The 116,304-nt window shown below is 45.4% G+C and overlaps 1 protein-coding gene and 1 pseudogene across 1 annotated transcript; both read right to left on the reverse strand.

The window, feature by feature from the left end:
* Positions 1–4,923: 4,923 nt before the first annotated feature.
* On the reverse strand, positions 4,924–93,738 carry LOC116883724 (constitutive coactivator of PPAR-gamma-like protein 1). Its single transcript, XM_032884954.1, is given in 20 exon segments — positions 4,924–6,809; positions 10,713–10,809; positions 11,182–11,323; positions 14,525–14,662; positions 15,147–15,330; positions 17,265–17,474; positions 22,683–22,797; positions 26,274–26,523; positions 35,484–35,658; positions 38,065–38,292; positions 40,129–40,216; positions 47,591–47,874; positions 48,063–48,160; positions 57,002–57,098; positions 58,535–58,663; positions 71,074–71,156; positions 75,014–75,260; positions 93,223–93,565; positions 93,567–93,612; positions 93,615–93,738. Coding segments are annotated over 20 exon segments (3,345 nt in total). The 5' UTR covers positions 93,694–93,738; the 3' UTR covers positions 4,924–6,497.
* Positions 93,739–103,809: 10,071 nt separating this feature from the next.
* LOC116883247 lies at positions 103,810–106,237 on the reverse strand (annotated as a pseudogene).
* Between the last annotated feature and the right edge of the window lie 10,067 nt (positions 106,238–116,304).

Genomic DNA, 116,304 nt, shown 5'->3' on the forward strand with positions numbered 1-116,304 from the left:
AGGCCAGTCTGGTCTGCAGAGTAAGTTCCAGGATAGACAGGGCTACACAGAGAAACCCTGTCTCGAAAAACCACAAAAGAAAGAAGGTAAATTTGTTTCCTGGAGCCTGGTAAAGTGTTTGCCCCACAAGCCTGGCAACCTGAGTTTGATTCTGTAGAACCTATATTAAAGTGAATGAGAAAACTAACTCCACAAAATTATCTTCTGATCACCACACAGGTGCCGCGCGTGCGTGTGCGGGCGCACACGGACACGGACACACACGGACACGGACACACACGGACACACACACACACACACACACATTTTAAAGATTTTTTTTTTAAAAAAAGATTTATTTATTATATTTGAGTACGCTGTAGCTGTCTTCAGACACACCAGAAGAGGGCATCAGATCTCGTTACAGATGGTTGTGGGCCACCATATGCTTGCTGGGAATTGAACTCAGGACCTCTGGAAGAGCAGTCAGTGCTCTTAACCACTGAGCCATCTCTCCAGCCCTAAAGGTTTATTTTTGAAAATATATTTTGAAATGTACAAATCTCCAGATTTGTCTGTCTATCTATGTATCGTGTATCTATCTATGTATCTGTGTATCTATGTATCTACATATCTATTTTGGTGAGGAGAGAACAACCAGGGGGAGCCAGTTTCTCTTTCTACTATAGAGTGCCTGGGGATCAAGCTCAGGTGGTCAGGCTTGGCAGTTACCACCATTACCTGCTGGGGCGCCTTGGTAGCCCTCTACGTTGTTTTTAAATGACTCTGTATGAAATTTCCGAATGGGTGAGCCGACTGTCTTTCCATTTAATGACTTTGAGCTAAGTCTGGTCAGGTCACTTGCCTTGCCTCCTTGCTCTATTCCTGAGTAGTGTTTTTAAGAACTACTACATTCATTTATTTTTCACATTTACTTAGTGTGTGTGCAGACAGGGGTTCAGAGGAGAGCATGGAAGAGTCCGTTCTCTCCTACCATCAAGTCTGGAGGCAGCAGACACCTTTATTTACTGAGCCATCACGCTGGACCATTGACTATATATAGATATAGATATATAGATATATATTTGCCTGTATTTGCATTTTTCCTTTTTATCTTTTTTAGTTTTTATTTTATGCGTATGGGTGGTTTTGCCTACATATAGGTCTGTACATCAACTGTGTTCCTGGTGCCCACGGAGGGCCGAAGACAGTGTCAGATCTTCTTAGGCTGGAGTTGCAGACTATTTTGAGTTGCCATGTGAGTGCTGGGACTTGAACCTGGGTCCCCTGAAAGAGGTGCTTCAGCACCTCCCCCAGCCCTTCTTTAAAAGTCTCTGGTAACCATAACTGAAAACTACCTTGAACCCTGAATCCTCCCACTGCTCTCTCTTGAGTGTGTGGCTTATAGTCATGTATCACACCTGGTTTATGGGGTGCTGAAACCTAGGACTTCACGTGTGCTAGGAAACACTTTACCAGCTGAGCTACATCTCTAACAGAATTCTCTTGTTTATTTTTGTTTTTTGGTAGTTTGTTTTGTTCATTGTTAGTATGCAAAGTTGATTTTCAGTGTTGATCCTGTATATTGCTTTCTACTGAATCATGTCTTTTAACAAAGCTGTGAGTGAGTGCGCACACATGCAGCTTCAGCGTTTAGGGCTGCCCTGGACTCGTGCACACTGCCTAACAACTCCCACCGGTCCTCCAGACCGTCCGTAGTGTGACTTCCCTGGTACCTACTCCATGGAAGTTCTCACTTGCTTTGCTGTTCTTCCTGAAACCTTCTACCCCTTCTATCTCATTTTTACACTGATTCCTTTTTTACTTGTGTGCTTACATAGCTTGTAATCCTGGTCTCTCCACTCAGGTGATGTTCCGTAGCCCTAGAGAACTCTGCCTTCTGCAGCAGGCTTAGTGCCAGTCCCTGGAGTGATCAGTCAGGACATCAAAGATCGGATGAACATCCCTCTACCCAGGAGAAATCCTCTCTATCAGTTGGTCCAGATGTACGGCTTTTGGCGAACTTGTGCCAGGCTCACAGTGGTACTTGGTTCAGCCTCTCAGACTGAAATTCCATCTCCCCTTGTGCAAAAGTGGCAAAAACCCCTCTGTAGTTCTGCCTTCTGTATGTTCATCCATGTACATCCAGATAGATACATATATATCCATCCCCATCTATCCATCCCCTGGGTGAGCCAGGCCCTGCTGGGGTATGGAGAGGTAGGTGGCACTACTGTGGGCTCAGAAGCTCCCATTTACCAGACATGAAAATCCAGAGACCAGGAGCCCAGGATAACAGGCCTTTATCATTCCTGATTCTGGAAGCCAAAAGATAAAAGGTCTGCGGGACTATAGTCCTTCAGAGGTACCAGAAGCATCTGTGTCTGGACCCTGTCCACCTTCTCGTAGCTTTCTGGCCTAGGACAGTGTCACTCCAGTCTGCCCATGGCCTTGGCTCTGTGCTTCTGTGCCCAAGTTCCCCTTTTATAAGAATGCTACTTATACTGGATAAGGGTCTATCCTACTCCAACATGACCTTGTCCCAACTCCTTAGCTAACTGCATCTGCAGAAGCCTTGTTTCCAAATAAGGTCACATTCTGAGATCCTAGGAGTCGTGTCTTGGCCCAGTGAGTTTGGAAAGAGAGGAGCTTGGTTCACACCCTAATGTAGGTTGCTACATCTTTACAAAACACTTCCACATGACCTCACCTGAGGGCTTCCAGGTCACTTCGGCCTGAGTCACAGCCATAGGTTCCTGAAAGAGCTCACAGGGTGAAAATAGGAGCCTGAGTACCCTAATGTGGTTCTTTGGAAAATGCTTGAGCAGTACCCAGCCACGCAGCAAACCGGGTGTGGAGGATACAGGCAAGCTGGCAAACCCACCAGCAACAGACGCATGACAAAAAGACCCTTTCCCTGTCCACTCCATGATGTGCTGAGCAGACAGCAGAAAGCGTGTTTCCAAGATAACCCGGAATAGGATAGGCTTGAGGAGAACTGTAACCAGCACATTCGCAGCTGTCACCGTGCTTGCCCTGCAGCAAGAAGGGTGGCATAGGCCGACTCTATCTCTTTGGTCCATGTAAGTGATGTATGGATGAAGGTATAGATCACTCAACATTCTCTGTCAGACAGAAAATGGAGAATGGAGCTACATTAACCATATCCATCAAATGTGTATCCTCCCTGGAAATTCCGGCCTGCCTGTCAAAAGGCCAGTGCACGTGCCTTGCCAGGCGACGGGGCCTGTTCATAGAAACAGCTCCTGTGCTCTAAGGGCCAGCACCACCAGGACTAAGATGCGATCACAGGACTCACTTACGGAGTGGCATGTGCCACCCCTCACTCCACCTCCTGCCCTTATGTTCACGTTCACAACAGATGGCAGAGTTACAGCAAAAAAAAATCATAAAAGTTCCTTTTTAAAAGGTAAAACAACCCCCCCCCAGAAAAAACAAAAGCAAAAAAACCCCAACAACAAAAAACAAACTACCAAGAGCATCAGACCTACCACTGTGTACCATCTGACCAGGAAGCCCACCAGGTTGAGTTCATCTTGGGTGTGTACAAGGCCTTAAGTTCTGAGTTTGGTCCTGAGTTCTGGCCAGTGCCACATATGGCCAAAATCCCTGAGCATCTTGTCACTGGCCTCCCAATGATCCCCTTCAACTCCAGTGGTGTGGAAAAACAGTGAACCTGCCTCTGGCAAGATGAGGTTCCAGTTCCACATCCCTGGTGCCTCCAGAACCCTCTGCTTCCTGTTCAAGCCTAAACTTCCCATCCTTATGTAAGGTGGAGGCATACCTTGGAGCCAAGAGGTCTCTTAGGCCCAGAACGAATCTAATCCAAGTGATATGCAAGCGGTGAGGGTGTGCATATGCGGCCCAGGGTCATCCCTGAGATCCCTTAGTGTTTTTGTTTTGTTTGGGGCTAAAACTAGCCGCCCCTCACTCTAAGCCAGAATGCCCTTCTGTTCAGTTTGCTGTCCCCAAGTTGAGGTGGGTAAAGGATTCAGAATAGTGAGGTTTGTGGCTGTTAACGCTAGGAGACTCTGTGGGAGTGCCATGGGCGACAGTATTTTCAGAATAAAAGTTCTCTGTGCTCCGGTTGCTGGGCCATTCTTTTGGGATCCAGAGTGGACACAGTCTTCCCTGTGACCGTGTTTCTGTAAAATGATACAGGCCTGGCTACCAAGGTTCACCCTCACTGAGACCCTGGAGACCAAGTTAATAGAATCGGACAAGAGGTTATCTCCTCTGTAATTTGGAAGGCACAATACAGGAGACGCACGCTGGTGGGTCAGGCGCCCCGTGGCTGAACCTCCGATTATTCGTGGGGCCTACGGAGGCCGCAAGAGCCACCCCGCGCAAGGTTCCAAACGCGGCTCTTTTAGCAGCAAGCCTGACCCACCGAGCAGGCGCAGTCTTAGACCTCGTCACGCGTTTCCGCCCTGGCGCCGCGGCGGCTTTGGGCATGGCTCGGCTCCGCCCCGAGATGCGCGCGCATCTGCTGCACAATCGCCCCCGCCCCGCCCGTAAAGCAAGCGTCCTCAGCTCGGAGCAGGCGCTCCAGTAGCTTTTTGGCCGCTTTGCTGGGCACACTTGAGTCAGGCCGCAGGGAAAATCAGGTAACAAGACAGCATAAAGGGCAGCTACAATTGAAAATCTACATTTAAAAACGAAGATTTTTCCGTTAGACCTTTATAAAAGTTCCTTTGGACTTTGCAACCTGATTGGTCAGAGAATGTTTGTAGCGGAACTCGAAAGCTGTGCTCAACATAATTTTCATATTAACCACTAATGTTCCTCTAAAATTACTTTGACAAGGCTCAGTATTTCTAAACTTTTTGTTGTCCTACGGAACTCTTCATGAGCTACCTCAATTTAAATTAAACCTCTGTAAAATTCATACTTTTACAAGTAAATTTAAAAGCCACACCATACTTTATACTAAAAGAATAAAGATTTTTATTAAGCATTGTAAGTTGCATTCAATAGCCTCTGGATACGCCACACCACAATCCATCAACAGTCAATCAGACCCAACAGCAGTTCATTCTTCACAATCCATGAGTTAGGGCGGAAGTCCCTTCAACTTACAGTAAGATCCTACTTAGCTCTCGCGGGCAGGGGTTGGGGAGTTACACCTCATTTCTGATCACTAATGTGATGAAGAGCATCGGAAGTATATGAAACGTAAGAAGTGATTCTGATTCAAAGTACATTGTTTGGAAACAGTAACAAAACATCAAAATGATAGAAGTATACCTGCTTCTACTAAATTCCTGATGGGAACTTCTCAAGAACAAGCAATTTGTTTCCTGCTACAGAAGGGGAGGGGGTGTTTGTTTTTTAAGATCATAGGGGGTTCTTCTTTACAGAATTTCATATTTGGCTAATATGAATATGAAGGCATAAACAGCAACAGAGAACAATCCTGCAACAGCAGTGAGTACACCAGGGTAATGTTGATACTCCAAACGGCTAGGTCATTTTGGGGGGGTTTAGAATAAATGCAACAGAGGTCAATAATCACAAAGTTTTGGGGTTAGAGCAAGATCAGTCAATGACTAAACAGAGTTAACATCCTCATAGGACTATTACTGATTATTAGCATTTCGTTTTGCAAATGGGCACGTACTGGTAAGAATGGAAGAAAAGACAATAACATGCATAATATTAACTACACACTTTAAAAATTATGAACCATGCAGAAGTTTAGCTCAAGTAGTAGCACTAATGGTCTACGTCCGATTCAAAACCACGTAGCTCACTGATCACAGGTGCATGGTATTAGTCACGAGGTTTCAGAACACATTGTGTTGACTTTGAAAGGTCATTTGCATCTTCTATGATTTCAACTTTATCTCCATTGAACTTGCTTGTAAAGTATGTATGATGTACTGTGTATTCAAAATCAGCACAACAGCAGTTTACTCTATAATTTTTAGTTTCGATAGTTGCACTTTTTTTAACACAAAAGAACCACATCAACAGTGATGAAATTTAAGTAAGAAAGAAAAACTGTGGTTGTGCCTTATTTCTTTCATAATCATAAATCAAAGCCTTAAAACAAAGCTTCATTGTGAAACAGTAATGCAAAAATCAAATATAATGGCATACATATGGTGCCAAATGCTAAAAATTATATTTTAAGCTATATATACTTAAACACTGCCAAAATTTGTTTTCTTTATAGTTCAAGAAACACAACTGTAGGCTTTTGTCGTCGTAACCAGTTTAAACTTTGTGTGCTTCATTTTTAAGTGCGGGAGTCAAATGCTCTTCATTTTCTCTCTCTCGGTTTGTTTTATTGTAGCATTTTGACTACAACTGGTTAAAACTAAAAAAAAAATGTGTTGTTTAAATCTCTGATATCAAAGAGGGATCTGAATTTCCACAGTCCTCATTTTCTCTTACGGAAAGGACAAAATGTACATAACTGCAGGCTCTCTTTCTCTCCAGATATTCCTGAATCCTTACCCTTCCAGCATCCTTCACCCTCTATAAAAATAAGTTCACTCTTCTTTATTTAAGACAGCTGCCTCCAGAGCAGCCTCCCTGCGGCAGGCGCTGTCTGTACTTAGTGCATTTAAGTGAGGATTTGTATTGCACGTTTTAGAGTCATTGTTCAAGGCACTTTCAGAGTGGCTGGGGGCCCTGGTGTCAGCCGTGCTCCCATTAAGTTGGGGCACTGGCTTCTCCTCGGCCATCACTCCGTTTTCAGCCAGGGACCCTTCTGAGGACACAGCAGAGGACTTGGATTCCCCAGATTTCGATTTCAGTTCTTTGGCCACTTCTTCTGCTGAAGCAGCATAAGGAGGTCTGCCCTGTTGAGAAGGAGAGTGATAAGAGCCTCAGGCATGGAAGACGTGGGGCCTGGACAGGGGACAACATGGACGGACAGGGACACAGAGTAGCTATAATGCCTCAGCCAAAGAATTCAAAAGAAAAAGCTCAAGAGGCTAGGCTCTCTGCTTGCCTTCAGCTGGTGAAACTTCTGCCTAGGCTAATTTCTTCTGTGGCTCCTTCTCTCAACACCACTGCTCGAAGTGCTCATTTTGAAATGACAAAGTCCCACCTGGAGTGCTCTAACCCTTTACGTAGTGTCTGGTCACTACAGTTACAAGCGAGCACCTTTTAGTGAGTCTCCTCTGCAATAAGAGAGACTGTCCTCATACTCTCCAAACCCCCCCCCCCAATCTTTACAGGGTAAACCAAGTCACAGTCGGGCAACACCAACACAAAGCGGCAGCACAAGGGTTGTGGGCAGATCCTCCTCTGGATCCTCTGTTCCCCTAAGCAGGTTGACAACTAATTCCCTTAGGAAAAATGGACCTTGAGCCTGACACATCCATACACTTCCCAACAACAAGGCTCTCTGAGGTGGTGACGCCTCTACCCTGACCGGTGACAGACACTGTGGTCTGGCACTTTTCAGCTGTGAGTGCCCCTACCCCTGAAACCAATAAAATGGTCATCATGTTATGACAACCGACATCTATAAAAGTCCCTTAAGACAAAAGAGACTGCATGGGAAATGGGAGCTGAGGAAGGGTCCTGGAATGGGGAGGGTCTTCTGGGAGTGAGGTAAACTTCTCAAGCTCGAGAACAAACTAAAAACCCATGACAGACAATTCATCAAAACAACACAGAAGTGAAACAGCCATTATACACACAAGACAAGATGTGTTAAACATGAGGTCACCAGGGACACACATGTTTTCACTATCAAACTATTAGAATGGTTAACAGCAAGTTAAGAGGGACAGCAATGGTCACTCACCAATAAGAAGAAAATAAAATAGTGCTGCCATGAAGGAAGGCAGGTAAGACACTCAGCACTGAGCTCGATCTTTGCCAGAGACCACAGAGATGAGAATTTGGGAAACTACAAAAGCCTACACTCAGTGTTTGTTGTTTAATTCTGGTGCTTGGAACCAAACCTAGGGCCTTGCCACTATATGCCCAACCCCAGCCAGATGTCAGGGAGGAATTTACACCATGTATTGCAAAGTTAAGGAAGATCAGTCTGAGGGGCTGGAGAGATGGCTGAGTGGTAAGAGTATTGGGTACTTTTCCAGAGGACCCAGGTTCAATTCCCAGCACTCACACGAGAGCTCACAGTTTATAGCTCTAGTTTAGGGGACATGCATGCAGGCAAAACATCAATCAATTCTCATAAACATTTAAAAGATCATTTTTAAAAAGTCTGAAAAGGTAATAAATACGTGTAATTCTACCTATTTAACCTGGAAAAGGCAAAACCTGGGAGACAGTAAAATACTCAGCAGCTGCCAGGGCGCTCAGGGAAGCAGGGTGGAGCAGAAAACCTTTAGGGTGGTGACACTTGGGGGTACAAGGACGGAAGTGCAGACCTGGTCTGCACAGGGCTGCCTGAACCTGGGGAGTGTGTGACTCCTAGAGTGGCAGCTGAAGCATGCTATGAGTGGGGAGACTCCGTGTGTCCTGGACGGGTACCAACTGTAACAAATGGGTCACTTTGACAGGAGACAGGGTAGATGGCCGAAGGCACAAAGGGAATGAAGTACTGTAAGGAAATCTACCTTTCTTAGTGCTGTGAGTCCAAAGCTGCCCAAAATTTAGTCTTTTAAAGAACAAAGCAACTGGGCATGGTGGTCCACACCTTTAATCCCAGCGCAGGGAGCGGCAATCTCTGTGAATTCGAGGCCAGCCTGGACTGCAAAATGAATTCTAAGATACCCAAGGCTATGTAGAAAGATCCTGTCTTAAAAAACATAAACCAAAAAAACAACTAGGGTTCACATTGCCATTCTGAGTTCAGTCCCTGGATTGCACATAAAGGTCAAAGGAAGAGAACTGATGCCAAAGTTCAGCTTTAGAGGTACGTGGCCAGGGGGTCCATGGATGCACATGCATGGTCATCACATCACTCACATATAATGACAAACAGACATAAACAGGGGAGTGCGACACAGTGGCACTGAGGCCTTAACGCCAATCCCAGTCTTCAGGAGAAGACAGAGGCAGGGAGTCGACAGGAATCTGAGGCCAACCTAACCTGCACAGCAAGCTCCATACAGGGCTGTGTACTGAGGCTGTCTCACAACAATACAAAAACACAACACAAAAACAAAAAACAGAAAGAAAGAAAAGAACCCTAGAGGTAAACTGTAGCCTGAGTTGTAAATCAAAATAGGAGAGAGGAAGGTAGGCAGGGAAGAGTCAGAGTGGGCAGTTGGCAAGCAGCACCATGCTTCCGTAGACAAGCTCCTGAAGGGAAAGGTCTGGGCTCACTGAGTGTGGCAATCAGAGCAGCAGTGCCAGGGGCTTCTAGGAAAGGCACCAAGTGTTCATGGAAAAGCAAACCAGTCTGGGTGCCTTGGACAAGCACACAGGTGAGTTCAATGGGAAGGAGATTAGGTAGCTCTTTGACAGCAAAGCTTTATGTATGAAGAAAGTTCAGTAAAGCAAGAGAACTGTGGAAAAACCCTGCAAGCCAGTGTCCTGAGTAGGACACGGTCTTTACATTGAACAGTTCCCATCAGTCCTTCCTGAGGGGTCATTCTTCCAGAACCCAGTGAGAAGGGGACTTCAGAGACCAGAACAGAGGCCGAGAGCCTGGAGGGTAATGGGTCAAGAAGGTATTTATAGCAGCAAGACAATTGGGGTACAATGGCAAAGTATAGTGGATCATGGCTCCCTGCCCAGATATGGATGAAATACAGCTAGTGCTTAAAATGAAAATGAAGGTGGTGTGAAAATGTTCCTGCAGCTATTCTTGGCACAGGAGGCTAGTTACAGCACTGTGAGCAGGTACTGAGCCTGTGTGTGAAATCTGTTTTTTTTTAAAAAAAAAAAAAAAAAAAAGCACTGACTAAATATGGGATGTGTTCATTTAACCAACCCTCCAGAAGCAAAATTCTCCAAGATGGACAAAGGTCAACTTAAATACCACAAGAGAGCTCTTAGTCAAATGCCTATCCACTGGAATTCAACAAGTATTTCATTGGGGCAGTGAGTGTCAGTACACTGTCTCTCCACAAGGCATGTACAAGGTACAGGTGTCCATAAGAAGGCTACAAGCAGTTCACCCAAGGAAAAGGACATAGGATCTAAGAGATCAAAGAAAAGCACATGAACAACAGGTATACATGAAATATTCAGAGTGGGGCTGGAAAAAGGGCTCTGTGGTTGAGAGTACTAGGGGCCCTTCACGAAGATCAGGGTTGAATTCCCAGCGCCTGCATGGAGACTCAAAGCTTCTATAACTCTAGTCCCAGGAAAACCAACACCTCTCTGAGGCACCTGGTGCCCAGACACACATGCAGGCAAAATATCTATACACATAATTTTATGTGTATAAAGGCATCTCTGTGAGTCTGAGGTCAGCCTGGTCTATACAGCAAGTTCCAGGCCAGTCAGGGTTACATAGCAAGACCTTGACTCAAAACAACAAAAACCAAAAAAACCAAACCAAACCAAACCAAACCCAACTATTTCCCACTAAAGCAGTGGCTGTCTTGGAAGACATGGCCAGGGCAGCCTGCCCTCACTTGGCTTAAACAAGAAGTCAAACACACAGGTGTTACCCAATGGAGTTCCTGAGCACAGGGAAATGATTTAAGTATCAAGTTAGAGGCCTGACAATTACCAAACAAACTCACTGCCCTATAGTCTGAACACATGCAAGGACACTCCTAGAAGGGAGACATGACAGGAGTGACAGAGGAACACCATGGGGACATTACCTGAATTGCTCCCTGGCTTTTATAGCCTCTGCCGTAGTACCTTCCACCTCTTCCAAACGTTCTAATCACAGGAGTGGAAATAACACCCCTTGGACGCCTGGGTCAATACAGGAAAACAAGAGCAAACAGATTTAAGTCTATCAAAGATGATGTTTAAACTACTCAAGTCATGTGACACATCAAATACTAAGTATGGACACCCAAGGCATTTGACTTCAAAACTAACACTTGGAACATTTTAAAAAGACAGTTCATTAACTAAATAACGCATGGTTAATTATTTAACAATGATGAATCAAACAATTATATAGTGATATATAAGAGAATTCTATGCAACACTAACGATGATGTGAAAGAGAAACTAGGCAGTGGCGTGAGGAGAGCCCCTGCCCAGGAGGAGGAGCAGTCAACGGCTGCTTTCTGCACTTACACCAAGCACAGCACCCGCCCGGCCTGGCCCAGAGCTTACCCTCTTGCTGGTCCTCCCACAGACACCACCTGCAGAGGGAAGGGCCCTCGGCCCCCACGGCCCCGCCTGCTCCCAGCCCAGTGGCCGACCACCGTGCCAGCTATTTCTAGCTTCCCTCCCTGAGAAGGAATAGGTTGGACTCCTGTACAAAAAAACAAAACAAAACCATGAGAAGACAAGATCTTTACAAACACATTGGGACCAGCAAAAGGGAAAACAAGCAAAGCAACTCCTATTTAGTTCTGGTTCCTATTTAGTAAGAAGCCATTTACCCTGCCTTGTAAAGACTTATTACAGAAGACTCTCTGCGAACTCCATGCAATTTATTATTATGATTATCATTGTTGTTGTTTTGAAAGCAGGTCTTTCCGTAGCCCTGGCTTTCCTGGAGCTCTGCAGGCCGGCTAGGCCAGCAGCACAGAGCTCACAGAGATACTCCTGCCTCTGCTTCCCACGTGCTGGGATTAAAGACAGGCCTGGCCCTATCCCGTGAAACGTTAATCTGTAGTTAAGTACCTATAACAGAGAGAAGTATGCTAGTAAACATCTGTGATCAAAACACTTAGGAAACCGGGGCAGGAGGATTGTGGATTTGAGGCCAGACTGGACTAGAGGGAGACTGTGTGTAAATTTAGAGTGAGGCTTGAGTAATGGTTCGTCCATTCATTAATGGTGCTCACCATCAATGCTGACAGAACCTGTGTTCTATCACCAAGTCCCACATGTTTGTAGGAGAGAACCAACTCCTGCAAGCTGTCCTCCGACCTCCATAACTATCCTGCAGCTGTTCATGTGCAAAATAAATAAAGGTTTAAAAACCAAACCAAACCAAAACAGAAGGATCTGCCAGTGTGTTAGAGTCCAACTGCTACAGTGAACTCCTGTTTAGAATTCAAACACGTGCAGCTAGCTGGTGGCCTTCTACACCACCAGATGGACTGGGCAACCTCAGTATGCTTTTCTCTAGGTAAACACGTCCATATCTGTGTCATTAGCGAAACATCAGAGAGACTAAACAATGAGTCTACGTACTCCTTCCTCTCTCACTCTCACAGTAGAGATGGGACCCAGGGTCATGCACAGGCTAGGCTTTTCCATTGGACTATATGCACACACCATGAATTCTGAAAACAAGGTCTCAGTGTGCAATCCAGGCCAGCTGTGAACTCTTGACCTCTTGCTTCTGTGTGCTGGGGAGTTACAGGTAGACTACACACAGCTCCATGGTTACCACATTGCTAAACTGGAGCTTCCTGAAGCACAAAGTTAAATATACTGCATTCACCAACCTCTACTAATTACCGACGGGCTGACTGCTCTTGTTCTCTGACCTACGAAATTACTTCATCTGTTATGTCATAGGAAAACCGTTAAAATAAAATGAGCTTGAGCATCTTAATCCTGGTGTTAAGACATGTGCCTCTAACCAACCCCACTCAGCTGTTGACACACTGGAAACAGGTATGACTACAAAGTCACCCAGAGTGTGTCAGCCTCACCCTCTTTGGAGAGGCCTGTGTTTCTAAGACAAGGTCTTAGCTGGTCAGGAGCTAGCTATGGAGACCGGGCTGTGCTAAAACCTGCCTCTGCCTTCAGAGTGCTAGGATTAAGGGAGTGTGCCACCACACTTGGCCAGAAAAGATGTTTTAATAAGTTTATTTTATGCTAATATTATTTTGTAGATAATTAAAATCAATAAATAATTGGTGTTTTGGGACACAATTTCACCATGTAGCACTGGCTGACCTGAAACTTGCTATGTTTACTGGCTAGCCTTTAACTTGAAGTAATTCTCCTGTATGCTTTTTTTTGTTTTTTAAACTTTTCCCCTTTTTATTAAAAATAGGTTTCCCCCTCACATAATATATCCTGATTATAGTTTTCCCACCCTTTGCTTCTGCCAGTTCCTCCCCTCCCTGCTGTATCATTAGAAAACAAACAGGCTTCTAAGGATAATAAGAAAATATAATAAGGTAAAATGAAAACCAGCACGTTGGAATTGGACAAAACAGACAGAAGGAGAGGAGCCAAAGAGAAGGCACATAGAGACCATTCATTCACACGCTCAGGAAGCCCACAAAACAATAATCCGGAAGCACAGTATTTACTCAAGACCCAGACCTGTGCAGACCCTGTGCACGCTGCCTCAGCCTCTGAGCTCACATGCGCTTTGATCATGCTGATTTAGAGCGCCTTGTTTTCTTGGCGTCCTCCATCCCCTCTGGCTTTTACACTCTTTTGCCTCCTCTTCTGCAGGGTTCTCTGAGCCCTGAGGGGAGGGATTTGATGGAGAAATCCCATTTAGGGCCTGCCCCTGCCTTCTAAGGACTGAGATAAAGGTGTCCACTACCACACCCTAGTAAGAATGAGAATTCACATTGACTTCCTGTCTTGAACACCCTGCATCCACCATACTTCTGGTCCCCAGCCGATGTGCTTAGGTGTGCACTGCACTGCACAGGTGTGCACTGGACAGCTCAGGGGCAAGTTAAGCTCCTGTGCTTCCTGCTCCTTGCCTTTCCCACCCACAGGACAGGCAGCATCAGAGTCTGACTCCACAGGGAGCTGAAACATGCCACGGTGGAGTTACAGGAACAGCCAGCCACAAGGTAGAGAAGCCCTTGGAAGGGTGAGAACAGGAGATGGGGCTCCTGGGGCTGCAGACAGCTGATCCTCAGCTGCGTCTTTCCATACACCATGGCTCTTGCAGGCCACTGTGGTGCCAGGTGACTGAGATGACAAATGCCACCATCTGGAAAAGAATGCCTATCCCGAAAGGAACTCAGAAGGCATCAGCCCAACTGCAAAATGCCTTGATGGCTTCAAGTGACAGTGGAATTGTAATAAACTATTTCCAAAACTCTTCCTTCCTCTTTACAAGATAAATACAGGTGACGAGAGATGTAAGGAATATTTACAGTAAACTACCTTACACTAGAATTTCCTTTAAAAACAAACTATCAGAGGCTTTTCTGTGATAGAAATTCTGCACCTGCTTACAGTTTCTACACAAGCACCTTTACCGAGACGGCTTCATGACATATACCACTATGCAAAGTTGGCAGCCTAGCCTAGGGGGAGGTGTTGGCCAGATCACACTGTTGCAGAGACAAGTTGTCTTCTAGGGGGACTCTCAGTGGCCTAGACTGGAAGGAGAAGACAGGACAGCTATGATCGGGCCACGGCACAGACCTAAGGGCAGTAAGGGACCCAAGAGAAAAGTCACTGCTTTAGAGGAGGCTTGAAAGAACGGCCATGGAGGGAAGGGACTAGAAGCTGGAACAGAAGAAATGCTGGCAGCAGAAGCTTGGAAGAGTATGGGTGTGGGTGTGGTAATAATTACCGCCCTGGGACTTGCTAGTCCTGTTGCTGTCACTGCCTGAGAAGGCTCCACAGTGTCCCGATGCTGCTGTCACCCGGAAGGCACGGTAAGGGCCTGTTGCTACAGTTTCCCCATAATGGCCTCCAAAGCCACAGACTCCTGTATCCAGAGAGGAGAAAAACAGGAAAAGCATAAGAGGTGAGTCTCAGAGGGGCCTCTCATGCACGCAGAACAGCTCCATCTTTGTCAGCTTCTAGGAAGAAGTCTCCCAGACCCTCTTGCTATCTCAATATCCGCCCATCATTCCCAGAGGCCAGCACTACAGACCGGCCTCCCTCAGCAGTCATTTAACAGGGCACTGGCTGTGGCCTCCTGAGCACGCTGGAGATGTGGTACGAGAAGAGAGCTCTCTGAGGCAGAGGGATTTACTTTCCCACACGTATGAAAAGTAACTGGAACTAAGGTGACTGTTCTTTCTCACCGTCTCCTTCAGGATCTTAGTCTTTCATCCCTACTTGGGAGGAATCACTGCCATCACACCGCTTCCTAAAACCTACTATCGCACACCTCCACATAGCAAGCCATGGTGCTACTAGGACCACAAGCTCGGCCTCACTTGAAAGATTTCTAAAATATGACTCACCTGCAAAGCCCCTGCCCCTGCCCTGTGAGGGTGGGACCGGCCCAAAGTGCCGAGGATATACAGAAGCTGGGTAGAAGGGCAGAGCAGGAGGTGGTGGGAAAGGGAGTGGGTGGTTTTGCCGGGAGAAGTTGAGCCCCTCCAGGATACTCTGGCGCATCTTTTCAACCTTGGCAGCCTGCTCAGCCTGGTCAAGGGACAGACAGGTAAAAACATCACCCATGTGTTTTAACAAGTTTAAATAGCCACTAACAAAATGGAACCACTGCTGTGCAAAGTCTCCATCTGCACAGTCTCCTAGTTATTTTAATATTTACTTTATGTTTAGTAGTGTATCTGCATGTATACATATGTACAAAGTGCCTGTGAAGTGGGCAGCGCCAAGCCTACCTCAGCCCCCTGAGCTGGTGGTTGTGAGTTGCCTTTTGTGGGTTCTGGGAACTGAACTCAGGTCCTCTGCAAGAACAATATATGCTCTTAACTGTCGAACCTCTCTCCAGTTCCTTACCTACTCCTTTTTTTTTTTAAAGCTTATTTATTTATTATATATAAGTACACTGTCACTGTCTTCAGACACACCAGAAGAGGGTATCAGATCCCATTACAGATGGTTGTGAGCCACCATGTGGTTGCTGGGATTTGAACTCAGGACCTTTGGAAGAGCAGTCAGTGCTCTTAACCACTGAGCCATCTCTCTAGCTCACCTTACCTACTCCTAATATTTATTCTTATCACCTAAATCAACAGTCAAGAGAACTTCACTGGTCACTCTAAGACCTGTATACAGCAGAGTGTAGAACATGACAAACTGTCCTCAGCTGAGCTCAAATGGGACAACACTGGTACCTAGTGCAGTTCATACTGAAAATGGGTCTTCCTGCCGGCCTAGCTTTGTACTTTTCCCTGGTTTTCCCATAGTGCTGAAGTATTCTGAGGGGCTTGTAAACGAGTAACAAGCTGTGATATGCTACGAGCTGTGAGTGCAACACTCATGATTGAGCTACAGTATTAAATGAAATGTTTATCAAGAGAAAGCACACAGAACGATTGAAATGTGAGCAGAGCCTCAGCGGACCTAGCCCCACACTCCTAGCCACAATGGCTTTCTGGGACCTAACTCTATTAAGCAGTAAGGCTCAATGCCACCCATCGGGAAGATGGCAGCTGCACGGGATGGTTTTATGTCAACATAACGCAGGCTGACGTCATCTGAGTGGAGGAAACCTCAGGTAAGAAAATGGCTCCACATGACCATGCTGTAGATGAGCCTGTAGGAAATTTTAAATTAGTGATGGATGTGGGAGGCCCAGCCATGCTGGGTGGAGCCACCTTGGGCAGGTGGCCCTGGCCTCTCTGAGGAAGCAGCTGAGCAGGTGCAGGCAGAGCAGCTGGACTTTGGCTAGTTTGTGGGCTCTTTGTCCTCTGCCCTTCTCCACACCCAACCCTCAACACTGGATAAAAGAGAAAAAACAATGGAAGGGGAAGGAAAGAGCCCCGGAATAAAGTCCTCAGGCCACTCCTGCTGACGACAGGAGGAGTCCCTTGGAGCAGGGCTGATCTTCAGCTCTTCAGCAGCATCACACCCATTCTCCTGCTTCTTCTCTGTGCACACTAAACAAACTGCAACCACCAACCCACCAAGCCCTTAGAGCCCCAGCATTTATATACCTCCTGAGAAGTTCCCAAAACTCCAACTGTCACACAACTGCAGAAACTACATGCAGGTGACAAAATCAAGGCCTGGCTAGAACAAGCATGAGGCAAATCATAGTCAGCTGCTGTGGACAGTCTGAAGCAGACCCATATCCCACTCCTGGGATTAAAACGACAACATTTTCTTGTAATATTTCTGAGTTTCTTTAAAGAAACCAAAATTTCAAAATTCACTACAAGGCAGCATTCCTCCAGGGCCTCTGCACCGGCTCCTGCCCCTAGGTGCCTGCTCTGATGTCAATGACAAATGATGACTAGGAAGCAGAAGTCAAACCAACCCTCTCCTCTCCCAGTGGCTTTGGCCATGGTGTTTTATCACAGCAATGGTGGCCCTGAACTAGACAGCAGGTTTAGCTCACATACAACATCCCACTGTAGTCAGAGATGGCCACCCTGTCCCCAACATACCTGACCATCACAGAGGTCGATGAGTGGGGTCTTTTCCCGGCTGGCTTTAAGAAGTTTGGACTGGAAGAGCTTCCCATCGAAATACATCCAAGGACAACAGTGTTCCCAGGGTATGGGCTGCCCACACGCGTCATTGGCAAACAGTGCCATGTCTACTCCGCTCATGAAGAGAGCTGACAGCTGAATTCCTCGGGGGTCTAAGTTCTCAATCTTTAAATGGGAAAAAGTAATTTATATGGAGTAAGAGTACTACAGCATCATGCTTCCCACTAAACTCCCCAAAGTTAATGCAGCACGATCCTCACCAACAAGGGGAGCACACCTTGGCTTCACCCAGACCCCCGTCTTACTCAAAGAAAACCACATTTGTGTTATTAGAGATTTAAAGTCAAGTTTTATGAGCATACTGACTAGTCTGTGTCTGTGAATTATTACAGTGTGGACAACATGACGCTTAAGGACAGACATGACGAAGGAGCTAATGAGCTACAGTCTCCTCCTGGGCCCAGAGCTCCACAGTCCCTCCAGTAAAGCCTAACACCTCAGAGCTGAACACTGGTTATGTGCTAACAGAACATTTTTTCAAGTAGCTGTATTAAGAAATCACTTGGCAAAATTTCGTTTTCAAATAAATTTGCACTATATGTTTGTTACTTTATATGTCGTTTCAAAGAAACTTTAAAACTGTCTAAATGTTTTAGGAGAAGTGAATAGCTTATAAAGAAAAGAATGCAAAAAGAGAGACCTTGTACTCAAACTGTGCTTTACTGGCACTCCCAAAACTTGTGTCTTTCTATGCTAAGCACGGGTGCCCCTGGCCAGAACTCTGTCACCTCACAGACAACGGGCAGGGTAAGACACCTGACACAGTGCAATCAACTCTTGCTCATCCGTGTGCCAAGGCCGAGTTTGTGGATTATCTAGGACAAAGGTTTAATTCTATTCTGGTTTCTTTCTTGTCACCTCAATGGCTTTTCAAGAATAAAATCTTTAGAATAAAAACCTTTTTAGTCCAGGCAAGGCCACCTTGTGGCAGGGAAAATGACTTTTGGAAATGGCATTATATGAAACACAAAAAGAATTATTTCAGTGCCAGATGCTAATGATCTTATGATTATCTGCAATACTTCCTATCCCATTCTTGCCAATCTTTTCTAAAGATGTTAGTCAGTGCAACTAAACTTGTAAGGCCTAGGAGTCAGGTCAAGACCTGACAAACACTTTATACATACATCTGGAACTTGTGAGAAACACGAGGGCCTGGGTGGTGGACTTTCACATTTATGTGCAATACATAGAGAGGGTCAGTCTGAAACAAATGGCAAGAACACGTATGTTTTATTGAGATCCCTCTGAGTGCTATGGAAAGGAAAGAGACTCCTCTCCATAGGGAGTGAACCGGCCTGCTGAAGAGCAGCTAAGCAGAAGTGGGCTGCAGGCAAACAGACACCTCAGCACACAGGTCACCCTCCCACTTCTATGGGACAGTACCTCCTAGTCATCTGGGCCATAGCTTCTAGCCATGGCCTCTGTACCCTACACCTAAGACTGGAAATCAGGATCAAAGCTTAGGGAGAGATGGTGGTACTAGAAAGGTTTCTACCTGTTTGAAAATGTTCCACATCAATTCCATACCAATTGTCTGTGGGCACAACTATGGCAGCCTACATGCAATTCTTAAGAGTTGTTTACTATTGGACATGCAAAGTCCCACTGACTAAAGCCCTGGCCATATCACTGTATGTGCACTTAACAGAGTGTAGCAAAGGCATACAGCAGAAAAGCACTCTGGGTAGAATTACTCATTTCTGCATTTGCTGAGAGGAATGGAGCAAGACAACACTGTGTGCATTCATTCATATATGAATTACACTGGCCACTGAGGGACTGCAACTGTGGATTTAAAAAATGATGTTAGGTCTGAGGATGTAGCTCAGCCAAATAGAAGTTGTTGACCATGCATGAAGCCCTGGGTCTAATCCTCAGAAATGAAGAAAAAATACTTTCAAAATAATTTATCAATTTTAGTAATGATAACTACCATTAACTTAAAAGGCAAACATTTCTAAAACAAAAGCTATAAATAAGTTTTCCATTGGCTTCCTTCAAAAAACAAATGTTTTAGAGATAGCTTCTTACTACACCCTCCCCAAGATGGCCTCTTGCTCCTCCTGTCTCTGGCCCCTAAGCATATGCCAACATGCCTGCCCAAAAAGCTTTTAAAATTTACACTGCAGTGTTTTAATTTCCTTGTTTTGTTTTGTCTTGCTTTTTGAGATAGGGTTTCTCTGGTTTCTCTGTGTTAACAGTTTTGGCTGCCCTAGAACTTGCTTTGCAGTGCCTGTCTCTTTGCCTCTGCCTCTCAAGTGCTGGGATTAAAGGCGTGAATCACCACCATCCATCAATTTTTAATGATGTGTATGAATGCCCACATAAATAAATGCATGTGCACCACATGAGTGCTCAGAGGCCAGAAAAAGGCACTGAACTCTCTAGACCCGGAGTTAAAACAGACAGTTGTAAACTGCCATGTGTGTATCAGAAATCACAGCCAGGTCCTCTGAAGAGCAGCAAATGACCTTAAGAGCTAAGCTGGCTCTCCAGTCCCCTTCAATGTTAACTGGAACCTAAACTGTACAGATCCCTGTAGTTACTTAAATGGAGATAAAATGTTCATCATTATCCAAAGTTCCTCAACTAGAGAAACAGAAAGATCTGGCTTCACAAGAAATATAGCTGCAGAGTTTATTCTCTGCGCAGACCGTTTAAGAGCCCACTGCAGTGAAGTGATGGCATCCGACTTCTACTCACTGGGCTACTGACCCACTCTCACTTCATGGCCTATTTACCTATATGCAACACAACTGCAGCTCCCAGAGACTGCTGCGGGCCCTAACTGTCTTTAAAGCTCCTCACTTTCCATATTTTCTAGTCTCCACTCGGCACATGGAACTTTTAAAGCACTTATAGGGATGTCAAGAACAAAGGAGAAGAAACTAGACAAATATCACATCAGTAAAGTTCTTCTCCTCAGCCTTAACCCCAACTTTGAGCCCCAGGCTCAGTGCTAATTTTGCCTTCACAATTACACTCTTGCTGGAAAACTAGGAGAATGGCTCACAAAATTGAACAGGGAAGCAAATGAGGGTCATCAGTCACTGTTACAGGTACGCAGGGAATCACACAGAACATGCTTAATTATTCATGGCTATGATGGACAGAGAAAGCATGGATGAGATGAATTCTTAAACACTCCTTTTAGCTAATGGTGTAGTGTCTTTCCCCACAAACCCTCCCTTCAGAAAAACTGATTGCAAGAGTCCAAACTTTTGCAAGAAGTGGGACCTTTCTTCCTCTTTTCCTGATGGCAAAGCATGTACCAGACACTGACAGGGAAGAGTGACCGGTCTAGGCAATCCACAAACGGGGTGACAGCCCCAGCACAGCGACAGAGACAGTCAAGAGGTGACTGTGTCTTAAACAGTGAAGAGGCATCTTACAGAAGGGCACCACCATTGCTTTTGACTTGTCAAAAACCTCTGTCTAATGGTTAAATGAAAAGGCAATTTAAAATTTAATTTTCTACCACTAATTTCTAGAATGCCAAACTCTACATAAGAATTTTGGGTAGCCTGAAATAAGAATATTCCTATCAATTCTCAATTTAATAGCTGAGAGAATGCCTAATCTTAAAAACAAAACAAAACACAACAAAGTCAGCTGCCTTCCTCTCAACCACAGGCTCTTTCCTCACAGCTCTTGTGAAATGTGTGCTAACCCTGACAATGAAGCTCTTAGTGTGGGCTGTGCTTGTAAAACAGGACCACCAACGTTCACACAAGAAGACCCGGGCTGCGGCCAGTGAGACAGAAGGTCCCTGTTTGTGGGATGTATCTCACTGATACATCTTCAGGAATGCTGCGCCCTGGATGAAGAGTCAGGTGAAAACACTAAGGTCTCAAAAGAACCAAAATGAAAGCTTCAAAAGGTGCCCCGTGCGTGTGGGTCCGAAATGAAAAGGATGTGGGAGAGAAGATGGACTTTGGTTAAAGTAACTGATGGTGAATAAGGCTTGGTGGGCATACCTGGTCCCTGGCGGGCTGATTTTCAGAACTGGGATGTCAATACTGAAGGAATAATCTACACAAGAGAAACAGGAGGAGAGGTAGAGGGTGGCACCACACTCTAGGGCAGTGAGTCCACCCCCTGAAGCACAGCCTGCGGCGAGGACGGTGACGGAGCACCCGGGGAACACACGGGAGGACCTGACTGGGTCCGCCACACTGCCTGACACCGAAAACAAAAGTGTTAAAGACAGTAACAATTTCTGCCTAACACACAGAAAAGCTTGATCCACAAAGTAAAGAACACAGTTTGAGGGGATTCTGTTGAGCTTTGGTTTTGTGCTTAGTTTGTTTCAAAGTCATCAGAAGCCTCAATGGAATTCCAGTTAGCACCAAAATATGCAATTAAATATAACAGTTTAGGGAAAAACCAGAAATTTATTGAGAACCACCTGTCAAATACTAAAAAGAAAAAAATCTACCGAGCTAGTCTAAAATCTTTGCCATAAGATGTGTTCATAAAGAACAGCAAAAAGATCTAAAAGTGAAGGCAAATTTCTCAAAAGAGATTAGCTGATTTTAAAACTTGGTAAAAAAAAAATTATAATAACTGATGACAAAGAAAAACAAAACCCTAACATTAAAAAGAAAAGGCAGAACTGTGAGTTCGGCTACCCTTGAGGACTTGAGCTCTCTAACACTTAATACAGAGACAGGAAAGCAATCATAATCATGGACACAGAACTAATGAGCGCAGTGACAGGCGACACTACAAAACCAGCCAACTCAGGAGAAAATAAACGCGGCAACACAAACACAAAGGAGGGCTACAGGCAAAATGAAAGGGAACGTGATGTTAAAGGCTCACGGAAAGGGGTGACGACAGGGGATGCTAACATGGCTCTTCAAGGGGCTCCTTCAAAAAGGGGGTGTGCAGCACTAGACGGGCAAAGAATATGCTTTAGAGAAAACCAAAGTGCAGCTAGGAACAATGGAATGAAATAAGAAAAAGAATCCTGGCTAGATGTTAGAACATCCCTAAGACTGAGCCCTCCCAGGGCTTGGAATCCTCTGGTAAAATAAAAAAGAGAAGTTTATTTTCCGATGTGAAAAACAAGAATAAATATCAACAGGTAAAATCTGATAAACATAGAACTGGCTGTTTACTTGCTCACAAACCCTGATGGCCCAGCCAGACCTGAACAGGAATACCCCTTTTGCCTTGAAGGCTTTGACACATAGGACATTAGTATTATTAGTTTGGTGCCCAAACAACTGTCTGGTGAGGGTTAGCAAAGTTATACCAAAATCCAAAGCAAGACTTCCAGAACAAGGAAACAAGGCTGATCGGTACCTTGAGTTCCTGCAGCTGGTCCGGCTCATAGAGTTTGGGAGACAATGCCTGAGCCAGGAAGGCATCCAGCTCCTGACGCCGCAGAATGCGAGCTCCGGGCCACTGCACCATATACCTGGTGAGGAACAGAAGGAGAGTGGAATGACTAGAGCAGTCGGCCAGTACTTGGAAAAACAGCAGCAGCTTCTCAGTAAATCCAGGATGATGCAAGTCAGGAAGCTGCCTTTGTATGCTCTTTCAGCTACTGGTTCCATGAGAGGATGCCAGGTGAACAACGTGCCCATGATCAACACTCAGCGAGCTAGAATGCTGGATGGTGCTTGCCCAGACTGGGGCCACATGCTTTATTCTTAGCATTCAGGAGGCAGAGACAGAGGAAGGTGGTTCTCTGTGAGGTTGAGCTCTGTCTCATTTGAATTAAGGAGTCCTTGGCAGCAGCTGAACACGGCAATGGTATGGGAAGTGGCCATGAAGAGGATACTCAGTGCCCTAATGAGGGCACCTTCACATCTGGAACAGCCTGGTGTGGATGGCTAAAGGGAATCTACTTCCACTAGGATAGATGTGCCAAGCAGCCAACAGCCTGCATCATTACACAGAGTATAACCTCATTTAGCTCTTAGCGTGGAAATGGCTAGCCACAATACTCATAAACTTGTAAGCCCATTAATACTGATTCCTGTACCCAAGAAATCTTATGGGGGACTGGATCAGGTTGTTAGGTACCATTAAAACAACTTTGAGGACAGACTACTTTATGAGCCCTGGAGAACAGCTCAAAGGAGTATAGGGAGTGGAGAGATGCAACACTCTTTCCACCTTTGCCTGCTAAGTAGGTTTTCTCAGGCTTAAAGCCGAGTTAATAAAGCTATGCCAGGGCTAGTGTTCCCCTAGACACGTACAGCAAGGGGAGCACAGGGAGAGTCTAATGAGTCATTAATAAGCAAAGTGAGATTTCACAACTCACTAAAAGGCAGGTATTCATTGACCTAAACATTTACAGGTAGAAACTTCTACTGTTCTAGTGAAAGCAGGAGTAAGTGTCCTACATCAAAGTGAAACTGAAGGACACAGAGACACACACTTCATGGTACAATTCTGCAGCATAAGTAAATAGGCAATCGAATGTCAGTGTGAACAAATACTAAATACTTGTACTGCACTTAACCAGTGACATAAGAGTAAATTAAACTATCCCTATGTACACTGACAAAAATCACACCCTCTGTCCCCAGGGTGGCATGGCCTTTAATCCCTGCAGTGAGGCCAAGCCAGGGATACAAACTAGACCCTGTCTCAAACAAACAAACAAGCATACATACATTATAATCTTTGCAACTAAGTCCATAAGTCCAACATAACGGTCCCACTGAGGCTCCATGAGTAAATGGGAAAGAAGTGCCCACTACAGAATGAACGGTGATTTGACACCATCCTTAGAACACACACTGCAGCCCAAAGTTTTTCCAAGCACAAATAAATAGCTGGGGCCTTGCTATGACACCTTGGACCTCTCATCCCTGAAAAATACTCACATATATGTGGTTGATTCTTTTGCTTTTTAAAATAAAGTCTTACTTTATAGACCAGAGTAGCATTGAATTGTCTACCCTTCTTCTCCAGCCTCTTCTAGTGCTGGGATTACAGGTGTGCATCAACACAGGCCGCCTCCTCCTCAAGACTTCAGACTGACTTGAATACTCCCATTTGTCGTCCTATAGACCACTTTGACTCACTCTGTAGACCAGGCTAGCCTTGAACTCACAGAGAACTTCCTGACTCTACCTCCTGAGTGTTGTTATTAATAAAAGTGTATGGCTACCACTGCCTAACATAACCTCCATCTATTTATCTGTGGTCTTCTCCCTTCACTTTGAGGAAGAACCTCTTTGATATAGTCTGTGTGTAACATGACAACAGATCTCCAGGCCTTCTCACATCACATTAACTTCTACTCACAGTCCCTGCTTGCTCATCTCTATTGCTCTGGATTCTAGAGCCTGGACCAGCAGTGTTCCCTATCCATCCTAACAGTGCCTTACAGGGACAGTCATTTCATGGCATGCCTAATGGACTTTAACCAGGGTGGAGAGAACACCGTCAAAAGCTGTCTCTGGAGGAAGAGAGAAAGCCACAGCCTCTCTGTGCTTCTCTGCCTAGGTGCATGGATAAATGATGACCTACACATGGAGGCAAAGGCCCAGGAGATAATTATGCTCCTCTACCTCACCATGCCCATAACCCTAGGTGCTGGCAAAGAATGAATCCCTCACTCAGTCTTTGAGGGACCAACAGAATAAACAGTTGAGAAATAAGGGTATTATTAGCCCAGGAAACATGAAGTTGTCCATGAGACAGACAAATGTGAATGTCACAACTCATCCATAACCAACAAATGTGGCTGTGTGCTTACCCAGAAGTGACCACAAATTAGGTATCACATGGGGTACAGTATGCTGCCTCAGTCGGTGTTGAGAGCGGACAAGCCAAGTGTTACACATCATTTCACACGTGGAACAAAGACTGTACACTGACTGTGCCTGACACAAACCTAGACATGGCTGTGAGAAAGAATCTCAACTGGTGGTGGTGGTTGGGGGCGGGGTGGAAGGGGTGTGTATCCTTGATCAATAATTAATGTAGGTTCCAGGCCACTGTGGGTAGCACCATCCCTGAGGAAGTGAGCCTGGCATGTCTAAGAATGTAGTTGAACAAGCCAGTAGGCTGAGTTCTTCCACAGTCTATGGTTTTCCCTTGATGGACTGGAACCTATAACCTAGAAAACCAAACCCTTCCTCCCCTAAGCTGCTGCTTTACGTCTTGGTTTGTAACAGAGACGTAACTCCAGCAGTAACCAAATTCACTTTTCCTCATGATTACAGAGAACAGATTTTTGGGGTGAGGGGCGCACAAAAGTTGCCCTCTTAAATCTTCTAGTGCACATGCATACCTAAGGCAAATAGCCTTGTGCAGAAGTAAATTAGAGTAAGTGAGGTGGAGAGTGACTGAGGAAGAACACACCCACGTGAACCTCACATGAACCTCACGTGACCCTCCAGGCTCCATAGGCATACATATTCACCTGTTCACATCCGCTCCCCACGCACATACACATATATGCACTCTCTCTCTCTGTCTCTCGTCCCGCCCCCTCTCTCACACACATATGCACTCTCTGTGTCTCTCTCTCTCTCTCTCTCTCTCTCTCTCTCTCTCTCTCTCTCTCTCTCTCTCACACACACACACACACACGCGCTCTCTCTGTGTCTCTCCCCCCCCCCTCCACACACACACACACACACACACACACACACACACACACACACACGTCGCTCTCTTTCTCACAATTACATAATATTTACAAGCTACGTGCTTTCCAAATATTCTATTCTATTATGTGCTGCAGTGTAATGATTTTTGCATTTATGAGACCTGCATTCCTAGACCACACATACAAACACAGGTCTAAGGAAATCTCAACAGACAGCACAACTTTGTAGAGTCAGTTTGTCATCTTTTCCAGAAGACACTGAACATGGTGACCATGCCCCTGCCCCATGTTACCCCTGAGTTCCATGGACAGTCACGTACCGTAAGACACAGCAGAGCACCATGAGGTGAGTGGGCACATTGGCAGGGTTGAGCATGGCTGGGGTATCAGACCTCATGCAGGCCAGGAAGGCCCTCATCCGGCGGTTCTTGTCCTCCACCGCCTTGCCCAGCCAAAGCCTCTTCAGGTTGGGGCAGGTCCACTCCCGGAAGGCCAGTGCTTCCACTAGTTCCGGGGTCTGAGGAGACTTCCCCTTGTAAGCTGCCCATTCCTTAATGATCAGTGGCGAGACTGCAGAGGAAAAACACAAAGAAGCTCACTGCAAGTTGCTCACTGGTCCTCCAGCCTACACAGTAACAACCTGGTCTAGCACTGGCCTGGCCTCCCTCACAGAGAATGAAGCACTCTTTCCTCAGCAAGCTCCTATGTCTCTGACCCTCTACTCAGTGATTACAGCTCATAGACCTTCCATAAGGGCATACATAGATTTCTTCTCAGACAGATCAAGACTTGATTTCCCCACTTACTGGATAGACCACAAATGTTAGAGACTTGTTGATACTTTAAATCTACTAAGAATTTAAGTGCTAACAATGAATGAGTCTATCTAGTACATAAAAGTGTGGCATTCTCTTGTACTCCAACATAACCCAAAGTAGGTGCTCTCTTTTTCTACCTAAACACTTCCACAAGTCAGATCTAAGAAGTGATTTATATATTGTAACAATTTTCCTATGGATTTGCTACTTGAACAGGCAATAAACAGCACAGGGTGGCCAGTACGATCATGTAGAAGTAACATCCCAACTTCTGACACCACAGGGTGCCAATATGATTATGTAGAAGTAACATCCCAACTTCTGAGTCCCAGATGGCAGCAGAACGCGGCACTTATCTTCAGCAGGACTGAAGACTGCAAAATTCTCCAAAATTTCATTTTTAAAGAGGCTAAATATCCTAAGTTTATACAATAGACAGTGACCTCATACCCAGTGTCTCATCAGGGCTGAAGCCAATTCTTACAAACCCAGAAATATGACAGACAGTCCCAGTGTTCAAATACACCAAGGGAGATCTACAAGGGTGGCAACACGAAGACAACCCCGCCTGCTGTACGGAAGTTACAATTCCCCAGTTCCACAGAGGCAACATCTGATGCTGGATCTGGGTGTGCATTTCACAAGCAACAAGCAGTGGACATCAGACCCGAGCAAGGCCCGTCCTCAAGGCTCCGTCTGGCATGGGAATCAGGACAGGCTATGGACATTCTATCCAATAAGCTTCACCCCAGGTTCTTCTTCTCTAATGAAACACCTAAAAATGCAGAGGTTCAGAAGACGCCACAATTGTGGTAGAATCACCCAAGAAACTGGCTGATGCCAGTTCCACCTAAGCCTAAATCAGGTGACATAATCATCTTTTCAAATGTAATGCAAACTGGCAGGAGTTAGGTACTGGGAAGTGCAATGGATCAGTGACAGGAAGAAAGTGCTTAAATACATTTCAATCTCAACATGTAGGATAACGGTAACATATGGGAACGTCACAGGCACACCTTCTGGAGAACGTAATGATGCTTCGCATGTAGGCCAGGGAGCCAAGCAGCGATATAAGTACAGACAGTCACTAAAAAGTTCTCTTTTACAAGAAGTACTGATGTCATAAAGCAGATTTCTTCCATTTTCATTTCACTATCTCTGATGGAAATGTATTAACACGTTTAAAGACATCGAATGTTCAAATAGTATTAAAGGACAGCTGAGATACCTTAAAATGTTTCCTTGAAACTTCACCAACTCAGAACAAACATTCATGTATATCAGCATATACATTTTTGTTTTTATTATTTTAGGTATCAAGAAGAAATCAGTAAAAGCACCATCACCAAGCAAGGCCTGTCCGCGGACGCACAATCTAAGGCATCATCTTCCCATCTGGTTCCCACTGAGCTCCAGCACAGCTCAGCTTCCAGAACCTTTCCCAGCCATGCCAGCATCAGAACATGTATTACCACCACCTCCCCACCCCAGCCCACTACCCCAACACCGACCCCACACACAGGCAGCCAGCCATCCTGGCGGCCCATTCCTCTCCCTGCCTCCCTCATGTCTTCCACAAAGGAGACCTCATACTGAGGCACGGGCCCTTCTGACCAGGTTCCGACACCTGTGACATGTGTTCATCTGTTCATTCACGTTGTCTCTCCCACCCCTATTCCATACATATACCACAAACACATCCTGTTCCCAGCATGCGTTCTCATAGGTGATAAAAACACAGGTTCCCTGTTAGTCTTTCATCTATCTTTGTCACTCTAATACCTCTCCTTTCCACGGCTGTTTTTAGACTATCTCTGATCATTTTTAGCACACATTGTGTTTTACTTATTTTGGGCACAAGATGTTGGTATACACATTTCTGAGTAACAGGCAGTCTCCTCGATGACTGTTTTATTTGGTGTTTTGTATGCATTCTAGGCATCACCTGCCTGGTGCTCACTGAAGCAGTTCCTTTAGCCTCAGTGTCCCGAATCTGTCTCACCTGATATGACATTATGGGGCCTACACCTCGGGGACCCAATGGGTACAGTGGGCACTAGTGAGATCACAGGCACAGAATCGATGGGTGAGGCTATGCCACCTCTCACCGCACTAAGCACTTGGGCATCCACTTGCAATAGTCCTAACAAGGACAGTTCAGGTTGAGTAGGTATAATAAACACACAAGGCTTGCTCCAAAGACACTGGTGTGCAGGACTTGTTTTAGTTTTTTTCCCAGATGCTCAGCTGTTTTTAAACACAATAATATTTGGAGAACTTTTGAGTGTATCACCACTCAATAGCTGTCCAATCACTGGCCAATCACTAGACACATCTAGTAGGTACTTCATCTGCCACGCAGGGATGGCACAAAAGAGCTAGTTGCGGGAACAAGTGCACCCCAGCCTGGTTCCAGAAGCTGAGAAAAAGGGCTAAAACCTTGCTATGCAACAAAATACTAATTATTAACATGAAAAGCACCCAGCACTCTCACCATGCACAGAAAAAATTAAATATACATATATATATATATAATTAGCTTATATTTATATATATACTTATAGCATTTTATTCTTCCTAGCATTCTACACAATGTGTTTTTATCATATCCAACCACTACTCCTCCCAGATCTACACCTCCCTCTGTAAATACATTTTAAATAGCAGACCTAAGAAGGTGACAGGACCCCAGGCTGCCAGGATGGTGCGTGCTGTCTGGCACAAAACCAGAGTGGATCATGGTAGGGCCATGTCAGGAAGCCACATTCAAGTAAGAGTACCCAAAAGGTCATGCTTGACCTGTCACCTCAATCAACATTATTGTCACCTTTTCTACTGACAGAAAAGCTACTGCTTCTAGAAGGAACCCACTTCTACAAAGCAATGGAGATTAGCTTTCTGACAATACCCTAAAACCACGTTTTACTTTAGTAAAACCAATTGTAGAACAGCAAGCATTTATGGGATTTAGGCTCAATTTATAATACTTTACAGAAAACACACTCTCAAATGCAATTTGGGGCCATAAAACACTGCCATACTTAAGCTATTAATAAAAACCCAGTGTTTGCCATCAGACATTAATCATGTGCATGTATCATGGATAGTTTGGGCCTCTACTCCCACCCCAAGAGCAGTAAGCACAGCTCATTCTGTAAGGCACTCCTAGGGGCTCACAGGAGCTGCCTCTACAGCACTGTGCCACAGCAGTACGACTGCAGGGACCCGCAGCAGCCAGACCACCTTTACAAGGGGAAGAAAGACACAGCAAGCAGAGTGGCTTCCCGGACCTGTGACCTGAGTGTATGTGCACCAGGGAGGGGCTGCTGCTATGCCCCGAGACCATCTAGGGAAAATTATGTAAGCACCATTACCTCAGGACAGAAAGAAAAACTGGTACCATGGAATCTGTTCTTTCCTCCTCATGGGAATGGCCCCCTCCCAGACTGGCAGGTGGAGGGCAGTGAGGAGTAAGACACTGCCTCCTTACTCTGAGCACCTCCAAAATCCTCAAGGGGACCAACTAAGAGGTCCTTCTGAAAGCTTTTATATCTGAGGCAGGCACCATCTGGAGAGATGCTGACACTGGCAGGCACACTAGCAAAGACAGACAGAGAAGTGCTGCACAGTCCTCCCTCTCCTCAGGTGTGTGGCTCTTAGCATCTCAGAAACTCAAAAAGTCAAGGGTTAACGAAGAAGCTACTCCAAAGAGTCATGACCGGTGGGGGTGCCAGTCCCGAGCGAGTACTTCCTGTGCTGGTTAGTTTGAAACCTGGGAGAGTAATGCCAGCGCTTGCACTAGAAGCTTGGCTTGGCGAGCTGTAGCCTGCAAACAGCACTCATAGGGGACAGGAACGTCTGGGGTCGGGGAGGGGAGGGAGAGACACACAGGACTGTAATCTCAATACCTGGGGCTGAGGCAAGAAAACAATGAAGTGCAAGGCTAGCTTGAGCTTCAAAGCAAGATACTAATTCAATAAAAACAAAACAAATAAAGCTAGATATAAAAGCATCTCTAATTCTAGAATGTATCAAAATATTCCCCACAGCCAATCGAGCATTTCCCATTCCTGCGCTAACTGCCCAGGTTCTGGACTGCAGGCATGTGCATACTCTCCCCTCAAGAGGCTCTCTCCTTTCTGTCTGCTCAGGAGTTGTGGGGCTCAAGCCTGGGCTTGGGCATGTTGGACAAATGCCCTTCCTATTTCTACCATCGAGCGTGCTGATCCTGTCTCCACACTTCATCCTTTAATAAGTCTATACATCATTCTGAGGTACCAGGGAAGACTTCATAAATACAGGAAATATGAAGCAAAAAACCAATGGCTAATTTTATGAAATGGATGGTGGTTTTTGTTCTATTTTAGTTGAGGCAAGGTCTCATTATGTAGCCCACGCTGGCAGGAATTCACTATGGAAGCTCACATTATGAGTCAGCCTTCTGAGCCAGGAGTACAGGTATATGCTACCATACACGCCTTCAACACATCATGGTGAGTTCACAGAGCTTTATATCCTGAACATTATACTCTGCAGTTGCAGTAAAGACTTCACACTCTTCCTTATCTTGCTGAAGCCTGCATTTCACTTTCATGCCTCCAGTCATTTAGCTCTTCCCATCAGTCCCTGGGATAACAATGGGTCTGCAGTCTCAGAGGAGGGCAACAGAGTTACCCTGCTCTAGACTACTTCTTGCCCAGCACCTAAGAAACTCCAGAGCCTCACCTTTTCAATGGGAGACTCAAGGCTCGGGGGAGGTGTGGCTTCAGCTCCTGCTACTGCTCAGGCCACACCAGTGACAGGGCTCTACCCTCCTGCCCTGCCTTAGTTGAGAGCCCACTCTGGGTTACTGTCTACAGGAAGGAGGATTTAACCTGTTCCACCAACAGCAATCAGAATTTTACTGAAAACTTGAAATCAGCAAAGGTTCTTAGGCTTGTAAGGACAAACTACACTACATGAACACACTACTACTGGGCTATATCCCCAGATTTTCTTGGAGAATTTCCTTTTTTGTTTCTAAATTTTAAAAAATGTGTGTGTGCACACGCGCGTGCGTGTGTGGTGGTTAAGGACAATTCCCACCCCCACCCCAACCCTTCCTGTGGCTCACAGTCATTACAGTCATTCACATATCATGAATGGCCTCACCATGGCAGGTAAGTGCTCCTGATGAGCCTTGCTGAGGCTCTCCTGGCTGCTCTGAGCCTGAGGAAGCAGCAGTGCTCCCCTAACTCTGAAGCACACGGTCAGCGTGAGCTCAGCAGTGTGCATCTGAAGGAAACTCACAAGTAGGCGGTAAAGCTTTCTTTCAAGCACACACTGTCCCCGGGCATCAGGACACTGCACCAGCCATGCACACACTAAGTTCTCATACGGTTTGAACAAATGAAGAAGATTCAGGTTCAAAATGCTCAAGAGGTGATGAGGACAGAAACGCCTCTGCTGAGGGCTGGGAATCCAATTAGACTGTTTATTGATAGGGACGAATTACTGCCATGAAAGTTGATGCTGCTGGTCGCAGTGTCTTTTCTTTTGGATGATTTGGTTTTGATTTTAGAGACAGGACTTCACTATTTACTCCTGGCCTGAAACTTACATAGGCCAGAATGGCTGCATACTTGAGGCAATCCTCCTGCCTCTGGCCCTGAATGTTAGTACTACAGATGGGCACCACCACACTGGGCCTATAAAAGTAGTTTTTTCAAGAACTGTCCATCAATCCTTTTCCTCTTTCATCCCCTGTGAATTTAACTGATGTGTGAAATCTATTCCATTTTATTAGTTCTCCATACTGTGGCTCATAAAACTCTCACCCCATCATTTGCAATCCAAAGTCTTTCAACATTTAATCCTAAGGATCAAATTTATCATTTCTATTCAGAAAGTTTCTATTTGTATTAGCACAGTGATAATACAATTCTCCAAACAGTTGAAATTCTGTGGATTTCATTAACTAACTACACAATGACTATAGGAACTCTTTCTTTCCATACAGAGGACTCATCTCTGTTCTAGTAGTCTACACACAGCTACCCCCACATCTTTCTAGACAGCAGCAGCACTGACCCCAAACCTGAAATGACCGTCTTACTGCTGTAGAATGGTTAAAAACAAAAAGTACAAAAATGAGGAGGGGTATGAGCACTAAGCCTTCAAAGAACCTCAGTAGTGACATGTTTGCTCAACATGGGTTTTAATTCCCAATACACTACAAGTCTTCATGTATTCACCTCAATAAATCATAACCATGTATTATTTACACACACACACACACACACACACACACACACACACACACACACACACACACACACACACACACACACACACACACACACACACACAGAGCTTCTCTCTGTGTAGCCCTGGCTGTCCTGGAACTCTCTCTGTAGACCAGGCCAGCCTCAAACTCGAAAATCTGCCTGCTTCTGTCTCCCAAGTGCTAGGATAAAAGACATGTACCACTGTCACCAGGCCAATCATTCACTTTGTGATTGCCTGTTAAGACACTCCTGCAAGAAGTCTCACACCCGTAGTGCTAACACATGTTGACAGAATTGAGTCCAAACACTAGCCACATCTGACAGAGGTCATCTCACGGCTGTGTGAGAAGATGCTCCTTCATTGCAAACCTACCTGGCTGGCCCCACCCTTGGGTACACTGTTCCTTGGTTCCTTCTTCCCAAACCAAGCCCAGACGCTTCTCAGCTACAGCTCCTCCTGCCCTTTACAGGAGCAGTGGCTTCCAAGAGTGGACACCCCTGCCTGCTGCCCGCTTCTACAGCCTGAGTCCAGAACACGGGCGCTTCTTCACTCTCGTTTCTACTCCAACACACACGTCCTCTCTCTAGAGATTGTTCTTGGTGTGCTACCCCACCCCTGCCCCCTGCAAAAAGAAGAGGAAGAAAGGGAAGAGGAGGAAGAGAAGGGGGAAGAAGAGGAGAGGAGGAGGAAGAGGAAGAGGAGGTGGTGATGGTGGTGGTAGTAATTTTCCAACTTCGTAAAGGAAGGGAGGAGAAAGAAGGGAAGCACAGCCCTGGTCATATCTACATCCTCAAGCCAGGGCCATTCTGCCTCGTCTGAAGAGAAGAAGACATGAGACAGCTTACTGACTTCACCCTTGTACAGTCTCCATGTTCTTTTCTCTCTCACACAGGTCAGCAGCCTGCACATCTGAGGTACCTACCTGAGTCACTTCCTATTTCTTTACCCCAATCTTTTCTTTCCTTGATGGCTCATCCCCAAAGGGTTTCCAAGACTTGCCTGAACCAAGGAACAGGCTTTGCCTGGCCCCCAACACCCTCCATTCCTTGTGCACTGTGCACATGAGCTTTACAAAGACTTGTCCTTGCTGCCTGAAGGCCTGCAGCAGGGCATAAGCGGTCAAGATTGCTCTCTGGGTGTCTCTAGCATGGCAGCACTCTATGACACCAAGACCCCAAGCCTGAGGGGAAGAAGTCAGTCACACCAGGCTCTGCGGGATGGCATAAATGCTAACTGGAAACTTTGAAGAGTAGCCCTGGTTTTGAACACATAAGCAAATCAACAAAAGAGCATCTTTTGAGGATGAACGGTTGGGTATGGGTCCCAGGCTGGAGGCACAAGAGCCCATAGCTTTCTGACCCAGATGGGTCAGGAGTAGAAGCCCTGATGGGTGCTACTCAGCTGTACCTCAGTGTAGCTAACTCTGAGAGAAGGGAAAGAAGGGTGAGCTGTTCTTTACAGCTCAAAGGAAAATTTAACAATCTACTGAATTTAAACCAGGTGTTCTGGATCATAATCTGTCATCCCAGACTTCAGGAGGCTAAGGCAGGAGGGTAGCTTGGAGTTCAAGTCATTCTGAAACACTGTAAGATCCTGTAGATTTGAGTTTAAAGTTCCCATGCTCAGAACTACACAAGCCAGTCAGGAAGTGCTAGCCACGCATGTCACCACCTGGTGAGGCCAACACTTGCTCACCTCGGCCGGAGTCACAACTAAAGGGTCTTTGCATGAGAGAACAGTCCAGAAATTTATAAAATATTCACAATATTCTCATTTTAGATTCTGTGTTTTAGATAACATTTCTGTACTTCCTAGCATATATTGGTTTTTTTGTATTCTTAAATTAGCAGATAAAAGTATAAAGAAGAAAACACAACTTTCCCAAAACTATGACATAGATCTCATAAAGACAATGCTTTGGACCTCGACTTTGACTAGCATTCCAAACAGTCCTTCCTAGTGCCCCTCCCCTCTCCCATGTTGATGAACTGAAGTAGCCACACCCAGGTAAGCCGTGGCAGTCCTGAAGTGAATCCAGCAAGGTGTTAGAGACTTATAGGAGCTGCTCTCCAGACCTCTGAGCTACTAGAGAGCCAGATCTGTGCCTCATGATCAAAGGGGCAGACACAGCATCTTGGCTACTAAAACAAGCTGGTTACAGAGAGTGGTGGGTAGCTGTTGGAGATGTTTTCAGGGCAATGTCAAGTTTAACACTGAAAACCTGCTATTTTATTCTTTTACCAGATAAGCATTATTACTAAAACAGTACCAAGTATGGTTTCTCGTTCTGAGGGCTGGACCCTGGCCTACTGCCCAGAGGACAGCCCACCTCCTACACAAGGAGGGTCTCAGGCAACTCAGCCGCGATACTTCTAAGGCTTTAGAAAATGCACAAGAGATTACGAGGTACCGAGGAAACAAACAATGGATTGTTACAGTACATACATTCTGGTGGAAGTCTGTTCTTTCTAAAAGCAAGTCTCTCAGTTTTCTTTCTGCTTTCTGCCAAACTAAACAGGACTCCGTAAACATACTGACGAACTGGCCTATAGAGCAGGGCGGCCGGAGGCAGGTCTTTGTTGGCTTCATCTTCAATAGAAACAGCAATTTTGATTTCACCCTTTGCATGGAAGAAAGCAGAATAATATTGCACATTTTTCATGTTGAATTTACAAGAAACTCACAGCAATATACTGCATAATCTCCATTAATGACATAGCTATTCTATTCCAATAGCTAACAACTTGCCTACAGTGAGATGTTTAAGATCCACTGGCAGTCTGTGGTCCAAATGTATGTCCAGAGACTCAAAATTAATTCTATATTACTTTATCTTTAATCCAAAAACCAAGAACAAAAGAAAACCACATAGATGAGCCAAAGTTTTTTAAACATCCTACACAGATAACACCAGACAACGAATACAGAAGAAAGCATGAAGAATCTACAACTTTTATTCATGGGTCAAGATGGTCAGATATAATAAAATTTGTAATTTTCAATGACCTGCACAAAATCCAAGGTATGAAATGAAAGTCATATTTTTTTAACCAAGTTTTTCCATAAAAAGTTACCACATGTTAAAGATAATCTCCCTAAGAGAACTTTTTAAAAGCATGTTCTAGGCTTTCTGCCAGCACAGAGGTGCTCACCACCATGTATCCCACCATGGTCAGGGCCACAGACAGCTGCTAGGGCCAAAAAGGAAAGCATCCCACCCCAGCTCAAGTCCAATATGGCAAGACTTTCATCTAACTCAAGACCATGCCACCAAGAGAAAAACCACTGTGGTGTTCAGCAGCTTACTGCTGCCAAACTTCTATTGTGTGGTATTACAATACATCAATGTATTCAAGGAGTTTTACGTATGTATATGTGTAACAAAAATACACAACATGACCTCCAATGCCTATTAAACATTATCTCTAAGTTCTCTGAATAACAATCTTGTATATTTGCTCTTTAACACAAATTTAACTTCAAAATTGATTTTCTCCTTATCTTCAATATGTTCTTTCCTCTTGACTAGTCCAGTGGTTAAATATTCATTCATAGGAGGATTTCTCCTGCTAGTAATTCTCAACAGTACTATGAAGCTTGCTACAAATGTCTCGATCGCGTATCATGGCTCCTCAGCTCATGGGAGATGGTAGGCACTGCAGTCTAAACTGCCCCTATACTGAAAAGTCCTAACTAGCATTTTTACAAATCTGAAAGGACAGTTAGGTTTACTTTTCCCAAGCCTGGACATTCTATCAATCTTCCCTTGATATTTGTAAGAACAGAAGAAAGCTATTAGTACCATGTGTACTCTTCACATGGGTCTACCCAACTGCCAGGCATCAAAGCTGACAGCACGGATGCAGGAGGCTCCAGCGCCCTTGACATGTCAAACAGTCTCTCAAGGAACAAGTGCCATCTCTACACACGTTCTTTTGAAAAATGTCTTCTAAAATGTTGGACTCTTAACTGTACCATAACAAACTGTAACAAAAAATTGCATTTTCATAACTTTTGGTGATTCTTTAGAATAATGTTTGTTTTATGACCACAATCTGACCATTGATGTTCGTGCATGCTCATATTAAACAGTGAGATGAGACTTGGAGGCAGTGACAACCAAAAAGGAATGACTTAAGAGTTAATAATAGCATTAGCTAATACTCTGTGTTTGGATGAGTTGATCTACGGTCCACCTCATGACAACTGTGAGAAAGGAAGGAGTCCTTTGCATTTACTGACTCCATTTTACAAGCCACAAATGGGTTGCAGAAAATAGAGGGATGAAAAAGACAGAGCCCATGTAATGAAGAAAACATGGTGATAGCAAGATAGTAATAAACCAATTCTATATGACAAAGTTATCACTGAAGTGACTTGTGCCAACACATAGACCATAAATCACTGAGAAAATTTAGATACACAGAGATATACTAAGACACAAGATTAAAAAACAATGTCAACAATATGTAGATATTTAGCTACACATTTGGTAAAATACTAATAAGGTAAATCATGCTGCTATATAGAAGATAACTGTCATTTCTAAATATGTACATTTTAACAAAATCCTGTACACCATTTTTGGGTCCTATCATTCAAACTGTCGTCCACAAAGCAGAGGAGCAAAGTGAAAACGCATGAGTGCTATAGAGAGAGATGCTATCACCTACACACAAGTGATAAAGACGTCACACCATTTACAACATTAGGATTAACTGGACATTACAACACCAATGTGTAAAAATTCTTCACTAAGAAAAAAATTATGAGTCATGAAAGAATGAGTCATTTCATTAGTTTAAAAAAAAGTGGTTTTAAATTTTAAAGGAAAGTAAGATTTCATGACTTGCTTTTAAATTGCACTTATAGATATCGATTTTTATCTTTGGTTTAAGGTTTAAAAACGAAATATTTTATAAAGATCAAAAAGGAAAAAAGAAAGAAAAGAGGTCTGCAAAAGGGAACCAGGGATGCGCAATGCTGTCACATACTTAAAACTGGTCCGAGGAGGCCGGGGTAATACCTTTGTCAGGACGTGGAAGATGTAGGGGTACATCAGTCCCTTCTTGTGTCTGTGCTCAGCCACTCTCAGCACCTCAGGTGCAACGGGGGGCAAGGGAGGTGTGGTGATATCCATGTGGTTCCTGGTGGGCATTGACAGGAGGCACGGGATTGGCTGAACAGTGCCCATGTGACTCCCTTTGCCTTCAGCTAGCTGGCTTCCCGAAGAGGCAGTGGATGAACCTTCTACCTACAGAGCAAAGGCAGAAAGTAGGGAAAGGCTTTATGTCCCATTCTCTCATTATCTCAAATATACAAGGGCACTTGCTCACCTAGTGACTCCTGCCTAGAATGGTCAGATTCAGTACCAACCAAAAGGCAGGGTGGGCAGAAAACACTCACTTACCTCTCCTCAGACTACTTTATGCCCCAAAACACCACCAACACACACTGTGCCACAGAGGACAGCACATACTGTGTCCTATAGTGTAAGGGACAAGACTCACCTCAGAAAACAACTCCAGCTTCTCCTGACCCTGGGGCTCCCTGCATCGAGTTTCCAGCTCTCTGAAGCTGCCCTACAGTCTGAATATCACCATGTGTTTTTGTTGTCCTTAAGATCTTGCTAATGTTTTACTCACTAGGGAACTAGCACTCAAAGAGGCTATGCATTTGACCACTGTTCTATAATTAGCATTAAAAAAACTGAGTTCATACCAGGTCTGACTTCAGCCTTGTAATTGTTGGCAATAAAGAACAAAACTCCCATCTAAAACTTTCTCTCTACAGTCATGATAAAGCCCTACATTTAATTATACACAGGCAAAAGTAAAACAAAGTAATAACAGCAACAATGCAGAACACCACAAATCCTCTCTCTAAAACAATCTAATCCCATAAAAACAATGACTCAGACCTAGAAACGCCAACTCTGAAAAATGGATAATATATTCCTAGGTGAAAAATGCCCACTCTGTCAACAGCTGCGAACACAAACAGCAGGCATGGGCACAGGACATGAAAGCTGGACCACAGTGGACTAACTCAGGGTTGTACCAATGCCAGGCAAGGCGCCAAGGAAAAGAGAGGCAGATCCAGATGCCCTGGCATACTCTGAATTGTCTGAAAAACTGCCAGAAGGTAATTATTATTTGCACGATAAACTCTTCTTGATCAGAGTGCTGGAAACGAGAACTGCTTATTGCTTGATTCGGTGCCACCCTAAAACATGTGTGTTTTCCTGTCTTGGAATAAACGTCTTCATTACAAGGGTATGTAATTGAGTGCTAATTTTATCCTTTAATACACAGGTGCCAAGTTTGATCTTAGAAGAACCCATGAAAAATTCACAAGAGTTGTCTACACTTTTCCCTCTTCCATAAGAACATAGAAACAAAACAGTGCAGAGTATTCTGCCAGATTCTTTCATGAACAAACAGCCGTTCTCATGAAGTGTTTGTGTTGCTTCTATCTAACTGATTCACCATCATCCGGTTGACTAGGAGTTTTAAATGAATTTCTGGTACCCAGATGAAGTTGCCCATCCCTGTTGAAGCAAAAGTCTTGTTCCCCATCAGGGACCACAAATCTTGCAAATCAAAACAGGATTTCCAGATGGCTAGCAGACAAAGCAGGTAAGGTGGAAGTAGACTTTACCTGGCCCCTATTTTTTTCTCTTCTTTTGAAGAGAAGTGTCTCACTGTGCATCCCTGACAGGCCTGGAACTCACCGACCTGTCTGCCTCTGCCTCCCTGGTGCTGGAATTAAAGATGAGCACCCACGCCCCAGACACTTCTGCTTTCTACAAACACTCCAGGGCCTTCTCAGTCGGTCTTCACAAACCCCCTTTAAACGAGGGCACGAGAAGGCTCACCTACCAGGTCCTGGAGAGGAAGGAGTGTTATGGGCGCCATCCTTCCCAGGCCAAGCTGACTGAGGGAATTGTAAGCAATCCTTCCCTTCCCTGAGCCCTCTAGAGAGCATATGACACGTGACACATTTCAGAAAGATTTTTTCTTTAACTTGGTCACCTGTGTACATGACCCATCAGGAACTAAAGAATAGAAGGTGTGCGTGGGTTCTATACCTTTACTTGGTCTCCTGGGTCTCCCCGTGCCAGTGGCTCTGCATGGCTTCCTGTCTTCTCCCAGCCAATCTTGTTCCCGCTGATGTGGCTAAACACAGATGAACAGGATTAATAAATACTGTGGACTAAACCACCTCATGGTGAAGAAGTCCCAAACTCAAGCTGAGACTCAACAGCAAGAGCAGTCACTTTTCAGGCTCTAATGGCTGACAGCTTCCTCGAAACTTTATTTCAGGTATATTTCCTCCTACTTCAAAGGGAAAAGAGGCTATCAGGCATGAATTCTAAGTGCAAGGTAACAGCACTCTTGTAGGTGCGCCACCTTCACGGGGAAGGGTGTTAACCATCAGTAAAAAGGGAAGAAATTAGGATATAGGCAGAGGAGAGAGAGGAACTCAAGTTCAGGGAACTTGTTTCTATTTGGCAAACATCTTGGTAAAACAAAACCAAAAAACGGAGGAGGGGGAGTGGGAGGAGGAGGGGGAAACAAAGAAAGAAAGAAAAGAAAGAAAAGAGAGAGAGAGAAAGAAAGAAGGAAGAGAGAGAGAGGAGGAGGAAGGGAAGGGGGATGGGGAATGGGAAGGGGGGGGGAGGGGGAGGAGAGGGGAGGGAAGGGAAGGGAAGGGAAGGGAAGGGAAGGAAGGAAGGAAGGAAGGGAAGGGAAGGGAAGGGAAGGAAGGGAAGGGAAGGGAAGGGAAGGGAAGGGAAGGAAGGGAAGGGAAGGGAAGGAAGGGAAGGAAAAATGCCTGCAGCCTCTGAAAACACTTTATTATGCTTAGCAGGATTTTCAAAACCTGAAATACAACAGGTGAGAGTTGAGTGTCCTGGGTAAGCATTACTTCATAAACCCTCCTTAACTTTTATTTAAGCAACACAACATTATCAGTCAAGTAAGCATGGTCCCTAGCAAAGGTGAAAAGTAATGTCCTATAGGTAGTGGGGACACAAAGGTCATGTAAGAGAGCCAGCAGGCAGGATGACTCCAGGTGAAAATGGCCGGGGCCCTTCTGGGTGCATGGTCCCAAAACCCACCCTTCATTGGCAGCCCTCTATACCTACCTAAATTACCTCTGTGATAACTGCAGAATATGCCACTTCAGGCTACTGACTTGCCTCTCTAATTCATCCATATGGCAAATGGGGAGATTTAAATCAATCAATTTCATTTTAGTTTTATGCAAAAGAGGTAAGAGGAGCATTACAAAGGCTGTAACGCCCATCTTAAACCAAGAGTGTTGCTCCATGTGGTGACACCCCAGAGTTTTCTTGATTCCACTAATTACATGGCAGGGTGTTCTAGCCAAAGACAGCAGTCAACATAAAAAGGTGAAGGGCTTCTACTGTGCCTAGGTCTCTAGGGTTGGAGAAAGCATTGCTCTATACATTATCACTACTTGTATAAAAACCCAATTTCAACTTAAAACACAGTGATAACCAAGAGGCAAAATGAGCACAGTCACCTCTAGTGAGTAAAGGACCCTGTGAGGGAAGGGGGAGGTTGCTCTGACAGCTGAGTGGGCAGACCTGAGAAGGGTCTAGTCACACGTCTATCACTAACCTGTTGACTACATGTCATTCAGCTATGAATCAGTAAACGAGCAGCCAAGAATGTAGAGCTGTGGCTTATGTGACATAGGGAGGCATAATTCTAAATCACTCAGTGTACAGCCAAGAGCAGACCTTGCTTATGTCTTATGTGATACAAAAAACAGCAAAGGTTCTGAAACTGCTTATAGACAACAGAAGTGCCTGAAACAGTCATGGGACACACATCTGTGTGCTGCATTTCTGGGATGCCTGAAGTTACCTAAGTTACCTGAAAACTGGATGGCAACAGTAGGAAGGAAAGCTGAGGGGAGGGGACGCACTTGTCTACGGGCTCCACTGCTGAGGAGCAGTACTGTGCTGCCTGACACCCTAGAGAACCCACCAAATACCGGAAGGTGTCCGTGTTCTGTTCTACATGCACTCAAGTTAAAAATACAGGAACGCCATCGCCCCGATGCTCACAAGACAGACTATCATTAATGTTCCTGGAGAGTACCTTGACACTAGCCAGCGTTCAAGCAGTCTGACACAGTCACGGGGGCAGCCATCACTTCACAATGTAAGAAAGCCAAGTATGTGGCTATGACAAATGCTTTTCTCTGAAGAACAGATGTAGTTCAGCATTCTATAATTCACTTGACACCAATAGTAACACCTTAACCCTATTCTTAGAACCAGATGTCTCACTAACTTGCATTACCTCTCTTCGGCTCTCTTTCACCCATACCCCCATGGCATGAGTCTTTGATGATCAATTCAGGCCCAGAGAAGTAAGTCTAACCCTGACTCCCATGAAAAAGAACTCGGTCTCAGACGTACTGCTCCAGACTGTGCCACATATTGTCCCAGGACAGTGGCTGTAGATGTAGTTCTATGTACATGCAAAAACACAGCAAGCAAGCAACCACTTCACCTCCAACCCTGTGGAGACAGAGAGCAGTGCCAGTGGAGGCAAGGTCAGCTTGGTGACTGTCAGGTAGCACCACTGCACTAGTGAGGCTTAGATCCCAAGCACCACAGCTCAAAGAAGCAAGGGGTTCCAGACCCGAACAACCCATTTCATAAAAGGTCTTCCCCATGTACCCGGAGTCCCAGACCCGGACAACCCATTTCATAAAAGGTCTTCCCCATGTACCAGGAGTCCCAGACCCGAACAACCCATTTCATAAAAGGTCTTCCCCATGTACCAGGAGTTCCAGACCCGAACAACCCATTTCATAAAAGGTCTTCCCCATGTACCAGGGGTTCCAGACCCGGACAACCCATTTCATAAAAGGTTTTCCCCTTGTACCAGGAGTTCCAGACCCGAACAACCCATTTCATAAAAGGTCTTCCCCATGTACCAGGAGTTCCAGACCCGAACAACCCATTTCATAAAAGGTCTTCCCCATGTACCAGGAGCTCCAGACCCGGACAACCCATTTCATAAAAGGTCTTCCCATGTACCAGGAGGCCATGGCTCACAATTTTTGAGCCACCAGTGTCTGTGAGCTTTGTATGTGATAAGATTAATATGACAGAGCTAGCAGACAGCTAGAATATAGACTCTTCTGAAGGAATAGAGATCAAGGTTATTTTCCCTAACATATAAAGTCTGCATTGCCTCAATGGAAAGAGCTTAGAAATGTGTTAAAGAATAAAAATGTAAATGTTAAGTTCTGGCACACAAGCCCAACCATCGGGAAGAGCGCTCATCCACTGCATGCAAACTATTCTGTCAATTCTGCCCATAATGTCCTTGAACTCCAGGGCAGGGAACATGAATTCTCCGTTAGCCACCTTTGAAGAGGAGGAGAGGGGGAAGGGAGGGAAGGGAGGGAGAGGAGGGGAAGGAAGGGGAGGGGAGGAATAACAAAAAAAGACCCTGTCTAAAGTCTATTTCCTGACATACTAAGTCCAAGAGCTGAACAAAGTCCTTTAGCTATTTTACATCACAGAACCAAATCACTGTTTTAGTTGTGCATTGCTCCAACAGTTAATTTTTGAACAGTGTGACAGTTGCCAGTTATTCCAGATATATTAGCTTATACAATTCATAACCAACCCTACAACCCCTCAGAGAATATGCTCATCCGCGTGAAGGAAGTTACATGGCCACAGCTAAAAAGGCCAAGCCAGCCCCACAGGGCAAGGAGCAGCCCGGCAGGCTCTAGAAGGTAGGCTGCTCTCAGAGCTCATTCTCCTCAGCTGGGTGTGACCCTGAGACTCACATGCTGTGAGAATTGGTGGAGAAGCCTATGTAGGAAATACTACCCTACTACTAGGATCACAATGGAGTCTCTCTTCACTTAACACATGCATCTACGCTCACAAAGACAAGTCTTTACAAGGCCCAAAACTGAAACGCCCCTTTTCTCAAAATAAGGATTTTTTACATACACATTTAAAACCATCAATAAAGAGTTAGCAGTATTTATCAAGTATACACTATTTATTAAACATTAAGTATTCCTACGTCATACTTCCATGCATAAATATACTTAAGTATTTTAAGTATAAGAAAAGAGAAAAAGGGCAAGCTGTTCCCAGGGCATGACTAGTATTAGAATGTGTATTAGAATTAGTGTATGCAGAGAGAAACTAAGGGTCATACAGCCACTCGTCTTTGGCTGGTCCCCATCTAGAGTAGAAATCATGCAGGATTCTTTGTGTTTTTAATGTTTGAATTCTAAGTAATTGTCTACTACAGGTGGTAATTAGAAAAAAATGTGTAAGAAGGTAACGCTTCCAAGATATTCATCCCCTTAGATTTAAATCTTACAAGCCCAAATAAGTCTATGAAAGTAATACAAAATAAACAGCTTCAGTGCAGACTCAACTGTAATTCTTAATCCAAAACATAACAACAAAGGTTCAATAAAGGCCAGGAAAGGAAAAACAAAAACACAAACAAACAAAAAAAATCATTACCAACTGAGTTTTTTTTCAATTTTTACAAAAAAAGCAGAGCAAGAAGCATGCTCTGTGTCTGTCCTGACAGAGGGAGAGAGCTACTCAGTTCAAAAGTGCACCAGTCTTCCTGAGCTTTGTTTTATTTTATTTTAGCTAAACTAACTATCCTAGGCATAGACAACAGGCTGGTTCAGTCGCTGCCCTAGGTACAGACAGGCCTGTTTTCCTACACAAACACTGTGTGAGAAAAGTCTGCAGAAGTCACCAATTAAAAGCCAGGCCTAGACTTCCCATTGGCATGCCCACACAGCTCACCTCTTCTGCTGAGCTGTCTCTCCAGTCCACTATCTTTAGTCATTTAAAAATATTTATTATTTGAAGGAAACTTTTCTTGCTTTTGATTTCTTCTGTAACATACCCCATCATCCATCACCTGCCTGACTTAAGGTTGGGGGAACTAGAACCACTTACTCTGTACGTCATCCTAGACCAAAGTCTGCTATGGTTCCAGGCCAGGATGGTAAGTAAGTACCACACAAAATGTGATATGGAGATGTTTCTAAATTAGAAACTGACAGTCTGGTCTTTGCCTCTGCATTTCATCCTAACAAGTGAGTGTTTACAGGGTGTATCGTGCTTGGGCAGAAGTACAGACATAGTCTTGGGGGTGACAGCTGCAAGAAGGGTCACATAGAGGGAGGTGTGTAATTATGAGGGAACGCTTTCCTTGCTATTTTACAGTGTCCAGGCCGGGGACCAATCAGCTCTGCAAGGCCAGGCCGAGAGACCAGCACCTAACCTGTCCTCTGTTCTCTAGATTCCCATCTGTGTTGCTACTGTAGACTGTCCCCAGCACCGCACACCATCAGAGCACACTTCCCCAACTATGTCCATGGCCAGCCAGCAAGTGCTCAAGCATTTCTTGGGTAAAGGAATAGATAGATAACTTCCTTTCCTTCAAGACTTTCCTAAAAACATAGTGTTAGTCAAGTCCAAATCAAAGTAAGATCCTGACTTACTATTCCTACTGGTTTTCTTTCTGTTTTGCTTGAGTTTTGGGACATAAGATCTCACTCTGTAGCCTGGACTGGCCTCAAATCCACAGCAATCCTGCCTCAGACTCCACATGCTGGAACTATGGGTTTTATTTATTATGAAGATACAAAGCTGACGTCATCTTTATGTTTTGGTATAAGGCCTCGTCATCCCACCCACGCTGTCTGAGCACTCGGGCCCATGAGAGCCTGCGCGTCGGCCTCCTGAGCAGCTGGAGTTATCACTATACAGCCCGATGTGCAGAGCCACTAAGAGCAGCAAGCTATTCTCATATGCGGCATATAATGTGCCCTACATACATTTCCCATAACTGCCTAAGACCCACCCAGCATCCCATTCATAAACCCAAAGGGTATCACAGCATCTGCCATAAGCAAAGCTTAGGGTCCAGGGCCTCAGGAACAGGCACCCTACCTCCTTCGCCACCACCTCACATTCCTAACACAATCTCATACTCACTGTCCTAAGTGAGGCAACCAATTCAAGAAATTAGGTCCCCCAGTCACACACCTGAAGTCCAGCCTTGAGGGTGTATGGTCAAGTTTCCTGAAAGACACTTTCCCTACAACAGTAGCAAGCGCTAGTTGCCAGGATGAGAGGTCCACATCCTTCTGTAGGAACAGGATGCATAGGAAATAGTACATGACAGTGTTCACAGGAACCTCAGGAGATAGAGACAGGGAGAGTTCTGGGAACCCAGGAGCAGCCAGGCAGAGTCTTTAATACAGCAATGAGCTGAAGGCACTCTTACCCTAACCTGAGAATGGCACTCTCAATGCCCACCCTCCACACTCGGCAGTCACCACCCACCTGTCCAAGGACTAGCCAGACCTGGTTTCTGGAGCCCTATCTCTCAAGGCTCAGAGTCTACAGCTTTCTTCTTCTGCCTTCTGCCAGTGGTTCTTAATGTAACACATACTCCTTGTACAGATACCTACGTCTTCAGACCCAGTGCAGTGTCTCAGAACCCAAAAGCTTCTTAGACTACCTATCAGCTGCCTTCACATGTGAGGAGAGTCACGGGGTGCTTGTTTAAAATGATCATTTCTGGCACGGCAATCCAGAAACTTTAATTCAAAAGATCATAAATGTATCAACCTGCTAAATAATTCCTTTAAACGTACAAATACTGGATAATAATTCTTTGCTTCCATTGGACTGTGCACACACAGGCAGTGAATATTTATCAATTTTATATTTCTCTGCTCCAGACGAGATGTGCAGACTCAGTGAACACTGACCCGGGTGAACACACATCAGCTTCTATTTTGTAGTAGATACACCAGGGAAAACTTGCAGGAACGCTGAGCACTGCCTCTCGCACCTCTCACATCTGAGTGCAAAGGTAAGCGCAGCACCCACCAGCCTTGTTGGGCAGTCACACAGTAGTAGCCTGCCCTAGTTATCTGTCCCATCAAGCAGTGCTTAAATTGGCAAAAGGACACTGGACTCACAGGAAAGACAATTAATTCTTTCCCTTTTCCCAAACAGAATACCTTAGGGGACAAGGGAGATACACTAAGATTTCTGCAATCCAATTTGAATCAGCTGTCCATTTGTGACTTCTGATGCTCTCTAGGAAGAAGTCTCATCTGAATCCAGGCAGCATTCTACACTCTGGCAAGGCAAACAGTGCTGTTTCAAGAATGTCCCTTTAACTAGCTGCTGAGTTTGGATGAAGGGAAAGTTTGGGCTCTCTTCTCCAGGAAACCCAAAGGTTCAGGCTGTCAGGGGAGTTGATGTACCTGATGGGCCGGTGGTGCCACAGAGCAACCCTCATATTTGAGCCACAACATAAATAAGTTACTTTCCAACTTGCCCAGATTCCTGGGATCTCCAGCTTTGGGGCTAAAACAGCAAGACCTAGGTCAAACAGCACCTACCTGTGGTAGACAACTTTGGGCTGCAGAATGAAGGAAGCCCTCAGTTCGCAGCACCAGAGCACTCTGTGATCTTGAATACTCACTTGGTTGCCCCTCCACTGCCCTCATCGTTGTCTGATGAGGACGAGGTAGACGAGCCAGGGAAGTAGGCGGAATCCACGTGATTGGGGCTGCCGCTCTGGGCCAGGTTGATGGGCGAGGAGCGCTCATACAGCGGTGTGTGCTTCCCCTCGTGAGGAATGTTGCTGTAGCTGTTCTGCTCTGTCAGGTTCTTCCCGCTAGAGTCCAGGGCAAGGGCAGGCTCAGGGAGGCTGTATGGGTATGGAGCCTGGCCTGGGGTGCCCCCTGGGCTGGGCACCTGTGGGACCTGAAATGCAGAACACAAATCAGTGTATAGGGCTGGCGGGGCCTGAGGCAAGACTGAATTAGTTTTGTCCTCTTCAGTCATTTCTAATCTGACAAACTGGTATCTATCCTTTCTATCAACACAAGAATTTAAAAAAACAATGCATGTCCAAGGCTCACAGGACTAACTTGACTCAGAGGATACCTTACCGCGGGCTTTGCTTGCAGAGAAGTCTGTGGAATGTTGAGCATCTGAGGGGGAACATATGGTGGCACCATCCCAGGCATTCCAAATGGATTTGGTCGGGCTGTTTTATCAATACAGGAAGAAAATAATAAGACAAGTATGAAGAGAATGCCATATCCCCAGGATATCCCCGAGTTAGCCCAGGGCCCATATACCTTGCCCCCTTCAGCTGCCCCTCTTCCCAGAAACCTTTAGAAATTCAAATTTAACATGTGGCTCCAGAGGTCATAGTTTCCTTATCTTGCTATAAAAGTGAAAATAAAACCAGGCAGAGCTCTGAAACTTAGCTCTCTTAAGATCAGAGGGCTTTTCTAGCCTCTGCTCTAAACAGCACTGGGCAATGAAGGCACACATGACCACCTCTTCCTCAGCCAAGTACGTACCCCTTCCCAGAGTTCCTCACTCTGCCTCTCTGAAAGTAAAGTTCCAAGACCAAACTGTGGGGATGATTCTTAAACAATACAACTTACAGTCAAACCAGGACTATAAATGAGAACACTAGTCCCCTCACTGGCCTAACCTGGCGGACACAGGGTTTCCAGAGCTACTGTGCAGCCCAAAAAGGCTGAAAGAGAAGCACAGATCACGGCTCACTTTCTCCAGTTCCATCAGGATCCAGGAGCCTTACAAACTACCAACTCTCTAGAATTCTCCTCTCCAGACTGCAGCTCTTAGCTCTGAAATGCCACAGCAGGCCTCTGACCCTGGCTCTCACTCACTAGAGAGTCTAACACAGCATCCCACTTTGTACTGAACAAGAAAACTGCTGTCCAACAGCAGGGAAGAGTGAACTCAGCACGAGCACGCATGGGGCACATTTACAGGTGCGGACACACCAAACACGCATGCATCTGCGCATAAGTGACAAGCCTACCAGCTCCCCTCCAAGTGTGAAGCAAGAGCCACTACACCTGTTAAAGAGACTCTATGGTAATTCAGAGTCACAGCTAGGAGAAGGGACAAAATATGCTATAAAATCCAGCAGTGCTCAAACATTATCATTGGAATCACTGTACAAAGTCTGGTTAATTTATGGTAGCTGACCTTTTCTATTTAACTTTGTTTGTTTTGTTTTGTTTTAAAGACAGGGTTTCTCTGTGTAGCAGCCCTGGATGTCCTGGAACTCACTTGGTAGACCAGACTGGCCTCAAATTCCAAGGCCTCTGCCTTCCTAGTGCTCAGATTAAAGTTGTGAGCCCCGACCCCCACTAACTTCTGAATAATGAGAGCATGGCCTGGATGTGTCGGTTACAGTTGTCACTTTCAGGAAATGGTCACTTGGGCCATGCTACTTTTGAATATAACAACTAAAACCTCCCTAAAAAGCACAAACTTTCCTTTGAACAAACAAAACAGATTAACACAAAATCCAAAGACTCTCTTCAAACTGTCTTTCTATTATTTTGTGAGTACAGTCAGATGTCACATGACTGCAGGCCAGAAGAAAAGCAGCAGATCCCCTGGAGCTGCCGGACAGGGGTGCTGGGAACCTGTCACTTCTTTAACCTCTGAAACACTGCTCCAGCCCTGCCAGAGCCAACATTTTTACAGCATTTTCTAAAAAGCACATTGTAGTCAATGGCTTCAAACACATCCTGTATCTCCATAGAGCAAGCTACTGTTCCCTCATCTGTCAACCCTGTGGTAACTGAATGAAGTCTTCTACATCTTCCTAAGAAATGACTGACCCTGAGGACCTGTTGTGGGAGCTCACAGGCCTCCCTTTAAATTGGTTGTTCTGTTCCATGACCAGTGCAGTAGCTGAAAAGAACCACGGTCCCCCTTCTCTACCACAAGAGTGTCTCAGAAGAGACACAGGGCCCAGTGTAGAGGCAACACTGCCACTCTCCTATGTCCTTTTTACCAACACATACTAGAGCAGCCTTTATTAGCAAAGTGGGAAGAACAGAGAAAAAGAATGCAAGAAGAATGCTCAATTAATAAAGTATTTTTATAACTTAAAAAAAAAGTGCTAAGCATTACAGACTTCTTCAGGAACGCACAGAAAAGCAGCAAATACAGGTGTCTTTGAGCTGCATTCCCTGACTTTTCTCCCCCAAGATCCCAAAGCACAGTTCTATGACGCACCCCAGTGACTCACAACCCTCGTAGAGTTGCCTAGCCTTTGCTCTATATTAAACTAAGATTCCTGTTTAAAGAAATGGTATTAAACTAAAAGCACTTCCAACTAACTGTAAACATCACAGCCCAGCCCTCCCTCCCATCCTGCCCTGAAGGGCTATTCTGTTAACTTAGAGATATTAACCACAAAATAGTTATAAAGTAAGCTTTTAAAATATCCTGGGACTGAGAGTCGGCTCAGCGGGTAAGAGTGCTTGCTCTGTAAACATGAAGACATGGATTCAAACCCCCAGCACCCACATGCTGCAACCTCAGGATTAAGGAGCAGAGGTCAGCCAGCCAGTCTAATGGAAATAGCAAACCTCCGGTCAATGAGAAGCCTTGTCCCAAGGAATAAGGAAAACAACCTCTATCTTACTTTTCCAGGGATGGTAAAATTGAAGCTTTTGAATTTTTGATTCAAAGACCAAAACTGGAGCGATGGCTCAGTGGCTAAGAGCACTGACTGCTCTTCCAGAGGTCCTGAGTTCAATTCCCAGCAACCACATGGTGGCTCACAACCATCTGTAATGGGATCCGATGCCCTCCTCTGGTGTGTCTGAAGACAGCAACAGTGTACTCATATACATAAATTCTTAAAAAAAAAAAAAAAAAAAAAAAAAAAGAACATGGTACTGCTCATGCTGAGGACAGCTCTGCTCCCAGAAACCACTTCACACAGCTCACAACCACCAATGTCCACTTCAAACAGCTCAACCACCAATGTCCACTTCACAGAGCTCAACCACTGATGTCCACTCCACACAGCTCACCACCGATGTCCACTCCACACAGCTCACAACCACCGATGTCCACTTCACACAGCTCACAACCACCGATGTCCACTTCACACAGCTCAACCACCGATGTCCACTTCACACAGCTCACAACCACCGATGTCCACTTCACACAGCTCACAACCACCGATGTCCACTTCACACAGCTCAACCACCAATGTCCACTTCACACAGCTCAACCACCAATGTCCACTTCACACAGCTCACAACCACTGATGTCCACTTCACACAGCTCAACCACCGATGTCCACTTCACACAGCTCAACCACCAATGTCCACTTCACACAACCACCAATGTCCACTTCACACAGCTCACAACCACCGATGTCCACTTCACACAGCTCAACCACCGATGTCCACTTCACACAGCTCACAACCACCGATGTCCACTTCACACAGCTCAACCACCGATGTCCACTTCACACAGCTCAACCACCGATGTCCACTTCACACAGCTCACAACCACCGATGTCCACTCTGGCCTCTAAGAGTACGTGCTCTCATGTGCATGCACATATATATAATTAAAAATAAATCTTTAAAAAGTAAAACAAGGGGTTGGGGATTTAGCACTTGCCTAGCAAACGCAAGGCCCTGGGTTCGGTCCCCAGCTCCGAAAAGAGAAAAAAAAAAGTAAAACAAAACAGAACAATATAACTCCTACTGTTGACATTCATTCTCAATGACTGTTTTATAATCACTGGACACTCTTCAATGGGCACATCTACTAGGTCCTGAAAGTGCTTCAGGTTTTACATGGTCACAGCTCGCTCATCGTAACCCCAGGGCCACTCAGCCTTTCACTGACTTCATGGTTCTGCTTTTCCTATGGAGACTTGGGAGCATATCCACAACTGGAATCACATGGGATGGAGACTTCAGTAACATGCACCTGAGGTCCTTCTGTGACCTGTGTGACTGAATAATGCCCCACTCTACCAGTGCTGTAGTTATCCGAGTGACCCATGGTCGTAAGAACACCATGGTTACTTTCAAGTTTGGACAGATATAATAAATTAAGCTGGCATAAACATCCAAGTGCAGGTTTCTGAGTGGATGGTACCCACATATAGGACTGCTGTATGCTCAAGAGTAGGTTGTTTTGTGAAAAGCTGCTGAACAGTCTGATAAAGTATCCGTCCCATTAACATTCTCACCTCAAGTGGAAACTTAAGGGTTCTTTGGAAAGTCAGTTGTGTCAGACAGTGCTTTATCAAGGCAAACACATGACGGAGTGTTTTCCTGAAGCAGACACAACTGAAAGGGTGTTTTGCTAAAGCAGACACACGAAGGAACATTTTGCTGAAGAGGAGAGAGTGTTTTGCTAAAGCAAGCACATGAAAGGACACATGATAAAGGAGTCTTCGCTAACGACAGGCATGTATTGGTCTGCCTTACATTGTTTAGTTGAACTCCATTTGTCAGGACTCCATAGAGAGAAATGCACCAAAAACCGTCTGGTGCTGTGCTGCGACTTCTTGCCTCTTCAGCAGACTCCAGATGACTGGCAGAGTGATGTCAGCTGAGACAGACTCATGTGGTGAGGCAAGACCCATGGAGGACATGTAAGGTTTGGAGGGAGAGCCACAGGCCTCAACGGCCTGTGCGAGGCTGGCTTGTAGAGCTGGCTGAGCAGCTCTTGCTGGTCTTGTGTCTTCCCTCATCTTGTTGAAAGGCACAGCAAAGAACTGCTCATGGCATCCCTGCTGGTCTAAATCCCTCCTGCTGACTTGTGAGTCAGCTAAGGCCCGGCTGTCCCTGTTACGTTGTGCCACCTGCCACTGCTGCTATCCTCACTACTGAACCAGACTGCTGGTATATCTGTGAAGTGTTTGTGAGTGGATCCAGCTGCCGCTGCTGACCTATGATCTGAACTGCTGATCTCCTGACAATGACAATTTGCTCCAAAGGACCATTTCTAAACAGGTTCATTTCCCCTGTATCATAATAACCTATTTTTTCCACTACCTCTGGTGGGTAGAAATTAAAAATGTCAAATGCTGTTGAAGATGTGTAACAAGAGAAAGTCTAGGTGGCTAGAAGGGAGGTTAAAACATTTAAGAACCATTACTAAAAGTTGGCTTTGAAAAAATTAAAGTTATACTTATAGCCAAAAAGTTCTTTTTAATATTATTACATCTTTATTCATTAATTTTGTGTGGTGCATGTGTGTGCACACCAGACATACACATGACACAGCATGTCTGTGGAGGTCAGAGAACATGTGTAAGTCATCTTTTCCTCACTCCTGTGAGCTGCAAGAATGGAACTCCCTGTGTCAGGAATGACAGCAAGGGCCTTTACCTGCTGAGTCATCTCAAGAGCAGTACAGATGCTCTGTTGTTTACATCTTCAACAGCGCTTGACGATTTAACCTCCCCGACAAGAGTGTATACCTCCCCGACAAGAGTGTATAGTTCATTTACTTAAGTATGGTGGTTTGAATGAGAAGCGCCCCACCCCCAAGTAGGCTCAAATATGTGCGTACTTAACTCCCAGTTGGTGGAACTGTTTAAGAAGGATTAGGTGTGGTCTTATTGGAGACTTATGTCACTGGGGCAAGCTTCAAAAATCCATGCCATTCCATTCCATAGTAGTACTGCCTCCTGTTTCTGGATCAGATGCGAGCTACTGTTCCTGTGCCCAGCCTGCCTTACTCCCTGTCATGATGGTCACGGTTTCATCCTCTGCAACTTGTGAGACACGTAGCCATGGTGTCTCTTCACAGAAACAGAAAGACAGCTGAGATCATGAGGAAGCTGCTGGCTTCACTCATGCAGCTTCACACTTCACATGTGCCTGAGCACTGGCCGCTGCTCACATAACTGCTAGGGCATTAGAACTTTCATTTCACTTCAAGCCGCACACTGTGAGAATTCAAAGTGCTTTCCTTTGAGTGGATTATTACAGAAAATGGAGCTTACTTCTCAGTCAAGTCTATCCACAAAAAGTTAAGTATCATTTAATGACTGAAAACATGAATGTACTTCACAGACATTCTAACCTAATTTGGAATTCACCTTGTTTACATAAAATGCCTTGGACATGGCCACCAGCCTTGATATGTACGTCATTGTGTACAATCAATACTCCCAAAGTGTCCCGAGGTATCCTGGTAATTCCATTCTCCCAGAAACCCCAGTGGATACCACTATCCAAATCCCTTCTATATACGGCACAGAATCACACAAAGAATTCATACACAGAGAATCCATCCCCAGAACCTATACATAGAACCTATATACCTTCCTAAGAACAGCAAAGACTAAATGCTACACAAAGAGTATTTGGGGAGAATGATAAAGAAAAATTAGTACATGTTTCACACAATTTCCTTTTCAAACTTTTTAGAAACTCAGATATAGAAAGCAGATACTAGCTCCCCTCTCCCTTCCTGTTCCTGAATACACTGTGAGTACTGTGATGATCACATAACCTCAGTAACTACTCAGACTGTAGTTGCTGCTTCTTGACCCAGGTACTGTGGTTTGGATAGTCTGTCTCCAAAAGGTTCACGTGATAGACACTGGAACCCTAGTTTGCTGTTACTGAAGGGGATGGATGGGTGGAATCTGGAATCATCAGGAGCTAGAGCACACTGGGAATCACTAAAGGCCCTTGGACAGGCTTGTCGCATCTGTCTGTCACTTCCAGTTTCATAGTATGATGTCACAGCACAGAGCTACCACTGTGGTCCCAATTTGCTATGACGTCCTCACTAGAGCTGAGCTGACCCCAGTGCCCCAGCCTTGAGTTTCCAGAAGTTTTAGCTAAATACACACTTTTATTTGGCTGGGTGGTGGTGGCACATGCCTTTAATCTCAGTATTCAGAAGGCAGAGACAGGTAGATCTCTGAGTTCAAGGCCAGCCTGGTCTATTGATCAAGTTCCAGGACAGCCAGGGCTACACAGAAAAACCCTGTCTTAAAAAACAAAACAAAAAACTTTTTTGCTTATTTTGTTACACGCACGCCATGATGTGAAGTTGGAGGGAAAGTTGTGGGAGGTGGTTCTTTGCTTCCACTGTGTAAGATCTGGGGATGGGACTCAGGTCATCAGGATTGGCAACAGGATCATACCCTTTCCCTGTGATCCATCTTGCCAGCGCAGTTTTCTCTCTTTATAAATGTTACTCAGCTTGAGACAGTAGTGAAAACCAAAGCACTACACAGAGGAGCCAGATGCTGAAGGCCAAACTGTCAGGCTTCCCCACTCTTCACGTCAGCTATTACTGAATCAATCATTTGGTGCCCTTAAGGCTACTCTGCCTGTAATAAAGAGTATCTGGCACTAACACATACTTCACGTACACCTTCCCTTTAATTTGCATGTAGTGATGTCATTATAAGAGGGCAGGGAGCCCGAGGCCTTGCAGCAAGTATTTGCACTTGGTGGGCCGGACCCAGGGTCGTGTTGATTTCATGCTTTCTATCACCCAAACAAGACATTCTGAAACATTTCTATGTGCAAAGCATACAGCAGATATAGCTTAGCTTACCTAGTAAAACAATGTATATCTACCTGTCCCATTCCACAAAGTGTGCTCCTTTTCCAAGAATCATACCAAAGCACATCACATTACTTCACTCCTCCAATTCAAAGATTCATGAATTTAATTCATTCAGTCAAGTAGTTACCCACTGGGGGTGCTGAAGGCCTTCATTCCCTTGGCCCTACTTTCTGCAGGTGGAAGAGGGTATAAAGGCAAGGCCACCAAGTATTGTAAAACACTCTGTGCCCTCAGAGACACTCAAATGCAAGTCTCATACACTAGCTGACCTAAATTCAAGGCAGTCAGGGAAAGAAGCACCATATGTAATAGTTGATGTAAAACCACTGGCAGAAGCCAGCTTAATTCACTCAAGGCAAGAAAGTTACTATGCCATGGGCCTGAGGAACAAGTGTCAGAAGGTGAGGCAGGGCCAGGTAGAAACAGGGAAGGCATGGAGATGGGGTCAGGCCAGGTATGACGGGAAGACATGGAAGGGGTTTTCGTGTGGCTCACATTCTGAAACGTTACTCTGACTACTCAGAAAAATGAATTGTCCAATGTGCAACTGAACGAACAGATGGCCAGGCACCCTGAGCCCTTCACCCCCACCTCACTCCCTCAGCTACAGTGTCTGACAGGCTACACTGACTCACCCACCTCCCACCTGTCATGCCAAACCCATTATCTGTAATGTGGGTTCGCCATGCCTAGCACACTGACAAAACCATGCTTGAATTCTCTCAGGTCTGAGTAAAGGTGCCTGCTACACAAAGCTGACAAGCCAAGACTGATCCTCAGAGCTCTCACGGAAGGAGGAACTAACTCCCAAACCACGGAACATATGCACCCCACACCACACACACACACACACACACACACACACACACACACACACACACACACACACACACACACACACACACACACACCAAACAAAAAGAATTGTGTTTAAGTCTAATTCCCACATATATCTCAGGAACATCCTTACTTGTGTTAACATGAACAAACACTATCACCAGGCTGAGTTACCCCTCTTCTTATCTCTATATAAACCTGCCCTCCTGTAAGGAAAAAGGGGACTATGGAGAGGAGGAAGAGAAGGAAGAAAAGGAGAAGCAGCAACAGCAGAGAGGCTACTGCCAACCCTGAACCCTTGTGTCCTCAGAGGACTGTCTGCTGTCATCTGCCACCCTGTCTCCATGGTCTCTCCTTTCTCTTAAAGTCTACACATCCCCTGAGGAACCACTAATGAAGTGGGCCACACAGAAAACCATACTGCCCAAGAACAAGTCTACAGGTAGTGTGTGTATCTTTAATCCCAGCACTCAGAGGCTGAGGCAGGCAGATTTCTCTGGGTTTAAGCCCAGCCTGGTCTTCATAGTGAGACCTCATCTCAGAGAAATAAATAAAACAAGCATATGGAATTTGCTGGAGAATACTACATTCTGGATTTACAAGGTTATACAATCACACAGAGGCTTTGTTTACTTACGTAAGTAATGTGGTGGGTGAAATGGCATAGGCTTGCTAGTTGCTGAGTAATATCCAACTGCTCTCTTAAATCGAATGACTTTGTCATCTGTTCTAGACTGAAACAGATGTAGGAAAGCCTTGGTTATACCACAGGTCATATGTATGAACACCTTTATCATAGTTCAGCACATGAATGATCTGGAATCGTTTAGGTTAGGTAAAAATGTAGAATGACATGAGAACCTTCAGGTCAAACACAAAAAGATTAGTACCCAAAAAATCAATGCAAATTTAAAGCACTGTGGTCAGAGGTAGAGCTCTCAGCTGGCAGCAGGGCTGAGGGGAGGCCAGAGAGCTGGCCAGCTGGGCAGGTCAGTCCAGAGCAAGAGTGAAGTTGAGACACATCCTGACCTCTGAACTATGAAAATCTTGTCCTGAGACAAGCAGGAGTAGGACTGTTTCCTCCTGCTTTGGGCCTGCACGTCCTGGTCCACATAGCCTGTATGGCTGGTGCACATAGCCTGTATGGACCCCCACCTCTGCCATCCTTGAGGTAGTCATGTAGCCTGGTGGCCAAATTACAGGTTGAACTGCCTCTCTCCCTATCAAGACCATCCAGCAAGCACCTGGAACTCTTCATGCAAATGAAACATTCCTAGCACCTCAGCCCTAGCCACTCCCCACTCTCCAAGGTTTGTATAGCCTTTGCTACCCCCACTAGAGGAGAGCTGTTTCACTGAAAACAGGCTAGAAGAAATTTGTTTCTCCTCATGTGAGGAGAACCAAGGTTCTGTGGAACCACCGCCTGGCTGTGCTCCATTCCTTCCAGTCTGGCCTGGTGTGCAACGGCACCCAGATACCCCAAGGGGAGACGCAGACCCACACTGGCAGCTGCACACTGGCTCCATGGCTTCTCTGAACAGCTGTTTGGTCTCTGACTTTCCAAAGGCTCTGATATCCACCACTCAATCCCACAATCCCACAGCAGGTGGAATGAATGGCCCAGACTACAGGCATATAGCATGACTGCCGTGGCTTAGGCTCAAGGCAGAACAGGACCATCCCAAAGCTCATCCACTCTATTAAGCTGACTTATCCACATGCTTCACCTCCTGAAACAGAAAACTCAAATCAGCAATCCATAACGCTATTTGACCAACATGCAGTTTATCTTTTAAAATTCAGGCATGGGCCTGGCATGCTGATGCATTACGTTAGTCCCAGCACTCAGGAGGCAGAGGCAGGTGGATTGCTGTGAGTCCAAGGACAGCCAGGGCTACACAGAAAGACCCTGGCACCAACGAACAAACAAACAAACAAACAAACAAACAAAAAAAAACCCAACAATAACAAAAAAGCCAAACCTGACCCATAAACAGAAACAACCCTCAGCACATACATTGTATGAACAGGGCACTTAGGAGCACCCCAGACTCTGGTGTTGCCTGTGTTAGCCCCTGTCCTGTTCAGGCCCCAGGCCCGACAAGCAAGGTGAAGTGATTCAGATCATGACCCTCTGACCAAAGGCTGCCCTTCCAGTTTGTGTCGTTACCTGTGAATGCTGGAAAACATCTTTAGCTATGGCATCCAGGTCAGACGTGTCGTGAATGTTGCGGACATAATCAGCTACAGCTTTGATCACTACATCACATGGTGGCAAGACCAGCTGGTGAGCTCGGACCTGGGAGGACAGAGGCACATATCAGCAGTAGGCAGGAGCCTCAGAGATGCGTAAGTCTACACGAAGGGCTCAGACACCCCAAAAGTGTTGGCTACTGGGATCCTGCTAGGACCTGCTTACCAACCACCTGTGAGATCCTGTGCGCACAGCCCCACAGCCAACTCTTCCTTTCAATCACCCGCTCAAACCCTGTGCGATTAAAAGCTGAGATCTCCGTCTCTCGGAGAACTAACAGAACCTATACGCGAGCTGAGCAGGCCGCTGGCTGGCTGGCTGGCTGGCTGGCTGGCTGGCTGGCTGGCTCCCTCCCTCCCTCCCTCCCTCCCTCCCACAACAGTTTAGGCTAGCAGTGGTGCCATCTTTGAACCTGCATTCAAAGCTCCCTAAAATTTTAAGGATAAGAAAGTGCCTACGCCCACCAAGCTTACCTATGAGCCTGACCACAGTATTTGAAAACAGGAATAGAGAGAGCATGGAGTCTAATAGCTAGTAATGTTCTCATAACCCAAAAACAGCTACTATCGAAGAAGGTGGGTTAGTAGATTAGATTAGAAAGAAAGCAAAACCACCCCATACAATTTTAGAACGGCAGAACAATGGCCTCTCACTACTGTCCACATTCCACTCTCAAGAACCAGCACACACACTGTCATGTGGCAAGGCAGGACAAAGATTGCCAACTGGCTCGCCTCAAATAAAAATACTGTCTTGGACTGTGTGGGTGGGCAGAGTGTAATCACAGGGTGCTCTGTGCAGGACAGCAGAATCTGTGAGGTGGCATGAGAAAGACCCGTCATTGCCGGCTTTGACAACGGAGAGGGAAGCCACAAGCCAGGAATGTGAACATCTGTGAGACGCTAGGAAAAGTCCAGGGAGAATCCTCTCCGGAGAGCTCAGAAGAACACAGACCTGTTACATCTTGATTTTAGCCCAGCGAGACCATTTTAGAATTCTAGTGTCTCTCTCTCTCTCTCTCTCTCTCTCTCTCTCTCTCTCTCTCTCTCTCTCTCTCTCTCACACACACACACACACACACACACACACAGAGAGAGAGAGAGAGAGAGAGAGAGAGAGAGAGAGAGAGAGAGAGAGTGTATGGGGAGGAGAGTAAATTAGAAAAGTTCAGTCTTAAAAAGCAGATGAAATGGGAACCACATGCACTAACACTTTGAGACGACCCAAATTCCCAGGTGCCCAAAGCCACAATACCCGTCAAGAAGCACCATGCTTCCCCAGCACACTTGGGGCGTTCCATGTGGATCTCAGGCTCTCACACATGAGAGCAGCACTCTTCATATGGCTTAGACTCCCGAGTATGACTGATGTTTACTGACGCTGACCTGACCATCAGCACATCCTTAAAGGTCTAATGCCCCTTCACACGAGGCAAAGGCTACTGCTACCGTGCTCCTGGGCAGACCTGCAGAAGGGTAAAAGTGCTTGGGTCCAGGTGGAAAGGACCATGCTCTGCCTTCTATGAAATGTTACCAAAACCTCAGGGCAAGGCAAGTGGGGGGTCGCCTATGACAGCAGCCAGGGAGTGAGGCTAGGACAGCCACCCTGAGCTATCCCACATCACCTCAGTCCCACGTTGCTGCTGGCAGACACTTGGGCACGTTGCGCACAGTGAGTACCCTATCGGGAAGGGCGGTATGTGGGCTGGGGATGGGGAGGTGGTGGTGGTGAGGAGAGTGTCCTGATGGCCTGGCCTCTATCTATAATCTGCAGGTTCACCCCTCCAGGAGCTTGTGGCTAGATGGCCACTCCAACACCAGACACTCGACATACTAATGAGTGTCTCCCCATGCTGTGCACGGTATCTGGAATGCTGGTTATTTTAGGTGGTTTCATACATTAAAAGATGACAACGTAGATGGCACAAAGAGAAACTCTGTGTGTGTGTTGGGGTAAGGGGTCCAACTGAGTTTTCATTTCTAGCATTGTCTAGCACTATCTTTCCCAAAATGAACCACTTTGTACTGTGATCTCCCATACACCTGTGACAGGTAGCTAAAAAGAAACACCACACTAGAATCTGACCTGCCAGAGCAGCCCCAAATGACAGATTACAGCCCACGAACCAGCAGATGCCCTCTTTTCCCCATGCCACCCAATAAGCTCTTGTCCTCTGACCTCTGCTGTAGTTTGAAAGAAAGTGCCCCACCTCCTAGCCTTCCCCACAGGCTCTTGTGCTTAAACTTGGTCTGCGGGTGGACGGCACTGTTTGGAAAGGTTCCGGAACCTTCAGGAAGTGCAGCCATACTAGAAGTGTTTCCCTGGGGACAGGCTCGCTCCACCTATTCCTTCTTTCACTGCTGCCTGTGCACAGCTGAAATGTGATCGGCCAACCTCAACTTCCTGTCATGCCTCCCATGCTCTGATGGACTCTATCCCCTCTGGAAGTCTAAGCCAAAAATAGAGTCCTTTCCTGCCCTAACGTTGCCTTTTTTTTTTTTTTTTTAAGATATTCAAGATACAATAGAAGAGTAACTAGGGCTGAGATGGTGGTGTGGCCCTGGCTGGCTGCATCCCTCAGCCTGTGTTCACAGCAGGTATCACTACACTGTGCTCATGACATGTGAGGTTCAGCAGATAGCCCCAGGGCTGCGTTCACGATTCTTAGGGGTTGATGTGAAGGTCTCCTTACGGTGGTAGCCAGCAAAGGACAGCACTCACAACCACAGAAAGACAAGGGGTAGCTGCTAGCAGCTAGATCATGGGTATCCTCACAGGGAAGCCCACTGTAGCTAGCCAGAGATCCTGATTTACTACAACCACTGATTTTGGTCAGTTATTCCAAGGGACAGCTCAAGGAAGCTAAAATGAAGCAATGCATTATAACAACAATTAAAGCATAAACAACCTCTTCCAGATAAGACCAAATACCAGTGGCATTTTGGCTACAGAAACATTTATTTATTTACTGTTTTTAAGTATCTTACTAAGATTATTTCTAGTACAACTAAGACTTATTTGATTTAAAGCAAAACAGAACGAAGACAAAAGCCTTTCAAAGCTTTTAAAAACTCATTATTAGAAAGGATCACTTGGATGTCTTTACCTCACAGAACACAAATATAATGCTTCAGAACAGGAGTGGGTTTCTGCTGAATAAGACGCTTACAGGTGAGCGCTTTTACAAAGCCCTAGGGGAAATCAACACACTGCTTCTGATACGTCAGACGCTGAGACCGTAGTTTTCTTTAATCAGGCATCCTTTGCTTTCTTTATGAGGTCAATCACTGCACTGTACTCTGTGGCTAGACTTGGCCACTTTGTGGGTCCTTTTTTCTGTTACCCTTCTCTACTCTTCCAACCCCCCACACTGGACAGTTAAGAACCCTCCCCCCAACTGTCCAGTGTGACTGTTCCTCCTATGCCACACTCCATAGCACAGAGCTGCAGCTGCTCCACACTGCCCTGCACTCGCACTGCTACCCTCATTCGCTGGCTCACTGTACTGGGTTAGGGGTTTGCACAATTGCTTTAACCTGCATCATTCAATGACACTGCAGTGCCACTGAACCTTGTGCAAAGCGCCTGACCCACCCTGTGCCCACTGTCTTACTGGGCTGTGACTCTCTGGATGTAAATCCTTCAATAGAAACATTCTATTTTACGAACAGGTTCTCTAAGTGAGGTTCTTCATTTCCTTAACTAAGAAGAAGTCTATGTAACCGAGGGTGATAAAGGTTGTCTTGCATTTTCTTCTAATGTTAATATTCTCATTTTTGCACTTGGACATTCCTTAGTTGTAAGAGAGTCCTCACTTCCTTGGAACGTCTGATGAAAATAACTGACCACATATATGTGCTATTTCTGGATTCTGTTTTGTTCCTCCGACTTACATAATCATCCTGACTGCAGTGGTAGCTTTAGTCTTGAAACTTGATAGTATTAAGTCATCCTTATTTTCTTCATGTTGAAAATAGTATTTGGGGCTGGGAGTAGCTCAGTGGTAGAGGATGTGCCTATATATGCTCAAGGTCCTAAGCTTAGCCCCCCAAATGGGAAGGAAATGGTAGTTACTATTTTTAGTCCTTTAAAATTCCATCTGAATTTTTAAATTAATGTATACAGAAAATCTTGCTGCGATTGTGATCAGAAAGAGGGATGTTTTGATAATGAGGTCATAGGCTCTTTAATTTATTTTGTCTTTTTTTTTTTCCCCAGAGCTGAGGATGGAACCCAGGGCCTGTACTTGCTAGGCAAGCGCTCTACCATTGGGCTAAATCCCCACCCCCTCACTCTTTAATTTAGACCACCTCTCCACAATGATATCGACCTGTTCTCTAAGAGAAGAAGGGCTCACACCATCATACCCTCCAGAGATGGAGGAAGGTAGGAAGGTCAGATAGATGATGGGGGGAGCAGGTGCATGATGCTTCATAGGAGCCCCCTGAGTGCTCCTGTTTCAGTACTGGAGGTAAAAGTTCACAGTAGCAAAGGAAAGAGTTATTTAGGATTAAGTTCTTATGTTGGGGATAGGGGAGGTATGGGACGTGGAACAGTCAGAGGTGGACTGGAAGGGGAATAAAATCAGAAGTGTAAAAAAAATAATAAACTTAACTATTTTCTGTATGGTTAAAAAAAAAAAGTCACTATGTGGAGACTTCTGGAACCTGGCTCTTGGCTCTTGAGGCAGAAAGCTGCACCAGAATACAAGAGCAAGAACAATGTAACCTAGGTGTTTGCACTGAACTAAGGCGCACCAAGTCCAAGTGCTGTAGGTGGAAACAGGGACGAATGGCAAATGTAACCAAGGTAGTGATGTGGAATGTAGCAGGACACTATTGAGAAGGCAGAAAGGGCAACCAGAGGCTCAGCATGGAGGACCATGCCTGTGATCCTGGGATTCAAGAGGGCAGAGGCTACAGGATGGGAGCTAAAGGCCAGCCTAGCTCACTGTGTTTCAAAAGTCAAAAAAAAAAAAAATTTTTGCAAATCTTGTATCTAACAGAAGACTTGCATCTGAATATATTAAAATCTGTTTTAGTTTAATAAAGATAACTCAATCTAAAAATAGGCAAAGGATTAGACCTTCACCCAAAGGTAGCAGGGAAACAGCCAACAGGCATAGGAAAAGATGCACAATATCACTAGCCATTACAGAAAGGAACCTGAATGCACACGCAGACCTCGTTAGCCACCAGCGAGACTGAACACCAGGGCAGACAGTGCTGTTAAGGACGCACAGAGCCCTAACCCTCCACATGCGCCAAGGGAACAAAAACTGTACAGCCACGGCACAGCATGAAGTGGTGCGATGAGCTCGCAGAAAACTAAGCACAGAAGCGCACACAGCATACACAGTAAGGAAAAATGAAGAATGGATATGTATTTAAAAAAGCAGGCCAATGTGTTCATAGAATTTATAATCACCAGAAAGCATAAACAACCTAAAAATCCAGATTGACAAAATGTGAGATAGCACCACCATGGGGTATCACCCACGGTGCTATGTGGTGCCGAGACAAGCCAGTGTCAGCAGGCCCTGAAATCAATGAGTTAAGTGAAAGAAGCCGAACAAACACAAAGACGGTGTGGTGTCTGACTCTGTTCATAGTGAAGAGATGTAGAGTTCATTATCAAGGAATTGGGCGGTATTAATAAGAACATCATTTCTTTTGGAGCTAACAAAAAATGATGGTTATGTAACACTGAATGTTAAAACCACTAAATTGTATAAAGTCCTGGATTGACTGCATGTGAGTTTTATGTCTTAACACAGCAATGGCTGACAGGAAGATTACTACTACTGTAGAACTGGATATAGGAACCAGCAGTGCCTGAGCCTGAGCCTGAGCAAGTAAGAAAGTGGGGGGCTCCTATAGAGAAAGCCATATTAAACACAGCCAGGAGGAAAGGCTAGTTCTAAAAGACCAACAAGAGAAGCCAACGTGGACAAGGCCCTTGAAGAAGCCAGTAAGTGGCACAAAGCCAGGCTGCACACCTTCTGTCGTCTTCAAGAACCACGTCTGTCCTAAATCTATACACCCACAACCGTGCTAGCATGTGATACTGAGCACAATCCTGGGCCTGTGGTCATGTCTCAAGAATGATATCCTCTAGGAAACAGAGCTGCCCTGGAACCTCCAGTACATGGCTGTAGTAAGATGCAGTGCTGGCCATCTGTCTAGGGTGAGGGCTTAGTGAGGACAGAGACTAGAAAGCAGTACTGAACGTCACGTCACCCCAGCACTGTCCTGACTTTCAGTGTAAGGTTAAGTGCTGAGCAGGAAGTAAGGGAGCAGAGTCAAGACTCTACCGGGCAGCACATGAGTTCCTGCCATCATGCTGTTACACAGTACCAAACCACATCATTGCAAGGTAGGCAGCACAGAAGGTACAGCAGACACTAACCTGAAGCGCCCCCGCCCCGCCCCCGCCCCGCGCACCCTTGCTCCTGGCTTTCTCCAGGGTTCTCAGAAATACCTACCATATTCCACTCCCCAGTTCTATCACAGATCCACCAAGATGTACATAGAAGGACAATTCTATCACAGACCCACTAAGACGTGCATGGAAGTCCAAGCCCCTTTCTTCCCGTCATCATGATGACAGGAAGCCCATCCTGACCTAGAAGGCACGGGCAGAAGGCACTCCTGAAGTCCAACAGACTGCAGCAAATTCCTTAGAGCTATATACTTTCTGCCTTTATTTTCATGAAGCAGAAAGCCTTTGAGCTATCTTGTACTTAAAAGCATTCCACTTAGCAATCCAATAGGTAAATTAAAGATGAGGAAAGAATGAATTTCACACTAAGTCTAGGTTCTTAGGGTTTATATTAACTACTGAGAACAGGTCGCTAGGCCAGCAGTGGTGGCAGATGCCTGTAATCCCAGCACCTGGGATGGGGGTGGTTTGGGAGAGGGTAGGGCACAGGGACAGGAGGATTATGCTGAGTTCCAGGTCAGCTGGAACTACACGGCGAGACCCTATATCAAAATAAACAAACAACACACAAATGTTGGCTAGCCCGCATCCCGAGCATAACTCAGCGTTAAACAGCAGCAGGTACAACTACTTCTCAAGACTAGACAAACATGCTAAAAGCACTTCTCTTCCTGAGTTGGACTATGAGTGGCTTTCATTCCCATATTATATATTTCTCTACCATTTGGAGTCTGGAGAGGAAACATGGAAAAAGAAATAGGAAAACTATAAAAACCAAGCACTAAGAGTGTCTGGTCAAGTATGAGGTGTCATGTTGGCTGCCCATTTTCTTCTCGTACAGTCAGGCTATGCTTTGCTTGCGTTGTTTTTAAAGGCCAAGAAGGAAGAGTGCTTTCGTCTATTTACCTTTCGGGCCCTACCACTGTGTTCTGCAGAGGCCAGGAAGAGCTCACATTTCAGGCCCTGCGTCTTTGCTCTAACTGAGCTACAGACTGCCCTAGTGTGAAGGATGCAGTGCTGGCTGTCTTCAGTGAGACACTGACAGACAGACAGGAGTCCTTCCCTAGAAGATGACTACGGACAGAGCTGTCCCTTATGCTAGGACCAGGAAAACAAAGCTCCCAAGTGAAGCCCACCTCTCTGTTTACTGAATTTAAGCCCAACTTCATTCTGAGAATATTCCAGAATAATAAAGTAACTGGACTGCCAAGCTAGTGCTCATATGACACACAAGAAGCCTCCAGGCACGAGCAGGCTGTCTCCACAGTGCCATTGGCTTACTGGGTTCTGCTGCCACAGTCCCGAGGACAAGGGCCAGCACAGCAGACACTAAGGCTAGTAACAACCAACAGTAAACATCATTGGCACCCCCCTCCCCAGGGGGCAACAAGACATAGACATAGACATAGACACACACACACACACACACACACACACACACACACACACACACACACACACACACGAGGCAGAAGGACACTAGATCATTCCAGAAACTCGAGATTCAGGAAAACCAGCAACATGAAGAGATGATATATGTTTAAGTTAAAACTAGCAACATTGATAGGATCTTTTAAAAATAAAAACAAAATACCCATCCAAAATTCAAAATTCCTTAACACAAAAATCATAGAATAATATAAACTCCACAAAGCACATTTGGAAAAATCACTTCTAGTATATGCCTGTGGCCGGGGCCTTACGCCAGGCAATGGCTGACGCCTTGCTCACAGCCCTCTGCAGAATGTTTGGTTTTGGGCCCTGGGACAAAGGACTAAAGTGCATGTTTTATATGCCAAAGCAGACCTGGCCTCCAGGTTCTCCCAGCATCTCTCAGCCCCTACCTGGCATAGCCTGGTCCCAACCCTAAACTTTCCAGTCCAGGGGATGAGCTGCTCTTCCCCCAGAGGCTCCTCCCTATATAGTCCAGCTATTTGGGTCTCTTCTCTTCTTCTTCTGAGCGTACACACATCTCATTCTCTCTTTCTCCCTCCTGGACTCCACCACCACCTTTCCCCATGGCAACTTCCCTGGCCTTGGTCCCTGGGGCCAGTGAACTTGCTCACCCTAGAGCGGCTCCCCAATAAACCTACCTTTACTATAATCTAATCTGGTTTGAATTGGCTCAAATAAGCTATCACAGACCACTTTCACAGCTGGGTTGTGGGAGGCCAGTCACTAATCTCATGCAGAGGCAAAGTGCTAACTATGGCACAGCACAGGGGTAGCAGGGTCAGGTGCCCCTAGTAGGAATGGTAGCTCACAGACTTCAAGGCCTGAGGCTAGTTCAGCTTTCCAGCATCTAGCTGCCAAAGCCTTCCATGGCACATGAGAGAACACTGTACCCCACCAAGCCCCCCAAAGTGAGCACAGCAGGATGACCAGCAGAGGTTTTTATGCTGGGCCAAGGTCTATGGATCTGACGTTCATCACCATAAGTACAAGAAGTGATCTTTACAATATATACGTCTAACTAAAATATTATGCACTAAGAGTACTCTCTTGTGACAGAAGGTTACAGTGAGGATTTCCCTGTACTTAAAAACAGGGTATTCCCCAAGTCTTTCCAACCACTCTGGGGTACGTGGCATTCTGTATCTACAGCCCATGAGCTTACACACAGCCTCAGGTGTGGGAGTCTGACAAACCCCTAAGTCACCTACCCTGCCCCAGGTTACTTTGTTTCTGACATAATCAGGGTCCCCATTAATAGAGTCACCCAAGACTTCAGCAACGGACTTCAAAGCCAAGATCCTACAGTGCATGATTTCCAATGCCACTGATTAAGTACCAGCCAGAACTGGGAGGCAGAGGCAGCTGTGAATATTTTCAAGTTCAAGGCCACCCTGATCTAATCAGTAAATGCCAGGCCAGTCATGTTTACACTGGTGACACCTTGTCTCAAACAAGAAAGGAAGGGACAGAAGAGGGGAGAGGAAATGGAGAGTAAGGAAAGAAACTGAGACGTTAACTAGCCACCTGCTGCCCACCCCCTCATCAGTGCCGGGCGATGAATGCGCCCAGCACAGCATTCGCAATCTGGCGATAAACACGAGCTACTGATTAACAAGGGCACACACGAGCTTCCCACCCAGCTGTCCCTTTGCAGGTATTAACCAGTGAGGTGAGCAGCTGTTAAGGCCAGCCTGGGCTACAGAAACTACAGAAAACATGTAAAAGTGAAAGGAGGCGAGGGCGGGTGGGGGAGGGAGAAAGAGTCCCAGTGCTGTAAGCACATTGAGGAGTTTCAGCCATATAAAGTATGGACAACCCGCTTCTTATCCATGATATTTGTCATTCTTTATTAAATGATTAAAAGATGAAACTGTCTCTCAAGGTTCTGAGTTGTCCTTTTTGGCATGCTCCCGAGTGAACAGCTTCACTTGGTCCGATCCTTTATCCTAGCACCTTTGCTGTATTTGCCAGAGTCAACTGTGTTACACTGTTGTCCAGAGAGTTACTCCTACATGGGCCTACTGTCTAACAATTCTAAGCAACTCAAGGCACAGCACACTGGAACAAGATAAAGAAGAAAAGGGTTTAAAGTTGCAAAGAGCAAGATGAAACAAACAGCAAAGATTTCTACTTGAACCATGAGGAATCAGCAAGGTTAAGCTCAAATAGAGGAAGAAAAGCTTCAATCTGAAACTAAATATCAATTTTAAATCCAATTAAAATTCTGTGAGTATTATGGAACTAAAGTAACAAGAATCCAAATTTTTAAGGTATAGAATTAATCTTATAAATGAAAAAAGAGAAAGATTAAAACAGCAGCTGTGATACCTATCAGTCCTATTCAGGGAGGAGAGGAAAAAAAAAAAAAAACCAAGCCATTCGGCCCTCTCAACCTCCTCGTAAAGACGGTAAGACGCTGCTCTACAAGAAATGCCTCCAAAGAAGTCTGAACGTGAAGAAACGTGGTCAACAGCAGCTAGAGATTGGCTCAGTGGTTAAGGGCACTGGCTGAGCTCTGGGAAACTAGACTGTGGGGCTAGCAGGATCACTCAGCAGGGTCCCATGCTGGCTGTCAAGCCTGACAACCTAAACTCAGTCTCCCGATTCCTACATGATAGAAAGAAGCAGCCAATGCCTGTAAGTTGTCCTTTGACTTCTAACTGACACAAGTGTGTATGTATGAGCACACACACACAAGCAATAAGTAAAGAATGGAAACAATTTTTATTAAATATCTAATTATTCATAAGCTTATAATGTATTTGGATCTAACTCATCTCTTATTCCTTCCCCTATAATTCTTCCCCAATCTCCCTTAGTTTTTCCTCCCAACTTCCCAAAAAAGAAAAAAAATTTTTTTAAGGAAAAATGGAACATATACCTAACATTCAAATTCCTATTTGGGAATTGCTGTGAGTTTTGCTACTGATAACGGCAACACACTGAGAGGTAGGTCGTCCTCAGTGGGAGGTGCAGGGTGAAAAAGGCACAGGTGAAGTGCTATGACACCTGCAACCGATTTCCAGCCACAAGACACGGCCACGTCCATACAATTTATGGCAAAATGTCAAGAAGTGCTGAACCACGATGCTGTGCATTTGGGCCAAAGTCTTCTATCCTTTCAGAAATTACATAAACGTTCTAAGCTGGTTCCTACAAACTGCTCTTGACATCCAGGCTTCCGGAGCAGCTCAGCTGAACGCATGACTATATATGCATATAGCATGAGGTCTCAGGCTTCCACTCAAATCCCTTAAATTTACATTTAAGGCTTAAAAGAGGAAAAAAGAATCTCCCAAGAAGCAAGTGTCCACGAATGTGTCTGCAATGCTAACCAGGTCAAAGGAGCAGAGGTGGAGTCCTGCAGTCCCACTGTTGGAGACAGCACCTTCCTAGCCTCTACTCCACTCGTCAGCAAACGCTCAGAGTCAAGACAGGAAGCAGGCCCTAAGAATAAAGCTATTCTCTGTAGAGCACAAAAAAAGCAAAAGGAAAACAAGTGGTTTCTAAGAGTAAAGAGAGATGAACTTTCAAGAGAAGCTCAAGACAGTCTTAATGAGAACCATTTCAGAGAAAAGAAAACATTTTGAAGCACACAGGTGAGAGAGGAAAAAGAGGTTCCAAGCAGGAAAGAACAAAAAAAGAAAATCTATTTGAGAGATTTCCCTTGAGGAAATCAATAATGTGCAGACAGAAAAGCTCGTGTTTGAAAGTAAACACCAGTTAGAGCTGTTTACATTTTGGCAGGAGGGTCACTCTGATCAAACTCAGATTTTGCAGCACACCTCTAGAAACCACCAAATTCTCCCTTCCGTCCCTCGAGTGTAAGGAAGTTGGTTCCAGAGCTGGAAGAGACAGTGTCCAAGTCCCACCCTTGCATTTCCTAAAACATCTGACAAGTGATAACAGCAGTCACTGAGAGGTAGGTGCCAGCCAGAGTGTCCTCATGGCCCACGGCAACCTCACTCATTCTGTTAGGCTTGCATCAAACCACGACCTCCTCACTTCAGAGCACCCTGGTGAAATGTCCCTTTTCTGATGTCCATCTCCATTACAAACAAAAAACCAAAAGGAAAACGAGTAAGAAAATATCGTGTTAATAAACCAGTAAATCAACCACCCTCCCATTATTCAAAAAGCATTTCAATAGACTTCTTTATAACTGTAGAAAAGTAAAAAACATCATGAAATCCTTAAACTGCAAAAACATGTTGATCTAAGTGATAGACAACATTATCTATTTTGAAACAAGTTTAGTATTTTAAGCAAAAATGTTCATTTATAAAACTGAAGTTCAAAGGTTTCTTTCTGTCTAGCTAGGTAAGGATTCTTTGAAGTAATCTAGAAGCAATGTGTAAGTTTGCTTATCACACAGGTGTTGAGAAAAAGGAGAGAAGCATAGTTATCTATTAAGACAGAGCAGATCCTAAGGTAAGTCACAAGACACTTCTCCCCGCACATCATGCCCCCTTCTTCAGTAAAGTCCTTAAGGTACTGTAGGAGCAGCAATAGCAGTCACATGGGTGGGTCAAAAGCTGGAAATGAAGCTGGGTCTGTACCTTCAGTGAGGCGAGCGGATGCTCTGGACCAAGTAAACTCCAATGAAAGGAAGCCAGATCCTCGTCAGGTAGTATGTGATTTCCTAGAATATAAATGTAGATGTAAGAGTCGTACATAACTCACATTCAGCCTCCAAGCGGACACCGAACATTTCTTCACACTGTACCATGAACAATCCACACAGCTGACGCCAGCACCAAGTGAGTTCTCAGTCTAGACGTCATTCGCACTAAGGACTTCACGATGCTATACACATAAACAACTTCCCAGCAGTATGCAAAGTCACTCTACGGATCGTGGGAGGTCACACTGGAACCAGACCTAACTTTTTATGTGTTCCTGAAATACCTGTGGTCCAAAATTACCTGACAGTTAGTTACACAGGCAGATCTGGAGTCTGCAGTTATAAAATCTTCCTTAAGAAGATGAAATGACAACTGTGTTACAGCATGAATCACCATACACAGTACCATGACAGAACACAGACCACACAGTATCTGTCTGTCCTGCCTCTAGAACTCGAAGAGCCCCTCACAGCAGGGCTTGAGAGCCTGAAACACTAACACCTACAGGGTGTTGGCACTCTAGATGAAATTCAAAAGTAGTTATTTTCTAAGTAACTCTGATGCTACATCATGGTTTAATCACTTCCACATTAAAACATCAGATTCATTATCCACCTGCTAACAGACAATAGCACAAAGTGCAATCATTCACAACACTGCCTACAGCACATTAGCCCAACACACAGTACAGAGCCCCAGGAAGTCCAGACCAGCACAGGTACGTCCCGGTTGGGTTCATGCCACTTAGTAATGTTAGTGGAGTGCACAGAATTTAACTGTGAAATATGAAGTGTCAGAGATTTATTTTAAAGATTCAACCTAAAATATGAAGCTAATTCCAGTATCAGTAATGGACTGCAAAAAAAAAAAAAAAAAAAAAAACCTTAAGTCAGACATTTAAATGTATATTCTATTCAACTTCCCTACAATAAAAATTTAAATAACTGTATTTTCATTACAAAAAAAGGAAAATAGCTTTAAAGACGATGAAATTATAACAAAGTCAAAAATAAATCTTACAATAATTTACCTATTAATTCAATAGGCTAGACTCTATACCTCAAATTAACTGGAAAGTTTTTTTTTTTTTTTTTTTTTTCGGAGCTGGGGACTGAACCCAGGGCCTTGCGCTTGCTAGGCAAGTGCTCTACCACTGAGCTAAATCCCCAACCCCAACTGGAAAGTTTTTTAACTACTAGAAATTGAGCATAGGGCTAATATTACTCTACTACTGAGCTGTGCCCCATCCCTTTTTACTTTTTTGTTTTACGGCAGTCTTACTAAGTTGCCTAACAGGACATAAATTATGATCATATTGCCTCATCCTCCTGGGTAGCGGGGATACACGCCTCGCCAAAATATTACAATGGAATTTTTTTTCTTCACTTATTTCAAAATTTTCTAATAAGTATCTAGTATGAGTTGATATTACTCCTAAGAAATATAGTCAGTGTTTCTCAAAGGGAAAATTAAGTATTCATCCATATTTCAAAATCTAGACAAAAGACATTTTGCTTAGTACTTGAGTAAACATGGAATCATCTATACAATGTGCCACCTACCTACCTACCAACTTTTGTAATAAAATAGGTTCTTGACATGTTCTATAGTCCACTGGCCTGGACCAATGTCACCCATGCCAGCTCCAAATTCCCAATCTTCCTGACTCAGCCTTCCAAATTCTGAGTGTGTGTGTCCAGCTCAACATACTTTTAGCATCAGAAACAAATAATTATAACTTCTGAAAATATGTGTAATGGCACATCCTTCATAACCCCAGCATGAATCGTGTGCGTATGCGTGTGCGTGTGTCTGTGTGTGTGTCTGTGTGTGTGTATGTTCACGCCAGAGATAAATGGATCCTCCTTAGGGCTCATTAACCAGCTGGCCTATGCTTCCTGGTGAGCTCCACATCCCAGTTAGAAACCCTATTCTCAAAACAAGACGACAACAGCCACAACAGCAAAGTGAACAGTTGTCCCTAAGGAATGTCATCCAACTGACTTCTGACCTATATACACCTGCCTTCCTGATAGACAGGAATTTCAAAAATAACTCAGTCTAATGGATTTCCTAGATGGGCTAACTCCATAGGAAGCACAGTAACTCTGCTGGAGACCATGCAGGTTCCCAAAGGGCCCTGAGTCTCTGAAATAGGGAGGTGAGGAGGTACGCCATAGGAAAACTTCACTCCAAAAACTGAACACTTGCAGTTGGACTCAAAAGTTAGAGCTGGGCTTTACAGTAGCTTGACACACGCAGATAGAAAGGGTAAGTGGACAGGAAAGGAACTATGGAAGGCTAGAGCAAAGTAAAGGGCAGACACAGACGTGTGACGCCTCGAGAACAGTTAAGTCATGGAAGCTAGGACATAAAACCTATCCTTTCTGGGTAAAGCAAATGATTTTTCATGGATTTTCACAGGAGCTTGTTTTGTTTTAAAGGAGTTGTTTTTCTGCTGGGTGTGATGTCATACACATACAACCTATGGAGCAGAGATGTGAAGGCCTGAATCCAAGCTCACCCTCCTCAACTACAAGGTGACTTGGAAGCCAACCTGGGCTATGTAAGACTCCAGCTCAAAACAAAACGAAAGGGGAGTTGTTTTCTTCTATAGTAGCATCTACCCTGCCAAGGGAAGGAAATCAGAACAATGCTTTTGTCCTGTGGTGGACTTTCTCTGTGGTTAAGACTTGTTGGATTTGTTACTGATGTTGTTTGGAGTGGTGTTTTTTGTTTTGTTTTGTTTTTTTTGGGGGGGGTCCCTTTAGGAATATGGAAAAATATATATATATATTTGTTTTTTTGAGAAAGGGTTTCTCTCACGTAGCCCTGGCTGTACTAGAACTTACTCTGTAGACCAGGCTAGCCTAAAATTCATATATCTGCCTACTTCTGCCTCCCCAAGTGCTAGGATTAAAGGTGTCCACCACCACTGCCTGGCAAATATCTTTCTAATTGTAGCCTTATTTTTTTTGTGTATATGTAAGTGTTTTGTATGTGTGTAAGTATACATGTGTACCACACACTTGTGTGCCTGATGCCCACACATTTAGGGCACTAGATCCCCTAGAACTGAAGCTATGCATCCATAGCTGTGACCCACCATAAGATGCTAGGAACCAAACAGGGGTGGGATCCTCTGTAAGAGCAGTAAATGTTCTTAACCTCTGAGCCACCGTTCTAATCCAAGACTCACTCTACTGTCAATCACATGCATATATGTATGTTTCCTCATGGAAATATGTGCACATGTGTGCAGATACTTGGAGAGACAAGCCACCCAGCATGGGTGGTGCTGGGAACTGAACTCGGGTCCTCTACACTCAGAACTGTTGAGTCATCTCTTAACCACATTTGTTTATGAGACACGGTAGCTCACTGGGTAGCTCAGAATGACTTTGGACTTGCTACATATCAGAAGCTGGCCTGGATGTGGTGATCCTCCTGCCTCAGCTTCCTTCATGCTGGGATTACAGGCTTGTGCCACCATGCTAGGCACATATTTCCTATATTATAAACAATTTTTGATACCAGGTTAATCACTAATATCACAGGAGGCATGTGCTAGGATTTGTGATTCAGAATGTTCTTTCTCTAAGATGTTGAGTCTATCACAGAGTAAGTTTCCAGCCTGGACTGAAGAACATATGAGCAACATATAAACATGCTAGAAACTAGAAACAAGAACAATTCGTTACCAGCAGACAAAAAAACAAACAAACAAAAAAGCAAACAATAGAATGCAATTGAAGAGCCATTCTTTCACTCTAATACAACACCACAGCATCCAGGAAGAAAACTCTTCAAAAGATACGTCAGGATGCTTATGTACAGCTCCCTTACAAAATAGTTTTCACACCACTCCACCTACCTAACAGAGCAGCAAAAATAGGAAAACGGTTTGGGTTCAGGTCCAGTTGCTTGGCAACCTCGTGCATCAGATATTGGCTTGTGGTGAGACTCTTCCCATTGCGGCTCAGTTTCAGGGCATGGGCACTGAAGTAGTAGGGGATGTTGCACAGTGCATAATCAGAGTCATACGCCACCAAGCCATGGAAACCATTCTCTCTGCAGAAGCCAATCACTTCTTGATGATGATCCTCAATGCTCTGTGCAACCTACACATAAAAAAGGAAGGAAATGCCATCAGATGCAGGCTCTAACTGCAGCAGCAGGTTCAACAGGCAGATGTACTTGACATCATCAAAGAGCTACTGATATGAACATTATCCAAATGATCGAAAAGTGCCAGGACCAAGCGTGTAACACACTGCTCACAAGGGATCCAGAGATGAACTGAACCAAGCCATCTGTCAGTAACTTACCATCCCATCTAGATTACAAATTCTCCACTCATGACAATTCCACAGTCACCCTGCTTGCAAACAAGCAGACCTGATTGGTCCCTGCAACAGGATTTTGAAAGAAAGGGAAGTGGGGGGCTAAGATAAAGGAAGAGAAGGTAAGTGGAAAGCATAAGACAGAGGGAGACACACTCTCTTCACAAGTGCTGGGAAGCAACACCACACTTTTCCTTTCAATAAAGGTCTCCTAGGTCTACACTCCTCAGGGACTCAGCACAGGGGGCCCTCAGGTACACAGAGCCGCCCTAAAGATAACTGCCCCTCTGGAAGCAAAGTCAGGACAACCACTTGGACTCAATCTAAGCTAACTGTCATGTTTGTGAAGAGAAGAGCCCACACATTTCTACTTTGCATCCCCACCATGAAACATACACAACAACCAGCCTGAAAACTCAGAGGGGCAGGCAGCGAGATACACCCCAGAGGTAGATACACCTAAGAGGTCCTCTGGAGACACTGCAGTCCCAGACACATCCCCACCCACAAGCACTGAAAACTGCTCTGAAATGTTAACACCGAAGTCTACATCATTTTCTAAATTTTAAGTAAGGAATAATACTTCAAATCCCAACCTGCTGATTTCCCTTGTTACTTTTCAAATTCTAACTAAAATTCTATAAAGCTATTTGTGTCTACGATGGGTGAAGGTGTTTTAAAGACTAGAATTTACATTAAACTAGGGGACTAAGTTAAATCTCCAGAGACTTAGAAGAGAAATAAACTGAAATTTCTAGAACTACAATCTAGTGTGTGGATATAACTGGTGAAATTTTAGATTAAATTAAATGTAAAATTAAGTCCCAGCAGCCAATGATCAGGTGACCAGCAGCTATCCTACAGCACCTGGAAAGTGGTTTCCAGGTCTTGCTGAAATATCAGTTGTAATTAAAATCCATCAAGAGGCAAAGCAAACTGTTAATGATAGTAGTTAAAGGAAAAAAAGAACCTTTTGAATTCTCTTGGGGAAAATGTAATATGGCATTATACATTATAAGAAAAAGTAAAACTACAATTAATCAAGTAATACTCTATTCCTTAGAATAAGAGAAATTTACCTCATCCTTAAATCTAAGAATATACCAGCTAAAACAGAAAAGTAGCTGAAATTTTTTTTCTAAAATTAATCTCATCCAGAAATGGTAATCTTAGTCTAGTCCCAAATTCTTTAATCAAATAATTCTTTCATAGAAATTTTAAAGTATTGTTAAATTAGAATTCACTGGTTGTTTTCCAGACATCCCCTCCTGAGAGGTTCTACAGTAAAAGGGAACACAGTCACCAGTTGTCCCTCTCTACAGGACTCCCAGGGCAGACAGGTGGCCACTTGTTGCTGCAGGCACATAAAGGAAGAAAATGGAGCACTGTGTCTGAGCAGTCCCTGTTGTCTGGATTCAGAGCAGCACCCTCGCTCCAGAAAACTGAGAGCAGATTCTCCCTCCAAGGTTAGGGACCAGGAAGGTGAGTCTCAAGTCCTGATTGCGTCACTCTCTGAACTTCCCAGGCTATGCAGTCCCTAAGGCAGTTAAGTATGTCAAAAAGAATTTCTCCTAAGGAATGAATAGTTTTCAACCAAAAACTGAAAGAAAAGGCAGCTCTAGGTGGGTTTCTAACGCCACGCCCAAGCTGATCTGAGGCAAATTCTAAGACCAGGAAGTGGCCCTGACCACTCCCCCTAGGATCAGGAGCCAGAAAGTGGAAGGTCATCAGGGGTCAGGCCTAACTTGTCAGCTTTCACATAATGCTGTGAGCGCTGTAAAAGTGGTAAGCAATATATTTTAAAAGCTGTAAAACCTCCATGTTCTCTGACTAGTAACTACTCCAGGAAACAGCTAATCCACCAAATAAAAGTCATTAGGATCATAAAAAGAAACAGTGACTTCTACAGGAGAAAGCTAAACATTATGAAAAGGGAAAGTCGCTGCAATGCTCTACGGAAAAACTCGAGGAGAATTTCATTAAAACATTAAACCATTTTAGAACACAATATAATTACAGCTGTGCAAAACTATGTCTGTAGAAACAGACTGAAAAGGAAAAGACCCCAAAGAATGTGTATCACAACTTTCTGAGATAGCTGGGACAGAGGGTAGGACAAGGGTAAACAAATCTAAGAAAGCCTAGTTAAGAACTAGGAAGCAGGTTAGTTAGTGGCTGGGTGAGGGCGTAACATGGCACGACCAAAACAAAAAAGAACAGTCCCACCATCAAAGCAACCCACTCTCTTGTCCTCCTCTGCTGTAGACTTTGGACAGATCCTACGTTTTCTAGAACTCAGCTCATCCATCCATGGCAGTCACCCCTCCTTCCTTCCACAGCAGCTGCTCACACATCTTCCACAGCCATTGTGGCTGCTGTCACTACTAGAGTACATCGCTAACCTGTAACTCAAGAATTCAACTATGAGAAGTCAAGGGCTAGGCCATTTCTCATTCTCAGTTCCTCCAGGGTACCAGGCAGCAAGCCTTCTCTAAAACAAAGATGCATGTGTAAGCAGAGGTCCTTGTCTTCTGTAGAGACAAATCCGCAAAATGTAAGAATCACCCCAAAGTTTACAGCAGAGAGAAGACCAGAGAGTGTGTTTCTAATGAGACTTCTTTTTTCCTTTTTTGTACTAGCGTTGGAATAGATCAGGGTATTGCACATGTGAGGCCCTCGCCCAGCACTAACCTGCTTCCAGCCCTTAACCAGGAATGAATGAACGAACGAACGAACAAGCTAGGTAAGGATGAATGTTTACAGTGGCACAGTAAACAAGTTGTGAAGCTTTAAGCAAAGAATAGTGAATAAAAGGCCCAGCCATGGATGTGATCCCAGGGCAAACAGCACAAAGTGGGGGTCTGAGAGGGAATAAGACAGAGAGCGCAACACAGTAGGCGGTCAACCATCCAACACTACAAATGAAGAAACCGGACATGGTGGTGCCCAATGTGACCCCAGCACTTGGAAAGTGGCAGCTGGAAGACCAAGAGATTAAGGCCAGCCCCAGCTACATAAGATACTGTCTCAAATGAATAAATTACATTAAATTTTAAATTAGGATCTCTGGAGATGGCTCAGGTGATGTACCTGTCATATAGGTATAAGAACCTAAGCTGGGATCCCCCAAATCTATGTAAAAAAAGTTCTGGGATCCCAGCCCTGGGGGGAAGAGCCAGGGGTACCCGGGAGCTCACGGCCAGCAGCACTAGTGAGACCCTGCCTCAAAAAATAAGGTAGAGAGAAACACGCGGAACAGTGACCTCCACATGCACGTGTGCTCGCACACTCACACACACGTACACTAATGCACATACATGTAAACACACATATCAAGCATGAAAGCTTCAGTGCTGGGGAGCCAGAGTAGGACAAACAGAATTATAGCCCATCCTCCTCTGGTAATCAGGGCTCCATTACTTTTCCCTTTTCTTTTGCTTCTACTTTTCCATGAGTAAGCCGGGGAATAATACAATGACATTTATATTTCTATAGCTTCATAAATTTGTTAATTTCAGTTTTAGAAGTAAAAACTACGAAGCTTGAGGCTAGAGAGATGACCCAGTGGTTAGGAGAGCTCACTCTGCAATCAGGAGGAGCAGACACACATGTAAGTAAATAACCCTGTGTGATGGAGGTGAAGGCCTATGGTAGAGTCCTTACCTAACAAGCATGAGCCGAGAGCAGTGGCTCTCAACTTCCTTCTGCTGGGACCCTCATGTGTGGTGACCCACAACCATAACACTATTTTTGTGGCTACTTCATAAATGCAATTTTGCTACTGTTATGAACTATAATGTAAATCTGTGTTTTCTGATAGTCTGAGGTGACCCCTGTGAAAGGTTGAGAAACCCTTCTCTAGATTCAAACCCCGACATGGAAAAAGAAGAAGTGTCCATGGTCAAAGTGGGGCACATGTCTGTAATCTCAGCACTCAGTGTGCCAAGGCAAGGGCAAGTTCCAGGACGGTCTGGGTTACATAACAGGGCCTTTTCTTAAAAAAATAATATGCAAAAAAAATTTAAATGAGAATCCTATGAGATGTGATGTTGAGAAGATTGTTATTGCTAACTTCCAGAAAACATAAACAAAAGAACTAAGCCTTCACAACTACTTAAGAGAGCACACAAAGAAAGTAAAACCCATCTCTCACTAAAGTGGATCAGACTTGGATTTGAGCTGGAAATCTCAAGCCGGAAGCCATGGAGACCACATGCAAGCTTCCTCTGATCAAGGAAGTGAAACTCCCAAACTCCTGTACACACTCAAAAGAACGAGCTTTTACAGCTCCGGCTGGGCACAAACCCAGTGACCCACACAGGGCCTGCCTGAGGCGGCAGGTGGGAACTACAACCCCTCCCCGGAAACAGGACAGGTAGAGCTAGTGCTGAAAACCTCAGTGGCAACAAAATGGCAATCTTCACTCTCAAGGAAGTACCTTTTACTTAGTCTAGAATGCTTATTTTTATTCCACTATCAACTTACTACAGAACTCAGAGTTAATCTTTTTAACGTCAGTATTTTGGATTTGGGGGATGGTAGTGGTGGTTTGGTTTGGTTTTTCGAGATAGAGTTTCTGTGTGTAGTCCTGGCTGTCCTAGAACTCTCTGTAGACCAGGCTGGCCTCAAACTCACAGAGATCCGTCTACCTCTTCCTCTGGAGTGTTGGGATAAAAGGTATGCACCAGCGCCACCCAGCCTATGTGGTTCTAAATGTCACATTTAAAACAAAAAACAATAAGAAGTTATAGAGATGGATCAGAGTTAAGATCATGGCTGCTCTTCCAGATAACCAGAGTTCGGTTCCTAGTACTCACACGGCAGCTAGGGAATCCAATCCCCTCTTCTGGCTCCCATGGGCACCAGGCACACAAGTGGTACACAAACAAATATCCACACACAGATAAGAGAGAGGCTAATAAATCAAAGCTAACTTCATAGAGCAGTGTTTTAAAGTTTCCAAGATTCCTCTCTCTCTCTCTCTCTTTCCTTCTCTTCTCTCTGCATGAGCCCTCTCTCTTCCTCCTGTTCCCCAGTCCTCACCACGGAGATTCCCCTGGCTTCAATCCTTGGGGGCCAGTGAACTCCCCTGAAAGCAGCTTCCCAATAAACCTTCCTTTAATATTTAAAAAAAAAAAAAAAGTGTCCAGGATTAGCCGCGAGTATAATAATTACCTTAACTGCTGTGAAAAGCAGCCAAGGGGATAACCCTGGAGGAAGACTGCACTCACTCCTAAGATCTAGTGAAAGCTGTTCTAGGAGGTTGCTTCATGTCCCTGCTAATAACCATGTGGGGAAACTGCCTACTGAACATGTGTGCACTTCTGTGTTCTCACAGGGAAACTGGGATGATCAGACACATCACGTGACCCACTCAGAATCATTTCAGACAGCAAACACCTGAAATGTGAGGTATTTCACTTTAAGTAAACCAGGATATGTCATAGAGAAATAACAGTGTAGAAGTTTTCTCAGAATGCTTTTGCAATAGCTCAGAGGATAATGTAACCCATCCTCCGGCCATCTGAGAAGATACAAGTTAGCCTGGTCATACGAGGATGTAGAAGAACCTGAATTCTTCTGTTTAAAAAACAAAACAATAACAGGCCTTGACTTATACCCACGGAAGTCCAATCAAGTATTAGGTGCTGAAGCTCACCCCAGCTTCTGTTCCAGCTCTAGTCCAACTCACAAACCAGAGCCCCACCATGGAGCATTCCACTCTGGTGAGGTGGGCTGTTGTTTCTGACTTTAAAGGGGGAGATTTAACTACAATAGCATTCATTCCGATTTCTCCTGAGGGGAGGCTACACTCACAGCTGACTAGGCATATCTTACATGCCTCCTTTATTCCATAAGAATGGAGAGCAATGGTCTCACAAGCAATGGAAACATCTGAGTTGGCCTAGAACTCCAGCACAGCAAGCAGTGTTTCTTTTGAATAAAAGGAGTGGCAAGGAGAGATTCACAACTTTGGCAAGCAGTCGGGGAAACAGAAACAAGTAACCACGTTCAGTGGGGTGATACTATTCAAAAACAAAGTAAGAGCATTAAAACAGAGGTAAGAAGCACAGGAAAGCGAGTGGGAGAGCCAGAACCCATGTGTGGGGTTAAGAATGGAAAGTGGCATAGCCAGGGTGGAGAACAGTACAGCAGCTCCCCCAAACCCCAGCATAGGGGTTGGGGCGCTGGCTCAGCAGGTAAAGCTGCACGCATGGCACGTGGGGTGGGCATGGTGCCCATCTATAATCCCGGCATTCAGAAGGTGCAGATGACATTCCTGGAGCAAGCTAGTCTAGTGGAATCTTCAGACCAAGTTCAACTGAGAGAGCCCAGAGCCTCAACAAGGAAGAGATCAGTGAAGGATGGCACTCAACACGAACCTCCAGCCTCCAGATGCACGCACACATGCTCACACACATGCTCACACAAGCATACACACATGCTCACACACATGCTCACACACATGCTCACACAAGCATACACACACAAATATATGCAAACAATGCATAAGGTGGCAAATTAAAAATTATGTAATATACATATATATCATACTACAACTGTAATAATAATAAGGTATCACCCTGATTCCTGATATTCTTAGAAGGCATAAGCACTTAAGTCTAAGATATAACTTCTTATTTAATAAAAAAAAAAAAAAAAATAGGGTTGGAGAGATGGCTCAGCAGTTAAGAGCACCCGTCTACTCTTCCAGAGGTCCTGAGTTCAGTTCCCAACAACCACATGGTGGCTCACAACCATCTGTAATGGGATCCGATGCCCTCTTCTGGTGTGTCTGAAGACAGCTACAGTGTACTTATATATAATAAATGAATAAATCTTTAAAAAAATACAAGTTTTATTTTTCCTGTGGATACAACATTACACATATATGTAATGTCTTTTCCCAGTTACCAAAGGGTATTGTTTTTATTTCCCTTTCCAGTTTCTTTAGCAGGTTGTTATGTATGACTCAATGCTTATTTGGCAATAAATTTGCCTTGTTTCCTTCACTTCTAAAAAAAAAAAAAAAAATAAAGGAGTATATACCATAAAAGGAAATGCAAGTTAAATTTTATATTTTTGAAAAAGTTACAAAACTGATAAAGAGGCGTCCATAGTACTGTCGCATGAACTCTATTTAAAATAGGCTACCACAGTAACTTCCAAATGACTCAGCTAAAACTTAAAGATTATTTTGTTAAATCAGCCTAACCTAGGCACAGTGACACCCACATAAAGTGTAAATTATAACATAGCAATATCTTATATCTAAATAAATAAGTGATAAAATTTAAAATTCATCCAAAATGTGAAATGCCAAAATCTTAATTTTCAGAGTTCAGAGAAGAAGAATTTTAGATTGATACGATTCCCTGGAGCAGTGTCTGCAGATCCTGCGGTGCGGCAGAGAGCAAACGCTCTGGGCACAGTCTGGAGAGCCCCAGCCCCCAGCTGTCTAGGCAGGCCCGCCCTGACCTTCATGAATGGGCTCTGGTTACAAGGACAAAGAGCACAGTGGACTGACTCAAGGGCTGGCCTTTGGCTGGAGCCCCCGTCACTGCACCGCACCAACTGGAAAGTGACAATAGCATGGCTGTCCCCTCTCCCAGGACAGTGGACAGTAGTTTGGGGTTTGTCGGTGTTTGGGGGCTTGTTTTGTTTTTTCCTGAGATAACAGCAAAATAGCAAATGGCCAGAGCACAAATGGATGCCTTTTTAGCCCACACTTCCCCAGGATGCGGAACCAAAGTGCTGCAGCGAGAGAGCAAAGCCCATTCCCCGGCCTCCTCAACACAGCACACCCCAGTTAAGACATAACAGGATTACTGCAAGGTAAACCCAGGCGCCAGGTGGCTGGGCCAGCTCAGGCAGCCAGTCACCTTTAGAATTAACTCTGACTCTGAGCAGGAAAAGTTCTACTTCCCCTGGCAGGCCTGAGGGAGGGAGCGGCAGTGCTGGGTATGTGCACTCGGCACAGTCTGGACAACTGCAGAAAGCCAGGGAGTGTTGTGGTTCTGGTAGCTGGGTGACAGGCAAGGCCCTCACAGAAGCTACTTTCCACAGGGAGGAAATAAGTAAGAGCAAAATAAACAGTAAGTTATACAGATATCTGGGGAGTTTTAAAACACTGTATGTTAACTCTGGTTCAGTTTGGTTTGGTTTGGTTTGTCCAGCAAGTTTAGTAGCCTTGGCTGTGTAGCCTTGGCTGTCCTAGAACTCACTCTGCAGTTCAGGCTGGCCTCAACCTCACAGAGATCCACATGCTTCCGCCTCCCCGTGCTGAGGTTAAAGACATGTGCCACTACCGCCAGGATGGTTGGTTTCTTTCTTATAGTATTTTTACCATTATTTATTTATTTATTTATGTGTACATGTACGTCTGGATATGAGTGAGGACAGAGGGTGCCACACTCCCCTGGAGCTGGAGTTACAGGCAGCTGTGGGCTGCTAGATGTGGGTGCTAGGACCAGAACTCGGGCCCTCTGCATGAACAGCATGTACTCTTAACCACAGTGACATGGCTCCAGTCATGGTTGATTTATATGTTTAATGCTCTGGGGTTTTGGTTGGTTGGGTTTCTGTTGTTGTTGTTCTTGTTGTTTTGGAATTCTGTCTACAGATCCACTGGAAAATAGCCTAATTATTCAAAAATTCTCTTCATATACAGTCTTTTGACATTTACTCCTATAGTTTGATTGCATACTGAGGTCAGATACACACACACACACACACACACACACACACACACACACACACACACACGTTAGTTTCTTTCCATTAGTATAAATTTCAGTAAACTAAAATGAAGAGTAATGTAGTCTAATAAGAGTAATGTAGGGGTTGGGGATTTAGCTCAGCAGTGGGCGCCTGCCTAGCGAGGCAAGGCCCTGGGTTCGGTCCCCAGCTCAAAAAAAAAAAAAAAAAAAAAAAAAAGTAATGTAGAAAATAGGATGTGTGTGTGTGTGTGTGTGTGTGTGTGTGTACACATACATACATACATATACATATACATATTTTAGAGACTCGAGCTGTATTTCCGAATTCTCCTCCTGATATACAAAGCCCTAAAGGCCCTACAACTTAAGAATCCTTGGACCCTTGGATTTGGTGGCATCAGGGATTCCTGTCTTGGCACTACTGGTATTTGGGATTATCTGACTCTGCTGCAGGAAGTTGTTCTGGGCACTACAGAACCTTGACAGCATCCTGATCTCCACCCAGTTAACACCCTCTGCCCCAGGGGCTTTGATGACACTGCCAACTACCTCATCCCTCGACTCTAGCTAAGAATTCCCAAGTCTTCACAAATACATCATTTTATGGCATCAAAAAAGTTCTACACATTAACAGGAAAGACTTTCTCCAACACTGCTCTTCCAAAGGACTAGGGGTTCAATACCTATCCAGCACCCACACAGCAGTTCACAACCATCTCTAACTACAGTCCTGGGGAAATTGGATGCCCTCTACTAGCCTCTGTAGGCACTGGGCACACACCTGGTACAGCTATGCACATATGCAGGAAAGTGAGCCACACACGAAAAATAAGTAAAAATTTAAAAAGTGAAAGAATTAAGCCCCTTGGGAAACAGAAAAGAGAGCATAAGAAAAGACATTTTAATAAACTGTTATTGATCCAAATATTTAAAGAAAATAAAATGTGTATGGCTATATAAAATGCAGTAAATGTTTTAATTTTAAAAAGTGAGTATTGGTGTCGTGGTGCAAACCTTTAATCCTAGCACTTGTGAGGCAGAGGCCAAACTGGTCTACATAGCAAGTTATAGACCAGACACCTCTACACAGTAAAACTCTGTCTCAAAAAAGCAAAAACAAGACCTAGCATAGTGGCATATACCTTTAACTCCAGCACTCCAGGGACAGACACAGGCAACTGAGTTTCTGAAAGCTCCAGGCCAACCAGGGCTAAACATCGGGAGACCCTGGTTTGTTTGTGTGATTGATTGACTTTAAAGCAAATGGTGGAACTCTGGGGTTAGCTCAGTGAGTAGGAGTGCTTGTTCTGCAAGCATAAGGACCTGAATGAGTTCAAATCCCCAGCACCCACAGTTACAGGAATCTGTAACCCAGCCTGCAGGGGCAGAGACCAGTAGCTCCGTACAGCCTGGTTACAACCAACCTAGCCTAATCTAAACAAGCTAGTGGTTCAGTGAGACACCCAGTGTCTAAGCAATTAGGTGGACACTGATACAGTAGAGACCCAAAGTCCTGCTCAGGCCTCCAAATGCATGTGCATGGATACACACACATCTCAGGAAGGAAGGTGGTATTTGAGACAGGCTTTGAAGAGAGTAAAAGTTCAGCAAAGTAAAGGATAGGATGGAAACTAAAAGAAAAGATGGGATGAACACCCAAACAGATAAATAAGGCAGAGAGGGTATGAATCATGAAGTAAGGTCTAATGGCTGGGTTGCAGAAGGGCCTACAAGTCTGAACAGAGTTGGACTCTAATGGCTCACTCCAAGCCTGAGCATGACAGAGGCCTCCCTGAAGATGTGGTGGGCAAGATGAATAACCTGGGATAACTCTGGGAGCCTAAGGCCATTCTCTGAGACCGCCCTCACAGTGTGACAGTCAGGAAATAGTAGTGTTCATAGTATCGCTTACATGTCTAGATTCTGGTCTATATCATTTCTTAAATGCCAGTAAGCAGTCAGTGGTTTGGTTTCAGAACCTGCAAAGCAGCTGTGTGGTAGCCCTCTGTGTCAGGGCCACCGGGAATGAGGAAGAATGAGGAGGTAAGGGAGACTGTGGCACCAGCATGGGTTGGGGTACAATGGTCAGGTGACTCTGAAGTAGCAGAGACTGATGGGAGTGGTCTTGAGGCTCAAAGCTGTCTGGATAAAGTAAAGCTACAGACTGGGAAAAGGAATGGTAGCAGCAAGGGGAGTTCGGAAGATGTCCAGAAAGGCTTTGAAGGGGTTGGCAATTATCGGGCCTGCACCCTGAGACAGCAACAATAAAATTAGAATTCATTCAGAATGAGAAGCCAAGAGGCAGACTAGGAAGCCAGCTGGTTAGGGTGTGGAGAACAAGGCTGGTTGGTGGGAGAGGAGGGACCACTCATCAGCAGGGGAGGGAGACAAGGCACAGTGAGTGCTTGGCAGGCATCAGATATTCTGAGCACGTGGATGGGACACTCCTGACAAAAGCTGATACTGGACACCAGGAAAAAGAAAGTGTGCAACAAGGAAGCCCCAGGGACTTTGGTCTTTAGGGAAAGGCACAATTTAGCAACCCCAAGAAATTGCTTTGAGCCCTGAGGAGAGTTCAAGGGTGCAGGTGGGGAGATAGGACTCCAGAAAAGGGAAGAGATTCCGGCAAGGATAATAACGATCTGGTATTCAAGGGCTGAGTCCAGCCCAGAGCAGCCCTGTTTGGTTTGGCTTGAAATTTTTTAAGTGGAATAATTTCAAATAAAATGTGGGTCTCTGGTTTACTTGAAAAATCTGAACATCTGGCAATATAGATGCACAGTCCTAAAAGGCTTTTGTGCCACTATGCATGGTGGCTTGTGTCTATAATCCCAGAAAGCTGAAGTAGGAATGCTGCCATTAATTTGAGGCCAGTCTGGGCTACACAGTTAGCTCCAGGCCCACGGGGGCTATACAAAGTGATACCCTTGAAGAGAGAGAAAAGAAAAAAGGAGACAAGAGGAGGAGGAGAGAAAGAGAAAAGGGGTAGAGGGGATGTGAACTGAAAAGGTTGAGCAAACTACAGACCATTACATTAAAAAGACAACTACAGGTATGGTGCTGCAAGCCTTTAACCCCAACAGAGGCAGATGGATCTCTGAGTTCAAAAGCAGCCTAGGCTACATAGCATGTTCCAGGACATGCTAGGACTAAATAGAGACCCTATCTCAAAAAAAAAAAGAAGTATAGACACAAAAATATTCTTTACACATTAAAAACTACTAATACTGAGTAATATAAGGATGGCATAAATCACATAGTTTTTGCAGCCACTGTAGCAGTGACAAAGCAATTCTGAAAGAATTAAGTATATGACAATGTACTAAAGTTAGTAAAAGAACTTGCTTGGGGTTGGGGATTTAGCTCAGTGGTAGAGTGCTTGCCTAGCAAGCGCAAGGCCCTGGGTTCGGTCCTCAGCTCCGGAAAAAAAAAAGAACTTGCTTAGCAAGCATTCCCCAACACTACCAATATGTATAGCTGTGTGCGCGTGCGCGCGCGCGCATGTGTGTGTGTGTGTGTGTGTGTGTGTGTGTGTGTGTGTGTGTACATATATGCTAAAGGAACTGTCAGTGACTTAGCTATTCTGTTCCTGAGTACATACTTAAATAAAACCAGAGGTTCAGATCTATCTGCATGCCATATTCATAGAAGCACTACTCGTTTTTCATAATAATCAAAAGGCAGGAGAAACTCAAGACGTCTAGCTATGAATATATATCACGCACAAATGAAATATGCTTTAGCTTATAAAACACTGACCCTTGAAGACGGCGAACTGCAGTTGTCCACCCTGGAACATCTCAGTGTCAGCATGTACTATGTCTAACTTTCTACTGGACCTTTTCTAAGTTGATTAAACTGCCTCCAGTGTTCACTACAGCCACACACTGTACAGGTTTGTAGCTGAGAACAACAGGCTTCTTTCTATATAGACAGCCTACAGGCCACACTAATTCCATTTAAGTATGCTTCAAGAAGCTGCCTGGATATGCATTCCTCCTGTTGTTAAACACAGGACTATAGTTATAAAACTGACATACTAGAGAAAAATATTTATTTTTAATGGGTGACCAGTACTTCCTAGTTACTTAAAGGTCCCTGAGAATTGCTCTTAGTCCTCTGGATCTAATGATGTGTGGTTTTTTTCTACACAGAAAGCCTCCTCCTATTGTAACTGCAAACAAACTGCTATCAGAATGGCCAGGGCGTGAGCCCTATGTAGGCACACCCTTAAAGTGCTCACTGAAACTGGACTTTGGACTTCAGCCTGCACTTCCCTGTGCAGGGTCACTAGTCTCCAGTTGTAACTGAGTCAGGAGAGCCTGCTTCTGGCATGTAAAGTGGTCAGTGAGACAGAGTAGTGAGGGGCAGAGTGACCGTGAGCAAGGACCGGTACACATCCAGGCCGACTGACTCCCAAGAATAGGCCATCATCCCTAAAGGCAAGTGTGTTTTCTTAGCTGGGCTGAAAACAGGAACACCATTTCATACAAGCGCTGAGTCCACAAACCAGAGCATTGATTTAGCAAAGCCTCACTGGAAGGAACTCAGGATGAGGTCTGAGGAACCTCAGGATAAACTTTCACACCAACACCTCCAGGATAGTAGGGGAAGTGTTTAGACAGTGCCAGTGAATGTCACCAAGAATTTTAAATAAACACAAGTCACTCCCTGAGGCTTCAAAGGTTACCATGACTCAAGGCACACAAAGGCCACTCTCCCAGTGACCAGCAAATGCCATGTTAAAAGTAATGCTGTGCAATGTCCACAAGAAAATTATCTCAAATAGAAGTCAACCCTGATGTCACAGAGATGCACTCACTACCTGTAGGAGACTTGCAGCTAGGGCCAGCGAGAAGCTCAGAGGCAAAAGCGCCTGCACAAATCCAACAACCTGAGTTCTATCCCTGGGACCCACATGGGAAAAAAAACAATTGTTCTCAGACTTCCACATGTGCCCCACGACAAAACATGCCCCACCATTACCAAATAAATGTATATGTAATTTTAAGATGTAGTTAGTACTCTATCAAAGAGATATTCTCTAAATAAAAATGACAGAAAGTATAACTTTCTGCCAATTTATAAAACACCAGAAAAGGTAGGGGAGTGGGACTGGGGGATGGAAATAGAGATGACCAACACAAACGGCTTACACGTATGAAATTGCCAAGGAAGGAAGGAATGAATGAATAAAATATATCCTCTTTAAAAACGCCAGAAAACGTGAAAAAGACAGCTTCAGTATTTTTGTAACAGAAATGCTTTTACACAACATAATATATGCATAGGTGTTCATGTCAGTATCTTTACCTTTTTTAATTTTTATCTTATTTATCTTTTTTTTTTAAAAAAAAGTAGTAGTTTGCATATAGTAAAAAATTTCAGCTTATCTTTGGTATACTTTTGATTTTTAAATGTTATCATCACCATAACAGAACAGTTTGGCAACCACCTGACACTTTGGGAACTTGGCTTCAAGCATGTGTGTGCATGTGTATATGGACATGTTGTATGGAAGCCTGAGGTTAGGGGTTGGGGATTTAGCTCAGTGGTAGAGCGCTTGCCTAGCAAGCACAAGGCCCTGGCAAGGCCCTGGGTTCGGTCCCCAGCTCCGGAAAAAAAAAAAAAAAAAACAATAAAAAGGAAGCCTGAGGTTGACAATGAGCATCTTCACATGGAACTTACTGGTCAGCAAGCCCTGGGCATCTTCCCATGTCCACCCCACCAGCACGGACTGGGGTTGGGGCTGCACGGTGCAGCACTCGGCTTTTTCTCTGGGTGCTGGAGTTCTACGGTAGAACTTCTTGCTGTACAGCAGGATTACCAACCAAGACACCTCCACAACTGCTAGTTTTTGGGTGATGGTGGTGTCTTTTGTTCTTCATTTTTGTTTTGTTTTGTTTTGTTTGCCTAAGGCAGGGTCTCATGGAGCCTAGGCTGGACACTAACATGCTATGCAGGCAAGGAAAACTCTCAACTTCTGATCCTCCTGCCTTTACCTTCCAAGAACTGAGTCTTAGAGGTGTGTGCCACTATGTCCAGTTGATGCAGTGCCGGGCATGGGCCCTAGGCTTCACACATGCAGGACAAAATTCTCAGGACCAAAGGCCAGTATTTATATGATAAAGTTTCATTAAGAAGACACCCATTGGCTCAGCGGAAGAGCACTACCTCTTCCGGAGGACCTGGGTTCAATTCCCAGCAACCACATGGTAGCTCACAACCATGTGTAACTCCGATTCTGGGAAATCCAATGTCTTATGCTGACCTTTCCAGGCACCAGGCACAAAAGAGGTGCACAGACGTAATGCAGGCAGAACACCCATACACATTCTAAATAAAATAAAACAAATACCAACCCAATTGCAGCTGCTCACCCATTCTGGAAGATATATAGTGATAGTGCATCACTGAGCATTTGTGAGCCTCCAGAGAACATTTAAAAATCCAACACAGACACACATATAGAAACATACACTCCCTTAAACAGAGACCAGCAAAGATAATTTTTATGACTCAAAAATATCCTTTTTAAACATGTATAGTCAATCATTACTTTAAAAATTACTTTTAGTTTTATGTGTCTGAATGGTCTGCCTGCTTATGTGTTTTGTACCACATTCACATCTGTGTACCTGTGGAAGTCAGAGAGGGCTTCAGAGGCCCTGGAACTGAAGTATCAGAGGGTGCTGGGAATCATCCAGGTCCTCTGCAAGAGTGCATGCTGTTAACCACTAAGTCATCTCCCAGGCCCTCAAAATCACCCTTTTTAGAATAAATAACTGAACTACCCTCAGGGATACCAAAGTACACAGGACTGGCTTCTTGTTTTAAAATAGCTCCCAGAATTCTGGCTATTTTTTACAGCTTCACCTCTTCTCTCGGTGCCACTTTTTGCTATTAATGGAGCTCCTGCCTCCAGCAGACCGTCTTCTTCACCTCTCCTCAGAGTTGAGAAAATGGACGGGTAGAATTGCCAGAATTGCATCTGCAAAGGCTAGAGAAGGCTGAGAGAGAGAGAGCAGGCAGGAAAGACAACACTGTCTAATGAGCACGCACGTGTGCACACACAAGGCCGGGGAGGGTAGGCACAGAGGAGGTGCTAATCTGAAGTAATATTCAATGTTTTACTTAGCTGAGTAAAACTACAGCCCTGTGCAGTTAGCAAAAGCAGGTACTAAGGCTCATTTTGTCTTAAATGTTACTTCCCATCACTAAGCAACATTAAACCAGGACCATTTTCAGGCTGTCCACTAGAGGTAGATCACAGAGAAACAGCTTCACTTCCCCCTCCAAGAGCCCCAGGCTACAGAGAAAAAGTGAGAGGCACGCACTGCCTCTCACACGAACTCCCTGAGAAATGACACGCTGTGTATCTGCCATGTTCCTGGGCCAATCACCAAGCATCCAGCAGCCTCCACCCACAGACTTAAACACAACTTCACCAATTGCAACGGGATCCTGGGTGGGACTTCCGCAATCATTTTAGGCTTAACTACCACCATCTCACCACTGCCAGCAGGGATGATCAGGAAGAGGGAGGCATGCTGAAAGTTTTAACTCAAGCTCAGTTTCCAAAGAAAGGGCAAGCTGGAAGACAGTGTGGCAAGTCTTAAAAACTGAAGCAGCCTCACCCTGTACCCCGCACCCAAATAAGTGGTTTTTGGTTGGTTTTTTTTGTTTTTTTTTTTAACCATGAAAATGCAAGCTACCAAAGCTGAAGATCAGTTAGGTGCTCAGCTTTCAGTCAACCTCGGGCCCTTAAGTTCTCTGGCCCAATTTTGGCTGCAGAACCATCTGCCAACGGGACAGCAGAGGGCTGACAATGTGGAGCTCTCCTTACCCACCAATCAGGGCTGCTGAAGGTCACTGAACACTTCCTGTGCAGCAGGAAAACAGCTCTCACAAGCCCCTGCCTATGCCAAACGACCCCCAAATTCTTCCCGGTTCTGAACTACTACCTTCACAGTAGACATGCAGACCGGAGCCACTTTAAAAGTCACAGAACTGACAAGAGCCCATCTCAGCAAGTTTACAGTAGTACCTTGAAATCTAAAGCCAAAATGTTACCGTAGACAATTTCTCCAAACAGTACATTTTTAAAGGTAGAGGAGCAGGGTACCTGCCTTCAGAACTAAGAGGCCAGCACCGGTCTGTACGCAAGGTTCCTCCTCTCCCACAGCTTTGGAGGCTGTTTAAGCTTCCTGTGCCTAAGGCCCAGGCAATCTACTCCCGTTTATTCTACAGACTTCCCAGATAAACCTGTTGCTGGGAAAGGGCGGGTTAACTTTGACAGATGGGTATACACTTAAGGCTAAGGCCAGTGGGTAGCCTGCCTGCCTCCAAGAGGAGGGGAAAGACGGAGGATGTGGGAGATGACACCACCAATCCCACTTGGGGTGAGGGTCTGTCCACCAACCTCAAGTGTCCCATGAACAAATCTATGAGCCCACAGCAGGCCAGAGTAGGGAGGAATGCTGTGGACAGACTTCAACCACACCAGGCCTAAAGGCCTCGGACATCCATCTTGCTCCAGGCCCCCTCTGCCGAGCTTGCAGCAAGCCAGAGCATGGTGACACGCTGTGTCTCAAGAGGGGCCCTGAGGGACACTAAGGCCTGCTCTGAGGCCTTCCACGGGCAGGAGCACCCAAGTCTCACTGTGGGCCAGGCTGGGCTTCCCGGAACTAGTTCAGTGCTGACACCGGCCCAAGAGACGTCCCCAAGTCTAACCCAAACCCAAGCCCAAAAAGACCCTAGGCCAAGCCCCGAACCCTGGCCGAAGGAACCTCGGACTTAACTCCAATCGCTAACCAAGCAATTTCAGGCCCAGCCCAAACACAAGCACGAAGAGGCCTGGAGCCCAACTGTAACTCCTGTCCAAGTGACCCCAGACCCAACTCTGACCCAAACCCGAAGGGAATCATAGTCCAAAGGGCACCAGGCCCGACCCTGACTCAGGCCCAAAGAGACCCCAGACCCAGCCCTAAGAGACCCCAGCCAACCGGCTCCAACCGCACCTTGACGTGGAAGCGGATGAGCGCCAGGCGGATGCAGTGGGCCATGCAGACCGGAGGCAGGAACCAGACCTTGGGCGGTGGCGTGCCCTTGTTCTGGACATGGCTGACGATCTGCTGCGCTGTCTGGCGCTCGTTACCCTGCCGCTTGACCCACTCGTGCAGCCGGGCCTTCTCGAGCGCGCCGTTGAAGAAGACGAAGAGCTCGATGTTGCCTCCGAAGCAGGCCTTGGCCAGAGCCGCCAGGTAGCCGAGCATGTGGTTCCACTGGCCGCCGCTCACCCAGTCGGTGTAGAAGCCACCGTACAGGCGATGCAGGCAGTTGTCGGCATCCACCAGCAGGCGAAGGGGTCTGCGGGGGCCGCTGCCGCCCGCCGCCCACCAGGCTGCCCGGGCCAGCTTCTGCAGCTCCACCGGCACCACGGCGCTCGGACAGTGCTTCTCGATGTAGTCCTGGAAGCCCTGCACGCCCATGGCGGCGGCGAGGCGGGCGCGCGCGGGCGGCGGGGCCGGCGGCGGCGGGGCGGGGGCGGCGGGGCCGTGGCGCGGCCGGCGGGCGCGGGCAGCCTCAGGGCGGGCTGGGGCTGGCCGGGGCGCGCTCACGGCCGCCGCGGCCGCCATGCTGCCGCCTCCCAGGGCCATGTCTGGGGAGGGACCTGCGCCGCCGCCGCGCTGCGAGGCCGAGGCCGAAGCTGGGCCGGGCGGGGCGGCGCTGACGTCGGGCCCGCCCGCGCGGACGCGGGAGGCGGAAGAGGCGGCGCCGGGCCGCGGCCGGGCTCCCGGGGCGGCGGCGGGGCGGAGAAGGCGGAGCGCTGCTTGGCTTGTCCGGCCCTTAGGGGGCCGCAGCCGGGCGGGCTCGGGGAGGCGCCTGGGCCGTGCAGGTTGCGCCCCGAGGCCGCGGGCCTCCGAGGCCGGCTCCGCCCGCGCAGGGGCTGCGGGCCCAGGAGGCGTGGCCGGCAGCTTGCGCCCCTCCTCCGCCGCGTGTGTCGCGCGGCGGGGCGGGGAAGCCAGGAGCCTGGGAGCGCGAGCGGCTGAGGAAGAGGAGGAGGAAGAGGAGGAGAAGGACGGCAGCGACAAGATGGCGTCGCTCCCGGGGTAGGACTTTCAGGGCCTCGCGTCGGAACCCCGCTGAGGAGAGTCCCGGAGAGCCGCAAGCCTCCCCGCGGTGCGCCGCCCTCCGGAGACGAGCGGACGTGGACTGCCTCAGGGGCTCCTAAGAAGGCCACTGGGGCCGCGAGAGTCCCGCCAAACCCAGGCGCGGACCGTAGGTATGCTGAGCCGGGACCAAACGTCCTGAACGAGAAGTCGCCCGAAGGGGACCTGGACCTGTGGCTCAATTGGCACAGTGCTTGTCTGGCATCTTCCGCGCCCAGGGTTCGATTCCTACGTGTTGCGCAGGCTGTAAGCCCAGCATTCTGGAAGCGGAGGCTAGAGGATCAGAAGTTCAAGGTCATCTCATCCAATTGGAAGCCAGCCTGGGCAAGACACCTTATCGACCAAAAAAAAAAAAAAAAAAGTTTAAAGGAGCGGTTTTTTCCCTTACCTCCAATTTTTCATCTGTTCTTTTTCTGGACAAGCCGCTGCTGGAGCGGGGTGCACTAGACACAGGAGTGACCCGTCCGTCTCACAGCGCTACTGATCACCAAATTCATGCAGACTCAAAGTCCCCATCAGAGTTTTCGAGAAGGGGCAAACTGAATTCCATAGTTTCTTTTTTCTTTCCCTTAAAGAATACTTTTTATTCTTTGACAGTTTCATGCGTGTATACCATGTACCGTGATCATAACACCCCATTCTTCCAACAGTCTCAAACACAGGCCCATGTGATGTAGACAGATGAAATGCTCTTAGTGCCTTGATGGATTTTCTTTAATTTTTTTTTTTTTACAACCTGGTAAGTTATGCCTCTTATGTATAAAATTATTGATGAGGCCAGGATTACATGTCATTTAGAAATTAGGGTTGCACTTTAAAGCCTCGCTAAATAATACTGTCCCCAAAATAATCACATTTTTGTAATTCACCGCTAGTATACAAGATTGAGCATGAGTTTTGTCCCTTGTATTTTATTAACAAGATTACATTCCATATATATTTCATTCACTTGTTTAGGTTTGGGTTTATTTTTGTTGTGGTTTCTTGTTTGCTGGTCTGCTTGGGCCAGCCTTTTGCCATGCGGACTCCCCATCCTGCTTTCTATTTCTCTTAAACATTCCTGCTTTTGTTTTTAAAAAGGAGAGAGGAGAGTAAGCTTTTGTGCTAGCATCCATGATTTTGGAACTAAACAGAGTTTTCATCTTAAGACTGTGGGATGTTAAGATTCCAGAGGCGGACCAAGTACAGTCCATCTAAAAAAAAAAAAAAAAAAAAATCGCTCTCTGTAAGAGAGCCTTGGCTTTCTTTGCCCTCCCAGGTTGTTATACAAATGCTAGTAATGCCAGCTTTTGTAGTCACTCCCTTCTCTGTGAGGTATAGACTGATTTAGAATTTTCATAACTTTAAAATTCATTTTCACAATAAAAAGCCCTCAAAATTTAATCATGCTTACTTTCCCTGCTTAATTGTGTACACACTTCAAAGATATTAGTGATTGAGAAAACGTTTGGCTAACAACACCATAAAATTCAGGAGTTGAAAGTGATATTTAAATTTTCTAAATATCTAAACCCTGTTGAAAAAATGCTAAAACTTGGTGTTTGCTTGGGAATACAATATGGTTAGGGACTCTTTTTTTTTTTTTCCAGTTAGACTTAGGGCTGTATTAGAGAAACTTTTCATGAAGCGATTACCACCCTGAGGGGGAAATTAATTAATTAATTAATAAAGACTGCATGAGCATAGACTTCAAGAATTACCACACTTTTACTCTCAGACTCAGGGTGCAGAGGCAGGTGAACCTCTGTGAGTTGAAGGTCTGTCTCTCGTACCTAGCGAGTTCCAGGTCACCAGTACTACACAGAGAGACCCTGTTTACCGCACTATCCCGAGAAAAGGAAGGATTATGATTACTGGATTAGTAGAGAAAGAAAGCCAGCCAGACAGTATAAAACTAAAGCAAGCCAGCGGGGGAAAATGTTTGCTTTTAACGCCTTTCAATTTCAACTTGGTTCTGATTGGTTAATTTATTTACAGCTTAAAGCAGGAAAATGTTGCCCTTTTTTGGTTTGGGAGTTGGGGTTGGGTTTTGGGAATTTTCTTTAGATAGGGTTTTTACTCATAGCCCAAGAAGCCCTGGACCCCACTGTGCAGTCCAGCCAGCCTGAAGATACAGCAGTCCTCCTCAGTCTCCTAAGATCTGGGATTGTAAGTGTGAGACAGGATGCCTGACACACCCTGTGACCAGGAAGAGACACGGTGTTTATTCCCTGCTGGGGTTTGATTCCTGAGGTGTGCCTAGACTTTACCTGTGCATGCGCTGTTACTTCAGAGTCCCCACAGAGCATGCACAGGCTTACTCTGCTGTCCTAGGCTTTTCTTGTGTGGAGACTTCTGGTGCAGACAAGAATTAGGCTCTCTGTTGCTGTGATGGAACGAACACCTTGACCAAAAGCAACCTGGGTTGGAAAGGGTTTATTTCACTTTTACTTCGGTTTCACAATCCTTCCTGAAGGGAAATCAGGGCAAGAACTCAGAGCAGGCACCTGGAGGAAGGAGCTGATGCAGCGGCTACAGATAGATGGTCCCTGCGTTCGGGCTCACTCAGCCTGCTTTCTTCAACAGTGAAACCACCAGCCCAGTGGTGGCTCCACCCATAAATGGCTGAGCCCTCCCACATTAATCATAATTAAGAAAATGACTTACAGGCTTGTGTACAGCCTGATCTTGTAGAGGCATTGTCTCAATTGAGCTCCTTTCTCTCAGATGACTCTAGCTTGTGTCAAGTGGACCTAACACTAGCCAGCACCGCTCAGATAAAGAGCTGAGTCCTGAGTCCTAACCAGGAGGAATGATGCCTGCCTTTGATCCCAGCACTCAGGATGCATCTCTGAGTTCAAGGCCAGCCGGGTCTGTCTACAGAATATGCACCAAGATAGTTAGGGCTAGACAGAGAAACAACTCTGTCTCAGAAGACCAAAAAAGACAAAAATGAAGAAAGGAAAAAGCAGAGTCCTGGAATGGTTACTATGTGGCTGGAATTGCCCCTTGCTTGCCCATCTGTGCTAGTGGAGGCTGTTTAGTGTTCCTTATGTTTCAGGTACCGCAGGCTGGGATCTAAAACCTCTTCAACACCCCTCTTTCCTGAAGCTGGATATTGGGGACCATGCCTTGGACTCCCACCCAGTGCTCCTAAACTCTAATTGCTATAGGCCAGAATAGATAGAAGAGGAGAAAAGAGAAGCAAGTGTCTGACTTTGCACTGGAACGCAGAATCCTAGTAAGAACATTTTTCTGAACCAACAGGTCTCTGCCTTTTCCCCCTCAAGTAATGAATGGACTAAGACTGTTGCTGTCCTCGGAGAACCCATGGTCCTGTTTTCCTCTAGTTCCCACATTAGAATACAAAGGAAAGAGAATGAAGCCTAGCCCTAAATTATTGTTTGCAAATTTGGAACTGTGTAGGACATGCAAGGTCTGCAGTAATGGATCCCTGGGCCTTTCCAGCTTGCTGACCGTTCTGTTGGCTGGTCCTCCAGCTCTGCTCTGGGATAGCCAGTGTGAGGATAGTGAAGGCTGATCGCCATGCATCAAACAACTGACCTTCCTCTATTTCAGATTTCCAGAGACTGTTGTATTAATTACAAAGTACCTCCCAGAACCAAATGAAAAACCCCACCCAGCAACACTGAGTCTCATTTCCAAGGCCACCAATGTGGCAAGACATACATCAGTGGCCAGATCTGTAGGCCCTCGTCCAACTGGTCAGTAGAGAGCTAGAGAGAGGGCTCAGCAGCTAATAGCACTTGCTGGTCTCCCAGAGGACCATGGTTTGATTCTAAGCACTGATAACCATCCAGGGGAACTGACACCCTCTTCTGGCCTTTGTGAGGTAGGTGGTGCACAGACAGGCAAGGCATAACACTCAAAACACATTTTTTTTTTCAATTTTAAAGAAGATGCCATTGTAAATGTAAGCAGAAATGTGTTAAGAGTTAACCTGTAAGGATCCAGGAAAAGACAATGGCTTGGACACTCCATGCTGCCATAATAGACAGTGAAAGGGCCTCTACACTTCTTAACAGATCTCACTTGGGGTGGAGAGTGCCGTTTCCAGAGTCAGAGTGGAGGTCTTCCACAGAACAGTCCACTGTAGTGATGTGCCTGTGTTTTAATCCCAGGCGTAGGGACTCGGGGCTGCTTCCGACTGTCCGCAGCAGCTATCTGATTTGTCTCGTGCTCTAGCAGAGTAGTGATTTTGCCAGCTGCAGACAATTTCTGCGATTGCATAACATTTGGGATTCTGGGCGCTTTCCAGAGGGTCCGCAAATGCTGGTGGGGGAGAAGAATGGTTCTTAGGCGTTTAGGGAGGTTACTTGTGGTTTTCTAGCTGTGGTCAAGGAAACAAACGGAAAGAGATTAGACTCGGGGGTTTTCCTAATTCCTCTCTCCCCTCCGTCCTTGTTTCCTATCTAGTGTTAGGGGCTGAAACCTGGTAGAAGGGAGAATAAAGGGTGGGAAAAAAGAACCCAGAAAGTAGCAAAGACCAGCTACAATCCACTCACAGAGTGCCTAGTATATGCAGGTATTAGCTAGCCACTCGGGATGTGGATGCAAAAAGAAAAAAGAAAAAAGGGAAAAGCCGTTTTTCTTCAAGAAGCTCAACTGAGAGCATAGACAGTAAATCACTCACTGGCTTGCAAGGCACTGGCATGCTTACATAGACAGGAAAGCACAGCTCATACTGCTCTAAGGTGGAGGGTGTGATCCATGACTCTAATAACACAGGCACAGTGAAGCTGCCCTTACCCCCAAGTGAGTACCTCAGCTCTGGGAAGAAGAGCACTAGTCATCACCAAGCAGGGACACTGTTTTCTCTAGTTGAGCAGGGCAGGTCCCCGCACATGGGCAAAAGGAACTTACACGGGCTGCTGAACTGGGGGTCTCAGAGTTTCCTCTTAAACTGTTGATCTAAAGAGCACTGCCTGCTTTTGGCATTTCTCTTCAAAGAAAGGTGATCTTTTCACTGAACCTAAAATTTGCTGTGTAGATTAGCCCAACAGACCAGTGGGACCCAGGACTCACCTATCTCTACCCCCACCCGCATGCTGGGGTTACACTTGGTACCACCATAGGCAGCTTATATGGGCACAAAGGACCAGAATTTGGTCCCAACGTTTGTACAGCAAGCTTTTTACCCCTAGGCAACCTTCCTAGTCCCCCCCCCTCCTTTTTCTGGTTTCTTAGCCACAGTGTTATCCAAACTTGTGTCCAGATGGCTTTGGGCCAAATCAGAAATAGCTGTGCTCGAGGAAAATACTGCAGAGGCCTTTGAAATGAGGGTTCCATGTTCCGTAGGCAACCTCTGATCGGTGACCCGAGCTATAGCAGTAGTGGAAGCTATTGTGTAGTTTTCTAGTCATCCCATAAATACTGCCTGAAAAAGTGAGAAATCCTTAGGTTTTAGGAGAGAGGCTAGCCCCAAAATCATGATCCTCCTGCCTCTGCTTCCTGTGTGCTAAGGTTCCAGAAGTGTGGCACCACCCCCAGCTACTAAACTCTAGAGTGAAATAATTCTCAAGAATAGAAATTCAATGAAAGTTTAAGAAATTTCATTCAAGAAAAAAGTGATTTTAAGATTTAACCATTTCCAGAGGAGTTACTAGTAATCTGTTACACTGGTGCAGACAGGAGCAGCGTCTCCAGAAAAGCACTGTTATACCAGAGTCTGAGAAGCTCTCCAGGCTGCGACACAATGAGCCTGGGTCTCTGGAAAGCACACTCACCCTGAGAATGCTGGAGACTCTGTGCTCCAGCTTAGAACCACAGCCATAGATTTGGGTCCCTTGAGCTCCAGGAACAGAGTGCACGTGGGAAACAAAGTTGTGCCTCAAGTGCAGAAAGCAATGGGGGCAGAGCTCCTGAGAGCATGGGAAGACCTCACCCCAAGAGAGTGAAGAACTGCCTGTCCTCCCCCTGCTCACCACTGCTGCCCCCTAAGATCCCAGCAGTGAAGTGGGGAGAGCCGGTTCTACAGAGTGGAGCCTGGGGCATCATCTACCACATAAGGCAGTCTACACCCAGAGTTTCATCACAAGTACCTGACACCTAGTCCTCTGTGTTAAAGCCAGCCTTAGGCTTGGCATGGTGGCACACACCTTGAATCCCAGGGCTGGGAGGTAGAGGCAGGCAGATCGTTGTGAGTTTGAGGTCAGCCTGGTATGCATAGTGAGACCCTGTCTCGAAACAACAAAAGGCCACCCTTAGTTTACTTAAAGTAGAACACACTGAAATGTGTGAAAAATCAAAATCTCTATGAAAAATGGTATATTTTTAAAGGATTTGTTCAAGATTTTGGTCTGCGGTTGTTTGTCCCAGGGACCTTGGAAGGGATGTCACAAAGATGTGATGGAAGAGGCTGTTCTTGACGTACCAGTCAAAGAACACTTGGGACCAGGTATAAACTTCACAGACGTGCTCGTGCACCCCCGGTGACCTACCTCCTCCACCGAGGCCCTGCCTTCTAAAGTTCCTCAACCCCCCCCCCCCGGATATCACAATCAACTAAAGACTGCATTCAACCCATGAGCCTATGGGGAACTTTGGTGTTTGTGTCAAAATTAGAAATTTAATGACCTTCTGTTGCCCAGTAAAACTTAACCTTGTGGTAGAAATTATTTTTGTTGTAACTGTAGGCCAGGAGTGCCTACTGTGCGACCCATAAGTGGCTAGATTACACGTAGCTACATGTTGCTAATGGCTACTACTGACAGCCTTCTTAAAAGTTTGTTTTGCATGTGTGTAGTTTTCCCTGACTCCATCTGTGCAAGAGCTTAATTCCTAAAGAAACAGCTAGTGCTGATTAGAGTAGTGTAACTTGCTCAGCAAGTGTATAACGACTCGACATGACCATCTGTGTAGTCCTTTAGAAATTACTCTTCAGCCTGGTGAGGTGGCACAGACCTCTAGCTGCAGTCCTCAGGAAGCAGGTGGATATGTGAGCTCAAGGCCAGCCTGGTCTACAAATCGAGTTCCAGGACACCTAGGGCTGTCACACAGAGAAAACACTGTTGTGGGGAGAGAGGGAGGGGGTAGGGACTTGTCGTGAGGGAAACTCTGTCTCAAAAAATAGAACCCTTCCAGGGGCTGGAGAGATGGTCCAGCAGTTAGGGACGATTGCTGCTTTTCCAGTCTCCAAAACTGCTATACTATCTGGACTCTCAGGTCCAAAACGCTGTATAATATACGCAGTAACAAAAAGTCATCTCTTACAAAGATTAGTCAAAGAGCCGGGATTAGAAATGGTGGGAGTTCGGGTGGCAGCTTGGTCAAGCAGTTGAAGGTTCTGGGTTACAAAATGGTGGGAACTAAGAATGACAGGCACGGGTGGGTGGGTGTCATCAGTACACCTAGGGCAGAATGGAGTTATTCCAGGAGTGGAAACAGTCACACTTTTGGCTTCAATAAGGAAAGGTGAAGCTGGGTCGTAGCATGTGCCTATGATCACAGCATTTGGGATGGGGAGGCAAGAATTCAGGGTCATCCTGGTTATATATCGAGGCCAGCTTGGGCTCCATGAGACCCTGTCACAGTATTCCCAAAGGAGGATTTAGATACCAGGATCACACCATTTCACAAAAACTAAATAGTTCCTATATATATATATATATATATATATATATATATATATATATATATATATATATGACATTGGTTCTCAATGGGTCGTAATGAGCTTTTCACAGAGGTCATTACAATTTATAATAGTAGCAAATCACAGTTTTGAAGTAGCAACAAAAATAATTTTATGGTTGGGGGTCACCACAATGTGAGTGAGGAACTGTATCAAAGGGTCGCAGCATTAGAAAGGTTGAAAACTACACTCTAGAACCTACATAAATATAAAACGAGAGAACCAACTCCACAAAGTTGTCCTCTAACCTCCATATATGTTCAGTAACACTAATAAATAAAAGTTTCAGGGTTGGGATTTAGCTCAGTGGTAGAGCGCTTGCCTAGGAAGTGCAAGGCCCTGGGTTCGGTCCCCAGCTCCGGAAAAAAAAAAAGAACCAAAAAAAAAAAAAAAAAGTTTCGGGGGGGGGGAGATGGCTTAGCACTTCAGAGCACTCTTGCAGAGGCCCCATGTTTGATTCTCTGCCCCCACCCATGGTGGCTCATACCCAGCCTCACTCCAGTTCCCAAGGGACTCAGCCTCCTCTTCTGTTCTCTGCAGCTGCACGGCAGGCTTGTGGCACCCAGAGATAAACCCAGGAAACATTCATGTACCTAAACCTAAAAAAAAAAAAAAATTTAAAATGTTAAAACATCTCTACGGCACACGTGGTGAGATATTCACTTGCCTGTTTGCTTGTTATTTTTCTTTCAATTTAACGCCACAATCACACTAAACCCCAATATCTGCGTTTATTACAAAGGCTCTCAATAAAAGCACATGAGCATCTGCTCTTGGTGTCCAGACACTGCATGTCATTTCTGTCACTTAGGAGGCTAAAAATCTCTGTGGCAAATAGTTCAATGGTTTAATCCATCAGGTCCACATTTGTGTGTGTGTGTGTGTGTGTGTGTGTGTGTGTGTGTGTGTGTGTGTGTGTGTGTGTGTAAAATTTTACCTCCAGGTTCAACTTTATTATTGACAATATTGGCAGTGCCTGTAGAGCTAACCATAGACACGTGCTTAGGATTGCTAGGTAAAAACCTGGATTTCTCATAATAAGGAAACCTGCAGTTCTACAAATGGGGAGGTAGCATGAGAGGGGAGAAGTGAACTAAGCAGATAAAACAGGAAAACAGCAAAGGAGACGGCCCCTTTCAAGGCCACCTTCTGACAACATTCCCCTATGTCAGTCCAAGCTACAACTGCACACTTACCGTGTATTTGCTAGTTAATAGTATACAGGAGAAATGCTTCTCATTTGTTATAGAAGGGCTGCTTTATAGAAAAAGAGCTAGAAACACACATGTTCAACATAATCCTAGTGAAGCCCACCTTCCTACACACCTGGACCACAGTGTGACAAAAGAGGGCATTCAAGTCAACTGCACCGACCATTGCGTGATAGTCTATCCCACCCCATCTATACACAGCCTCAAATTGTGACGTCTTGGGTTTTATTTATTATTATTTTTGGTTTTTTTTTTTTTTTTTTTTTTTTTTTTGGTTCTTTTTTCGGAGCTGGGGACCAACCCAGGGCCTTGCGCTTCCTAGGCAAGCGCTCTACCACTGAACTAAATCCCCAACCCCTATTTTTGGTTTTCTTAAGAAAAGGTGTCTCTAGGTAGCACTGGCTGTCCTAGCTTTGTAGACTACGCTGGCCTCGAACTCACAGAGAACTGTCTACCTCCCCCTCTCTAGTGCTGTGATTAAAGGCATGCACCACTGCCACCTGGCTGGTTTGGGTTTTTGTTTTTGTTTTGTTTGTTTGTTTGTTTGTTTTTTCCTTAAAAAATAATCTTGACCCTTAAATTTACGCAGATTTATCTCGGCTTGGAATAATACAGTCTGCTCTTTTTAACAGAGTTCTCTGAGGTTTCCTCCGCCTTAGGCTTCCCCATTGGGTTGCCTGCCTGTGTTTTTGTGCTGGAAAAATGGAACATCACCACGGGTAACACACAAATGGCTCTTGAATTAAAGGTTCTTCAATACATTGCTCCAGAAACCCCCTTTCCTCATCCACGCCCTGACTGGTCTCTGTTGTTTTCTGAACAGTTTAGCATCCTTGACAGCTCGGGCTGTTTCTTTTGCAGCTGAGCAAGGATCTGTTTCCACGGTTCAGTCCTCACCAGTGTTGATGGATATAAATAGCTTCTCTCTGGCATCAAACCTGCTGGGATAGCTAGTTTCAGTAATAAGCAATTAAGCTTATTCAAACCAGTCCTTATAGTTTCATTAGCTCTAGGCTTCCTGCTCTGGATTTTTCTTCATTAGCGGTTCTCTGAGTACAAAGGGTGTTACGCTGGTTCTCAATATGTCCACTTAAGTTTCCAGTGATTTCTGAAGTTGAAGCCTCAGGACATCCCACTTACAAACTCCATCAAGTTCTGACATTCCTCCTTCCTTCTGTTTAAGCAAGATGCCCACTGTTCAGAAAAACAAACTGCCTGTGTTCAGAGCCTCACATCTCTGTGTGGTCTCTTTCGGTTCAGTTCCCAGGTTCCTGTTGAGTGAATCACAGGGTTTCACAGAATCTTCAAACCAGCTGCATGCCTTCTTGGTTAAAGTGTACATTCTTGTGATAATCATCAAAACCGGCAATCCTTTTTGTTTGTTTTTTTCTTTTTTTGAGACATGGTTTCTCTGTGTAGCCCTGGCTGGCCTAGAACTCACTCTGTCCACCAGGCTGGCCTTGAACTCACAGAGGTCAGCGTGCCTCTGCCTCCCAAGAGCTGGGATTAAAGGCGTGCATCAGCACCACAGGGCTGGTCAGTTTTATCATCCACAGATAGCTCTGTAATTCCACCGAGCTCTTTCTTCCACAAGAGCACCAATTCAACAATATTTTTTTTTTCTGAACAGTTGATTTTCCATTCATGGCTTTAAAATTTCCTTCAGAGATTTGCACTCCATTCTTCTCATGGGTCGCTACAGGATCTCACTTCAGACAGGCCGTCTCTTCTGTGTTGTCCTTGATAGGAGCTCCTGAGGTGGGTTTCTGATCAACTCCAGGCTCACTCAGCGTGTTCTTTGCTGTGTGAGAGTATTCCAGTTTCCTCAAGATTGTGAGGTGCAGGGGAACTCAACCATTATAGATGTTCTGGTACATCCCCAAGAGAGCCTTGCAGGAGTCTGGTTAGTTCAGAATCTGGATAAAGACTAAGAGATATTATTTCCACAAGAGCAGTAATAACTCTTACCCAAAGTCAACAGAGACTGATTGATATTTCCAGCTTCCTGAACGATTTTGTCAACAGCTCCAGGGCGGGCAGATTTTTCATTTCCCGCAAGATTAACCAAATTCAGCTTTCTAAGCTCTTCTCCGTCCACTGTGGTTCTTTGTTTTCTCTCTTGCTTTCTTCCTTCCTTTCTTGTGCATTGTAACAGAAACTCTAGAGGGAACACTCATCGAGGTTGCCTAGTGGTTCTTGCCGCCCCTTCATCCCTGTTACGCACTGAGATTTCCTCCAAACCTTCGACGATCACTCCTCTCTCAAACAACGCACTCCCTCAGAAATGAGTGGCCTACGAATATCAAAAAGTTCCTCATATCAGGGTGGTGGTGCTGCACACTTTTAATCCCAGCACTCAGGAGGCTGAGGCAGGTGGAGCTCTGTGAGTTCAAAGCCAGCCTGGTCTATAAAGTGAGCTCCAGGCTACACAGAGAAACCCTATCTCAAAAACAAAATGACAAAAAAAAAGTTCTTCAGTATAGATATCCAATGGAGACACTTTGAAAACCCAGTACCATTATCAGTTAAATTCCCCTAGATTTGCTAAGTTCATGAAGTCATAGCAGTCGAAGGAGCCTCCTCACAGGTGACCTTTCATTTTCTGCTGTAAAAGCTTTTCCAGTGCCTGTCTGTAAAGATGGGGCAATTATTGCTCATAATGACCTCATCTAGAGTTGGACAAACAGTACTTTTGTAAACATTTCTTTGTCCAGTAGCTATTCCAAACACCATATCAAAAGTAAACGTTTCATGTCAGTGGGCCCTCCAGTTGCCTCACTAAGTTCTTTTTGTGCCTGATGGAATTCTCCTACCGAATGCAGTCAGCTTTCCTTTCTTCCAGATGACACATTCTGCACCTCCCCACCTCCTCGACAGTCCTGCCCTTCAATCCTCCTTCCTCCAGAAAGTTCGTCCTGGAATGTTGTCTTAGTCAGGATTTCAGTTGCTGCGATGAAACACCATGACCAAAAGCAACTTGGGGAGGGACCAGTTTACTCGGCTTATACTTCTGCGTCATAGTCCATCGTTGAAGGAAGTGAGGGCAGGAACCTGGAGGCAGGAGCTGCTGCAGAGGCCCTGGAGGGATGCTGCTTGCTGACGTACTTCACATGACTTACTCAGCCTGCTTTCTTATAGAACCCAGGACCACCTGGGCATGGCTGTCCCCACTCACAATGAACTGAGCCCTCCACCATCAGTCCTGAAGTGTTTTCTCCATTGACACCTCCTCTCAGATGACCTCATCTTATGTCAAGTGGACATAAAACTATCTAGTACGGACCTATTGACAGCATTGCCAAACCTCCTGGCCTAGAATGATGTCAACACTTTAGGTCGGGGGCTAAGCAGAATGGCTAGAAAACAGAGAGATGAATCATGGGAAAAGGAATGCTGTTTGGAGACCAATGTCTGAGCTGGGCATGGTGGTGCTTGCCTTTAATGGCAGCACTCAGGAAGCAGAGACGAGAGAATCTGTCTTGAGTTCAAGGCCAGCCTAATCTATACACTGAATTCCAGGCCAGCCATAGCTGCTTAGGGAGACACTGTCTATAAATAAGGTTCATGGGCTCGTTGGATAATCACATGCCACAGACAAGCGTCTTACTGCTTTGTCCCAGTTGCCAATTACAGTTAAACCCCAAGGGTAAGTAGGGTCGGGCAGCAGGCGGCCCAGGGCATAGGCAGGAAAGAAAGAAAGAAAGAAAGAAAGAAAGAAAGAAAGAAAGAAAGAAAGAAAGAAAGAAAGAAAGAAAGAATAAATAAATAAGTGCATGATGTCTGCAGTCTCCTCGTACAGCATGCAGCTGATCCTGCATTGAGTGAGGCTGTGACCTTCCCAAGCTCCGCGCAGAACAACGATGTCCAATTAAGTCACCAGGTTTGCAAAGGACATCAAATGAACAACTTTGATGGAAAGTGCTGGTTTTCTACTGTGCCTCTGTGACAGCACCACAAACTCGGTGGCTTAAAAATAACACAAATTAGGGCTGGGGGGGAGGGGGCGCGCGCGCAGGGGTTGGGGAGGTGACAAGCATGAGGACGAGAGTTTGAATCCCCCGCAGCCATGTACGCGCTCAGTAGCTGCGAAGGTCCACCTGGAATCTCAGCCTTTAAAGGTGAGATCCCCAGGGCAATTCGTCCAGTAAGACAAACCGTATCCGGGACTTCTGGCATGATTTTGAGGCCCTGCCTCAGTGACTAAAGCAGAAGAGCAAGCAAAGTGACTCCCGAAATGTACCCCAGGCCTCCACATGCGTGTAGCACAGGCTAAGCGTTGTGTAACAGTTTCCGTGAATCTTTCTTCCCAGAGGGAGGTAAAAGTCACAGGTCTGGAACTGGAATCTTGGAGGATTCTTAAAGGCTCCTCCCTAGCTGTATGGAAGAAGTAAACAACTGTGGGGGGGAAGGAGAGGCAGACCAGGCAAGCTACAGTCAGGAGCCTTCTTGGACTAGGCAGCCTGCAAATCATACAGAGTCCCCGAGTCACCGCTTCTGTGAGCTGGCACATGTGTGCGAGTGAGCTGTTCAGTGATTTATGGCTGCCTCTGAGTCTTCCTACTCCTGTAACCTCTCACCCACACTCCTGTTAGTTACCCAAACAATACCTCAGACCTCACAGAATTGGACGGTAGGGCTGCTGCTACTTTTCTCTGTCTGACGTTGAGGTTTGGTCCGTTGCAGGGGTATCAGGAGTATTACAGCGCTAAATTCTGTACCCTAAGGTCTAGCCCTTATGAGTACATTCGCACGGTTACCAGCTTTTGTTGTGCAAACCTTGTTCCTTAATTTAAAACTGTCGAGGTTTGGTCTGTTGCTGTGTATCAGAATGCTAAATACTAGGCCTGGTAGCCTCAGAGTCGAGGAGATCCTCAGGTACACCAAGGATTCTCTGTAACATTGCCTCCCAAGTTATCCCTGATTGGTCAATAAAGATGCCTACAGCCTATAGCTGGGCAGAAGAGAGATAGGCCGGGTTTGGGTTCCCCAAGCCCGGGGAACTGAGGCAGGAGACCGTGAGAGGAAGAGAGAGAAGGTAGAGAGAGGAGAAGATGCCATGGGGTAGATGCATCATGAAAATATGGCCATGAGGCTTGGTCAATTAGAGTAAGAGCTGCCCAGGTGGAACATGGTAAGTCATATCTTGGAGTTATTGAGAGGAAGTAAGCAAAATAGCTTAGAGGGTGGCCATCTGTCCAGCTCTAGTGCTTTAAACAGTTACTGTGAATATAAAGCTTGTGTGTCTTTTATCTGGGAACTAAACGATCCAACGCCGGGTTGATGTATATGTTGAGTCTTGCCCGGACAATCCTGCACACGATAGTATGTGTCAAAACACGTAAAATATGCACGTGCGTGTATACAAACACAAAAAAGTAAAACCAAATTATTGGTTTTTAGACAGGAGTTTATGTATGCCAGGCTGGCTTTGATCTCATGGTGACCTTGAACTCCTGATACCCCTGCCTCCACTTCCTTTTTTTTAACTTTATGTTAATGAGTTTTTTGTCTATGTTTATGTACCACTTGCATGCCCAGTGCCTAAAGGCCAGAAGAAAGCATCAGATCCCCTTGAACTGAAGTTCCTAACAGTTGTAAACCACCATATAAGGGATGGAAGTCAAACCCAGGACCTCTGGAAGAGTAGCAGTGCTCTTAACTGCCGGTGGTTTGAATAAGAATGACCCCCATAGGTGATATATATATATATTTGAAGGCTTAGTCCTGGGGAGCAGCACTATTCGAAAAGGACTAAGAGGTGTGGCCCTTTGGAGTCTGGGCTTTCAGGTTTCAAAAGCCAGTGCCAAGCCCAGAGTCTCTGAGCCCATGCATCAGTTTGTACCTCTCAGCTGCCTCTCCGGTAGGACACTCGTTTGCCACCATGCTCTCCACAATGACTAAACCTCAAACTCCCAACTAAACATTTTCTTTTAGAAGAGTTGCCTTGGTCATGATGTCTCCTCACAGAAATAGGACAGTGACTAAGACACCATCTTTCTAATCCCTTGACTGCTTTCGTGAAGTTTTGGGATGTACAGGCGTACACACCACACCCAGTTTAAGTGGTACTGAAGATTAAGCCCAATGCTTTATACATGCTAGGAACACTATACCAACTAAGCCACGTCCTCAGCTCCCACACATTAACTCTTAGCAACACTGGAAGCAGAATGTGTCTTAGTCACTATCCATTTGCTGTGAAGAGACGCTTTTTTTTTTTTTTTTTTTTTCGAGCTGGGGACTGAACCCAGGGCCTTGTGCTTGCTAGGCAAGCACTCTACCACTGAGCTAAATCCCCAACCCGAAGAGACGCTTCTTAAGGAGGGCTTAGACAACAAAGCCATCTCCCCAGTCCCCCCGAACTTGCATTTTAAGATGTGTGTGTGTTTCACTTAAAAATTACACTTGAATTTTTCAAACGTAACAAAGTTAAAAATATCCCAAGACCAAGTGAGACTGTTAAGTCTAAAGAAAGAAAATTAGAAACACTTGAGGAGACTTGAACTACCTGGAAGAGACCAGCTGTGTAACCATGGCTCTAAGAGGAGATGTCAGGAAAAACAGACACCAGAACAGCATTTCCCTGGATTAAAAGGAGAATGATTTAGGCTGAAAGGGCCCGCTCAGCATAGAAGGTGTGAGCACTCCTCCCCCACCCCATCCCAGCAATAACAGGTTTTAAAAGCTTACCTCAAAAAATAAACATTGTAACACATGCTCCTACCCCTTTCTCACATTAACAGAGTAACACAGGAGTGACTGCACATTTTTATCAGAGACAGCATCACCTACTTCCTGAAAACCAAGAACTACTTTTATCCAGAAAAGGCTTGTTTCAAGGGCCAACTAGGTGACTTGGTGGGTAAAGGCGTTTGTTATGAAAATTTGACAACCCGCGTTAGATGCCAGGGTCACATAGCGGAAAGAGACAATAGATTCCTGAAAGTTGCCTTCTGCCTGCACAGGTCACGGTGTGTGCACATGTGGCACGCACAAGCACAAAACAGTAATATTTAAGTGTATCTTTTAAGCACCAAGGAAATATAAGGACCTTTATAAGCATAAAGGATCAAAAGACTGGCCCCCATAGGAAAATGGTCAGTGAGCCAGTCATGGTGTAATCCCAGCACTTGATGTCTGGGCCAGCACAAGCTAAGACCTTGTCACAAAATAAAAGTTAAATGATGTCCTCTGGCAAGAGGCAAATCATACCAGTGCCTACACAAATGAGGAGAACACAAAGGACAGGAACCTAGCCAGATGAAGCCAGCCTATCTTTTCTCCCTTCCTCCTTCCTCTCCCTAACATTTGCTGAGACAGAGTCTTGCCATGTAGCCCCAAGATAGCCTGGAATTCACTGTGATAGACCAACTTGGTCTCTAACTCATGATCTCCTACCTCAGCCTTCCTAAATACTGGGATTACAGGGAGAAACTACCACACATAGCTAAAATTCTTACTTAAATCTCTTTGAGGAAAGTTGAAGGTGGTGATACACACCTGTAATCTCAGTCCTCAGGAGGTCGAGGTAGGAGGACCATTAGTTCAAGGTCAGTCTGGACTGCATGGTAGGACAATGTTCTAAGCAAATCTCATCAGGAGATCATTTATTTATCAGAAGTTTAAGCCCAAATAATTATCATGTGTATTAGTTTGGGATGCTGTTGTTACAGCCACAGACTGGGTGACTTAGATAATAAACTTGTGTTGTTGTTTTTTGTTTGTTTGTTTGTTTGTTTGTTTGTTTTTTACAAGAACAGTTTATTGAATGCACACACCAGAAGAGGACATCGGATCCTATTACAGATGGTTGTGAGCCACCATGTGGTTGCTGGGATTTGAACTCAGGACCTCTGGAAGAACAGTCAGTGCTCTTAACCACTGAGCCATCTCTCCAGCCCCTAAACTTGTGTTTTTATCACAGTTGTAAAAGCAAAACCTGGGAATTTAGGGAGCCTGCATGGATAGTCAGGCTGTAGTGAGGGATGTCTCGCTGGCTTGCTGGTGGCCGCTTTCACACAAATGGGAAAGAAAAGACTACTCCCCTAAAATCACTAATCCTGCCATGCCAGATCCCGCCCCGATATCCTTACAGACTCAACAGTCACATTTGGGTCAGAGCACAGTTTGGTCCACAAAACTATAAATCGTGGAGTTTGTAACCCGCAGAAGTAAACTTTCCACACATATATATCACCAAAACACAACAAAGGCTTCAAGAGAGGGATGAAAAATACATAGTTACAAGCTTCTACTATGCAGAAAGTCTACAATAGCTCTTGAAAGTTAATTGAAGTTGTTCCTGATAGCTTCGTGCAACTGCTGAAATAAGCAGGGAAGAATACAAGTTACAGAAACCACAGAGGGCTACTGAGCAAAGCACTCACATGACGCTGGGATCCAAGCCCATGTGGAGAAGAGAGGGAAAACCAAGGGCACAAACAATCAACTGAACTTAAAGGAGGTCAGTCAGGGACGAAGCTGTGCTCTCTCTCTCTCTCTCTCTCTCTCTCACACACACACACACACACACACACACACACACACACACACACACACAAACCTGCTTCCAGAAAGATAGGTTGTAGAAGCCTTTCCTGTTTTGCCAAGTAGATTGGAAACATTCCCTATAAAGCAAATGTAAGAAGCAACTGAACATCAAAAGCAGGAAGAACACAGAGTCAGAGGGACTCCGGGCTCTAGAACAACAGAGGGCTGAGTTCCCTGGGCCTGGCCTTGCTGTGGGAGGTGCTTAGAGGCTGGGTTAGAAAACACCAGGGGCTTTAGACACAACAAGGGAAAAAGTTAACAGACTCGAGTAGAAAACAAAACAAAAAAGGGCACACTGAATTAACCTTTACACACAATCCACACTATTCTAAACAAAGATTACAGAAGAAACTTCAGCCTGACTTCTACACACACACACACACACACACACACACACACACACACACACACACACACACACATGCTTAGAAGGAAGTTAGTGGTAACTTGTGTGAGAAGGCATTAAAGAAGACAGAGTCTTCTCAAAGAAGACCAAGCAGGGACTCAGCATGTTGGTTCCGGGTGGGCTGAGAGGTCTGCCCCGAGCATTCTAGCAGACAGGGCAGGGAGCCTGGACTTCCATCAAGCCAGAAGTGGAGAGGCTAGAATGGCGTCAGGGAAGGCCTGAAAAAGTCACCACTCAGTAACAATGTGTCCACTGCTCTAAGGTGAGGGAGGCCGGGTGGGGCTAGAAATGAAGCCCTCTGCTCCCAGCAGCCCCCTAGGGTGCTACAACGACCACCATTGGCTGGGCTATCTGGTTCCCGTGCCTACTGTCTATGAGTGACTAAGAAGCAGAGTAAGAAATGTGAACCCCCAGCATCCTGGCAGGAGCCAGGCCCAATTTTACACAGCCTTTCTGTCAAAGAGGTCAGTCAAGGGGCTGGAGAGGCACAGCAGACAGTAGCACTGACTTTTCTTCCGGATGATCCAAGTTTGGTGTTTGGTTCCCAGCACAGACATGGCAGAAGCATTTGTAACTTCAGCTCCGGGGAATCTGACACCCCGTTCTGGCCTCCACAGGCACTGCTCACATATGCACAAACCCAACCCCCTCACTCCTTCTCTCTCTCTCTCTCTCTCTCCTTCTCTCTCTCTCCTTCTCTCTCTCCTTCTCTCTCTCTCCTTCTCTCTCTCTCCTTCCTTCTCTCTCTCTCTCTCCCTGCCTCTCTGTCTCTGTCTGTCTCTGTCTCTGTCTCTGTCTGTCTCTGTCTCTGTCTCTGTCTCTGTCTCTCTCTCTCTCAAATGCACACACACATAAATTTTAAAGAAATTAACAAATATAGGGGAAAAAAAAGTGGGGTGGGGCAGACCTCAAGGCAATGTCTTAGTTTCTTCCTGAGTTCTCTAGAAAATTCTGTAGTCGGGTGGAAGATGATGTCAACTGAAGCTGAGGTTCCTCTGTTTCATGTTCCAACCGGGGATGGTGCACAGTCAGTTGCTTACTGGAGCCAAAATCACTTTTGATGTCTTTGCTTACCCTCCTGAGACCGCTCGGTTTGTATATCTTGGGGTGGCTAATGGCTAATGTCCAAGGAGTATGGAGGTACGGAGAGCCTGCTGACTGCTGGAGGAGCACTGAGATCTTTACTGGAGGACTGGTCTCAGCTAGTTCTAGTCCTGCTCAAATGTGCACGTCCTGGAGAATGGGGGGGGGGGGGTCTGCTGAGAACATCCTCTGAACCTGAGATTTAGCTTTCTCAGTCCTGCAAATGAAACAACGCGTGGCAGAGAGGAAGCCATGGAGATGGAGAAGCCTGTTGACCTCTGGCAGGGGATTCGTAATCCCCTTAGTTACTCAGTTCTTAGCCCAAGGGGAGGGGGCGGGGCTAACTGCTCTCCGCGTGCTTTAGCACAGACGCCAAAGCCTCTTGCAGCCTGGGCTTCTCGGTGTATCTTTGTCCAGCCCTCTCTGACTCATGACTGATTCCTGCACCAAACCGGTCCACTGGAAAGCAGCCTCAAGCAACGCATTCCCTCTTGAAATGTGCCTGGGCCCTCCAACGAATGAAGACTGCCCAAGTGCACTTCTTCAGTGCCAACCATCCCATAGGAATCACAGCAGATTCTACATTGGATTTAAGGCTTATGAAAACTGTGGGCTTTTCCTGTGACTAGAATAGCTGCTAGTCCCTGGACCAATGCTCCTGCCTACGGGGTGGAAGAATCTTCAGCTTCCTCTCCCCTGCTTGAGCGCGAGACTCAGTTTCATTCTTTCTGCTTAGTCTTTCTAGTTCTCCAGGCTGTTCAACCATCTTGTGACCTCCTATGTGGTTTCTATGAAAATGGCCCCCATAGGTTGATAGGGAATGGCACTGTTAGGAGGTGGCGCCTTGTTGGAGTGGGTGTGGCCTTGGAGTGGGTGTGGCCTTGTTGGAGGAAGTGTGTCAGTGTGGATGGGCTTTAAGGTTTCATATGCTCAAGCCAAGCCTAGTGTCACTATCTCTTCTGCTACCTGACCTCTCTGCACCATCTCCAGCACCATGGCCGTCTGGATGCTGCCAGGCTTCCCATCACAATGATAATGGACTGAACCTCTGAAACTGTAAGCCAACCCCAATTAAATGCTTTCCTTCAAGAGGAAAATGGTCACGTTCTCATTACTTAAACTTTTCTTTTGACTTATGCATCTTATGTGCATAAATGTGTGTATGTGTGTATGTATGTGAACCACATGAATGCCTGTGTCCATGATGGTCAGAAGAGGTCATCAGATCCCCTGGAAATGGAGTTATGTGGTATAGATGATTATGAGTTCCCACATGAGAGTGGGAATAGAACCCATGTCCTCTGTAAAGACAGCAACTTCTTCAAACCATTGACCCATCTCTCTTATTGCTTAGCTGTTCTCATCGTTTCTTACTGTAACTAGCAATCTACAGAAAAAGAAACAAAGAAAGCAAGGAAGAATGAAAAAGAGAAAGAAAGCAACAGAAAAAAAGACTAAAGCAAGTAAGGACCATGCTAAACCAGAGCATGTGGAGTAGAACCCAGAATTGAACAATGATTCAAATTCTTCATTTGTTGTTTTCCCACCAGAAGAGAGACAGGGAGAAAGGATTAAACAGAGATAGAAAGCCAATTCTCAACAAATTTTAGAGAGTTCAAAACATAACGTGTGTGTGTGTGTGTGTGTGTGTGTGTGTCTTGGATATGAATGTGTTCTCATGGGTGAGTACATGTATCACCATGATACCCAAACTAAAGACATATTTTTTAAAGATTTATTCATTTATTATATATAAGTACTCTGTAGCTGTCTTCAGTACACCAGAAGAGGGCATCAGATATCTCTTTTTTTTTTTCTTTTCTTTTTTCCGGAGCTGGGGACCGAACCCAGGGCCTTGCGCTTGCTAGGCAAGTGCTCTACCTCTGAGCTAAATCCCCAACCCCAAGCATCAGATCTCTTTACAGATGGCTGTGAGCCACCATGTGGTTGCTGGGAATTGAACTCAGGACCTCTGGAAGAGTAGTCGGGTGCTCTTAACTGCTGAGCCATCTCTCCAGCCCCTAAAGATATATTTAAAATAAGAAACCGGGGTTGGGGATTTAGCTCAGTGGTAGAGCTCTTGCCTAGCAAACACAAGGTCCTGGGTTCGGTCCCCAGCTCTGAAAAAAAAAAAAAAGAAACCATAGAGCAGTAATCCTCACTAATACAGACATAAAAATACTTTAAAATATATTAATATGAAAATATCATATGCATTAATATTCTTATGCTCCTACTAGACTGGCTAAAATTACTCTGTATTATTGTTTATTTTTATTTTATTTTTAATCAATTAAAATATTTATTTTTCATTAATTATATGCATAAGTTTATCTGTATGGATATGTGCACATACATGCAAGTGCCCTTGGAGTCTAAAAGAGGGCACAAGACCTCCTGGAGGTGCAGTTAGAGGCAATTGTGAGATACCCAACAGGGGACTGGGAACTGAACTCAGGTCCCTACAGGAGCAGTATACATTCTTAACTGTCGAGACATCTCTTCTGACCTCATTATCAACTTCTAAAAATATTGTCAACTGGAAGCCAGCTATACAGAAAAAGAATTATATACCATAACCCAGAGAGGCTTCTTCTAGGCATAAAGGCCTAGTTCAATATTGGGAAATATAAAATAGACTGAAAGAGAAAAACACTACAGGGCAGAAAAAAAATCTGAAAAAAATTAAGTCCCCATTCATGAGAAAAAGTCTCCAAAGAATAGAAATAGGAAGGAAATGCTTTTGTCTTGCTTAAGATTGCCTATAAAAGTCAAACATCCAATTCCTGAAGTTTTTCTCAAGACTGGCTACCCAGACCCATGGTCACTCACAAAATACCCAGCGTTCCAGTCAGCCCCTTAGGAAGGAGACATTAGATGGGAGAGGAAGAATTAATTCCTTAAAAAAAACCTCAGGTCTAAAACTAGACAGAGGGAGCTGGAGAGATGGCTCAGCGGTTAAGAGCCCTGACTGCTCTTCCGGAGGTCCTGAGTTCAATTCCCAAGAACCACATGGTGGCTCACAACCATCTGTAATGGGATCTGAT

Source organism: Rattus rattus, chromosome 14, assembly GCF_011064425.1.
Source record: "Rattus rattus isolate New Zealand chromosome 14, Rrattus_CSIRO_v1, whole genome shotgun sequence".
Lineage (NCBI taxonomy): Eukaryota > Metazoa > Chordata > Mammalia > Rodentia > Muridae > Rattus > Rattus rattus.